Genomic DNA, 105,571 nt, shown 5'->3' with positions numbered 1-105,571 from the left:
TTTCACGCCAGACTTCCCAAGGGCGCCGGCCCAGGTCCCGGGGCGGCTGGGTACAATGGCTTTTTGTTTTGCTTTTGAGTTCCACTAGTTTCAAGGGTTGCTAGTTAACCCCATCACGGGACACACTCAAAGGATAGGCTTTTTACCATTCTGGACCAAAGCAAGAGCGCGTATAAAGTTTTTCGGTGACGTTTTTTTCTTGGCGCATTTATAAGCGACCCGGGGCCGGATTCCAGGAGTCCGCCCCACTCCTGTGTTCCTGCAGGAGCTTCTGACTCAACCACACAGGCGTTAACTTTAGTCGGCTTCACGCGCAGTTGTAGTTTCCGAGTCTGCGTCGCAGCTGCGGGCTCCGGGGCTGCCCGCCCGAGGGGCTCCCGGGCCTCCCTGAAGCAGCTGCTCGGACTCCACGAGAGGGTAACTGGGTATAAAGAGCGAGGGCTCAAAGTCAGATAGGAGACGGCCTTGAAACTAGATGACGCCACTAAGCACAGTCCCGCCGTCACTTGTACTGCGGTGGGGAATGGTGAAAGAAGGAATCGCCCTTATTTTAGTTCCGATAGAGACAGCACCACTTTGAATGTCACTTGTAGGGGAAAAAGAGACCTCCCTTGGAGGCCATTTTTTCCTCAGTGGAAGGTAGGCTTTGCTCAGTTTTAGAAAAGACCCCTATTTCACCACCAGGACTGCTGCTTTGCAGAGAACACTTGGGTTTGTGCTGTTTTCCAGCCCCCCTACACCGGTGGGCCTTTGAGAACGCATTCCTGAGGAAGGCGCCCGCCCACGTGGGTCCCAGAGCAGGCCACGCGCATGGGAGCTGGCTATCATTCCCTGGTTCCAGCGAGGTCTAGGGCCGCGTAGCGTTTCCAGAAGACATTTTGTTTTTATTCCACCTCTGAAATGAGAACTGCAGGCTTTCTCTTCTACTTAAGAGTTTCACGTCATTTTGCCATAAGAATGCATCTGGTCTGAATTTCAGGGTGAGCATGGGCAGCACAGGCCCAAATCAGAAAACATTCAGGTACCCAGGCGGGCCGCCTGTTGCCCATAGAAGGACTGTTCACACAGCTATTCAAGGCAGCGGCAGCATTCCTGGGCCCAGGAGCAGGGCCAATAGCTTCCTTGCACAGGCTTTGTGACAAGAAAGGCTGAGTAGCCAGGAAGTGGAATGTTTGTAGGGAAAAGAACTCTCGTCCCCTGGGTCAGCTTACCCATCTTGCGTAAGTCCAATGATTAAATCAATAATGTTTCCATAGTTGAGGATTGAGTACGGTTTTTCTGTATTCCCAATAACAGGGATTATTTTTAAACATCATATTTCAGTCTTACTATGTAGCCTTGAAGAATAATGATGTATTTATTGAAATGGAAAGATGTTTGAGCTATAAAGTGAAAAATCAGATTACTCATTGTATGACCCAAATTGATTTATATGTATTCATATGCCTAAAAAAATTTATTAACATTTTCGGCCAGGCACCGTGGCTCACGCCTGTAATCCCAGCACTTTGGGAGGCCGAGGTGGGTGGATCACCTGAGGTAGCGAGTTCGAGACCAGCCTGGCCAATAAATATGGCGAAACCCTGTCTCTACTAAAAATAAAACAAATTAGCTGGGTGCTGTGGCGCACGCCTGTAATCCCAGCTACGCGGAGGCTGAGGCTGGGGCAAGATTTCTTGAGGCCAGGAGTTTGAGACCAGCCTGGGCAACATAGTGGGACCCAATATTTTGAGTCTCAACAAAAAGTTTTCAAATTGGCCAGGCGTGGTGGCATGCACCTTTAGTCTCAGCTACTTGGGAGGCTGAAGTGGGAAGATCACATAAGCCCAGATGACAGTGAGCTGTCATTGTTCCACTGCTCCCACTCTGCCTGCCCCACCCCTGAAAAAAAGAAAGAGCTAAATAGCATGCCTGGGTTAGTAGGTTATTCAAAATTCCTAACACAGCTGATAGGTCTAAATCGGTTCCTTTCTTTTCTCACCACATTCCTTTGTTGACTTATCTATATATATACATGGTTTCACATGCCTGGTAGGCCCTGGTTATCAATGAAATACTTCTTTTCTCAAGATATGAATTCTTAATTTTATTTTGAACTTAAATTAACATTAACAGATAATGTACGTGTAGTACAGAAAGAGAATGCAGGCAAGCAAAAACAAAATGAACATAACCACCTAGATGACATGTTTTTTGTTTGTTTTTTGAGACGGAGTCTCACTCTGTAGTGCACTGGCATGATCTGAGCTCACTGCAACCTCTGCCTCCAGGTTCAAACACTTCAAGCTTGAACCCGGGAGGAGGAGGTTGCAATGAGCTGAGATCGCGCCACTGCACTCCAGCCTGGGCGACAGAGTGAGACTCCATCTCAAAAAAAAAAAAAAAATTAAAATTACAAAAATGGCCATTGCCTAAGTAATTTAAGATAATGTGATTTACCTGAACATTCTGAGGCTAAAAATTAAAAAGTGATTTAATGTGTGATGTGATTTAACAAATAGTTATTATTTTAAAAAACAACTTAATTTTGGTATTTAAATTCTAATTTAAGGCAGACAGAGCAAGAGGTGACTAAAATTACATTACCTTTTTTTTCTTGAGACAGAGTCTCGCTGTGTCACCCAGGCTGGAGTGCAGTGGCATGATCTCGGCTCACGGCAACCTCCGCCTCCCAGGTTAAAGCAATTCTCCTGCCTCAGCCTTCCTGAGTGGCTGGGATTACAGGCATGCACCACCACTCTCGGCTAATTTTGTATTTTTAGTAAAGATGGGGTTTCTCCATGTTGGTCAGGCTGGTCTCAAACTCCTGACCTCAGATGATCCACCCGCCTCGGCCTCCCAAAGTGCTGGGATTACAGGCATGAGCCACCTGGTCTGGCCATGTTACCTTTTTTTTTTTGAGACAGGATCTCCCTCTGTTGCCCAGGCTGGAGTGCAGTGGCACAATCTCAGTTAACTGCAACCTCTGCCTCCCAGGCTCAGGTGATCCTCCTACCTCAGCCTCCCCAGGAGCTGGGACTACAGGCGTGAGCCAACACGTTTGGTTAATTTTTTAAATTTTTTGTAGAGATGGGGTTTCGTTGTGTTACCCAGGTTGGTCTTAAACTCCTGGACTCAAGCAATCCTCAAGTCTTGGTGCTGAGCCAAAGTGCTGAGATTACAGGCATCAGCCACCACGCCAGACCCTAAGGTCATTTTAAAAGTGGCTGTTTACAGCCTGGCCAACGTGGTGAAACTCCATCTCTACTAAAAATACAAAAATTAGCCAAGCGCGGTGGTGCACATCTATAATCCCAGCTACTCCAGAGGCTGAGGCAGGAGAATCGCTTTAACCCAGGAGGCGTAGGTCACAATGAGCCGAGATCATGGGACTCAAGCATGGAGGACAGAGCAAGACTCCGTCTCAAAAAAAAAAAAAAAAAAAAAAAAAAAAGAGCAGCTGTTATTCTTTTTTTTTCTTTAAGAATATTTAGGAACACACTCCTTAGCCTTTATTACGTCCACAGCTATTGTGCCTTTTCTTGTATCATATCATACACCCTGATTTTTTCAGATTCCAGGTTTTCTAAGGTATGGTGTATAATGCACTTACCATATATAACTCCTTTTTTTTTTTTTCTTTTGAGACGAAGTCTCCCTGTGTCGCCTAGGTTGGAGTGCAGTGGCACAACCTCAGCTCACTGCAACCTCCGCCTCCTGAGTTCTAGTGATTCTCCTGCCTCAGCCTCTCGAGTAGCTAGGATTACAGGCACGCACCACAACACCTGGCTAATTTTTCTATTTTTTGTAGAGATGGCATTTCACCATGTTGGCCAGGCTGGTCTTGAACTCCTGACCTCAGGTGATCTGCCTACCTCAGCCTCCGCTGGGATTACAGGCATGAGCCATTGTGCCCAATCTAAACATTTTTTCTTTAAGGAATGTTGCGCTATTCTCTATTTATTAAATGCATTTACATATGTAAATGAGATAGGGTAAGTAAAAACATTTAAAGTGTTTGACATATAGTATTAGTTATTATCTTTTTTTTTTGAAACAGAGTCTTGCTCTATTCCCCAGGCTGGAGTGCAGTAGCATTATCTCGGCTCACTGCAACCTCCACCTCCCGTGTTCAAGCCATTCTCCTGCCTCAGGAGAGTAGGTGGGATTACAGGCACCTGTCACCATGCCTGGGTAATTTTTGTATTTTTTTTTTAGAGATGTGGTTTTGCCATGTTGGCCAGGCTAGTCTCCAACTCCTGACCTCAAATGATCCATCTCCCTTGGCCTCCCAGTGTTCTGTGATTACAGGCGTGAGCCACAGCACCCCAGCCTTTAGCTATTAACTTTCTTTTTTCTTTTTTGGAGACAGAGTCTTGCTCTGTTGCCCAGGCTGGAGTGCAGTGGCACGATCTCGGCTCACCACAACCTCTGCCTCCCAGGTTCAAGCGATTCTTCTACCTCAGCCTCCCAAGTAGCTGGGACTACAGGTGTGCGCCACCATGCCCAGCTAATTTTTATATTTAGTAGAGATGATGTTTCACTGTGTTGGCAAGGCTGGTCTCTAACTCCTGACCTCGTGATCCACCTGCCTTGACCTCCCAAAGTGCTGGGGTGTAAGCCACCATGTCCAGCTTAGCTATTACCTTTGTATTCTACCAGTATGAACTCAAGAAACTCATTTGATTCTTCTATCTGTAGGTCAGATTCACTGTGTGAAACAGTGACAATATATGGTCTATAAATTATTAATGATTTCAAATGATTCACACACATATTCATACAGTTTTCAAGTTACTAAAAGCTGAAAAGAAGATTTTGTGGAATTTTCACTTTTTTCCCATCTCCTGGAAACGGAAGTGAGCAAGGCAGAAAAAACAGAGGGTAAAAAGAATTCCTAAGAATATACTGGGCTGGGCGTGGTGGCTCATGCCCATAATCCCAGCACTCCGGGAGGCTGAGGTGGGGAGATCGTTTGAGACCAGGAGTTCAAGATCAGCCTGGGCCATGTGGCAAAATCCCTTCTCTACAAAAAATACAAAAATAACCAGCACTTTGGGAGGCCGAGGAGGGCAGATCACGAGGTCTGGAGATCAAGACCATCCTGGCTAACGCAGTGAAACCCCGTCTTTCTAAAAAAATAAAAAATTAGCCGGGCGTGGTGGCGGGCGCCTGTGGTCCCAGCTAGTCGGGAGGCTGAGGCAGGAGAATGGCGTGAACCCAGAAGGCGGAGCTTGCAGTGAGCCGAGATTGCGCCACTGCACTCCAGCCTGGGCGACACAGCAAGACTCCGCCTCAAAAAAACAAAAAACAAAAACAAAAAACAAAAATAAGCTGGATGTGCTGGTGCATGCCTGTAGTCCCAGCTACTAGGAAGGCTGAGGCAGGGGGATCACCTGAGCCCAGGAGGCCTAGGGTGCAGTGACTATAGTGAGCCGTGTTTGAACCACTGCACTCCGGGCTAAAAAAAAACAAAAAACAAAAAAAACAAACAAAAAAAACAAAGGCTGGGCGCAGTGGCTCAGGCCTGTAATCCCAGCACTTTGGGAGGCCGAGGCAGTCAGATCACCTGAGGTCAGGAGTTTGAGACTAGCCTGGCCAACATGGTGAAACTCTGTCTCTACTAAAAATACAAAAAATTAGGCTGGGTGCCGTGGCTCACACCTGTAATCCCAGCACTTTGGGAGGCCAAAATGGGCAGATCACAAGGTCAGAAGATGGAGACCATCCTGGCCAACATGGTGAAACCCTGTCTCTACTAAAATACAAAAAATTAGTTGGGCGTGGTGGCGTGCGCCTCTAGTCCCAGCTACTCGGGAGGCTGAGGCAGCGGAATTGATTGAACGGGGGAGGCAGAGGTTGCAGTGAGCTGAGATCACCCTACTGCACTCCAGCCTGGCGACAGAGCAAGACTCCGTCTCAAAAAAAAAAAAAAAATTAAAAATAAATAAATCAATAAATAATAAATAAATAAATAAAAATTTACCAGGCGCGGTGGCACGCGCCTGTAATCCCAGCTACTTGGGAGGCTGAGGCAGGAGAATCTCTAGAACCTGGGAAGCAGAGGTTTCAGTGAGCCCAGATTGCGCCACTGCACTCAAGCCTGGGTGACAGAGCAAGACTCCGTCTCAGAAAAACAAAAACAAAAACTATTAAGCTGAACAAAAAGCTGAAACATTTGAAAAGCAAACCTTTGGTTATGCTCACACCTGCACTAAAGCACAGAGCTAAAATGGGAGACAGAAAGCTTTCTTGTATGTTCCCTCAAGTGGATGCAGTGTAGCTGCTGAGATTTAGGAAGGTGAAGCTATATTTGGTAACTCAATTAAAATAACCACATTCTCAAGTTACTTACTGGGAAACCATGGTATTCTTAGTATTTTTAACTTGTTGCAACCTGTGCTAACGTTGGCTTTTTTCCTCCTCTCCTAAGTAACTATAATCATCTGAGAATTAGTATTCAGCAGTTGGTATAATTAGTTTGTTTTTTGTTTTTAGCAGAAAACAAAGAATCATAGACTCCAAGGATCTGGCTACTGTGGTGAATGTTCTTGAACTAATCAAGGAATTTCAGATTTGCCCCCTGCAGCCCAGGAGTAGTAAAATACACCTATGAAAAAAACGAGAGATACTGAACAAACCTAATCCTGTCACAGAAAATCAACTGTTTTTTTTTGAGACAGAGTCTGACTCTGTCGCCAGGCTGGAGTGCAGTGGCATGATCTCCGCTCACTGCAACCTCTGCCTTCCGGGTTCACACCATTCTCCTGCCTCAGCCTCCGGAGTAGCTGGGACTACAGATGCGTGCCACCACACCCAGATAATTTTTGTATTTTTAGTACAGACAGGGTTTCAACATGTTGGACAGGATGGTCTTGATCTCTTAACCTCGTGATTTGCCCGCCTCAGCCTCCCAAAGTGCTGGGATTACAGGTGTGAGAAAATCAACTTTATTACTCCACAGCTACATATTATGAGATTGTTTGGGTCAACTACAAGTGGTATAGTCCTTTTTCTGAATTTAGGGAAAGGATGGTAAACATTAATGTCTAAATTTCCTCCAAAGGGCTGTATTTCTAAGGGAAATAGAAGGAAAGACAAAAGAGGTCCTTTTTCTTGAAGTTTTCTCTTTCACTGGAGTAGCAGGAAGGTACAGGTCATATCTATGTACTAAAAATTACTGTTTACTAAAAACATATTCAATAAATATCTGGGTGCGGTGGCTTATGCCTGTAAACCCAGCACTTTGGGAGGCTGAGACAGGCAGATCACACGAGGCCAAGAGTTCAAGACCAGCCTGGCCAACATGGTGAAACCCCGTCTCTACTAAAAATACAAAAAATTAGCCGGGTGTTGTGGCGCATGCCTGTAATCCCAGCTACTCAGGAGGCTGAGGCAGGAGAATCGCTTGAACCCGGGAGATGGAGGTTGTGGTGAACCGGGATCACACCACTGCACTCCAGCAGGGGCAACGAGTGAAACTGTCTCAAAAAAGAAAAAAAAGAAAGAATAAACTCTCAAATTGGAAATGAAGGACCTACTCAGAATAATGGACTTGTTGACAAAACTGAGCTTAGAATTCACAGGCCTATATTGGACTACTTGGTTACATCAAGGAAGGAAAATCCCAAACATGGATTGAGTCAGGGGACAGATTTTCAGACTCAAGTGATAACTTTTGCTCAGAATGGGTATTCACTCCAGGCAGGCAAGATAGCTCAGGACTGTAAACTCTACAATTTGGGAGGCCTAGGCGGGAGGATCCCTTGAGCCCAGGAGTTCCAGAACAGCCTTGGCAACATAGGGAGACCCTGTCTTAAAAAAAAAATTAGGTCTGGCATGGTGGCTCACGCCTGTTAATCCCAGCACTTTGCGGGAGGCTGAGGCGGGTGGCCATTCTTTCTTTTTTTGAGATGGAGTTTCGCTCTTGTTGCCCAGGCTGGAGTGCAATGGCGTGATCTCGGCTCACTGCAACCTCCACCTCCCTGACCCATGTCGGTCAGGCTGGTCTCGAACTCCCGACCTCAGGTGATCTGCCTGCCTCGGCCTCCCAAAGTGCTAGGATTACAGGTGTGAGCCACCGTGCCTGGCCCGATAATTTCTTAATATGTGTGTGTGTGGGGAAGGATTTAATGTTTATTATGTGAAACATTTACCACAGGGGATAATAATGAGGTGTAAAAAAAAAAAATTCCCTCTTCTTTCACTTGGGTTTCACCTCTAATAATTATTCTTGGCCAGGCGCGGTGGCTCACGCCTGTAATCCCTGCACTTTGGGAGGCCTAGGTGTGCGGATCACGAGGTCAAGAGCTCAAGACCATCTGGCCAACATGGTGAAACCCTGTCTCTACTAAAAATACAAAAACTAGCTGGGCGTGGTGGTGGGCGCTGGTAGTCCAGGCTACTCGGGAGGCTGAGGCAGGAGAATCGCTTGAACCCGGGAGGTGGAGGTTGCAGTGAGCTGAGACCGCGCCACTGTACTCCAGCCTGGCGACAGAGGGAGATTCCGTCTCCAAGAAAAAAGAATTATTCTTTTTGGTATTTACATTTTTAAACTACCAACGGGATCAACACCTTAGCAGTGTTTCTTATTCTGGCAAAACGAGTTGCTCCTTGTGAATATGACCTTGGGCAATACAGGCTAACCTCGGGGCATCTGCTTTGGTCACAGTAACCAGGTAACATTCCAAATCTGGCTAAATCATCTGTGCAATTGTATAAGAAGTTGTTAATCAAGTCTCGATGGGCCAAGTCCAATGTCTCTGTTTTAATCAGTAATTTTATGTTTTATCTTGTAAAGTACCTCAATTTATCACCTTTGGGAAGCCCTCCAATGGGCTACAATATTGCAGAAATAATAAAACAACAACAACAGTAAGCTACCATTTATTTAGCCAGGCACTACGCTAAAATTTAACAGCTTAGGAAACTGAGGCTCAGAGAAGTATCTTTTTTTTTTTTGAGACAGAGTCTCGCTCTGTCGCCCAGGCTGGAGTGCAGTGGCACGATCTCGGCTCACTGCAAGCTCCGCCTCCCGGGTTCAAGCAATTCTCCCGCCTCAGCCTCCCGAGTAGCTGGGATTACAGGCGCCCGCCACCACGCCCATCTAATTTTTGTATTTTTAGTAAAGACGGAGTTTCACCATGTTGGTCAGGCTGGTCTCGAACTCCTGACCTCGTGATCCACCCGCCTCGGCCTCCCAAAGTGCTGGGAATACAGGCGTGAGCCACCGCGCCCGGCCGCTCAGATAAGTATTTCTAAGATTAACACCATCTCCTAACTATTAAATATCTTCATCAGAATGATCATAACCCTTGAAATAGCAACAGCCAGCTTGATGGAGCATTCGGCGCCTGTCAAATATCTTACTAGTATCTCCAAGAGTTCGTTTTCTAATTTGAATTTTAAATTTTGTGTCACTCCCCTTTAACTTCTTCGAAGCTACCAAACAGTTTACTGAATCATCTGCGTTTTGTACTTACCTTTTTCCCCCAATTTCGAATGGTTATTAAAAATGTTCCCGTCAGACCGCCTTTTGGTCACCGCATAGGGGCAGTCCCCACCGTGTCCGGCCAGCCTTCCACACGTACAGCTGTCGGATACTCTGCGGTCCAGCGTTTACACACTGCCCATCCCAGTTAAACACCACTAAACAAGTACCAGTCGATGCCAGCACCAAACACCGCGTCTCCGCCTCGCCCTGCGGGCCGGAGGATATTCAGGAGAGTGGGAAACGGCCGGTCCCAAGGTTAAGCTTAGGCGGCAACAGAAAGCAAACTGAACGCACACCTCTTTAGAACACTGACAACGCTGGCCCGGTGTTTTTAATGCACGAACCCGGCCACCTCGAGTGAATCCCGCAGATGCCTAGAGAAGAGCCCGGTCCAGTCCCGGCCCCGCGGGCCCGGAGCAGGGAGCCGCACGAAGCCCGCAGCCGCGAAAACAACTTCGCTGAGCCCGGCCTGGAGCGGGGGCCCGGGCGGCGACTCCGCCCTCAGCGGGGAGCGGGGAGCGATGCCCGGGGCGGCCGCGACGTCAGCGTCCCCGCCCCTGCCGCCCCTACTCCCGGCCAGGCCTCGGGGACCCCCGCCCCACAAAGGGGCGCGAACCCCAAGCAGGAGACGAGGAAGGGTAGGTGCCAGCCGCCGCCGCCCTTCGCAACCCGGGCCGTCAGCCCCGCCCCCACCGCCGCAGCGACTCCCGCCCCCGCGCCCGCCGAGACCGAGGCGCTACCGCTCACACTGCCCCTCCCCCCGCGGCCGAGCCGGCGCGGGCCCCCGCACCTCCCCCGCTCGCGCGGCCTCGAGTCCAGAAGACCCGCCTCCACACACCGGGCCGCCGCCGCGGAGCCTCATGGGGGTTGGAGTCCCCAAGGTTTCCTTTGTGAGCAGTATTGGCGGGGCCTTGGACTACCACTCCCACAAGGCACCGCGCCCGCCCCCCGCGCCACGCCCCCTCGCCGCTGGCTTCCAGTCGCCACCCAGACTACATTTCCCGACAGGCCTCACGGCTCTCCCGCCCTCCCTCCCGAGACACGAGCCGAACTGGGCGTCAGGTCGGGGAGCCGGTCGGGTTCCCGCTCACCGCCGCCGCCGCCGCCCCCTGCAGCCACTCTCCCGCCTCTACCGCCGCGGGAGCTGCATCGTCCACTCCGCTCGGCGGTGGAACCGCCAGTTCGGAGTCACAGAGCTTGAGAAGCGACGCGCTGAGCCCCCCATCACCTCCAGCCCGGGCGACCCCTCCCGGGTCCGCCCTCGCCCTGCGCAGCCGCCCGAGCCCCCAGCCCCGGGCGGCCCCGCTCCAGCATCCCAGCCCCTGCACTCTCGCAGCCGCCGCCGCCCCCCGCCCGGAACATGGACTCTGACTCTTGCGCCGCCGCCTTCCACCCGGAGGTGAGTGAAGCTGTGCGTTCGAATCGCCCCCGACCACCCCCTCCGCGATCCTGCCCTCCTCAGGCAGCCGGACCCCCGGTCGCCCGGAGCGCCGCCCTCCCCTTCCCCCGCTTTCCCCTCGTCGGCCCCCCCGGGAGCCCAACCCCCGCCCCCTGCTCGGGCCCGCGCTCGGTCCTCTCCGCCGGGCCTCGCCTCCGCGTCCCCTCCGCGGACCTCCGCGTCCTCCCCGCGCCCTTTCCCCAGGGCCGTTGCGCCTATTTCTCTCCCCCGGGCCGCCCCTCTCCGGCCTCGCGTCGCCCTGGGACCTGTCGGCGCCCCCAGCCCCTCCCCGCCGGCCTGCTTACTCTTTCCCCGCCCCCGGGGACGCGGTCCGAGCCGCCGCCCGCCCCTGGCTCCGGTTGCACTCGAGGAGTTTTAGGCACCCCTCGGACCGGGGTCGGCTCCCGAGGCCCCCGGCTGCTCCCCCGATCCCCCGGGCCCGGTGGCCCGCGCCCCGCCCCCTGACTCCGCGCGGGGCCCAGTCGGCCCCCGCCCCCTACGGCTCTCGGGGGCCGCGTCCTCCGGGGGCCCCACCCGCTCTGGGGACCCGAGTCCTGCCCCCACCCACCGCCCCCCGGCGCGCTGGCCTCTCTGTTCGGGCCCCCGCCCCCCGCCCGCGGGCTTTGCTGGCTCCGCCCCGGCTCACTCCCCCTCCTTCCGGGGATCGGCCCTCGGGGCTCCCGGCCTCCCCCCCGCGCGGTCCCCTCCCCCCAGCCGAGGCTCGTTGGGGTCGGGGGTGCGGGTCCGGCGACCGCGGGCGGGTGGGGGAGGGGAGGCGGCGCCGGAGCCCGCCGGTCTCGCTGCCGCCCCCGGGGGTTCGCAGGGCCTCCCCAGGCCTGGGACCCCGGAATCCTGCCTGGCGCACCCCCCTCACACATACCCGCGGGATGGGCCCCGCACCTTCCGGGGCCGAGTGTCGCGGGGGGCGGCTGCCGCGGGAGGGCGGGTGGGGGCCGCTCCGCCATCTGCTTTCCGAGGAGGCGGCCGGGGGGGCGGGCGGCGTGGGCCGTGTGGGGGCGGCGTGGAGCCCCCCCAGTCCCCGCGCCGGTGCCTCCCGCGCGCCCCCGGCCCGAGGCCGTCGCCGCCCTCCACTTGGCATTCGGGTTTTTGACCCACTTCTGCTGGTTCCCCGCCGAAAGAAAAGTTCTTCGCGGGAGTTGGAGGCCCGGGTGGCGGCCCGCGGTTCCCGTGGCTGGGCAGGCTCGCCAGTGCGGGGAGCGCGGTCAACGCGGGCCTTCGCCTCCGCTCCGTGGGCGGCCCTGGGGACCAAGGGGGTGGGAGAGGAGGAGGTTTGCTTGAACCAGGTTGAGAAAATAATTTTCTGAGGGGACTGACTTTCTCGAAAGAAAACCCGCGGGCCGCACGCCTGCTCCTCGCGGCGGGAGGGGCGGCCCGAGACCCCTGCCCCCCATTTTCCCACCGGCTTTCCCCCAGCAGAGTGGCGGCCGGGTAACAGCACCTCGGGAAGGATGGGGGTGGGTCGGACAAGGCACTGAAAGGAACCTCAGGGAACGTGCCGGGCGAATAAACAGCAATACGGCACACTTGTTTTGCTTAGGAGCAAATAAGAGCTCCATCTCTCCGTGCTTCTCTCTCAGGAGAAAATATCTTTTTGTGATGGGTGTTTCTAGATTGAATGGGGCTGGGACCTGCGAGCAAAAACCTCCACTATTCCGTTTAAATGTAAGACTAAGCTTCGCAGTAAGGTTGTTGGTTTATTGTGAGTTGAGATAGTTGGGTGCCTGGCATCCCGACTGGCTGGGAGAGTGGAGGGGACCCTCTGAGCACGAGAGAGGTGTCCTCAGGTGGCGCTGGCTTGGCAGGGTCAGCCAGGAGTGAGCTCCAGGGTCCAGGTCTCCGAGAGCTCTGGAGAATGAGTGGTTGATTTTTTTTTTTTTTTTTTGAGATGGAATCTTGCTCTGTCTACCGGGCTGGAGTGCAGTGGCGCGATCTTGGCTCACTGCAGCCTCCGCCTCCGGGTTCACGCGATTCTCCTGCCTCAGCCTCCTGAGTAGTTGGGACTACAGGTGCACGCCACCACGCCTGGCTAATTTTTGTATTTTTAGTAGAGACGGGGTTTCACCATGTTGGTCAGGCTGGTCTCGAACTCCTGACCTCGTGATCCGCCCGCCTCGGCCTCCCAAAGTGCTGGGATTACAGACGAGAGCCACCACGCCCGGCGAGTGGTTGATTTTTGAAATCACTTAACATACATCAGTTACAGCTGCTGCTGCAGCAGTTCATACTCAGAATGGAAGATCTGTAGCAAAAAAGTAGTTATTAGAGCTTCGCCTGATAGGCCTGTGGAAACTAATAGATAAAGTCAGAAAATGCCACATGAGCACTAAGAAATAGACTTTTGTAGAAGTTTTTATCTCCCAGCTGATTTCCCAGCATTCTTGGCATAAAGTCTTAATACTCCTCTTTCTGCTTTCTGAAAATGGTGTTATTTCTTGACCTGAACTTACTGTATCTTGTTTGTGGACTGTGTAAATGTAACGGTATTTTTTGAGTGGTTGACTACAAAAGTTCCAGCTTACTTCCTTTTGTTTCTGTGATTCCGCCCAGAAGCCTCTCCTTCAAACACATTCCCTTTTCTCTCCCCTTAATAGGAATACTCCCCCAGTTGCAAGAGGCGCAGGACCGTGGAAGACTTCAACAAATTCTGCACCTTTGTCTTGGCCTATGCTGGCTACATCCCTTATCCGAAGGAGGTAATCTTCTGAGTTTCTGAGACCTTTCTTGATGAGTAGTCAAACCCAGTGCCTCCACCGCAAGTCTGTGGGCTTCTGACTGGTCAGAGGGTCAGTAGGTTTGGAAGGGGCTGCTTGTGGTGACCCCAGTCACTAGTCTGGCAGAAATCTGTTTCTTGAGAGTTTGAATTAGCTGGGGAAATGGTTCTAAAACTCTGGTAAAAACTCTGGTAGAAAATGCAGGCTTGTCTAGAAAATGATTTAGTAAACTTTCTTTTTTTTTGGAATGGAAACTTGCTCTGTCGCCCAGGCTGGAGTGCAGTGTCCTAAAACTCCACCCCCGGGTTCAAGGGATTCTCCTGCCTCAACCTCCTCAGTAGCTGGGATGACAGGCGTGCGCCACCACGCCCAGCTAATTCTTTTTTGTATTTTTGGTAGAGACAGGGTTTCACCTTGTTGGCCAGACTGGTCTCGAACTCCTGACCTCAGGTGATTCACCTGCCTCGGCCTCCCAGAGTGCTGGGATTACAGGCGTGAGCTACCGCCCAGCCGGTTTAGTAAACTTTCAGTTTATTTACAAATAAAATATGTGATATTTGCTTGCTCTTTTTGTTTGTTTGTTTGTTTGAAATGGAGTCTGGCTCTGTCGCCCAGGCTGGAGTGCCGTGGTGCAGTTGTGGCTCACTGCAACCTCTGCCTCCTGGGTTCAAGCGATTCTCCTGTCTCAGCCTCATGAGTAGCTGGGAGCGCCACCACACCCAGCTAGTTTTTTGTATTTTTACTAGAGACGGGGTTTCACTGTGTTGTCGAGGCTGGTCTCAAACTCCTGACCTCATGATCCACCCGCCTCGGCCTCCCAAAAGTGCTGGGATTACAAGCGTTGAGCCACTGCACCTGGCTGTCTGCTTGCTTTTAATAAGGGTCTGTAGTTATTGACTGTTGACCATGGCTGGACACTATTCTTGGCCTATGTAATGCTATGAGGTAGGTGCTATTTTTTATCTCCAGTTTATAAGCTGAGGAAACTAAGGCATAGAGAGGGAAAACTTTGTCTTAGGTCACCCACTAATTAGTGGTGGAGCTTGGGGTTCAACCAGACGGCTGGACTCAGTGCACACGCTGCCTCTGTCTCAGCTCCCTGGCTGCCCGAAATGCGTATGATTGTCTTCAGGGACTCATGGCTACAACTTGATGTAGATGAAGGAGGTTTTGTTTTTCACTTGCTGAGAAAAGGGCAGGACTGGAGGAGAGCGGCTGTGGTGCTCAGACTTCAGGCCTCTTTCATATTCGATTAAGCTCAAAATTGAACAATCCAGCTTTTTTTTTTTTGCGACAGGTCTTGCTCTGTTGCCCAGGCTGGAGTGCAGTGGCACAGTCTTGGCTCACTGCAGCCTTTTTCTCCTGTGCTGAAGTGATCCTCCCACCTCAGCCTTCCAAGTAGCTGGGACTACAGGCCCACCACCACACCCACCTAATTTTTGTATTTTTAGTAGATACAAGGTTTCGCCATGTTGCCCAGGTTGGTGTCAAACTCCTGGCCTCAAGTGACCTACCTGCCTTGGCTTCCCAAAGTGCTAGGATTACAGGCGTGAGCCACTGCGTTTGGCCGTAATTTTATTTTTTGTAGAGACAAGGTCTCACTGTGTTGCCGAGGCTGGTCTCGAGGTAGTGATCCTCCTGCCTTGGTCTCCCAGAGTGCTGGGTTTACAGGCACGAGCCACTGTGCCCAGCTGCATTCAGTATATTTCTAGCAGGCAAACTGCCAGCATTGGTTTATTTCCATCTGCTACATAGGTGGCTAATGCCTGCTTTCTTTTCTTTCTTTTTTTCTTTTTTTGAGACAGAGTCTTGCTCTGTGGCTCAGGCTGGAGTGTGGTGGTGCGATCTCAGCTCACTGCAACTTCTGCCTCCTGGGTTCAAGCAATTCTCCCTGCTTCAACCTCCCAAGTAGCTGGGATTACAGGCGTCAGCCATCATGCCCAGCTAATTTTTTTGTATTTTTGGTAGAGGGGGGGTTTTACCATGTTGGCCAGGCTGGTGTCGAACTCCTGACCTCAGGTGATCCACCCGCCTCAGCCTCCCAAAGTGCTGGGATTACAGGTGTGAGCCACCGCACCCAGCCTAATGCCTGTTTTCTAACAAGACAAGGAGAACGTTGCCACTGTTTGCAAATGATATGCTTGTGATCTGAAGGAACCATAGAGTTTACTTCACTGCTTTGGGGCAGTAATTACCTACTTGGATTCTGCAATATTTTGGAATGTCTAGTTTTTTAAGAGTGTCAGGAAATTCTCAAAACTAATTTAAATTCACTTAAAACAATATATCTCTTGGGAGGGCAAATGGAAGGAGAGGTTTTACAATCAGGGAACGATGAGCAGATAGGAGTGGGTGTCCACAGCACTCCTTACACAGACACCTGTTGCACACTGATGAATTTTCTGTCTCTAAGATGGGGCTGAGGGTTCAGCAGGGAGTTTCTCTCCTCGTGGCATCACATTAAACTCATGGCACTGATGGCACTGGGTTTTTGTTTTTTTTTTTGACACAGAATCTCCCTCCCGTTACCAAGGCTGGAGTGCAGTGACTCACTGCAACATTTGCCTCCCAGGTTCAAGCGATTGTCCTGCCTCAGCCTCCCAAGTAGCTGGGACTACAGGCGCCACCACCACGCCCAGCTAATTTTTGTATTTTTAGTAGAGATGGGGTTTCACCATGTTGGCCAGGTTGGTCTTGAACTCCTGGTCTCAGGTGATCCGTCTGCCTCGGCCTCCCAGAGTGCTGGGATTACAGGCGTGAGCCACCACGCCCAGCCAGAACTCATGTTACTGTTGCTTCAAGTGTGATGCTGATGGGCAGAGAAGCTCAAAGTTGTGCAGATGTCTCTGGAGGTCTGACATGGCTGGGTGGCTGGGGATGCTCTGCTCTGGGCTGGATCTTGTCACCAGTAACTGGAATCTGCCACCTTTATCTTTTTAGGAACTCCCTTTAAGGAGCAGCCCCAGCCCTGCTAACAGCACTGCTGGTACCATTGACAGCGACGGCTGGGACGCGGGTTTCTCAGACATCGCGTCCTCAGTGCCCTTGCCAGTCTCTGACCGCTGCTTTAGCCACCTGCAGCCCACTCTATTGCAGCGAGCCAAGCCCAGTAACTTCCTGCTGGACAGAAAGAAAACGGACAAGCTGAAGAAGAAGAAGAAGAGGAAGCGCAGGGACAGTGATGCGCCTGGGAAGGAGGGGTACAGGGGGGGCTTGCTGAAGCTGGAAGCCGCTGACCCCTACGTGGAGACCCCCACGAGTCCCACCTTGCAGGATATCCCCCAGGCTCCCAGCGACCCCTGCTTGGGCTGGGACTCCGATACTCCCTCAAGTGGATCTTGTGCCACTGTGTCACCTGATCAGGTCAAAGAAATAAAAACTGAAGGCAAACGGACTATCGTCCGGCAGGGAAAGCAGGTGGTGTTCCGAGACGAGGACAGCACTGGCAATGATGAGGACATCATGGTGGACTCAGGTGAGTGGTCCCTGAAGGATGATGACCCTTGTTGGCTTGTGGTTAGAAGAGAGGTTATTTTATTAAGTGGTCATCTCTCTGGGGCAGAGGGTCTGGTTCCTTCCGTAGAGTGTGACAGTCCCACTGTCCAAGGAGGAGAAAAGCTGCAGGAATGTGGATATCGAGATGTTTAGGAAGGGGTTGATTGCCACTAGAGACAGCTGAGATTCTAAGACCTTAGAACATATAAAGGGTATAGTTCTAAGTAAGCATCCAGGTAAGCATCCAGGCTGGGCACGGTGGCTCCACCAGTAATCCCAGCACTTTGGGAGGCCAAGGCGGGTGGATTGCTTGAGCTCAGGAGTTGGAGACCAGCCTGGGCAGCATGGCAAAGCCCTGTCACTGCAAAAATACAAAAAAAGGCTGGGCGCAGTGGCTCATGCCTGTAATCCCAGCACTTTGGGAGGCAGAGGCAGGCAGATCACGAGGTCAGGAGTTCGAGACCAGCCTGACTAACATGGTGAAACCCCGACTCTACTAAAGATACAAAAAAAAAAAAAAAAGAAAAAATTAGCTGGGCATGGTGGTGCGCGCCTGCAATTCCAGCTACTCAGGAGGCTGAGGTAGGAGAATTACTTAAACCCAGGAGGTGGAGGTTGCAGTGAGCCAAGATCGTGCCATTGCACTCCAGCCTGGGCGACAGCAAAACTCCGTCTCAAGAAAAAAAAAAAAAACAATAGTCGAGTGTGGTGGTGTGTGCCTGTAGTCCCAGCTATTTGGGAGGCTGAGGTGGGAGGATGGCTTGACTGCAGGAGTTTGAGGCTGCAATGAGGTATGATTGCACCACTGCACTCCAGCCAGGGTGACAGAATGAGACCCTGTCTTAGGAAAAAAAAAAAAAAAAAAAGTAAGCATCTCCTGGGTAATACCTGGTTCCCACACATTTTGGAGCCCCTCGTGCCTTTTCAGAGAGAAGTGTCAGCTTCGAGTGGCAGTTGGAAGTGTTCTCGTCAGTAGAGTTAATGGGTTTCATGGAAGCCCAGCTGATGGCGAGGAATGATGGGAATTTCTCTTCCCTCCTTGAGAGTATCTTTCCTTCCAGATGACGATTCCTGGGACCTCGTGACCTGCTTCTGCATGAAGCCATTTGCCGGCCGCCCCATGATCGAGTGTAATGAGTGCCACACCTGGATTCACCTGTCCTGTGCGAAAATCCGGAAATCCAATGTTCCAGAAGTGTTTGTCTGCCAAAAGTGCCGGGACTCCAAGTTTGACATCCGCCGTTCCAACCGCTCGCGGACGGGCTCCCGGAAGCTGTTCCTGGACTGACTGCTGGCTGGCGAGGAGGCTGCGAGCGTGGAATCGGAAGCGACCGTGGGCTTTTTTGCCCTTCTCTTAGTTGAGCACAGAACCCTCAGCTCTGGTGCGGGCAGATCCCTGCCATTTAGGTGCCTAAGCAAAAGGACAGGCTGTCCAAGGTAGAAACTGTACATAGCCGGTGACCGAATGCGACCTTTGCCAGCCAGAGCTGCTGCCAGAGCTGCGTTCCCTGCAGTGGAGGTGGACTGGACACCCACGTGCAGCGGGTTTGGCTCATTTGAAAATGAGGGTCCATGGTAGCTGTGCGTTTTGCTATCATTGCTAAGAGATTCCCGCTGATTGGGCTCAGTGCCAGCTGTTATTCTGCTTCCACTGTGTTGGGGAGAGGTGTTCGGTTTCCCCAGCCTGTTAATGAACAGCCATACGTGTAAGCTTTTTCTTGAGTGTTAAGTCTTTTACCAAAAGTGTCTGTACAGCAGCCGTCCAAGTTGCCCCTACTTAGTGGCTTGCCCTCTGCCTGCCTCAGCTGCTGCCTGACTGGCTGGGGGAGGCACTGGCGGGAGGCCTCGGGCTCCCCTGGAAGGGCGCTGGGCTGGCGGGTCAGCTGGTGGTTCTTAGGTTTCCTTCTGTTTGTTAAAAGGGACAATGTGGCCACTTCTCTGTGGAAAGGGAGTTGGTTGGGGGGTTGAGGTGGCCCGTGTTCATAACTCAGTTTCCTGTTTTGCACGATGTAAAAACCCTGTCTTTTTGCACGATACAGCCAAAGGTATTGGCTGATTTCTTGCTGAGCGCCCTCTTAGTTGGTGTGTGAGGTCTTGGTGGGCCCAGGCCAGCTGTTTGCGAGTGTGGGAACTCATAGGTTCTGTCCTTGTCTCTTCCTTTCACCTCATTCTGGTAGCAGCATAAAGGTTAGGCAATCACTGGGACCCGCATGGTGTTCCTCCAAAGAATAGGGTAAAGGAGAGCTGGGAGGGAGCCCTCTCCGTTGGGTGACTCTTGTGTGCCCTTTAGACAGGCTGGCCTGCCGGTTCCACAGGGCACAGTTAGGACTTGAGTCTTTCTTTTTCTGTTTTGAGTTGGTGAGTGAGTGATAGGGTAACATGGGCCTTCAGGATGACCCCATGGAACTGTGCTGAGTTCCTTAAATCTCAACTGGGATCCTGGACCTGGGAGGCCCCTGTGAGGGCCAGCTCTAGAAAAACCTGGGAGTTGATGCTGGAGGCTGTGGAACAACTCTGCTCGAGGGCAGGGTGCCCCGGAACACTGGTAGTTCTGGGGCTGGGAGGGAGAGGGGCTCCGGCTTTCTCTGAAATGAACACTGCTCTTCAGCAGTTCAAGTACTTGTTCTCAAAACATTTTCTAATTGATTGGTAGGTTTTCATAAGCATTGTTTCTTTAAGGCATGGAAAGGGAAGAATGCTCAAGCAAGTCATGTTTGTTTTCAGCGGGATGGGCCCGCGTTCTCCCTGCTGGGGGCTTCCCCTTCATGTGGCACCTTTGTGCCAGGCCACCAGGCAGACTCTTCCCACCTTCTCCCACTGAAGCACCAAGGGGCTTGAACCGTAATTTGGCTAATCAGAGGCATTTTTTTTGTCCTAGTATCTTTCACACTTGTCCAACCGTCTTATTTTTTAAAAGTTCTGTTGCTTGTATTAACACGAAACTAGAGAGAAATAGTTTCTGAAGCCAGTTTATTGTGAAGATCCCCAAGGGGGAGGTTCGGTAGAGAAAAATAGTAAGCTGGTTTAGAAACTCACAAGGGCAAACAGCCAGGACGCATTGGAGAGGAATTTGCCAAAGATCTACCCTGAGATAACGCCTGTCCAGTGTCTTCACCACATGAATAACCAGCGCTCCAAAGTGTTTTTCTGCTTTGAAAAAAAAATTTCCACAAGCTTTTAAAGGTGCATTTAAGAATCCATGTGACTTTAGAATGGAACTGCCGGCCCTGGCAACTGTCACGTGTGCTAGAAGGTTCGATGCCTCTGGAATGCATGTGATACTCATCTCCATTTTGTTTCCTTGATTGCATTTTTGTTCTTTTAGCAGATCTGTCCCTGTGGGTGGTGTCTAAGAAGTCGGACACCTTGGTTTTTGTGTTAGATTGAGCTGGGCAGCTGCAATCAGCTTCTTTATATGCAAATTAGGCACGACCCATCTGGGGTTCCTGGTTGGTGGCTAATGAAGTGAGGGGAGGGAGGGATGTCACCCCAAAAGTAGGCCCTCCCATCGGCTTTGGCCAGGCCAGACACTTCACATCGTTTACATGGTTCTGTGTAATTTTAAAGTTTATGTGTATAAAGCGAAGCTGTTTCTGTGAAACTGTATATTTTGTAAATAAATATATTGCTACTTTGAGGTTCATGATTCAAGGTTCAGGCGATTGCGTTCTGTGCTGAAGGACAATTGTGTTTCTTTTCTCCTTGCTACCTCCCCAAAGCATGATTACATCAAGTCTCTGGGAAGGCAGCGTCTCAGTGTGCACTTAGCAGGATGGAAAATGCCCACGGTGTTAAGGTACCTTGCTGGTGAATTCCTCAGAAACAAACCACAGGACGAGTAGATGTGAATGGTTTTTGCAGTTTCTTCATCAGATTGAGGATTAGCTCAAGCCCCAGTGAGTGGTTAGCCTACTTTTGATTTTTTTTTTTTTTTTTTGAGACTTGAGTTTTGTTCTTGTCACCTAGGCTGTGAAGTGCAGTGATGAGATTTTGGCTCATTGTAACTTCCACCTCCCGGGTTCAAGCGATTCTCCTGCTTCAGCCTTGTGAGTAGCTGGAATTACAGGTGCTCGCCACCATGCCCGGCTAATTTTTGTATTTTTAGTAGAGATGGGGTTTCACCATGTCGGTCAGGCTGGCCTTGAACTCGTGATCTCAGGTGATCCGCCTGCCTCGGCCTCCCAAAGTGCTGGGATTACAGGCGTGAGCCACTGCGCCTGGCCGATTTTTTTTCTTCTTCTTCTTACAAGATGACGCCTTCCCTATAGGCTGCTTTGAGAAAGCTGCAGCCTCCTCGGAGTTTCTGCAAGGCCTGAACTGGAATCTCCCTCCCCTTCAGTTGCCCTTTTTGCCTCTTCACGTTTGGGGGTTCCCTGTGACCAAACTTAAGGGCAGTGAGCTGTCTGGCCTCTGAACTGACACCACCAGTGGCCAACTAGTACCACCTCCAGTGACGTCAGAGGAGTCCAGACCTATTCACAATTCAAAGCCCTAAAAACACTGAGGGGTTGGCCGTTGGTTTCCAGTTGTCCAAGCCTGTGAGTGGCTATGCGTCCTGGTTGGGTGCTCAAAGCAAGGAGGTGAAAGGCGACCAGCATTGGCGAATGGGGTAAGACTTGCACAGGCCCAAGGCTAGGAGTTGGGGTTTCGGGCCTGAATTGGGGCCCGGAGCACCCCTTGACGTGGCGCCCCGGGTCCCGTCCGACCCTGGGGAGACGCGGGTGGCTGGAATGGCAGGATGAGCGCGCCCTGGAGGCGAGCCAGGCCCGTCACCACCTCTCGGCGTCCCCGCCCCTCCCCGCAGGTCCCTCCCCTCTCCGCAGGCCCCGCCGCCGCCATCTTTGTTGGGGGCAGCCGGGCCTGGCTCGCAATGCCGAAGTCGTGCGCGGCCCGGCAGTGCTGCAACCGCTACAGCAGCCGCAGGAAGCAGCTCACCTTCCACCGGTAAGAGGCGGGGACCCGGGGGCGCGGGAGGCCCAGACCCGGGGCCCGCGGACCGACTCCGAGGCCTTGGCGCGCCGGGCGGGAGCGCCCGGGAGGCCCGAAGGCGTGCGGCCTCTGGGTCCGGGGACAGGCCGAGGTCCTGGGCCCAGAGGGGCTGGCGCCGCCGCGCCCGCCGCGGGGATGCGGGGAGTGGCGGACGGAGGGGCAGCGGCGCACCTGGCGGGGCCGGGGCCGGGACGTGCAGGGAGCGGAGCAGGTGTTTGCTGAACAGACTAGCGGGCCGCGGCCGGGGTTTGCTGTGTCCCTGGTCCCTGCAGCCCCCGCCGCGCGCGGTCCTGAAGGGAGCCCGGCACCTGGGCGGTGCAGTGGAGGAGTGGAACCCCCAGGGGCGTCCTGGCAGTGGGAAGGGACTTTGCAGGGTCGCGGGAGGATGCTGGAGACTTTGGAGTCTGCTCCTGCACTCGCCCGTCCCGGCCCGGCCCGGCCCAGGAGCAATCGTCCTTAGTCAAAGTTGCGCTTTCTCCAAGGTCCAGTCACGGCACCATTTCTCTACCCACTTTTGGGCACATTCCGAAGGGCGGCTTGTACTCATCGTTCCCATTCCCTCTGCTCCCATTGTTCTGTTTTGTGATAAATGCTTTGCTTGAAGTATACGTAATGTACATGCAGAAAAATGCACGAATCATAAGTATACAGCCCAGCGAGTTTTCCCCAAGTGAACGTCACTGAACTGAAACGTTACCAGCTGGGCGCGGTGGCTCAAGCCTGTCATCCCAGCACTTTGGGAGGCCGAGGCGGGAGGATCGCTTGAGCCTGGGAGTTCGAGACCTGCCTGGGCAACAGAAGGAGACCCTACCTCTACAAATAATTTTAAAAAATCAGCCAGGCAAGGTGGTGTGCCCCTGTAGTCCCAGCTGCTCGGGAGACTGAAGTAGGAGGATCGCTTGAACCCAGGTTCGAGGTTGCAGTGAGCTATAATCTTGCCACTGCACTCCAGCCTGGGTGACAGAGCGATACCTCATCTCAAAATAAGAAATAAAACATCACTACCCTCGAGAAGAACCCCTACCTGGACCCCCTCCCAGGCCCTCCTCCTCTCTCCTGCCCAAAGGGAACCCTATCCTGCCCGCTATCAGAGTGGATTGCAGTTCATTCGCTTTCGTTGCCACATAATATTCCATTGAATGCAAGTGCCAGAATTTACTGATTTGTTCTACAATTGAAGGGCATTTGGGTGGCCCCATTTTTTGGATGACAAATACATGGTTCTGGAGGCTGGGCGTGGTGGCTCACGCCTGTAATCCCAGCACTTTGGGAGGCCGAGCTGGGTGGATCACCTGAGGTCGGGAGTTGGAGACCAGCCTGACCAACATGGTGAAACCCCGTCTCTACTACAAATACAAAAATTACCCGGGCGTGGTAGCGCGCACCTGAAATCCCAGCTACTCAGGAGGCTAAGGCAGGAGAATCACTTGACCCTGGGAGGCAGAGCTTGCAGTGAACCGAGATCGCACCACTACACTCCATCTTGGGTAACAGAGCGAGACTCCGTCTCAAAAAACAATACAAAACAAACATTGTTTTGGCCAGTTTTGGTGGGACTTGTGTTGCGGTGCATCTATCTGTTTTGCCTCCGTCAGGTATGTACTTGGGGATGGAGTTGCCGCGCCTTCTCTCTTGAAGTCGTTTCCTCCCCTCCCACGAGAGCTCTGTCACATCACTAGTGAGCCTTGTGTTGCTGATCGATTGCATAGCATTTCACACAACTGACCCCTGAGCCTGGGTCACTTTTCCCGCATGGCGTCTGGTACACTTCTTGGCCACAGGTATCTCTTCTCAGTCTCCTTTGCTGGATCCTCCTTATTTCCAGTACTAAGTGTTGGAGCCCTGGGGTGTGGGCCATGGCCCAGGGGTGGCTTCTAGCCACACTTGCTCCCCAGGGGCCTATCTCACCCAGGCTTATCAGTTCCGCAGGGTTGGCCTCCACACTGACATCTCCAGATGGGTGTGGCCGCCTGTCACCCCAGCACATGGAGAGCCTAAAAAGCACCTCAAATTTAACTCCTGACATAAAAAACAAACTTCTTATTTTGGAGACAGACTCTCACTCTGTTGCCCAGGTGGAGTGCAGTGGCGCAGTCTCGGCTCACTGCAGCCTCCGCCTCCCTGGTTCAGGTGATTCTTGTGCCTCAGCCTCCCAAGTAGCTGGGATCACAGGAGTGCACCACCACGCTGGGCTAATTTTTGCATCTTTAGTAGAGATGGGGTTTCACCATGTTGGCCAGGCTGGTCTTGAACTCCTGAGTTGAGGCAGTCTGCCTGCCTTGGCCTGCCAAAGTGCTGGGATTACAGGCGTGAGCCACCATGCTCAGCTGCTACAAAACAAACTTCTGATCCCCTTAACCTGCCGTCCTGTAACTTAATTTTATCTCCAACATGAAACTCCTTCCTTCTCAATTTTACCATCTACAGGCAAACCTTACTGCATGGCTTTCAAAATACATCCAAATCTGCCCTCTCATTACCACTTCCTGCCAACGCCTGGTCCCACAGCAGCCAGGGTGGACCCAGGTTCCATCTCACCTCTGTCTAGAGCCTCCAGGGACTCCCCAACTGCTCAGGGCCCTGCGTCATGCAGTCCCCACTCCCTCTCGCTGTCTCAGCTGGACCTGCGTGAGTGGCCGTTCCTGCTGTCCCTTCTGAAGCCTGTGTCGCTTGTGCTGCCACTTCCTGCAGTCTGTGCTCAAACATCACCCCTTCAGCTGCCTCTCCTCACCACCCCAGGGCTTCCCTCTGTCTGTTCTCTGGAGCAGCTGTCATCCCCAGAAGACACCGTCCACATCTGTGTGGCTCATCGCTGTGCCCCCCGCTCCAGAATATCAGCTCTTGGGGGCCAGGACTGTCTCATTAACCCCCATCCCTAGCACGAAGAACAGGGCCCGGCTCCTGGTAGGCTCCTGGCGAATGTAGCATCGGAAACAGCTCACTTGGGCTCTCTGGCCATTCTCGTGGTCTCGGGTTTCCTATTAAGAGTGCTTTAACAGCTGTGACAGAAGCTTCCAGAAATTAGATGTGATTTAACAAACCGAGAGGACTGAATGTCCACAGCTGTCCAGGGAAGTACTCTGTAGTGATGTGAAAATTCCGAATGACTCTGAGGCGCTGGGTCCAGCCTTGCTGGGCCTCACACCCCCTGCCTCTGCCCTTAGGTTTCCGTTCAGCCGCCCGGAGCTGCTGAAGGCATGGGTGCTGAACATCGGCCGGGGCAACTTCAAGCCCAAGCAGCACACGGTCATCTGCTCCGAGCACTTCCGGCCAGAGTGCTTCAGCGCCTTTGGAAACCGCAAGAACCTAAAGCACAATGCCGTGCCCACGGTGTTCGCCTTTCAGGACCCCACACAGGTAGGAGGGCACCGCACCTTCCGTCTGGTCACATCCAGCCTGCATTGTTTACCAGCAGCTGGGGGCAGTGGGGGTGGCGGCATGTGTGGGAAAAGCCAAGGCCAAGAACTCCAGTGACAACAGCACTGTCACACCTCTGGGGTCCACAGCACTGTGGCCCTGCTGGCCATGACCTCGGCTTTAAGAGAAGTCATAAATTAAAGGCACTTTAAAAATGAATTATTCTGTGGCTGGGTGTGGTGGCTCACGTCTGTAATCCCAGCACTTTGGGAGGCAGAGGTGGGTGGATCACCTGAGGTCAGGAATTCGATACCAGCCCAGCCAACATGTTGAAACCCCATTTCTACTAAAAATACAAAAATTAGCTGGGTGTGTTGGCGGGCGTCTGTAATCCCGGCTACTTGGGAGGCTGAAGCAGGAGAATCGCTTGAACCGGGAGGCAGAGGTTGCAGTGAGCCAAGCTTGCCTTGGTGGAGGTGGGATGTGTGGGCCTGGCTCAGGAGAGGGCTCACAAAGAGTTGGATGCTGAAGCCTTGAGATCGCATGATAGGCCACAGGGGCACCCACGTGGAGTGGGTAGGCAGGGCAGTGGCGGGACAAGCCACAGGCCAGCAGCTCCCTGCATTGGTGGATTTATGGGGAGAGGAAAGGGATCCGTGAGTGGAGAGTGGAGCCGATGGGAAGAACAAGGCGGCCACGTAGCAAACACGCCCAGAGCGGCCGCCTGGGAGCCCCTGCCCCATCTGTCTTCCCCAGCACCCTTCCCAGATAGCCTCATGCAGTCTGCCTCAACCTCTTCAGGTTGGCAGTCCCTTCCTTCAGGAAGCCCTTCTGGACCCTCAAACCCCCGCTTGCCTCCCGACCCCTTCCTGCCCCTCAGTCTTCCTGGCCCCTGTGGCCCCTGCTGTCCTTCCTGTTTCCCTCATTGGTTTTGTCTTCTCCCCTGGAACAGAATCTCCATGAGGGCAGGGGCTGCCTTCCCTGCTTCAGGCCCCACACCCAGGACGCTGCCTGGCACAGCCCAGGTGCGTGGGGTATGTGTCCATAGATGAGCACTTTAATCACCTTCACGTATTTGTGATAACGTTTGTCCTGGAAAGATGACACTTGAGCCACTGGGAGTGGGGACGTTTGTCACTGTAGCCCTCAGTGCTTCCAGTGCCAGGTTGGTGGGGAGAAGCTGGGTACGGCCTCTGCCAGCTCTGCTTTGTGGGCCCCACCCCAGTGTGGCCCAGGGGCTGCAGGTTCTGCGTCAGTGGCACCTCGAGTGGTGAGCTGGGCTTCTGCTGCTTGCTGGCGGTCATGGGGCCAGGGGCCAGGCCCTGGGGTGACACATAGGAAGTAGATGGGTCCCTAGCTCTACAGGGACCTATTCAGGGCACTCTGACCGTGATTTGAGGACATCTTTGGAGAAAGAGAAGCGCACCAAGCGGGCAGTGTGAGTTGGGTTGAGCTTCAGGTCAGTTTCATTTAGCAGCTGTTCGTTGACTGGGGCACGCAGTGGGCCGAGCAGCGGGGACAAGCATGATGCCTGAGGCCTGCCCCGAGCTCTGAGGGTTCTTGGGGTCTGCATCCACTCTGTGTGTGTCTCTTGCAGCAGGTGAGGGAGAACACAGACCCTGCCAGTGAGAGAGGAAATGCCAGCTCTTCTCAGAAAGAAAAGGTGAGTGCACCGGGCCAGGTACTTGAACGTTTAAATTATGCTGTGGGTTGAGACAGGGAGGCGGGATTTTCCCAGCAAGGCCGGCCCGCAGGGCTGTCGCCTTTCCTCATATGCCCAAGCCTCTCAGCTTCCTTCTTTTCAATATCAAAGAATCTCAGTTGCTAGTAGGGATGGTGCCTGATTCCCTTTTTCTTTTCTTTTCTTTTTTTTTTTTTGAGACTGAGTCTCGCTCTGTCACCCAGTCTGGAGTGCAGTGGCGTGATCTCGGCGCACTGCAACCTCTTCCTTCCAGGTTGAAGTGATTCTCTTGCCTCAGCCTCCCGAGTAGCTGGGATTACAGATGCCCGCTACCACGCCCGGCTAATTTTTGTATTTTTAAATAGAGACGGGGTTTTACCACATTGGCCAGGCTGGTCTCGAACTCCTGACCTCAGGTGATCCACCCACCTCTGCCTCACAAAGTGCTGGGATTATAGGTGTGAGCCACCGCACCTGGCCCCCCACTTTTTTTTTTTTGTAGAGTTAGTATCTTGCTATTTTACTCAGGCTGGTCTCAAACTACCGGGCTCAAGCCATCCTCCCACCTCAGCCTCCCAAAGTGCTGGGAGTATAGATGTGAGTCACTGCACCCAACCTTTTTCTTTGTTTTTGAGACAGGGTCTCACTCTGTTGCTCAGGCTCTGTACAGTGGTGCAGTCATGGCTCGCAGCAGCCTCAACCTCCCAGGATCAAGCCATCCTCCCACCTGAGCCTCCCAAGTGGCTGGGACCACAAGCATGTGCTACCATGCCCAGCTAATTAAAAATTTTTTTTTTTTTTGAGAGATGGGGGTCTTGCTGTCTTGCCCAGTCTGGTCTCAAACTCTTGGATTCAAGGGATTCTCCTGCCTTGGCCCCACAAAGTGCTGGAATTATAGGCGGGAGCCACCGCACCTGGCAGTGCCTGATTTCTTAAAGTTCAGTTCCAGGGCCGGGCGAGGTGGCTCACGCTTATAATCCCAGCAGTTTGGGAGGCTGAGGTGGGTGGATGTCTTGAGGCTAGGAGTTTGAGACCAGCCTGGCCAACATGGTAAAAACCCCATCTCTACTAAAAATAAAAAAATTAGCCGGGCTGGGCGCAGTGGCTCGCGTCTGTATTCCCAGCACTTTGGGAGGCTGAGGCAGGCGGATCACCTGAGGTTAGGAGTTCGAAACCAGCCTGGCCAACATGGTGAAACTCCATCTCTACTAAAAATACAAAAATTAGGCTGGGCCTGGTGGCTCACACCTGTAATCCTAGCACTTTGGCAGGCTGCGGCAGGTGGATTGCCTGAGGTCAGGAGTTCGAGACCAGCCTGGCGAAACCCCGTCTCTACTAAAAATACAAAAATTTAGCTGGGCATGGTGTTGGGTGCCTATAATCCCAGCTACTCTGGAGGAGAATCACTTGAACCCAGGGGGCGGAGGTTGCAGTGAGCTGAGATCACACCACTTCACTCCAGCCTGGGTGAAAGAGTGAAACTCCATCTCAAGAAAAAAAAAAAAAAATTAGCCAGGTGTAGTGGCATGTGCCTGTAGTCCCAGCTACTCAGGAGGCTGAGGCAGAATTGGTTGAACCCGGGAGGCAGAGGTTGCAGTGAGCCGAGATCATGCCACTGCACTCCAGCCTGGGTGACAGAGTTAGATTCCGTCTCAAAAAAAAAAAAAAAAAAAAAAAAAAAATTAAGCCGGGCGTGGTGGCACATGCTTGTAATTCTAGCTACTCAGGAGGCTGAGGCATGAGAATCACCTGAACCCTGGGGGTGGAGGTTGCAGTGAGCCGAGATTGCACCACTGCACTCCAGCCTAAGTGACAGAGCGAGACTGTCTCAAAAAAAAAAAAAAAAAAAGTTCAGTTCCAGGGTGTGTGCTAGGGAGAAGCTGGCTGTGGAGGGGCACAGACCCTGGAGCTGGTCCCTGGCTGTTGCCACTCCCCTAGAGGGACAAGTAGCAGCTGCAGGAGGGCCCTGCATGTGCAGGGCTGTAGTGCCTGACTTCACCCTGCCGTTCCCAGGTCCTCCCTGAGGCGGGGGCTGGAGAGGACAGTCCTGGGAGAAACATGGACACTGCACTTGAAGAGCTTCAGTTGCCCCCAAATGCCGAAGGCCACGTAAAACAGGTAAGACTGAGTGCAAAGGTGGTCTGTGGTTGGACACAAGATGACTTGCTCCAAACAAAATGGAAACCAGTGAGCACCCACCATGAGACCTGTGTGGCCGAGGCAGGGTGTGCAGCCTGGGTTTCAGAGCTCCCCAGTCAAATTCTCCACCATGGTGTGGGCACATCTGGATTTTGGGGGAGCAGCCAGGAGTGTCCAGCTGCCCTGGGGTTGTGCTGTGTGCGTGTCTGGTGGCCTGCTCACCATGGCCCGCCTTCCTGCTGGTGATGCAGCTCTCGGCTCTCACTCCCGTCCTCAGGTCTCGCCACGGAGGCCGCAAGCAACAGAGGCTGTTGGCCGGCCGACTGGCCCTGCGGGCCTGAGAAGGCCCCCCAACAAGCAGCCATCTGATCACAGCTATGCCCTTTTGGACTTAGATTCCCTGAAGAAAAAACTCTTCCTCACTCTGAAGGAAAATGAAAAGCTCCGGAAGCGCTTGCAGGCCCAGAGGCTGGTGATGCGAAGGATGTCCAGCCGCCTCCGTGCTTGCAAAGGGCACCAGGGACTGCAGGCCAGACTTGGGCCAGAGCAGCAGAGCTGAGCCCCACAGGCTCCGGACGCAGAGGTGGCAGTGGCACCAGGGCCGGCAGAGCTTTGGAGCTCTGGCTGTGGACATTTTTGTCTGCTGTGGACACTGAGAAAGTTGGCCATGAGGCCTGCTTGGCCGGGGATCGAGACAGTAGCCAAGCTCCCCGGCGAGAGCCCCGATGCCGTCTGGGGGACGTTTAGAGGTGTGGCACTAGGAGTGCACATCTGTGAGCATGACAAGCTTATCCTCCCATGGTAACAGAAGTCCAGGCTGAGGCTGATTCTGGACGCTGTCCTTTCAGCACACGCAGAGTAAAGATCGCTGGAAGCCCCAGTGTGGGAGATGCTCCTCAGGGAGGAAGCCATGTGAGGGGGCCGACTCTGTGGCGGGTGAGTGGTCCCCTCCTCCATCAGCCTGGACAGCCGCTCGGGGTTCTAAGGAGTGACTCCTGTCCCGGCCTGGTGTGAGTGGGCAGTGTAATAAAGTGTCTTTCTATACGGTGTCACTCCCATCATCATTTTCTCTAGTGCCGTGATTCCTTCTGCTAAGAAGACTGACTTCCGTGGCCGGGCGCAGTGGCTCATGCCTGTAATCCCAGCACTTTGAGAGGCCGAGGTGGGGAGATCACTTGAGGTCAGGAGTTCAAGACCAGCCTGGCCAACATGGTGAAATCCCATGTCTACTAAAAAAGACACAAATTAGCCAGGCGTGGTGGCACACACCTGTAGTCCCAGCTACTTGGGAGGCTGAGACAGGAGGATCAGCTGAACCCGGGAGGCGGAGGTTGCAGTGAGCCAAGATCGCACCACTGCCCTCTAGTATTGTCACTTGGTGACAGAGCGAGACTCAGTCTGAAAAAAAAAAACTGACTTCCTATTTTGTCTAATTTATAGCTTTAGTGAATTAAAGAAAAGTACTAGCCTGATTTCCTAACTTGGGGTCTATTTATTTCTCAGGTAATGTTTAATGTAGAAAATGGAACCCCAGCTTCACGTGAAGCCTTGTGGTTGAGTGAGGAGTGAAGGATGGGGAGGAGGCCTCTGGGGAAGGGGTTCCTTCCCTCCTGAAGATGAACACACAATACACCAAAGAGCACCAGCCTCTGCTTTCAGGAAAGGTTTATTGTGGTGAGTGCCTTCTGTACAGTCGACTGCAAATGAAACGCAGAGGATGGGTGCCCAGAAGCACCTGCGGCAGAGGCGCACGGGAAGCCCGGGGCCCAGGCTCATGCAATACGACGCTCACCGCGGCTCGGGCCGTGGGGCCGTCAGAGAAACCTTTTTAGAAAATGGAGATGAATGTTACAGAATTGGACAACCTGAACTGCTTTTCAAAACCAGAGGAAGGAGGTTCTTAGCCGTTACTCAGATACCAGTGCTGGGGAGGGAGGCCTGACTTCAGCAACAGCTGTGGGTGGGCTGGAGGCCGGCGCAGCTTGGGGCCCCCGGCGCCAGCTGTCTCAGCCACCGCCTGTGCGGTGCTTGCTCCGAGGGGTCAGCAAGAGCAACTGATGGCTGCCACTTCCAGGCCCCGTGAGACAGGCCTCACGTAACTTTACTGCAGCCGAGGTCCAGGCCGTGGAGGGGGTCCTAGCTCCGCTGCATTCTGCATCCCAAGTGGGCACGTGGAGGAAGGGTCTGAAGGAGGGCTCCGGAGCACAGGCCCTGGTGTTCCTGTGAGGACGCTGGACCTGCAGGAGCGGGGAGCTGCAGTGCCACCTGCTGGGCACCACAGGCCAGGCCTGGGGTCCACGCCTCTGGGTTGGGTGTGTCTGATGTCTTGCCAAGCGCCTGGTCCTGTCCTCTTGAGCTGCCCTTGCCCAGCACTGCACTCTGGAGGTGGGTGGTGCAGGCGGTGGAGGGACACAGGCCAGCTCAAGCCCGCTGGTGGCAGGGCGTTTTCCCACAGGGATACGGGAAGCCACCTGTGTCAGGGCTAGGCCCTGGCATCGGGAGTTACACTACCCTGTCCCAAGCCGAGGGGGCTGGTGGAATGATTTGAGCAGCTCTGGGAGTGGGGAAAAAAGACTAATTTCCAAACCCGTTTGTTCTCAGATAAAAAGCAGTTTTATAAACCCGCAATCTGCTCCAAATTCAAGCAGTAATATTTCAGCAGGAGGAGGTGGTCATGGGAAGCCAGCGCAGCAGAGGCTCCCCGACCGGGAGGCCTGCCTGCTTTTCATGTTGTTTGTTTCCCATGTTCAGCGTGGACCGCAGAAGTGGCTCGCGCTCCTGTGGTGAGGGCAGGGTGCTCCACAGACACCTCCAGACCCAGCCAAGAACTACAGGGCGGCGGGCTGCGGTCAGCACGCGTGCTCAGGGGACCCAGCAGAGTCAGGGCCAGAGCCCTTCCCTCCAGGAACTGGTCCTTGGGAAAACAGCCATGGGCCAGGCTGCAGTCTGGTTCCCCGTGGGGCTGCCTCAGTCCTACCCCCAGCACCCTCAAAAGCTGGGGTGTCTGCATGTCCCTTCACATAATTGATAATGGTACCACCTTCTATAATAATAATATAAAATAAAAACATCTGATGTCTGGGTTTTTTCCATTTCCAAATTTGTAGACTCCCAGGAAAAGATTTTTTGCGGCCTTTTAAAAATCTGGTTCTTGGCAGTTTATCCATCTGTATCGATCCTGTGGGCTGTAAAGGAAAAAACAGACACAGGTGATCAGAAGGTGGCCGTTCCCATGCACCTTTCTACTGATGGGGCTCAGCAGTCACCCGAACCAGCAGCTGGCTGGGCCCAGGCGAGGCAGAGCACCCGCTGCTGAAAATCAACTGCTGCTGGAACGTAGAGGTCTGCTTTCATCCCCCGCCACTCAAGCCACAGTTTCCAACGCGCTCACTCTAATTCTACGTGTGAGAGGGCCCCAGCCCCCTTTTTAGGGCACAAATCATGGGCTCTGAGTGAATCATGGGTCAAGGGCTAGTTGGCGTCTCTGCTCCCAGGTGGGCAGCTGAGGAAGGTGGCTGGCAGCCCACACACTGAGCAGCCGCTTCGAGGTCCCCGCCCCCGTTAGCTGGTGACTGCGAAGGGACGGCTACTCACACTGCTTTGGTATCCGGAGGGCCTCACTGTCCAGCACCATCACCTGATGCAGGACGCCCCGGAACTGATAGAGCACTTTCAGGTTCTTCTCTTCCCCCACACATGGGTCATAAAAGCCAGGCAGCCCAGCCTGTAACAAACAAATTACTACTCTCAATACTCCAGACGGTCTAAGACCAGCACTCCTCCTTACTACCACCGGAGGGGCGGTGTGCACAGGCTGTGACATTCCCTGGGGAGACGCAAACTTTGGGGCTTGAAGAAAAAGAAACAAGAATTTGAAAAAGTTGCCAAGACTCGCTTCTTAATAAAGGCCCTATCCTCACACTAAGACAGGGCCACTAGATGACTTCTAGGGTGCCAGGAGCTCTCTGGCCTGAGCTAACCTGCATTTTCATCCTTCTGGATGGTCCATGCCCCAGGCCCCAGAGGCAAGACTCACACATGTTACAAGTGACCTCATGCTCTTTCTGGAATGAGGCAAAAATAAACAGAATCAAATGCCATGAAGGCAGGCGTGTGTCCTGTTTGCTGGTGTGACTGGCACACACCAGGGGCTCAGTAAATCCTTACTGAGTGGTGAAAGAAATGACTGAATGAAGAGAATAGCTCCAACGTGGGTACTACTCAGGAGCTGGGCAGCATCCCATGCAGTAGATGCTGATGACGGCAAAGATCCCACTTTAAGGGGCCAGGTTGTCCTTGTCAGACTGAACCTATTCTTCAAACCACTGTTTGTTTTTTTTTGAGACAGGTTCTTGCTCTGTCACCCAGGCTGGAATGCAGTGGCACAATCACAGCTCACTGTAGCCTCAACCTCCTGGGCTCAACCAATCCTTCCGCTTCAGCCTCCCGAACAGCTGGGACAACAGGCGTGTGTCACCATGCCCAGCTGATTTTTTCTCTTTTTTGTAGAGATAGGGTTTTGCCATGTTGCCTAGGCTGATCTTGAACTCCTGGGCTCAAGCAATCTGCCCACCTTGGCCTTCCAAAGTGCTAGGATTATAGGCCTGAGTCACCACGCCCAGCCTGTTCAAATCTGTGAGCACATGGCATGTGGTGGCTGGTGCTGCTGTACCTTGGAGGCCTCCGTGAGGATGAGCTTCGAGTCCTTCACCAGGCACTGCAGGGGCACAGTCACGTCAATCACCTTCACCTTCTCGCTCTTCCTGCTCTTGTCATTGACAAACTTCCCGTACCAGGCATTGACGATGATGAGGCCTAAGGACAGACTCCGAGTAGAGGAAGGCCTCCTCCAGGCACCTCCTTGTGCGGCTTAGAGACCCCCAGCGCCCACCCTGGACCAAGAGAGGACACATGTTCTCACCCATTCTGGACTCTTCTGCCTCAATTATCCTTCGGACAGATTCCTGCATCAGCCGGACCTGCCAGAGAACAAGGATGACACAGTCAGGGCCCCGCCAGGCCTGTTCCACCTCTGGTCAGAGGGCCACAGGCAGGCAGTCTTGTCCACGGCAACATACTTGCTCAGGGCCTGGAAAGGAAGGGAGTGGGTGCCCTGACAGCTCTGCTACCCGAGTGGCTCACTCTGAAACTCCTAGACCTAGGGCAGGCAGCTCTGGGTCAGAAGGTGAGAAGCACCTGAAACGGCATGACCCTCCCGTGGCCACCGGTGGGAGCTCCCTTTCTAGGGATCATTAATGCGTGGGTGGGATTTGTTGACCCAATAAAAAAACACTGAATGCGTTGTCAGCTTTAAAAATAAAGAGATTTCACAGGAGAAGCTGGAATCCCAGCTCCTCTTGAGAAAGGACCTGTGTTCTCCTGTGGCGCCATTCTGCTGGGCATAGCTGTGCCGCCCCCTCAGACAGGCATGTGCTCGCCAGGCCACGCACACGGCCCATGGCCACCTGGCAGTATGCTTGCCACTTACCCAGGAAGCCTGCTCCCTCCTGCTCAGTAAAAGGCAGAACACTCAGAAGGAAGAAAAAGAGGCCAATACTCACCACTTTAAAAAAGCCCTTGTTATGCCTTTGGAGGGTAATTATCTTCAGGGCAGGGACTGCAGAGCCCAGTGTCGCATCCCACAATAAAGACTAAATGGAGGGCCAAGTTGTTGGAGAAGAGAAGTCTGACATCTAAGGCCCTGAGACCAACATGTGGGGTGTGGAGTGTGTCCCCTACAGCCCTCGCTTGGGAACGGCGGGGCAGCACTCACAGCGGACTCCGCCTCTTGCTTCTTCTGCAGCACATCGGTGGCGGCGCTTTCCCTCTGCTTCTCCAATTCCCTTACGCGAGAGGAACACAAGCCCCACGTTAGCGCGGCGCTGCCCAGCTTCCAGCCAACACAGCCCCTCCTGTGCTGGACCCGAGCCCAGCAAACAGTCTGTGATCTTACTGGAGTTCAGTTGTAGAACTTTAAAAAATATTCCCACGACAGTCTCAGGCAAGTCTGTTAGTCACAGGCTGGCAGCTTTCATTTTACCCTTAGATGGCTCTGCCCCACCTCCTCACCAAGCTGACGGGACACCGACTGTCAGTCTCTTTGGAAAGAAGACCTCACCACATGAGAATTTCAGGAGATCCCACCAACCTTGTGGGATTATTGTTTTTTTAATTTTAATTTTAAGATAGAGATGGGGGTTTCACTATATTGCCCAGGCTAGTCTCGAACTCCTGGGTTCAAGTGATTCTACTGTCTTGGCCTCCCGAAGTGCTAGGATTACAGGCGTGAGTTGTTAAATAACACTTTTGGTAGGAACAACTAATACCACTTTAGACACACAGATCCGCTTTCCTGTAACAAAGTATGGGCCTTGGGGTCAGCATATGCCTGTCCTCCCTTCTGAGAGAAGGCTGGGCCAGCACATGTCTTGTTCTAAGCCTCAAGCCTCCTAGGGAATTAGGATTCTGAATCCAAAGGCCAGACGGGCCCAGAAGAAGAGATTCATTCCTTTATCTGAGATTCTCTAAGTACAATGCTTTACTAAATGAGATATTATAAAGTAACAAATCTATACCAGCTCTCAGCTTTCTGTAGAGATGCTTGCACTAATAATTTAGGTTTCATGGCATGCCCCAATGGATTATCCAAGAAACTGCAAAAACATTGTGTTTCTATGGCTTTCAAGACTCTAGTTAACGCAGGCCCCTCACATACGGATCCAGAACGCATTCCTCTTAAACTCAGCGCCGGGAAAGGAGAAAGGAAAACTTCTTCTTTCTTGAGGCCATGGTTTAGAGGATCAACACATTTTTTTTTTTTTTTTTTTGAGACCGAGTCTTGCTCTGTCACCCAGGCTGGAGTGCAATGGTGCAATCTCGGCTCACTGCAACATCCACCTCCTAGGTTCAAGCAATTCTCCTGTCTCAGCCTCCCAGGTAGCTGGGATTACAGGCACGTGCCGCCACACCCGGCTAATTTTTCTATTTTTTTAGTAGAGACAGGGTTTCACCATGTTGGCCAGACTGGTCCTGAATGCCTCACCTCGGGTAATCCACCTGCCTCAGCCTTCCAAAGTGCCGGGAATACAGGCGTGAGCCACCATGCCCAGCCGAGGCCCAACACTTCTATAAACTCCAGTCCTTTCTGAGAGTAAGATTTACAAACGAAGAGATAACAGCAGTCCAACTACTGACAATGATGAGAAATACTTAACATTTACCAGTCGTGACCCAGACATCAGCCTAAGTGCTTTAGATGCATTAATTAATTCAGGTTTCCTCATCACCCGACGCAGGAGGCTCTGTTATCCTCTCCATTTTAAGGGTGAGGAAACTGAGGCACAGGGCTGGCTAGTGACATGCCCATGACGTGTCAACTCACTTCTCTTTCTGAGCCCTGAGGTATGGTTTGATGATCAGACGGTGCATGGCAAAGTAGACCACTAGAGGCCCCACGGTGGCATAGAACACGGCGCTGGGTAGAAGCTGGTCCGTCAAGTGAATAGGGAAGAAGTATGTCTGACTGGCCCTGTTGAGCCTGGGGAAAAATACAAAAAAAAAAAAAAAAAAAAAAAAAAAGCCAAGATGAATCAGTTTTTCCAGGGAAGGGCAATGGGGTGTCAGGCACAGGAATAGAACTTGTGCTGCGTGCAGCTGCGAGTTAAAGGAGCCTGTAGTCTGCCCCTTTCACAGTCCACCACCTTCTGCTGGCCTCCCATTCCAAAGTCTGGCTGATGGATCTGACACTGTGACAGAAGAAAGATCCCAGTGTCTGCTGACCTCAAGCCAAAGCAACAAGAGGAACACTTCACAGGGTCAACGTCCCCTACAGGTGCATTCAGTCATAGGCTGGAGAGGACAGGAATGGGCTCCTCCAGATGTCACTGGAGAGTCACATCTCAGTCCTTAACTGAGGTTTCCAAAGAAGTTGGTGAAGACTTCAAAAGTTAGTCAGTTAAGGAGGTTCTGCTTCCAGTGGTGGCTGAGTAGCTCCTATTGGACCAATGTGTAAACTCTGGACCACATATAAAAAATTTGGCCAGGCGTGGTGGCTCACGCCTGTAATCCCAGTACTTTGGGAGGCTGAGATGGGCGAATCACCTGAGGTCAGGAATTTGAGACCAGCCTGGCCAACATGGTGAAACTTCATCTCTACCAAAAATACAAAAATTAGCCAGGCGTGGTGGTACCTGTCTGTAGTCCCAGCTACTCGGGAGGCTGAGTGAGGCAGGAGAACGCTTCAACCCAGGAGGCAGATTGTACCACAGCACTCCAGCCTGGTCAACAAGAGGAAAAGGACTGAGGATGCATGGACAGAATCTCAGAAACCCATGGAAGAGTGTTAAGTTTAATATATTGGTAATTAGAGCCCCAGTGAGGAAAAGGAAATTTACAGATGCAAGAAGTTTAGGAAACCCCAAGCATGATAAATACAACAACAGCCTTATCTATGTACATCACAAACTGCTGAAAAGCCAGAAAAAGAAAACATGTTGAGTAGCCACTGACAATACCCGACCATACTCTTCCAGAATAAAAGCTCTTCCAGAATAAAAGCAATTCCAGAATTGATAAAGAACACTCAAAACTTGGCCAGGCTCAGTGGCTCACGCCTGTAATCCTAGCATTTTGGGAGGCTGAGGCAGGCAGATCGCTTGAGGTCAGGAGTTTGAGACCAGCCTGGCCAACATGGTGAAACCCTGTCTCTACTTAAAATACAAAAATTAGCTGGGTGTGGTGGTGGGTGCCTGTAATCCCAGCTACTCAGGAGACTGAGGCAGGAGAATTGCTTGAACCTGGGAGGTGGAGGTTGCAGTGAGCCAAATGCACTCCAGCCTGGGGAACAAGAGCGAAACTCCGTCTCCAAAGAAAAAATATACACACACACACACACACACACACACACACACACACAGAGACAGGTTAAATGTGAATGGGCAAAAAAAATAAATAGTAAGCATAAGAAGGCTAAAAAAGCTATATAGTAACAGATAAGGTAGACTTCAAGACAAAAAAAATTTTTTTTTTTTGAAGTGACAGGGTCTCACTCTGTCATCTAGGCTGAGGGGCACAATCACAGCTCACTACCACCTTGAGCTCCTGGGCTCAAGTGATCTTCCTGTCTTGGCCTCCCAAAGTGTGTGCGCCACTGTACTGAGCCTTCAAATATTATCTGAGGAGAGATGGCTGACGCCACCTCTAATCTAGGTAAGTGATTTGGCTTTGTTTCCAAAACTGAGCTGTGATCCACTTTGATTCACTCACTGAGTTCCTCTCAAGTACTACGATGGGTTTTAGGTTCTAGAAGTGCAGGTGAGAATAAAATGGACCAAGTCCAAGAGCTTATGTCTGATGAGGAGTGGAGGAGATGGCCCTTCAGATGGAGACTGGTTCGCTGGAGACTGAACATGGTAAACATGGTGGGGGAGATCACCTGGGGCAAGGGGAAGGGCTACTATGTTATACAAGGTGAATTAGGGGACATTTGAGCAGAGAGCAGATACTTACAGGGAGTGAAGGAAATGGCCACGTATTTATCTGCAGACTGAGAAATAGCAAAGGCCACCTCATAAGCAGGAGGGGGCCTGGTGTGTGCCAGGAATAGCTCCAGGGGGTCAGGATGGCTGGGGTTGGGGTAGAGAGGAGTACTACATCACGGAGGGCGTTGTAGGCTCCAAAGTCTCTGAAGGGCTTTGGCCTCCGACTGGAATTGAGGGAACCTCTGAGGTTTTAGGCAGAAGACAGACGTGAACTGCCTTCAATTTTAAAAAGGACTCTCCTATGGAAAGCAGACACACAAGGAGGGAGACAGGTTCAGTGGGGAGGGTGCTGTGTAACTAAGACAAAGATGCTGGCCGCAGTGAGGTTGAGAAATGGCGAGATTGGGGATACAATTTTGGAGTACATGTTCAGGAGATGATTTTGAGATATGTATGATTTGGAGTGTGGGAGAGAGTGAGATCGAGGCTGACTCCAAGGTTTTTGGACAGAGCAAGTAGAAGGCCAGAGCTCTCATTTACTGAGATAGGAAAGGAGGCTGGGCGCTGTGGCTCACACCTGTAATCCTAACACTTTAGGAGGCCAAAGCGGGAGAACTACTTGAAGCCAGGAGTTCAAAACCAACCTGGGCAACCAAGTGAGACCCTGTCTCTATAAAAATAAAATAAAAAAAGAGAGAGAGATGGGAAAGACTTCGGGCAGAGCAGGTTCTGAAGGTTCTTCGTTTCTGGGGGCACAGGGAGGGATCGAGTTCTGTTTGGATACGTGACATCTGAGATGCTGTTGGGTATCCAAGTAGAGATTAGGAAGAGAAAGCTGGACAGATACATGAGTTGGAGATTGAGGGGGTGGTCCAAGCTGGCGCTTGCAACGTGAGTCCTCAGGGCATGAGAGCCACGAGGCTGGACATGACTGCTTGGGAGTGAGTCTGGAGAGAGAAGGGCTGTGCCCTGCAGTGGTGCCTCCATTTAGGGGTTTGGGAGACAGCAGCCATCTGGTACGGAAAGCCAGAGCAGGGCGTGGTATTCTGGAAACTCAGGGCAGAGAGGCTGTAAGGGCAGGAGGGAACGGCCACCGCGACAGCAGGTGCAGAGACCAAATGAGATGAAGAAGAATCACCCTCTGATCTGCCACAGGAGGGAGGGTGCCCCACTGATGAGGTGAGAAAGGCTAATTCTGGAGAGGGCTGGTTTTTCTGCAGAGGCCTGACTGGAGCACGTTTAGAAAGAAAGAAGACGGATGCAAGCGAAAACAGACAACTTTTTTTTTTTTTTTTTTGAGTGGAGTCTCGCTCTGATGCCCAGGCTGGAGTGCAGTGGCGCCATCTCGGCTCACTGCAAGCTCTGCCTCCCGGGTTCACACCATTCTCCTGCCTCAGCCTCCCGAGTAGCAGAGACTACAGGCACCCGCCACCACGCCCGGTTAATTTTTTGAATTTTTAGTAGAGACGGGGTTTCACCGTGTTAGCCAGGATGGTCTCAATCGCCTGACCTCGTGATCTGCCCGCCTTGGCCTCCCAAAGTGCTGGGATTACAGGTGTGAGCCACAGTGCCCGGCCAAAAACAGACAACTCTTTTGAGGAACTAAGGAGAGGACAGTGACTAGACTCAGGTGGAGCAAGGGTGTGTGTGCCAATGGAAACCCCTGGTGAGAGGGATGAACCGATATGGCAGCTGCTACTGGAGATGCTGTGCCCGGGGGATAGCTGCTAGGATGCATCCTGTGACATCAGGAGAGGCTGCTGGAGCTCAGACGTACACCTCACTCACTCGGTGTTGGAACTATGCACTGCTTGATATCTGCTTACTCAGCAAAGACACAAGCAACTGTATTTTTTTTTTGAGACGGAGTCTCACTCTGTCACCCAGGCTGGAGTGCAATGGAGCGATCCTGGCTCACTGCAAGCTCCGCCTCCTGGGTTCAAGCGATTCTCCTGCCTCAGCCTCCCACGTACCTGGGACTACAGGCACCTGCCACCACCCCTGGCTAATTTTTTGTATTTTTAGTAGAGACGGGGTTTCACCATGTTAGCCAGGATGGTCTCGATCTCCTGACCTCGTGATCCACGGCACCCGGCTGAATTTTTTTTTTTAATATTTTTTGAGACGGAGTCTCACTGTCCCCCAGGCTGGAGTGCAGTGGCACGATCTCGATCTCAGCGCACTGCAACCTCCGCCTTCGGGTTCAAGCAATTCTCCTGCCTCAGCCTCCCAAATAGCTGGGATTATAGGCGCGTGCCACCACGTCTGGCTAATTTTTGTATTTTCAGTAGAGATGGGGTTTCGCCACGTTGGCCAGGCTGGTCTCAAACTCCTGACCTCAGGCAATCCGGCCGCCTTGGCCTCCTAAAGTGCTGGGATTACAGGCATAAGCCACTGCACCTAGCCAAGCAACTGTGTCTTTAAGAGCAAAATTACAATGCAAAGGCTATTTCGGCCTTAACTTGGGTAAAGCCTGGTTGAGTAAAGGTGACAGGCATTCCTTGACCAGAAAGGCCTAAGTTCAACTTACTTGACTTTGAGAGAAACGCCCTGTGGAACTCCAATGCTGACAGCTGCACCCAAAACGCTGTGCCTGGAGATCTTCCTCTCAGCTCCGTACTCCACCACCGTCCCAAAGAAGCCTGCTCTGCAGGGAGAGAACGCGGTCTGTGCCTGTGCCCCTCATTCATCACTTCAGGGGCAGCTGTCATTTGAGAAGAGGCCAGGTACCTTCCCTTCCCTCCCTCCAGCCTCCTCGACCCCCAGGGAGCAGATTCATGACAGAAGAAAGTCGGGACACCCATGGTCTAGTTCTTCCACAACACTCTCTAAGCTCCTCAAGGGCTGGGACTGTAGTGTTAAATCCCCCACAGCCTCAAAATAGGAAGCTCTCCAAAAATGTCACACACACGTAGATATTCACATGAGCAAGGTATCTTACACCAACTGGTTCCACTGTGAAGACCCACATGCAGTACCAGTGTGCTTCCATTTTAGCCAGGCCAGGACTTACTTGAGGGATCCTTTCACACGAGTCTGATCGTCATCTTGGAATTTGTGCTGATAGCTGATCAGTGCAAAGGAGTGAGGGATTCCCAGCTGGGGAGACAGAGGGTGCAAGGATGCGTGGCTAGGGCGTGTGACTCCGTGGGGAGATGGGTATCTGCCCTCCCACTAGCTCTGGGCATCTACTGCACACAGGCCTTTAAGGCAGGGGTCACTGTCTGGCAGCTGCAGTGAGTGCACCATGATTTATTAGCAGCCAGTAGTTAAAAACTGGGAGACTTCACTGAAAACCCAGTTTTCTAGCTTCTCACAAGAAATAAAAAACTCTGGTGACACTGAGCCTATGCTCCTAGGTGGCAGCGGCTGGTGAGAGCCAAGGAGCAGTGGCCCGTGTGGGGCTTCTCATGTACCAGCCCTGGTGTGGCCACAGGGGCGTCCGAGGGCATGATTCTGCTATGGGGTTTCATCTGCCCGCCCCCGATTCCGTGGGTGGCTCCCACCAGACATTAAGATGTTGTTCTGCTTTAAGATGATCCAACAAAGCTGCCCCAGGCACCTGAAGGCAACTGCATTTCATACTCGAAGGTTCCACCAGGTCACTCGAGTGTGAGCACCGAGAGCCTGTCCCTCAGGGCCCTGCATGGGCTTAGACTTAGTGGTGATCAGGACGCAGGATTTAAGGGGAGCACTGAGTGCTTGGGAGGAGGGGTCCTCCCAGAGCTCTGTCTGCAGGAGATGATGGCTGCTCGGCTCACCTGCAGGGCCACAGTGAAGTGGCTGGTTTTAGTGTCTCGGACGATGCTAGTGTTCATGGCTGACTGGATACCCCATCGCCACTGCAGGTAGCCCACGGTGTTCTTGTCTAGGTTCCGAGCTAGGACAGTGGTCAGGCCAGGTCGGATTCCACGGGATGAAAACTGCAGAGCACAGTTTGTTGTCACAAAGCTGGAGAGACACAGAGACAGAATAGGTCCTGGATGGCACCTGCTCTCAGGTGTTCTGTTACTTCCTCTCTGCCTGGCTAAGACCTCACTTACTGTCACATCTATGCATCCCTGGGCCAGCTCCCAGTAAAAAAAAAAAAGCAGGAGGTCAGGCCTCTATCCACACAGAGGGGGAGGGTCCTAGCCAGAATCTTCCTAGTAACCTCCCGACTCCCCTCAGCCGCCCTAACTTTAGCTACAACCAAATAGGCACCTGACTGTCTGCATTCCTAAGCCAGCAGATGCAACCCCACTCAAGTTAGAATGGATGGGGGCCGAGGAGTGCAAGTCAGAATCACCTACAGAGGGTCTCATATTAAGCAGTCCAAGACAGTGGTGCTCAAACTACTGCACGCTGGAATCACCCGGCTCATCCACAAATCACGGCTGGTGGCTTCTCCGCCGGCATGCTGATTCCTTCAGTGCGGGCTTGGAGTGCTAAGTGTCCCAATGATTCCAATGTGCAGTAGAGTTTGAGAATCACTTACCTAGAGGACACCCCAGACCTATGAACCAGAATTTCTGGGTGGAGGCATCAGTATATTTTTGGAGCTGCTGTGTGATTTCTAATGTACTAGTGACCACAGCTGGGTACTAGTGACAGAAACTAAAGGCAAAGCGAGCACAGGAAACCGGTTCCCGAAAAGAGCCTCTGCAGTTTCTTTCCAAGGGAGTCCAGCCCCATCTTCTGGTTGAAAAGAGGTATTTCATTTTACTAACAGAAATTCACACTTCATTCAAGGTGCTGAAGGGTAAACTAACAGCTGGTTTCTTTAATAAAGAGCTCCACATCAATTGCCTAAGTTTCTTTCTCTCCTTTCTAAGCTCTGGAGGTGATGTTTATGCCATTAAAAAAACAGTAGGCAGGCTCATTGGCTCACACCTGTAACCCCAGCACTTTGGGAGGCTGAGGAGGCAAATTGCTTCACCCCAGGAGTTCAAGGACAGCCTGGGCAACATGACAAAACCCCCATCTCTACAAAAAAGACACAAAATTAGCCAGGTGTAGTGGCACGCCCTGTAGTCTCAGTGACTCTGGAGGCTGAGGAGGAAGGAGCACTTGAGCCTGGACAGGTCGTTTTTTTTTTTTTTTTTTTTTTTTGACGGAGTTTCGCTCGTCCAGGCTGGAGTGCAGTGGCGTGATCTTCTCAGCTCACTGCAACCTCCGCCTCCTGGATTCAAGTGATTCTCCTGCCTCAGCTTCCTGAGTAGCTGGGACAACAGGCACCCACCACCATGTCCGGTTAATATTTTGTATTTTTAGTAGAGATGGGGTTTCACCATGTTGGCCAGACTGGTCTCGAATTCCTGCCCCCAGGTGATCCACCCGCCTCAGCCTCCCAAAGTGCTGGGATTACAGGTGTGAGCCACTGTGCCCAGCCAACAGGTTGATATTTTTGATTTAAGATGGCTTATTCGGCCGTAACTCCATCGTAAATCAAGGAACATCTGCAACTTGATCCATGGATTAGAGGACCCTGGTTAGCAGACATCCATAACTAACCTGGCCACTATATATTAAGAAACTGGGCTAGTAGGCCGGGCTCGGTGGCTCACGCCTGTAATCCCTGCACTTTGGGAAGCCGAGGTGGGTGGATCACAAGGTCAAGTGATGGAGACCATCCTGGCCAACATGGTGAAACCCCGTCTCTACTAAAAATACAAAAATTAGCTAGGCGTGGTGGCGCGTGCCTGTAGTTCCAGTTACTTGGGAGGCTGAGGCAGAAGAACAGCTTGAACCTGGGAGGTGGAGGTTGCAGTGAGCCAAGACTGCGCCACTGCACTCCAGCCTGGTGACAGAGCAAGACTCCGTCTCAAAAACAAAACAAAACAAACAAACAAAAAGAAGCTGGCATCCTTGGTCACACATCACCCCCTTGTTTATAACTCAGTCGTCCTTCCGTTTAAATCTGCTCAAGTCTAACAAGCTCTGAGTAGTAGAACTAAATTCAATTTCCAAACCTGTAAATGCTGATGATCAGTCCACCCCAAACTCTTGGTGACCACTCAATGAATAGACACTGAGGCTCAACCAGAACAAAACGGCCAAAAGATTTTCCTTAATGAAGTGTCTCCCAAGCTTGTGTGACCTTAAGAATCACCTGGGGCGCTTGAAACACCTAGATTCCCAGTCCCCTCCCTCATAAGACCCAAAGCAGCTTTTTTTCTTTTTTTCGAGACAGAGTCTCGGCTCTGTCACCCAGGCTGGAGTGCAGTGGCACGATCTTGGCTCACTGCAACCTCTGCCTCCCGGGTTCAAGCAGCTCTCCTGCCTCAGCCTCCCAAGTAGCTGGAATTACAGGTGCCCACCACCACGCCTGGCTAATTTTTGTATTTTTAGTAGAGACAGGGTTTCACCATGTTGGCCAGGCTTGTCTTGAACTCCTGACCTCAGGCAACCCGCCTGCCTTGGCCTCCCAAAGTGTTGGGATTACAGGCACGAGCCACCGCACCTGACCAGCATTTCTTTTATCCTTTTTTTTTTTGAGAGAGGGTCTTGCTCTGTCACCCAGGCTGAAGTGCAGTGGTGTCATCATGGCTCACTGTAGCCTCGACCTCCTGGCCTCAAGCGATCCTCCCACCTCAGCATCCCAAGTAGCTGGGACTACAGGTGTGTGTTACCACACCTGGTTAATTTTTATATTTTTTGTAGAGTCAAGATTTCGCCATGTTGCCTAGGCTGGTCTCAAACTCCTGAGCTCAAGTGATCGTCCCACCTGGCCTCCTAAAGTGCTGGGATTACCACACCCTGCCCCCGAGGCAGCTTTAACCAGCATCTGGGGTGACCAATCTAAGTAGACAGGGTCAGGACAACACTGATGTGTATACAGATGCTGTTTCCCTGCTGTTCTCTTCTAAGTATGAATCCCGGTCCCCTTCTCAGACCCAGTAGGTGAATCCAATTACGCAGAGCAGGGGACTGTGGAGCTGTGTTGTGAGCAGCACCCAGGTGATGCCCCATGGCAGCATGTCCCGCATTCCTTCCATCTTTTAAAATAATTTTTTTTCGGTGGCAGTCTTGCTCTGTCGCCTAGGCTGGGGTACAGTGGTGCAATCTCAGCTCATTGCAGCCTCAACCTCCTGGGTTCAAGCAATCCTTCCACCTTGGCCTCCCAAAGCCCTGGGATTGCAGGTGTGAGTCACATTGGCTCCTTTTCCTCTTTGTGTGTCTGGAAGCACTGCTTGTTTTTTGTTTTTTTTTTTTTTGAGACAGAGTCGCCCAGGCTGGAGTGCAGTGGCGCGATCTCGGCTCACTGCAAGCTCCGCCTCCTGGGTTCACGCCATTCTCCTGCCTCAGCCTCTCGAGTAGCTGGGACTACAGGCGCCCGCCACTGCTCCCAGCTAATTCTTTGCATTTTTAGTAGAGACAGAGTTTCACCGTGTTAGCCAGGATGGTCTCGATCTCCTGATCTCGTGATCCACCCGCCTCGGCCTCCCAAAGTGCTGGGATTACAGGCATGAGCCACCGTGCTCAGCCAGGAAGCACTGCTTTGGTGCCTAAGCGGCCTCTGCCTGCCCCACAGGCCACATCCTCCTGTTTCGCAGGCTCTCTCCCAACTTCTCCTGCTCTCCCTACAACAGGCTGACCTGCAAGCGTGCCTGTGTTCTCTGCCGCATGCCCCACAGACAAACGACCAGACTAGTGGGCAGGGATTAGGTCAACCCCTGCAGAGCCTGGCAGGCACACAGATACATGTCTCATTGGAAGTGTAATAACTTTCTTTTTTTTTTTTTTTGAGACAGTCTTGCTCTGCTGCTTAGGCTGGAGTACAGTGGTATGATCTTGGATCATTGCAACCTCCGCCTCCTGGGTTCAAGAGATCCTCCCACCTCAGCCTCCCAAGTAGCTGGGACTACAGGCAAGCGCCACCATGCCTGGTTAATTTTTATATTTTTAGTAGATGGGGTTTCGCCATGTTGGCCAGGCTGGTCTCGAACTCCTGTACATGTTTGTACATGTTTATACAGCCTACAATACATGTTTGATAAGAAAGTTATTCATGCCACTGTGCCTGGGCACAGTGGCTCACACCTGTAATGCCAGCACTTTGGGAGGCCAAGGTGGGAGGATCACCTGAGGTCAGGAGTTAAGAGACCAGCCTGGCCAACAAGGAGAAACCCCAACTCTACAAAAATTAGTCAGGCATGGTGGTGCACACCTGTAGTCCCAGCTACTCAGGAGGGTCACCTGAGCCTGGGAGGTTGAGGGTGCAGTGAGCCAAGATTGCATCACTATTCTCCAGCCGGGGTGACAAAGTGAGACCTGTCTCAAAACAAAAAACAAAACAAAAAACATGTACTCCAGGCTTGCTGAAGTGGCTCATGCTTCTAATCTCAGTGCTTTGGGAGGCCAAGGTGGGAGGACTGCTGGAATCCAGGAGCTTGAGACCAGCCTAGGCAACATAGAGATAACTTATCCCTAAAAAAAACTAAACAATGAGCCAGGCATGTTGGCATATGCCTGTAGTCCTAGTTTTTCGGGAGGTTGAGGGAGGAGGACTGCTTGACTCCAGGAGTTCAAGGCTGCTGTGAACTATGATCGGACTATTGCACTCTAGCCTAGGCAACAGAACAAAACCTCGTCTCTAACAAAAATAAAGTAAAATAAAATAGGCCAGGCGTGGTGGCTCACGCCTGTAATCTCAGCACTTTGGGAGGCCGAGGCAGGTGGATCACCTGAGGTCAGGAGTTCGAGACCAACCTGACCAACATGGTGAAACCCCATCTCTATTAAAAATACAAAAGTAGCTGGGTGTGGTGGCACACGCCTGTAGTCCCAGCTACTCGGATGGTTGAGACAGGAGAATAGCTTGAACCCAGGAGGCAGAGGCTGCAGTGAGCCGAGATCACACCACCGCACTCCAGGCTGGGCAAGACAGAGCAAGACCCTGTCTCAAAAATAAATAAATAAAATAAACTCCGTGTGCTCCATTCTAGGACTCCTTCAGCTATATCTTCCTTTGGAAGAAAGGTATTATTTACCCTCCACCAATTCTTTTATCTGAGCTCACACAGACATCACTGCACCCACCATATAGGAAATGAAGACACTGCTGTTGTTCTAGAAGGGACAGGGATATACAGTTCTAGGAGTGTGACATGGCAGCAGCAGAGACGACAGGAAGCAGAGGCTGGCTGGGGACTACATCTCTGGCATATGTCAATCAACCCGATGATGAGGCAGTCTGTCATTCTCTGGGACAATGGAACGATCCATAAGTCTGTAAGTGTTTCGGTCCACTGACCAACTCTCCCTGAAGGCACTCTTTCTCCGTGGCCTCGTGGCATAGGTAAGGGAGGTGCGAGACCTGGATGGTGCAGCCTGGCCAGGGCTGGGACAAGGGTCCGGCCCCCGCAATCCCGCCTCTTCCCACCTGCACACTGCCTGGGCTTCACGCCAGTGCTATACCTGCCCTTGATGTACGCAGTGACCTTGTAGGACAGACAAGATAGTGCCAACCACTGTGATAAAAAGAACACACAGTTCTAGTCTCCTAAGCCAACAAAGACCACCAAAGAGGAGCTGCTATCTCTCATATTTACCATCTTGGTGTGAGATTACGGAACAGCTTGAGACCGAACAAAGGCCCCTGTAGGTCTCCGGCTCCAAATTCCAACTGTTTGAAAAGGAAAAAGAGAAGGCATTAATGGTGTTTTATCTCATAGCAGCAACCCAGGCTCAGGTATGTACCTCTGGGTATAATTCCTAAATTCAATTCACTGGTCTTGCCAGGGCTCTAAAAGAAGGGGGTGGAAGATTGTTAATGTCTCATCTTAACCTTTGCCAAATGGAGCTGTCTGCTGCCACAGATCCAAAGGAGACCCAGGCTTCAAAGGCACATGTTTCACTGGTGTCCCTCCAAAGAAAAAACTGCTCACCTCTGTTCCTTGCCTCCCAGGCTGAGGTCAGGAGACCAGCTGGCTCCCCCTACCCCTCCTGGCGCAGCCCCCCGCCACCTGCAGAGCACCGACTGCGGTCCAGTGTGCCCCCCACCCCCGCATGCACTGCCGACTCCTTTTCATTTTCATCCTGCGCCAAATGTCTTCCAGGTCACTGGGGTGGTCCTCAGGGGCCTGATGTTAAAGCCCAGCAGCGGTTCCACACTCGCACAGCCTTGGAAGTCACAGCTGAGCCTGGCTGCCGTGTTTACTAGTCTGGGTGACTTTCAAGCAACTCTTCAATGTTAATTTGATGCAGCTCAATTTGCTCGGCAGAACTGGCTGTTAAACGGCCACCAATCAGTGAACCATCACGCCGAAGAGAGCACCTGCCTTCTGAATTGTGCAGGAAAAAGAGCCCACAGGCTTTTTGCTCAAAGGGAACAAACACACGGAGTTTCAGAGGCTGGATTTCTAGAAGTTGGCATCTCATAGGAAACCTTGTTTTTCTATGCTAATTTTAAACTGTGAGGAAGACTGACAGGACTTCTCAGATATGAGACCTATTTATTTATTTATTTTTGAGACGGAATTTTGCTCTTGTCCCCCAGACTGGAGTGCAACGGCGCGATCTTGACTCACTGCAACCTCTGCCTCCTGGGTTCATGTGATTCTCGTGATTCTCCTGCCTCAGCCTCCCAAGTAGCTGGGATTACAGGCAGGTGCCACCATGCCCAGCTAAGTTTTGTATTTTTAGTAGAGACGGGGTTTCACCATGTTGCCAGGCTTATGAGACCTGTTTTTCTTTTAGGACCAGTCAACTTATGGAAGCTTGACACTTGGTACCGTTCTTACACAACAATGGGGCCCCCAGGGTGAGCCTGAGGGTGAGCTTTGAGAGTGTAAATGTTCAGAAATAAGGCTTTGCACGGACAACACAACTCAGCCAATAGACATTCTTACCTCTCCCCATCCCTTTGCCGAAGTTACTCGTCTGAGCGCAAAGTTAATGGAACCTCCTCCATTTCCATTCTGGGTTGAGAGGCTTCCAGAGAGGATGGCTGTGTCTGTCGCTGTCAAGGGTGCCTAAAAATGGTATTTGCTGGTAATGAATGAATCAAAACAACAGGAAGTGCCAATGGCAGCAGCCTAAAGAACGCACTGTGAGCCCAAGGCCAAAGGTGCAGACGATTCCTCTGTTCAGAAGCACACATGGATGCAGAACTGCCGCAACAGCTTCACTTTTCTTCCGCTTTGTTATTTGGTCTGCATGTGACCATGAGGGTAATATGCTTTGCAAAAGCTTTAATGGGCACATTTCACAACACCAGGGGAAACATGGGGCTGCATGTCCCAATGGTATCAGATAGCACAGTGACTTCACTGTGTGCCTTCCCTCTGTGGTTTGCCATCAGGGTTCCGGGGGGACTGAAGACCTTCCCATGGCTGTATTCTGTATCAACTGACTCAGGGAGCTCCAAGAGGGGGCAAATTTCCCCAAGTTAGGACTCCACGTTGTTGGCTGATGCAATGGAGAATAAATTAATGAGCTGAGGAGACAAAGACCTACTATAAACGCTCAGGAGAATGACCTGACCTCACCACATCCAAATAGTGGGCAGAATGGTGACATTTTCGCGTGCCCAGGGCTCAGGATGAGAGCTGCTATAGCCTTGCGGCGCCTAGCAGAATTTGCCTTAAAACTAAAACCGGTTGTTAGAATGATCCATGGAGGTCTGCTTTCTCTCCCAGAACCCCATGACCTTGGGCCTCTACTTCTCCCAGACCATTAACACCCTCTGCTGGAAAGGCCCAAGACCTTGGGAGCCAAGTGCCCCAGCCCACACTCCTGCTGGCTCACATGCCAGCACAGCGGTAACACACGGCTGGGACTGAAGCGCTTTCTTTTTTAAGTGGCTAATTGCATCCTTTCATAAATAAAGATGAGAAAAACCCTGGGCAGACTCTCATTCCAGCTGCTTGGTGTGCTGTGCCTCATTAACTTGAGCCTTTGCTGTACTCGGAGAGGTGGTTGTATGCTTTACCTCAATGGACTGGGATATGTGCATTTTATTAATTTCAATCTGCGGAAAGCTACTGCCGGACACATCTTCATACTCCTCATCATAGCGATCAAAAAGGTCAGTGGCATCTACTCCAACGCTGATCGTTCCCTGGGGCAGAAAAACAAGCCGTCAGCAGAACGGGTGGTATTTGTGGAATGAAAGACAATGCTACACTTCAACAGCCAGCTCGCTTTAATTGAACAAGTCATTTGACTTCAGGGTTCACTGGTTTTAGGTAGGACACTCCACCAGGAAGCCCACAAAGCATGAATGTCACAGTCCGAACCAAACTGCAGAGCACCACAGACGTCCAGAGCTAGAAAACATCATTTGACCAGGAGAGCCGGTCCGCATGTCTGCAGAGCAATGACACGCTAAAGACAAAAGTGTTAGTCAAAGGAGTAAGAGCTACACAGTTTGATTTTCAGAGACCAAACAGGACCCAAGAATGCACAAAACAACCTAGAAATGAGCTACATGGATTAAACATTTTTTGGTAAACAATCTTATACCACAAAACTACCCTAAAACTCTTTAAATAAAAATACCTTCAAAGATAAAGCAGCACAAATTATGAACAAATGGGAGACTTTAAAATTAATCCACCTTCTCAAATTAACGAGAATGAAGTTTGAGAAACAGAACACTGTATTTGCTCAAGGAATTCTAAGCTAAAATTTTGCTGATAAAAATGCTTGTTACTCAGAAAATCAATGTTTATTATTCTTTGATAGTCACAACTTTAAAAACGGACATATATCTTAATCCAGTATATAAAACCATGGCCACACACATTTTTTTAACTAAACTTTTTGCAGCCCATTGAAACAATGTTTTTTTGCTAGCTTTTTTTTTTTTTTTGAGATGGAGTCTCGCTCTGTCACCAGGCAACATGAGCAATTAGTCCAGTGCAGTGCAGTGGCACGATCTCGGCTCACTGCAACCTCCGCCTCCTGGGTTCAAGCGATTCTCCTGCCTTAGTCTCCCGAGTAGCTGGGACTACAGGCGCATGCCACCATGCCCAGTTAATTTTTGTATTTTTAGTAGAGACAGGGTTTCACCATGTTGACCAGGATGGTCTCGATCTCTTGACCTCATGATCCACTCGCCTCGGCCTCCCAAAGTGCTGAGATTACAGGTGTGAGCCACCGTGCCCAGCTGGTGCTAGCTTTCTATCAGATGCTTCAATCTGAAAATGCATTAACCCTAATAATTACTTGATTTCTGTTGAGGGTGAAACACCTGACATTATAAATGCTACTATAAACTCAATTAAAAAGTTCCACATTAAAGGTAAACGTGTTTGTTTTTGCGGTGATATTCAAATACCAACTTGGAGGCAGTATAGTGTTATGGTAAAAAATTTTCTTATTAAATCAAGAAACCCATGGACTAGAAACATCCTTAGAATTAGTTGTAGTGATACACATAATGTATAATTGTGTCAAAACAAGCTGTGGTATTCTACCCATGGAAAATGAAGTTGTAGTTGCCAAAATTTACAAATTTTTTATATTCACAGAGTAACAGCATGAACACATCTCTGTCATGATGATGATTCTGAATAATCAACAAAACTGCATGGCAGTAAATGAACAATTTGTGGCCAGGTGTGGTGGCTAATACCTGTAATCCCAACACTTTGGGAGGCTGAGGGAGTGGGATCACCTGAGGTCAGGAGTTCGAGACCAGCCTGGCCAACATGGTGAAACCCTGTTGCTACTAAAAATACAAAAATTAGCCAGGTACACATCCCAGCTACTCTAGAGGCTGAGGCAGGAGAACTGCTTGAACCTGAAAGGTGGAGGTTGCAGTGAGCCAAGATTGCGCCACTGCACTCCAGCATGGGTGACAGAGCAAGACTCTGTCTCAAAAACAAGAAGAGGCCGGGTGCGGTGGCTCATGCCTGTAATCCCAGCACTTTGGGAGGCCGAGGCAGGCGGCTCACGAAGTCAGGAGTTCGACCAACATGACCAACATGGTGAAACCCCAACTCTACTAAAAATACAAAAATTAGCCGGGCGTGGTGGTGCGCACCTATAATCCCAGCTCCTCAGGAGGCTGAGGCAGGAGAATTGCTTCAACTTGTGAGGCAGAGGTTGCAGTGAGCCAAGATTGTGCCACTGCACTCCAGCCTGGGCAACAGAACAAGACTCCGTCTAAAAAAAAAAAAAAAAAAAAAAAATTACAATCACTGAAAATAAAGCTTATAATGAAAAATAATCTGAAGCTGATCTTTTTAGGGGGAAAAAAACCATACAAAATAAATAAGAGTTTATGAGATATAATTTTGAAATTCCATAACGGCATTTTGGAGTATCTTTATTTTGTGTAGGAATCTTGGTGGAGCTGTCATGTTTAATTGGGTAAATTTATATTCTGTTCAAGAATGAAATGGAATTGAAAAGGTCTACAGTTTTATAGCATCTAAATTTGATAAAACATTCAAAAGATCATAAATAAAGATGATTTAGAAAAATGTGTCAAAGAAAACTGTTGTGAATAAAGTTAAAAAGACAATACCTGTCAAAATACTTGGGCCAAGATATTTTTATGTTCTAATATGAAGAAATTTAAAATTGAAAGAATATTTTCTAAATTAAAAATATGATATACAGAGATGAATCAATTAAATGTGTCAAAAATTTCAGCTGAGTGCTGTGGCTCACTCTTGCAATCCCAGTACTTTGGGAGGCTGAGGTGGAGGGATTGCTTGAGCCCAGGAGTTCGACACCAGCCTAGGCAACATGTTGAGACTCTGTCTCCACAAAAAAACTAAAACCAAAAAAAAAAAAAAAAAAAAAGTTTAGCTGGGAGTGGTGGTATCCGCCTGTGGTCCCAGTCACCTAGGAGACTGGGAGGATTCCACTGGGAGGTGGGAGGATTCCTTGAGCCCGGGAGGCCAAGGCTGCAGTGAGCTGTGACTGTATCACTGCACTCTAGCCTGGGTGATAGTATGAGACCCTATCTCAAAGTAAAATATAACTTGCTAAATATAAATGCAACTTTCATAAAGATGGTAGCAATGTTATAAAAGAAAAAGACACAGGAAATACACTCTTCAAAAAATAGTGTGACACACTGTGGAAGTCAGATCAAAGGCCTCCTAAGGAACCATGCCTGCGGGTACTCACGCCCTTGTACAGAGCCCCTCTCCTTGATCCTGAACCTCTCAGGTTCACAAAAGCAACTCTCAGACTTGCTTTTGTCCAACAGAATGCGTGGATGTGATGGTGCTGACTTCAAGACCAGCTCACGAGAAGCCTTGCAGCTTGGCCCAGGTCTCTAAAATGCACTATCTGGGGGACACTAGCTAATACATATTAAGTCCAACTACCCAGAGACTGCTGTTGGCAAGGAAGCCTGAGCTGGCCTGGGGAGAGGTTGCCTAGATAGACAGCGATGCCAGCCACCTGCGCTGAGGTGCGTGAGACATGAATGCAGAAGCCACTGCTGACATGCAGACCAGCCAGCCTTCAGAGGATGAGACCCAGCTGCCATCTGACTGCAACCCCTGTGAGCACCATCCCATCACAGTCAAGTCCCAGCCAATCCACAGAACTGTGAGACAGTATGGAATTATTGTTGGAAGCCACCAAGTTTGGAAATGGTTATACAGCAGCACATAATCAGAACACTGATACTGGAGATAGACAGGGTTGGTGAACAGACTAAAGTCTGTAGATACATGCCCCAAATAATGATTCCTACTCTTTTTGAGACGGAGTCTTGCTCTGTCGCCTGGGCTGGAGTGCAGTGGCACGATCTCGGCTCACTGCAAGCTCTGCCTCCTGGGTTCACACCATTCTCCTGCCTCAGCCTCCCGAGTAGCTGGGACTACAGGCGCCCGCCACCACGCCCGGCTAATTTTTTTGTATTTTTAGTAGAGACGGGGTTTCACCATGTTAGTCAGGATGGTCTCGATCTCCTGACCTCGTGATCTGCCCGCCTTGGCCTCCCAAAGTGCTGGGATTACCGGCGTGAGCCCCCGTGCCCAGCCAGACTCTGGGATTTAAAGATAACCAAGTGAAAATAGGTTTATCAGCGAACTTATGTTTCAAATCCTGTGTTGTCATTTCAGCAATGATCACAGAATCTTCACCAGGACTAGGTTCCATCTCAAGAAACCACCATTTCTGTGCATCGATACTCCTCATCTGCTCCAGCTTGATCGTGAGATTGCAGCAATGGAGTGACACCTTCAGACGGGATCTGGGGACTGAGGGCTCCGGGATGCCACTGAGATCAGAATGAGTGACACAATACCTGAAGCGTCTAATGAAACTGGGAGGAACATTTCGGCTCTGACAAGAGAGTCTGGAGATGACTTTGTGATAGATTTATAGAAAACTAATCAAAGGAAACGAATGAGACAATTACTAATAACACAGAGGAAAAAGTGTTAAGAAAGGCTAGGTAATCCTGGTATATGATCTGGGTCAACTGAGTAATTATATGGTCACCGCAATGTATATAGTGAATATTAATGTAATCCAATTATAATTACACTGGGTAGACTGAAAACTGAAGAAACTGAGAGAACCATGTAAACATGTCAGAAGAAACAGCTCCAAGAGCTGGGAGTGGCTGCCTCAAGGGAACAGGAGTCAGGAGTAGAAAGGGGGGAGCGGCAGGGCTTTTCTTTATAAGTCTAGTAAATACCTGACTTTTGAACCTTGTACACATATTACTCTGACAAAAAAAATTGAAAAAAAAATCCCCATTTCTTAAGGACTTCCAAACAAAAAGCTATCTAAAAACTTACTTTATAGAGAAATTCTTTATAGGCCTGTTTTTAAATTAGTAGAGTTCTTGTGTCCGTAAACCTCAGCTGCTTCTCCCTTGGGAGGATCCAGCATAACCATATGACATCAATACTCACAGGCCAACTGCTGCCCCCCTGGCCAGCAGATGTCATCAATGGCCCCTGCAATTCCTGATCCAAGTTAATCCAGCCCAGATAGGAGCAATGCCTGCCGGCCCTGGGTCTAGTCCTGCACTGGCTCTGCAAATAGTCTGTAAGACTGAGTTTTTATTTAAATCACATACGCATCCCACCCACTGCTACCTGTTGGAAGACAGAGGTCCTCATCACATTGTGTTCATGACTAGACAGTGGATCAAAGCAGTTTCCATGAGTCCCCAGCAGCCCAACTTGCTCAGTGTTCCTTATATTAACCCCAGATCATCTCCCAGTAACACTGACTTGTTGCTATTGGTTCTTGTCTCTTGAACCATCACACATTAAGCCTGGTCCCTATTTCACATTGGGGAAATGGAATGTCTTCAACTCCTACTAATGTCTTCCCTCATCGTTCCAGACACACTGGCCTCTTTGCTGTTCTTGAACATACCAGATTCACCTCTCCATTTTGGCCTCTGCGTTGGCTCTGCCCTCTATCTGCAACATTCTTCACCAGATGGCCACGTGGCTAACTTTGTCATCTGCTTCCCATCCTTCCTCCAGTGGCACCTTTTCAGTGAAGCCTGACTACTCTAATTAAAACTGCAGGCTGGGCATGGTGGCTCACACCTGTAATCACAGCGCTCTGGGAGGCCGCGGCGGGTGGATCACCTGAGGTCAGGAGTTTGAGACCAGCCTGGCCAATATAGTAAAACCTCGTCTCTACTAAAAACACAAAAACATGAGCCGGGCATGGTGGCATGCACCTGTAGTCCCAGCTACTAGGGGCTGAGGCAGGAGAATTGCTTGAATCCAGGAGGTGGAGGTTACATTGAGCCAGGACAGTGCCACTGCACTCCAGCCAGGGCAACAAGAGTGAAACTCTGTCTCAAAAACAATACCAAGGCCGGGCACGGTGGCTCACGCCTGTAATCCCAGCACTTTGGGAGGCCGAGGTGGGCAGATCACGAGGTCAGGAGATCGAAACCATCCTGGCTAACAAGGTGAAACCCCGCCTCTACTAAAAATACAAAAATTAGCTGGGCGTGGTGGCAGGCGCCTGGAGTTCCAGCTACTCGGGAGGCTGAGGCAGGAGAATGGCATGAACCCGGGAGGTGGAGCTTGCAGTGAGCCGAGATTGCGCCACTGCACTCCAGCCTGGGCAACAGAGCAAGACTCCGTCTCAAAAACAAAAACAAAAAACCAAAATCAAAACAAAAAAACTGCAGCCTTCCCCACTTCCTTCGCTTTATGTACCCCCCACATCATTTCTCTCTCCAATATATAATTTTTTTTTTTTTTGAGACAGAATCTCACTCTGTTGCCCAGGCTGGAGTGCAGTGGCGAGATCTCAGCTCACTGCAACCTTTGCCTCCCAGGTTCAAGTGATTCTCCCGCCTTAGCCTCCCAAATAGCTGTGACTACAGGAGCACGTCACCAAGCCCGGCTAATTTTTGTATTTTTAGTAGAGATGCGGTTTTGCCATGTTGGCCAGGCTGGTCTTGAACTCCTGACCTAGATGATCTGCCTGCCTCGGCCTGCCCAAGTGCTGGGATTACAGGCATGAGCCACCACGCCCAGTCTTAATATATAATTTATATATTGCATTTACTGCAGCTTCTCTGTCCCTCAACTAGATCATTAAGCTTCATGGCAGGATTAGGTTGTCTGTTTTATTCTCTGCAGAATGTTCACATTCCTAAAGTGTCTGGCACATTACAGGCACCCAAATTAAATTACTTTGCGAATAAATCAACCATTTTTACCCACCTCCAACCCACAAAATTGCTAATATTAAACCAAGTCAACGAAAGATGACCATTTTCCCTGGTTCCCCCCTTTCGTAGCTAGCACATTTCTCCCTGTTAAATGTTATTTTGCAGTTTAATCCCTTTATTCTTGTTCACTGGGCTCTTTCAGAACCTTCTGCCTTGGGTCAACTGTGAATGTGATAAACACGTCTTCACTGACATCACTCAGAAATTCTGAGCGTGAGTTAGAGCCTTTCTCCCACAATGAGAAACTTCTTACCAGGTAGGAAATGATGTATTTGTACTCGTTGAGTAGAATCAGTTGTTTATTCAGCCAGGAATGTACCATTCTAAATTCTTTATTTTTTGGTTTCAAATCTTCTTAAAAACATGTAAAACATTTAACTGACAAATAGAGACTGCACACGTGCCAGGTGTACAGGTGCTGATTTGATACACGCAGACACTGTGTAGTGATGGTCACAATCACGTTAACACATTCACCGCCACCCAGGTGGAATGATTTTCATGTTTATATTTATCTGGCCATGAGGGTAACATAAGAAATTTCTGTCAACTGCAATCTCAAAAGGAACTCTTTACTAACTGAAAATTCCACCAAAAGAGGTGATACGAGGCAATGTGAAATTCACCTGTTTTATAACTGGTGAACCCAGCATGGCACTCATGACGCTTCCCACAGAATCACTTTATCTCAAATGGAAGTCAGAGCCTGTCCTCCCCATATAAACAGTAGTCTTAAATTCTGAAACCTTGTTTGTGAGTGATTATGCTGACATGAGGGGGTGAAACAGCCCTCCGACGGATACTCATTTCAAGACAAACAGCTGTTTTACCTTTGAATCCCTCTGTGCCTTCTATCCTGATTGCCAAGACCACTCTTCTTCTCCAGGGTTTCAGTTTCATTATCACAGCGCTTTCCCAGACCTGATTAACCAGGCTTTGGTCCCTCTTCTCCTTACAAGACAACTTCTCACGTTCTCCAATTGCAACAGCAGCCCATTTCTGCAGACGGTAAATTGCCCCTTCCTGCCACTACGCACAACAAACATACGGCTTAAACAACCCTTCTTCTGCCCCATCATCCTCTCAGCCAAGTCCAGGCAGTTTCATGACATCAGAATCACTTCTGCAGAACAGACTGAAGTCATAACCACGGGCGACTTTGCTGGCTACGGTTATTACCCAGGGCAACCCCAACATCCTTTAAAAATAATCAAGTGATGCACGCTTACATCTTTATGGAAACATTTTGGCATTTAAAAATATTTTTATGGTTATATGCCTTCCTTGATATGTTATTCAGATGGGGTCTCTCTCTGTCACCCAGGCTGGAGTACATCTTGGAGGCTGGAGCCAGGCTGGCACGATCCTGGCTTACTGCAACCTCCACCTCCAGGGCTCAAGCATTCCTCCTGCCTCAGCCTCCCGAGTACCTGGGACTACAGGAGCACGCCACCATGCCCAGTTAATTGTTTTTTGTTTTTTTTTTTTTAGAGATAGGATTTCACCATGTTGCCCAGGCTCTTGATACATTATTTTTATTTATTTATTTAGAAACGGAGTCTTGAGCTTGTCGCTCAGGCTGGAGTGCAGTGGCGCCATCTTGGCTCACTGCAACCCCCGCCTCCCAGGTTCAAGTGATTCTCCTGCTTCAGCCTCCCAAGCAGCTTGGATTACAGGCGCCTGCCACCACGCCCGGCTAATTTTTGTATTTTTAGTAGAGACAGGGTTTCACCGTGTTAGCCAGGATGGTCTCGATCTCCTGACCTTGTAATCCACCTGCCTCGGCCTCCCAAAGTGCTGGGATTACAAGCGTGAGCCACCGCGCCCGGCCTCAAGGGCCATTTACAAATCCCAACTCACAGGTCCCACCATTCCTGACCAAGCCAAGAATTTCCTCCTCAGTGTTGAATGAAACACCACCACCACATTTAGTTCTGAACGTCATTTTGGTACCAGTACCACTTTGCATTTATATAGCAAGATTATCTTTCCCTAATAAATTAACATCTATTTCATGTGTTTTCAATCTTTTCACAACTTGGCACAGTAGTCAGGACAGACGTCCTCATTTTACAGAAGAGAAAAGGGAGCACTGTCAAACGGCTCACTCTGTGTCCTGCCTCCTGCTGGCAGCTGTACCTTCTAACCTGGGCTTTTCCTCACTAGGCCTTTTTGCTTGGTAGATACATCAATCTACTGGAAATCCCTACCTAATCTGCTCTTATTGATGAAAACACAGAGAAATATGCACCCGCGTTTCAGGCGGCAATATCACGCACGGGATACAGCCTGCAAAGCCCTCTGAGCTGAGGTCCTCTGTGGAGGGTCCAGCTGACAGGTTGACCTCTAATTCATCAAAAGTGTCCTTCTGTTTTTGTTTAAGACAGGACCCTGCTCTGTTGCCCAGCTGGAGCGCAGTGGTGCAATCACGGCTCACTGCAACCTTGAACTCCTGGGCTCGGGCAATCCTTCTTCGTCTGCCTCCCAAGTAGCCTGGACTACAGGTATGTGCCACTGTGCTCAGCTAATTTGTAAATATTTTGTAGAGATGGGGGTCTTGTTATGTTGCACAGGCTGGTCTCAAACTCCGAACTCAAGCAATCCTCCTGCCTTGGCCTCCCAAAGTGCTGGGATTACAGGCATGCACCACCACGCCCACCCTCCATGGTCTCCTTAAAGCGGAGATCACCCCTTTCTTCTCAGGACAAGGATGTTTGCTCATCTTGAAAGGCAAAAAAACCCCTCAGAAATGGAATGAAAGATATACCTCAAATCCTCTCCTTAAAATGCTGGACAGCCAACATCTGGTTATCACTCAATATTTCTGATTAGAAAATGTTTTATGTATTTGGAAGCAGTTTTATGGAAGTAGCAAAGTATAGGACATTTTAAAAATCACTTGCATGCCTGTGTGAGATGGTCACAGCTGTGCTCCCTCATTCCACAGAAACATGGCTTGCAGACACATTTGCATAGAGGCCCAATAAGCAACTGCCACACACCCCCAGATGGCTGATTTGATCATGGGACATGGATGCAGGATGATAGTGAGGTTCTCTTTCCCTTTCACTGCTCCTAACACAACAAACCTCCAGCCAGAACATCAAAAACACCAAAGGAACAGCCTGCTCCTGCCAGGCACCCCCACCTCCCCCATCCCACCTCCATCTGCCAATACCGACCTTCCAAGCCAGACCTCCCTCCAGGCACCTGGCTGGGAGATCCAAGCAGGAACCATGAGCACAGCTCAGGGCACCTCGGAGATTTTCAACTCTCCCAATTATCCTAAACTCCCCGGCTCGGTTCACCCAGAGTTTTGATTCTCTACCTCCATCTGACCCAAAGGTAACCCTGCACTTCTGTTGAGGGGGAGAGTAAGTAGATGGGAGCAGAGGTGTTACCATTTTCAAATATACACTTTTTTCCCAAGAGAATTAAATCATTTATTGATTACACATGATAATGAGTGATACACAAGCTTCATTCCCATCCATAATTTTATCTGGTCAGATATAGTTTGAAATGTGGGATTCAAAGAGACGGACATGTTCTGGATATATGGTCCTTTCAATGCTGTATGGGTCTTAAAAAAACTGCTTTCCGGAATGTATTTCATCAGAGGTTTATCTTACTATGCATCCCAGTTTAAGCCAGCATTTGTTTTTTTTCTTTCTTTTCTTTTCTTTTTTTTTTTTTTTTTGAGACAGAGTCTCACTCTGTTGTCCAGGCTGGAATGCAGTGGCATGATCTTGGCTCACCACAACCTCCGCCTCCCTGGTTCAAGCTATTCTCCTGTCTCAGCCTCCCAAGTAGCTGAAATTACTCGGGAGGCTGGTGGCCATGCACCACCATGCCTGGCTAATTTTTTTGTATTTTTAGTAGAGATGGGGTTCGAGACCCAGGCTGGTCTTGAACTCCTGACCTCAGGTGATCTGCCCGCCTCTGCCTCCCAAAGTGCTGGGATTATAGGAGTGAGCCACCGCACCCGGCCTATTCTATTCCTTTACAAGGTTTAAAGAAAATAATAATGCTTCTTATAACTTTGTATGGCTTCTGCTCTCCTTCCAACAATGTTGATGATTTGACACAGATCATGGGAGAAGAGGCTGATGGAAGACCGGGGAGCTCCCAGCTCCTTATCATGACAAATACAGGCTCTCTGCCAGGCCATCCTGGCCACAGTGATAGGGTCTGGCCACTGAGCCCTCTTTTTAAACACAGCTGAACAGTACACCGGGCCATGTTTCATTAGCCGTTCAGTACAACTGGAATCTCAAAGTGACCAAGCTATCCTACTTGCCACAGAGCTGGGGCACACGTGCAAAACAACCTCCCCAGCAAACTGAAAGGAAAAAGAGAGCATACTTAGCATTGAAAAGTAACTCTGACTCAGTAGTTAAAGGACTTAAACTCCATCGGTGATCTGGGATACCGATGCTGCTCAAACAACCCAGTGACCGGTTGTCACGGCACCAATGCCCTGGGGTGATGTGAGCAGGGACTTCTGCTCAAGGCCATGAGGACATGCCCTGAGCCCTCTGCATTATTTGGCTCTCCGTATCCTAACGGGTAAGCAAGGACTTCTGCTGCCTCAATGCTTAGGTGGTTAGGTGGCTGTCCTCTGCCCTGCCTCTGTCCTTTGATTTCCAGTGTCAAGGACTTGGCAGCACAGTTGGAGGAAACAGCCTTCAATAACTAGCCTGTATATCTGCTTGGCAAAACTCCCAGACTTCTGGAAAAAACAGGCGACTGGTTTTGTCTTCCCTCCACACGGTACAAAACCTTCATCTCCTGGAGATGAGCAGCAGTGTGGCTGATGGCTACCAGGGAGGTGTCTTCCAGAAAGATACAACTTTGACATAATATAAGCTAAATTTTGTCCCACCAGCTTGTATGTTTTTACTTTAACAATCCACCAGCACCTCATTATTTCACACCTGGCTTCTAGTTATGAGGCCTTTTCATGAAGTGTCCTCATGAAACGTGGCCCCTGGCTTACCTTGGGATTGGTTCGCTGCTGCAACCTCCTCTCTTCTCTCTCTCTCTGCAGCCGCTCAAACTCCTCTCGAATTTCAGCAGGGGTTCTCCTCCTTTCCACAACCTATGCACAGAATCAAGATGGGAAGACAGTTGAGGACCCAGGAGGTAAGGGAAACGTACACAAAGAGCTGCAGTCATTGATTTTGGTGTGTGCATGCTGCCTGGGGTCTGGCCACAGCCTTTCCTCAGGAAGGACCCCAAACCATGAGTTCCACCATCCGATGGCTCAGGCCTGGGTGAGGGAGAGCTCACTGCCCTCCTGGCCCTTCCCAAGGTTGAAATGAGTTTTCACTCAGCTCTCCAGAGTGACTTAAACATTCTTTATTTTAGCAACTTATCTCTGAGGCTGCAGAAATCTTACAAGGAAAATGTCACCTTATGAATTTCTTTTTTTTTTGAGACGGAGCCTCGCTCTGTCGCCCAAGCTGAAGTGCAGTGCATTATCTCAGCTCACTGCAAGCTCCGCCTCCCGGGTTAACACCATTCTCCTGCCTCAGCCTCCTGTGTAGCTGGGACTACAGGCGCCCACCACCACCCCTGGCTAATTTTTTTTTGTATTTTTAGTAGAGACGGGGTTTCACCATGTTACCCAGGATGGTCTCAATCTCCTGACCTCGTGATCCACCCACCTCGGCCTCCGGAAGTGCTGGGATTACAGGCTTGAGCCACTGCGCTGGCCTACCTTAAATTTCATAGCGTAAATTTCCTAATGAATCTCAGATAACAAATGTTAAATATCAAGACGAAGGCAAGCTGGCTCTCCCTAGTGGTGAGACAATCGCTAGAGACTCCTTTTGAGCTTCTTGGACCAAGGATCTCGAGCTGTCAGGTCTAGGTGTTTTTATTCTGTTGTTGTAGAAACGGGGTCTTGCTATATTGCCCAGGTTGGCCTCAAACTCTTGGCCTCAAAGGATCCTCCCACATCAGCCTCCCAAAGTGCTGGGATTGCAGGCACGAGCCACCACGTCTGGTGGGTCTGAGTGTTTTCAGAATCATGGGACTCTTCTTCTTATAACAGTATATGAACCTTAGAATGTGGGCTGTCAGTTATAGGCTGGCGTAACAATACTCAGGTACCACACAGCAGACCTCATTAAACTCAGGGACGCAGAGTAATGTCGAATCTGAGAAAATAAGGTATTCCGGCCTGGCACGGTGGCTCACGACTGTAATCCCAGCACTTTGGGAGGCAGAGGTGAGGGGGTCACCTCAGGTCAGGAGTTCAAGACCAACCTGGCCAATATGGCGAAACGCCATCTCTACTAAAAATACAAAAATTAGTCAGATGTGGTGGCAGGTGCCTGTAATCCCAGCTACTTGGGAGGCTGAGGCAGGAAAATTGCTTGAACCCAGGAGGTGAAGGTTGCAGTGAGCTGAGATCATGCCACTGCACTCCAACCTGGGTAACAGAGCAAGACTCTCTCTTAAAAAAAAAAAGAAAAAGAAAAAAGAAAATAAGGTATTCGAGGCCTGGTGCAGTGGCCTACACCTGTAATCCCAGCACTTTGGGAGGCCGAGGCGGGTGGATCACCCGAGGTCAGGAGTTTGAGATCAGCCTGGCCAACATGGTGAAACCCTGTCTCTACTAAAAATACAAAACATTAGCTGGGCGTGGTGGCGGGTGCCTGTAATCCCAGCTACTTGGGAGGTTGAGGCAGCAGAATCACTTGAACTCGGCAGGCGGAGTTTGCAGTGAGCCAAGATCACACCATTGCACTTCAGCCTGGGCAACATGAGCAAGAAACTCCGTCTTAAAAAAGAAAAGAAAAGAAAAGAAAAGAAAAGAGGCCGGGCGCGGTGGCTCACGCCTGTAATCCCAGCACTTTGGGAGGCCGAGGTGGGCGGATCACGAGGTCAGGAGATCGAGACCACGGTGAAACCCCATCTCTACTAAAAATACAAAAAATTAGCCGGGCGCGGTGGCGGGCGCCTGTAGTCCCAGCTACTCGGGAGGCTGAGGCAGGAGAATGGCGTGAACCCGGGAGGCGGAGCTTGCAGTGAGCCGAGATTGCACCACTGCACTCCAGCCTGGGCGACAGAGCGAGACTCCGTCTCAAAAAAAAAAAAAAAAAAAAAAAGAAAAGAAAAGAAAAGAAAAGAAGGCATTCCAATTCCAGTTCAGCCCTTCTTAGCTCATCATGAAAGGAAGACTGTCTAGTTGACATTTCAAAGAAGTGGAAAGGCCACCGTGAAAGAGGCAACCGCACTGCACGATTTCTAAGGGTCCTGTTTATGGTGTGAAATTGTGTGCACCGGTGAGAAACACACAGTGTGGGAACAGGACAGAAACAGTGGCTACTCTTTTTCTATCACGACCAAAGTTATCAGATGGATGGGGGAGGGGGCAGGGGTATAAGAAAGCAGGTTCTGCCCATCCATGGGAGAAACACAGGGGAGTCTTGAGTTGCTGCTCACAGACTATCTAAAAAGGTGTGATGTGAGAAAAAGTTTCCTTGGAAATTTCACGTTTCAAAAAATAATTTTTTTTTTTTTTTTTGAGATGGAGTCTTGCCCTGTCGCCCAGGCTGGAGTGCGGTGGTGCGATCTCAGCTCACTGCAAGCTCCGCCTCCCTGGTTCACACCATTCTCCTGCTTCAGCCTCCCAAGTAGCTGGGACAACAGGCGTGCGCCACCACGCCTGGTTAATTTTTTTTTTGTATTTTTTAGTAGAGATGGGGTTTCACCGTGTTAGCCAGGATGGTCTTGATCTCCTGACCTCGTGATCCGCCCGCCCAAATTATTTTTTAAAATACAAGCTTATAGCAAAAAATCAATAGAACGGAAGGATAGGAAATAAAAAGTATGCGATTCCCCTTACCCATATTCCCTCTTCTCATGGGCTCACACTCGTCTCACAGGCTCACACTCAATTTTTTTATATCTCTTCCTAAAAATTCTCTATGCATGCTTATGTACCTACATATGTGTGCATATGCACGTGCACACACACATACACACATTCAATATAAATAAGATATTACAGGCTTTGTGCAACTTGATTTTATTTTTCAACAAATAAAAAAAAATACAAAAACGCATCCAAAAAATCCTAGGAACTTGTCCACTACTTTAAACATTAAAAATAGTGAAAACATTTTCTTCTCTAATAACCCAATATAAATCAATAATTACTAAAAAGGGGGAAGTGGTTCTTTTTAAGGAAGCTTTAAAATAAAAAGATTGTTAAAATCATCCAAGAACAAACTAAAGGTCCTAAGTGGCATGACAGTGATTGCTCTGTGACCTCGCAAGGGCATTCTGGGTTCTGTTTCGTGAACAAAACGTGTTCCCGCTGCCCAGGCTTAAAATCATCGAGGGTGCGTCACCTATCTACAGCACTCTCACTTGCCAATACCACCCGTCCTGACATAGACAAAAGCAAGGTACAATTTTTCAAAGTTTCCATTATCTTCTCAATCTCATGTCAGCCCCTCCCTGCATCGAAAGAAAATAAACATGAAAGAGCTTCAGGGAAATGTAGGTAATCAACTATTCCATTAAGTTTGAAGATCCAGAAAATATGCTTTAAAATACTTTAAAAATTATTCATGACTTTACGGCCCAATTCAGTGGACCTGACTGTGGAGCCACAGTTTCTCTGGACTCAGTGGATGGTGACCATCCCAAGGACAAGGAGGTCTAAGTGTGAGGCTGTCTGAATGCAGACAGTTCCTCTACATAGCCCAGAGGACGCAGGATGTTCCAATCTGGATAAAGAGATTTGATTTGATTTGATTTGATTTATTTATTTATTTGAGACAGAGTCTTGCTCAATTTATTTATTTATTTATTTATTTGAGACAGAGTCTCGCTCTGTTGCCCAGGCTGGAGTGCAGTGGTGCGATCTTGGCTCACTGCAAGCTCCGCCTCCCGGGTTCACACCATTCTCCTGCCTTAGCCTCCTGAGTAGCTGGGACTACACGCATCCGACACCACGCCCAGCTAATTTTTTTTTAATAGAGACGGGGTTTCACCGTATTAGCCAGGATGGTCTTGATCTCCTGACCTCATGATCCGCCTGCCTTGGCCTCCCAAAGTGCTGGAATTACAGGCGTGAGCCACTGCGCCTGGCCATTTTTTTTTTTTGAGCTGGAGTCTCGCTCTGTCATCCAGGCTGGAGTGCAATGGCGCAATCTCAGCTCACTGCAAGCTCCGCCTCCTGGGTTCATGCCATTCTTCTGCCTCAGTCTCCCGAGTAGCTGGGACTACAGGCATCCGCCACCACGCCCGGCTAATTTTTTTGTATTTTTAGTACAGACTGGGTTTCACAGTATTAGCCAGGATGGTCTTGTTCTCCTGACCTCGTGATCTGCCTGTCTTGGCCTCCCAAAGTGGCGTGAGCCACTGCGCCCAGCGATATTTTATTTTATTTTAATATTTTATTTTTTTGAGACAGAGTCTTGCTTTGTCACCCAGACTGGAGTGCAGCGATGCGATCTCAGCTCACTGCAACTTCCGCTTCCAGGGTTCAAGCAATTCTCCTGCCTCAGCCTCCCGAGTAGCTGGGACTACAGGCACGTGCCACCATACCCAGCCAGTTTTTTTATCTTTAGTAGAGATGACATTTCACCATGTTGGCCAGGCTGGTCTTGAACTCCTGACCTCAAGTGATCCACCTGCCTTGACTTCCCAAAGTGCTGGGATTACAGGTGTGAGCCACCGCACCCGGCCTGGATAGAAATTTTATAATTGAGTGTTCTATTCAACAGGATATTAGTTTTAAAAAATGCAGATTTTAATGAAAGTTTGATTTGCCATAACTTTAATCAGTGACATAAGCAGGCCCATGAATATGCCCATAAACTACTATTTTTTTCAGAAACAGGTTTGCAAGCTGCTGAGAATTAAAATCCTGGACTCAAACCCTGTAGGAGAAAAAAGAAAACAAAGCCTGGAAAGTGTGAGGCTTCACAAAGGCTGCAGCAGGAAAAGATTCATTTTCAGGAATTTTAGCTGTTTCATCTTTGAAGACTGAACTAACAGCTGAAAATTACTTTCTCTCTGTTACATTCTGTGATGAATTACGAAGGCAAATAATCCAAAGGTGGCAGATCATTCCATTTTTAGTCATATTTTACACAAATTTTGCAAATAGTTGGTACATAATCAGAGCTAACAGCAAAGCCAAAATGGCCAGCCTTTCTGGAGCAGTGAAGACACTTAGCAGGGCAGGGCACTTCATTCTCAGCTCCCACAGGCCTCTGCCAGCCTTGATTATTTATATCTTCCTTTAAACAGAATACATGATGCCAGAGAGGGGAACAGGACTAAGCCAGCTGTGAGCCGCTCTTCTCCTTATCAGCAACCCTTACAGACAGAGGCATCTGGGAACACAGCATCCAAAGCTGCATGACAGTTGATAAATACCAGACATTTTCAATGTTTCTCATGGACAGAGTGTATCACATGCAGCTCATGAATCCATACAACTGCTGTTCACTGGAGCATTCACCAACTAGGTCTATCCCTATGCTAACCAGAAAACTGACTGAGCGGCCAGGTACAGGGGCTCACCTGAGGTCAGGTGTTTGAGAACAGCCTGGCCAACATGGCAAAACCCTGTCTCTACTAAAAATAGAAAATTTTGCTGGGCGTGGTGGCGGGCGCCTATAATCCCAGCTACTGGGGAGGATGAGGCAGGAGAATTGCTTGAACCTAGGAGGCAGAGGTTGCCGTGAACGGAGATCGTGCCACTTCACTCCAGCCTGGGTGAAAGAGCAAAACTCCATCTCAAAAAAAAAAAAAAGGAAAAGAAAACCGACTCAGCCCAGGAGTTCCAGACCAACCCGGGCAACATAGTGAGACCCCATCTCTACAACAAAAAAATAACCACCAAGAAGACTGACTTTATTGATGAAAGGAATGAGGAGATATCCAAAAGCTAGGTGGCATAACGGAAGGAGGACAGACAGGACCTCAAACCTCCTGGGAGACCTCAGGCAAGTCACCTTTCTAAGCTTCAGTTTCCCTGCTATAAAATGAGGAGGGTTAAGCGACATCATTTGAAAAGTGTCATCTGGTTCTAGCTAGTAAACTTTTTATTCTGGGATAATTTTAGAAAATGATTTGGAAATGCTACAACAACAGTACAGAAATTTCTAGTATAGCCTGCACCCAGGTTCCCCCAATGTTAGCACCTTTTATAACCATGGAAGAGCTCTCAAATCTCAGAAACCAACATTAATACATTTCTACTAATTAAACCTAGGGTTCAGATTTCACTAGATTTTCTACGAACATCCTTTTTCTGTTCCAGGATCCAATCCAAGATTCCATGTTGCATTTAGACACGAGGTGTCCTTAGTCTTCTCCGCTCTGTGACAGTTCTAAACCTTTGCTAGTTTTTCATGATCTTGACCATATTACTGCTTTTAATACAGGCTGACTTTCTCATATACTATAAAACCGATGTCAGAGACAGGGAAAAGTAAAATATAAATAATGTAACGGACTGCAGACAAAAACCAAACTGCAGATGATCTGGGCCAAAGGATGCAACTCTGGGTGTAATCTAACATCTGAAAGTGACATCTGCAGGAGATGAGTTACGTGGTTTCCATGGCAGTTGCCAGCCATTACCAGAATCAACCCTGTCAAAGTATTCACAGTTCAAGGTTAGATTTTTGCCATTCTGAAAAAATGACCAATTTCATTTTCAATGTGGATATCTGCACAAACATCACTAACCAACCTCAAGAAGTAAACAGTATGGCTGGTTTTATAAGTTGGGAATGGTTACATCTCATTCCTTGGGAATCCTCCCAAAGAATAACAGTCTCTAGAAGCCTTAAAAAAAAGTGGGGGGCTGGGCACGGTGGCTCACATTTGTAATCCCAGCACTTTGCAAGGCCAAGGCAGGAGGATCATCTGAGGTCAGGAGTTCGAGACCAGCTTGGCCAACATGGTGAAACTCTGTCTCTATCAAAAATACAAAAATTAGCCAGGCATAGTGGTGCGCACCTGTAATTCCAGCTACTCGGGAGGCTGAGGCAGGAGAATCACTTGAACCCCGGAAGCAGAGGTTGCAGTGAGCCAAGATCACGCCACTACACTCAGCCTGGGCAACAGAGCAAGACTCCGTCTCAAAAAATAAAAATAAAAAAATTAGCGGGGCGTGGTGATGCATGCCTGTAGTCTCAGCTACTTGGGAGGCTGAGGTGGGAGGATGGCCTGAGCTGGGAGATCGAGACTGCAGTAAGCCACGATCGCGCCACTACACTCTAGCCTGGGTGACAAAGTGAGACTCTGTCTCAAAAAAAAAAAAAAAGACTGAAAATTTACGTAATGACTGACAACTGGGCCAGTATTTTGTACATTCTAAAGAAGCTCCAGTGGGTTGGGGAGTGATTTCTAGTTGGTGGAGTACTTTGAGATCTTTGGATTAAAGGCGTCTCAGACACTCAGGATACCAACAGTCAATGCCCTTCACCCTTCACTGACTACCCATATGGTAGCCTAATAAATATGTGGTAAATGGATACCCTTCAGCAACTGAAGAGTTTAACAGTCTAAAAATACCAGCAACAGCATGAAGGGAATACAGCTTCCTCCCTGGAGTGAAAGCTATTATTGCAGTGAGAGAATCCTCATATGGAACAATCCATCCAGCTGTAGGAATTCCTTGAAGGAATGTTGATGCCAGCTTCATAGAATGTGCTTGAGTTCAATGAGACTTTCTGTGTATTATGAATAATGGGCTCAATTTTCCTATTGGATGCTAAGCACTAATACATCTCCGAGTAAATATCTGGGGAGGTATCTTCATTTAGTTTTCTTTGAAAGCATTTTTATCTTGGAGCAAAAGCTTAGTATCCACATGAAAAAAAAAAAAAAGCCAATTCTGATCTATGAGAACCTGACTTCCTTAGTTTACTAAAAAAATACGAAAATAATGTTTAACCACTTGCCACCCACGACTGTGCACATATTTTTATTTTCATTTATTTATTTCATTTTTTATTTTTTGAGACACAGTCTCACTGTCACTCAGGCTGGAGTGCAGTGGTGTGATCATGGCTCACTGAAACCTTGACCTCCTTAGGCTCAAGCGATCCTCCCACCTCAGCCTCCCAAGAAGTAGGATTACAGGCACTCGCCACCATGCCTGGTTAATTTTTTCATTTTTTATCACTTGTAGAGATGCGATCTCACTGTGTTGCTCCAGCTGGTCTTGAACTCCTGAGCTCAAGTGATCCTCCTGTGTCAGCCTTTGAAAGTGCTGGAATTACAGGTGTGAGCCACTGCACCCAGCCCTACATATTTGTATAACCACCATTTTGTGTGTGGATTTGCTTTGTTTCTAATGGGAAGATAATCTGGTTTGATGAGAGGAAGCCACACAATATTTTACCAGCAGACCCCAGTGCTCCACTGATTGGGATGATGCTGCTGGGGACTAAAAACCTAGTCTTTGAAGAGGGAATACGTAATGGAGTCCTACAGCTTTTCAGTGACTCCAATTGCTGACTTGAAAAATTGTAGCCAACCCACATCTTAAAAAAACAAAGAAGCTTTAAGGAGTGTATAAAGAGTGAGGAGGAAATTGAATAAATACAACAGAATTCTACTTTCCTTTTTGGATGAGAAAATGCTAAGTTATTTGGCTTAATACCTAGCTGCAATGAACCAATGTGACAGGAAGCACTGATATTCCCATCAAGCCAGAGGCCAAATACCAACTGCCCACTGGAGCCAGGAGGACATGCAGATGAGAAGAGCCAGACATAACGCAAGGGGGAGTGGTGGGGACTGGGACAAATTGGACAGCCCATCCCCATCTGAAGGGCAAGGGCTCCTCAGATCCACTGTTACCAGATCTTCAGATGTTTCAAGAAAAGACAGAAGACTGAATTATCATGCAGAACCTCCCAGGATTGAAATGTTAGCAACTAGAATTCACTGTGTGAGGCAATCAAAAAATGGCAACAGGCTGGGCGCGGTGGCTCACATCTGTCATCCCAGCACTTTGGGAGGCTGAGGTGGGAGGGTAGCTTCAGGCTAGGAGTTTGAGACCAGCCTGGGCAACACAGAAAGACCTCATCTCTACAAAAAATTTAAAAATTAGCTAGGCATGGTGGTGTGTGCCTGTAGTTGCAGCTACTTGGGAGGCTGAGGTGGGAGACTCACTTGAGCCTGGGAGGTCGAGGGTGCAGTGAGCCGTGATGGCACCAACACACTGCAGCCTGGGTGACAGAGCACGTGCGCACTCTCTCTCACAAACACACACACACACACCAAAAAAGGCTATTAGTGGAATATGGCCCATGAGCCACCAATATGAAGCAGTAGTGGAAAGGCAGGAAAGGAAATAGGATCCTCTGTTGCTTTTCTTCCACTCCTCATCTGAAGGCCTTTACAAGGCTTTGATGCCAGAACTGGAAGAGACAGGCACGCATGCTTGAGACTAAACATTGAATGAACTTTGGCCAGGTGTGGTGGCTCATGCCTGTAATCCCAGCACTTTGGGAGGCTGAGGTGGGCAGATCATCTGAGGTCAGGAGTTCGAGACCAGCCTGACCAACATGGAGAAACCCTGTCTCTACTACAAATACAAAATTAGCTGGGTGTGGTGGCGCATGCCTTGTAATCCCAGCTACTCAGGAAGGCTGAGGCAGGAGAATCACTTGTTGCGGTGAGCCAAGATTGCGCCACTGCACTCCAGCCTGGGCAACGAGAGCAAAACTCGGTCTCAAAAAAAAAAAAAAAATTGAAGGAACTTCAAGGGTAACCTTACATGATGGTGAAAATATAACTCAATGAAGGTCAATTCAATGTTATTAAACAGACTAGCAAAATTTATTGGGCATCAGAACCAAGTTTCTTTCTTTTTTTGTGAGACAGGGTCTTGCTCTGTTGCCCATGTTAGAGTGTAGTGGCGTGATCATAGCTCACTGCAGCCTCAACCTCCTGTGCTCAAGTGATTCTCCCATCTCAGCCTCCTGAATAGCTGGGAATACAGGTGTGCGCCACCAAGCCCGCCTAATTTTTTAAAAAATGTTTTGTAGAGACAGGGTCTTGCTATGTTTCTCAGGCTGGTCTTGAACTCCTGGCCTCATGTGATCCTCCCAGCCTGGCTCCCCAGAGTGTTAGGATTACAGGTGTGAGCCACTTTGCCTGTGTCAGAACAAAGTTTCTTTAATGATACCTATATATCCCTGTAGCAACTTAAGGGTTTCACAATTAATCTTCATATTCATTTTTCAGATAGTAACATGGAAGCACTAGTAGCCCAATGACTTGCCCAAGACTCTACTGCTAGTCAGTGGCAGTGTGAAAGCAAACAAATTGTCTGGATTTTAGTGACTGCTCTCCCACAGCATGGCTGCCCAGGGCGACACATTTGCTATATATTTTGTTTCACTCATCACATTTGACAAAGCTTGAATATTATAATACATGAGAATTGAAAGGGTCATTACAGGCAATGCAACCCCAGCAACTCTGCTTCCATTTTGCTCACGTGCATAACATACTCCCATCTGAAATATTTCCTCACAGCAATTATTCAGAACTGAGGTGGAGAGAGAGGCACAGAACTGTGGAGGGTGGAAGGGAGTGTATATGGAGACAGAACTGCACCCTTGAAGAAATCGTCTCCCATCAACCCCCTGCTCCGCTTGCTCCCGCCCCACACTTGGGTTAAAAATTACTGGTCCGGTCCATCCCTCTTCCGTTTTACTTGACAGGTTAGGGAACGAAGGACAAGTCAGATGAGTGGCTGGCCCAAGTTCAGAGTTACAAAGTGGCAAAGCCAAGTCCAGAACTCAACCTCTAAAACAAAAATACAGGGCAAGGAAGGGGGCTCTAATGGTTTCAAATATTCCCAAAGACATTATTACAGATTGCAGGGTTTTGGGGAGATGTTCTGTAACTGTTTAATGACTTTTCTGGAACACCAGACGCACAGTTTCTCTTACCTCCCATCCTTCCATTTCCAGTCCTCTCTTCCCATATATATCATAGATGGCCCTGGTTTGGGGGTCACTAAGCACTGCAAATTAAAAATTAAACATGTTTATAAAATATAAAATTTACCTTCAGTCCTTCCTGAGAATACTGACATCATTAGGTAAGCCCATCTCCTGTTCTCCCTGTCTGATCACAATCTTCCTAGAGACCCCTTTCATTTTCTATACATCTTTCCTCCCAACTGCTTTTTCGATTTAACCTAGGATTTGTTTATTGACTTATTGACAGACAGGGTCCTTCTCTGTTGTCCTGGCTGGAGTGCAATGGTAAGATCATAGCTCACTGCAGCCTTGAATTCCTGGGCTTAACTAATCCTCCTGCTCTAGCTTCCCAAGCAGCTGGGATTACAGGTGTGTGCCACCATGCCCAGCTAATTTATTTTTTGTAGAGATGGGGTCTCACTATGTTGCCTAGGCTGATCTCGAATTCCTGGCCTCAAATGATTCTCTTGCCTTGGCCTTGGAAAGTGTTGGGATTACAGGTGTGAGCCACTGCACCCAGCTAATGTAGGATATGTTTAAAGGCGGCTACAAATGAGAAAAGTCAGATTTTCCAGTGTCCAAGTTACTCTTGATTAGAAGGTACAGCTACAAGGTGTACAAGGTGCACCATGCAGGAAGCGGCACTGGCTCCTGCATTGGGAAAGGACATGAACGTTGTTTTTAAAATAATTTGGTAAATTTCTGCCACGGTGTATAAAAGTACACTGACTTGAAAGAGTGGGTTCCAGTTTCTAAAGAAGCTTGCTATAATAGTAGAAACAGGCTCAGATACTAGAAAAAGCTGATTTGTTATTTACTCTATAGAGTTCTGTTAACTCCAAAGACAGGCTACATTTCTTTTGTGCACTTCTCCTCTCTATTTGTAAATAATTTTAAAAGACAAAAACACCTCTTACCATGTTGTTGGCCACATCACCCAAAATACATCAGAAAAGGATTTCTCAGCTAACGGTGAGGGCTGTTCAAACGATATCCCAACTGAACGATATCCCAACTGAACGATATCCCAACTGAACTCAAATGTCAGCAAGGCCAGTGGTCGTTCTCTTCCCCCTCTGCTTCACCAATTTCTGCCAAGACCTTTGGGTCTCTTCTCCCCTGACAGTTCCCATGTATTTGTAGGCCTAATTTAAAAACCACATAAATGATCCTATGCATAATCAAATCTAACGGGAAAGGAAGAAATGCTGGCCCCTGGAAAACACAGGAGCCAAACTTGTGTTCCTCTCCAGCATTTAATAAGGAATTATTCATTCACTATTTTACCTGAGTCTCCCTTTAGGCTAAACATGAGGCCAGGTCTGCTGTTGTGGCACTTTCACTAGCACTGGTAGGGTTTTTCTTTAACTCTTCCCCAGATCTCCAACACAATACAAGCAAAGTATGTGGCTAATTTAGACAACAGTAAAATTAATGCACCCATTTAGATAACAGAATACAATACAAAGAACAGGCTACTCTTCACAACTGCCATGCAAATGATCTGAATACAGTTAAATCTGGTAATGACACTACACCGACTGTACACATTTATCACACACTGCAGCCTGATTTTCACTGGCCATTAAAATCTAACTTTTTGGTAAAACTATAAAGTGAAAAACACTACAAGCTATTATGTATACAGTGAGATGACTTTATGATTTTATAAAGAAACACATTATCTAATTTATGCTCCTTAGACCAAATCACCAGATGGTTCTGGAACAAATAACTTATTGTAGTTGATGTATATAACAGTGATTTAACATTTTTTTAAATTTAAATTTTAAAAATGGTGGTAAAATATACATATAATATTTACCATTTTAACCATTTTAAAGTATACAATTCAATAGCATTAAGTACATTTACAATGTTGTGTAACCATCATCACTCTCTATTTCCAGAACTTTTTGCCATCCCAAACAGAAGCTCTGTATCTGGTAGTGACTTTAATATTTTATAAGCAAATATATCACAGAATGTTCTTTCTGACATACAGAAGACATAAGTATAAAAATGTGAATCACTTGGTTCTATTTCCTATAAGCCTTCTTAACATCATTTTCTTTCTTTTATTAGAACCGATAACTGCTTCAGAACCAATAAAATCACTTTTGGATGAAAAAATGTCCTTGTATCTTCTAACAAAAAAGAGAAGAAAGAAACCTTCCCTGTAACGATCAGCCTTTTACCTATAAGAGTTCCCTTTAGAAGAAAACTGGTAAACGATTTAAAACTTGAGTATTCCCTTGCAATTGAGACTCTGTCTATTACTTCGCCTGGTCTCTCATTTTCTACTTACTGGACACGTATTGATTTCCAAAGCAAAATACTACTCTTTCAAAGGACCCTGTCAGTGAAAAGTACTAAACTAACCACCTGTTTTATATACCTCTAAGGACTCTCTTTTTCTATCCTCTACAAATCACACCTCCTAAAAATCGAATATCTGTTACCAGGATGTTTCTACAAAGCCCAGCCCTCCACTGACCTTCATAAGCCTGGTGAACAAGGTTAAACAGTCGTTCCGCCTGTGACTTGAGCTCTGGGTCTCTGTGCTTGTCTGGATGGTAGAGCATACAGAGCCTCCGGTAGGCAGCTTTCAGCTCTTCAGAAGAGGCCTAAAGAAAGAAAAATTCAATTAGAGAACAATCAATGCTACTTAAACATTATCATTATCAGAATCAGCCTTGAAATGGGAACCCATCAGCCACGTCCAAATGTGTTTGCTTTCGACATACAGGATGTAATGAAGTTCGGTTTATCACCTCAACAAGGCTTCTTTTTGTCAGTTAATAAAGTGATCAATTACATACATCAATAGGGACTGGGTTTTGCTGGGAAGTGCTGCTATCCAATGAATGAACGTTTGGGTCTCTGGAATGGCTCAGCGTGCTCTGAGCTGAAACAAAAATGTCACAGAGATGTGCTAACTCTTTAACTTATTTGAAGTAAATCATGCCAAGGCACTCTAAACAGAACAGGTTCAGGCAAAGAAAAGCTATATACCATTAGACAGAAATGACATCAATTTAATGACATAACGAACATGAATCCTTGAAATTCAAAGACAAACTTGTAAGGCCCACGTGCACTCGAATGCAACCTCTAATTCCAGAAGGCAGCACATTCAGTGGCAGAAATGCTTCCCTAACCTGTAGTAACCAACCCTCCCCAAAACCCCCAGACCCCCTAAAAACCAAAAGGCATCAACTCTCCAATTCTCCTATGCAGGACATCTGAAGGTGTGGCACAAGGCAGACGGGCTCTGGTGTGCTTTAACCACAGTGGGGGGCGGGTGCCAACGAGGCAAACCCACATTCACTGTGGCCTGCCTCACAGCCACCAAGAGGGTCTCTAGACAGGGCCCCTCAGAGGCCTTGGGACACTGAGCGGGCTATGTGGCTGGCCCCGCAGGTCTGCTTTTGGGAAGTGTTATGTTTGATTCTAGAGGCTATTTTGGCCTATCAGGGGTGGTACTGGATGGGCAGCAGTTCTACCCTTTGGTATATCAGTTAAAGAACATTTGATTTGAGGACGTATCCCCACCATTTTGACAACTGAAGCACATTTCTGGGTCACTGACATGCTAGAGGGGCCAGGAGGGGATGTGAGGATTGACAGTCCTCTAGGATGAGGGCCTGGAACACAGATCCTCAAAGAAAGAGGTCACAGAGACATAAGTTAGTCCTGGGACCATAATTACAAAAAAAAAAAAAAAAAAAAGATGACTGTATTCTCTGTTACTTCCACAATATTTCAGTATCTTTCAGTCCCAGGACTAATGAGCTTCTTCACCAGCAAAAAAAATACAATTTTACTGTACTTTAGTAATAATTTTTGGCCCAGAATCTAAATATTTTCTACAGGATTAAGTTATTCAGATGCTAGAAAGCCAGGGTATTTGTGCGAGTTTACCAGGGGTTCTGAACAAGGAATTCTGAAGGACTCCAAGAGGAAGACAATAAATGTGACTGGAAAGACGTGCAGAGGACATTGGCCCATCGGTCCCACATGCCTGAGGGGGCAGCGGTGCTGGGGCCCGGGTTCTGCTCCCTCAAGCCCATCTCCTCAGCCCTAGACCAGGCTCAGGCCAGCTTCATCTGAGGAGTAGGTGATGGCGTGGGTGACCTCCAGGAGCCTTCTGGCTCTAACTTTACTGGATTCTGCTATCCAGAAAAGAAACAAAGCTGGACGCAGTGGTTGACACGTGTAGACCTAGCACTTTGGGAGGCAGAGGTGGGCAGATTGCTTGAGCCCACAGGTTCAAGACTAGACTGGGTAACATGGCGAAACCCCATATCTACCAAAAATACAAAAATTACCTGGGCGTGGAGGCGCTTGCCTGTGGTCCTACCTGGAAGGCTGAGGTGGGAGGATCACCTGAGACTGGGGAGGCTGAGGTTGCAGTGAGCTATGATTGCACCACTGCACTCCAGCCTGGGTGACAGAGGGGGAAAAAAAACTAGCTAGACCCAAGCCATTCAGCTTGCCCTTTAAAGCAGGCCACAGAGAGCTTCCCGCTGGTTTGGAGAAAGGCAACTCTGCTGCATGCCATTTTAAAGTGGGAGCTCCTTGAAGGTTCCATAACTACTCTGTCAGAATAGGGTCAAGGATCTTGCTGAACGAGCAGCTCCTGGCCTCTAAGAATTGGTGAGACCCCACTCCGCGGCAAATCTCTTTCTCCCATCTTCCCTTTGGTGCAGACTTCGGGGACGGCACTGCCAAACAGGCGCTGGCTGCCTGTCTTCCAGCCATGCCCATGTGGTTTGCTCTGGGGCAACACAGCCTTCCATTCTGCTAGTTGAAAATGCAGGTGTGGCAGTCAAACAGCCCATGTTTGGATGCAGGATCTGTCACTTCCAAGCTTTGTGACCATGGCAAGTGAGATTTCTGGCATTTAGTCTTCTCCTCCATAAAAGGGGATGACAACTCTTGCAAGGACAGTGTGAGAATGAAACCAGACAGTGACTATGAAGTGCTTCACACAGTGCCCAACACACAGCAAAAACTTAGGAATTATAGCTCCTTTAAGCCCCTTTCTGTTTCATCACCTGCAAACTGTGGACAATAGTGCTTCTTTCTGAGTCTTTGTGAGGCGTAATTGAGATAATACAAGCATGAGTGCTTAACAATGTCCAGCTCATACTAGGACCATAACCACTTTTGTTATTACCATCATCACAATTCAGTTGTGGTATCTTTTTGGCAACAGGAGTACTGAAACTGGAACAATTCAGAGGGCACCGCCCTGGTGCATGGATAACGGAAACATTCATTCATGAAGCAGTCCTGCTTGTGAAAATACATTGTGCTGTATACTCAGATGACGACCACTTTTCTGCATGTATATTCTATTTCTATAAAAATACAAGGTTCTCTAGAAGAGGTGGGCCTCCATATTTCCATCTCTGCATTTTCTCCTTTTTCTTCTTCTTGCTGTAGTGTTTTGTTTTCCTCCCAACTTTAAATGCATTTCTTGCTACACTTATCAATATACCACCTATACCAAACCCTGGTGTTTCAAACATAAATCATGGGAAAATAATCTTTTCCAGGTAGGTTTACTTATGTGATGATGTAAAAGGGACTTATTTTTTTTTCCCACACGGCCATTACAAATCATTTTCTTTCTTTTTCTTTTTTTAAGATGGAGTTTCACTCTGCCACCCAGGCTGGAGTGCAGTGCTGTGATCTCGGCTCACTGCAGCGTCTGCCTCCTGGGTTCAAGTAATTGTCCTGCCTCAGCCTCCCAAGTAGCTGGGACTACAGGCGCACGCCACCATGCCCAGCTAATTGTTTGTATTTTTAATAGAGATGGGATTTCATCATGTTGGCCAGGCTGGTCTTGAACTCCTGACCTCAGGTGATCCGCCCACCTCGGCCTCCCAAAGTGCTGGGATTACAGGCGTGAGCCACTGCACCCAGTCACAAATCATTTTCTTTCTGCAAATTTTAATTGTCCTTTTTTGTGTCTCATAAAGTTACAAGTACTGGATTAGACAGATTGACTGACTCTCAGTTAGACTGCTATTTCCTGGTTATTAAAATTAAACTAGATGACAAGAGAGTAGAATATCTACTCTGCAAGACATTCTTTAATCTTATTAATAAATGGCTTAATATGCTATTGATTAAGTAATGTAAATAAGATGTTTCATTTTTAATAAATATCACATTCAATAAAAGGTTAGATTGGTCCTTTCATTATAACTGAATAGCTAAGGTCACTGGTTCGATATTTCATAAATGAGAACCTCTCACTCTTACAGAAATACTGTTATTTCAAAAAGCAATGAGATTATCATTAAGAATGATACCTAAAGGTACATTCTTATCCTAAAATTCTGTTAATAAAAATTAAGAAATGTATCATACTTTAAGTCTATAATCTTTCATCATCTCAATCACCTGGTTATATTTTCTGGATACACTATATATTAGGCCCCAAATTAAGTCTCAATAGACTTTAAAGACTGACATCATACAAAATATCTTCTCCTACCACAAGAGGATGAAGTCAGAAATCAATAACAGGGCTGGGTGCAACGGCTCACACCAGTACAGTAATCCCAGCACTTTGGTATCCCAAGGTGGGAGGACTGCTTGAGGCCAGGAGTTCAAGACCAGCTTGAGCAACACAGCGAGATCCTGACTCTACAAAAAAATTTAAAAAAATTAGCCAGGTGTACTTCCAGCGCCTCAGGAGGCTAAGGCAAAATAAGCTAAAACATGTCTGGATAATATGTCTGTACCACGATTGCATTTGGTTAGGATAGGCTAGATCAGTGGTTCTCAAAGTGTGGTCTGGGGCATCCCAGGAATCTCTGAGACCCCTTCAGGGATCCATTAGAAAAAAGTCAAAACTATTTTTCTAATAACACAAAGCTGTTATTTGCCTTTTCCACTCTCATCCTTTCTTCAGTGTACAGTGGAATCTCGAGGTTACAGGATGTGATGATCTTGGGAACAAAAGAGGCAATCCTTCAAGATGGATCCTGACATACCTAAATTTAAAATAGTCAGGTGGCCTTTTGCTGACTAGAGGTCGCACAGAGTTTTCCAAAATCCACATCTTTTTATCTTTGGAGCTCACCCACCTCAATCAATCCGAGCTCCTCTGTCCCAGCCAATCAGGACTCACCTGTATCAACCAATCAGAACTAAGCAAGTTTCTATCCTTCATTTACACAAATGGACCTGACTGGGAACCCAGGCAGGAACTTTGGCTATAAAACCTGAGTTTTCCTTTTGTTCTCTAGAATCCACCTTTGTTTTATACTGGAGGCTGGGTTTCCCCGGTTTGCAAAGTATTCACTGGAGTAAAATCTCTTTTTTCCAAATTATCTTTCAGAGAACTTTTAGTTACAATATCATTGTTCTGATGTTTAATGGAATGTGTGTACATGTCTTATGTTTTCTAGAAATTTCTAAGGTTGGTATAAATACAAGAGTTTAAATAAATACAAGAGTTTTGAGATTAACTCAATTAGCTCTCAGTTCCTTGACTGTGCTATCATTGGTTATATCTGCGGTGACGTCTGTGTATCTATAACCTCATTATTGTCCAATACAGTCATTTTAAATCCTTAAACGTTTTCCTTGTGCTTCTACTGAAATACATTTGTATTTGTGTCTTGTTTTACAACAATATTTTAGCAATTACTCAGTTTTAATTTCTGACTAAATATCGATAGCTATAATTCACATAAACAAAAGCTCTTTGGGATCCTCAATAACTTAATAACTTAAGAATGTAAAGGATAACATTAAGAATGTAAAGGAATAACTTAAGAATAACTTAAGAATGTAATAACTTAAGAATGTAAAGGAATCCTAACACCAAATAACTTAAGAATGTAAGGAATAACTTAAGAATGTAAAGGAATCCTAACACCAAATAACTTAAGAATGTAAGGAATAATTTAAGAATGTAAAGGAATCCTAACACCAAAAAGTTTGATAACTGCTGGGCTAGACGATACTGCAGTAACAAACAATCCAAAAATTTCAATGGCTTATTTCTCTCTCACTTTACATGTCCATCTGAGGCCAGCTAGTACAGTTTGGCAATGTCTTCAGGTCCCAGGATGACAGAGCAGTCATCCTGTGCCAATCACCAAGGCAGAGGGGACAGCAGGCTCCCTGGCTCACACTGGCATTTCAATGCTTGGACCTAGAAGTGACACACCTCACTTTCACTGACATCACCGGCTAGAACTAGTCCCAAGGTCTCACTTGACCACAAGGACACTAGCAAGTGCAGTCCTACCATGTGCTGGGCAAGCAAAGAACCAACCACATTGGGTGAACGGTACTTATACCTACCATGATGATGATCCTTAATTTGATACTTTGAAGACTGAATAGAGCATGCAAATAACAACTTAATAATACCTCATATTTATATTCACTTTGGGAATACTAAAGCCACCAGGTTTTTTGTTGCTTTAGCCTGTATTTTCAAACTCGAACTTCCAGGCGATGTATCTGTATTACTAAATTTCACCAATGAAGGCTCCACAAACTATATTCTACTGGATTTTGGGAAGTTTGCCTGATTACCACAATTGAAGATTCATTACTGTCCATATGTTCCCCAATAATCTGATGGAAAGAAACTGCATCAGCTCATAAAAACCTGCAGTGTTTATTATGATAGTTGGTGCTTACACACTTTAAAAGAAAAAGCAGATTTCAGAGCTAATTAACACCAAGACAGCATGGGTGCTTTGTACTGAGTAAGAGCTGTTCTACGGAGAGAAAGGGTGTCACATATTATTTGGTGTCATTTAGTAGATACTGATTATACTAAGAGACCAAGCCACTTACTTATCAGGCATTAAAAAGCAACTACTTAACCGGACTGGGTAAAAAAAAAAAATTCCCTATTTCATTTTGTAAAGGTTCCAACTATACAGCCTGAGGCTTTACACAATACAGTCCCTCTTTTTTTTTTTTTTTTTTTTTTGGAGACAGAGTCTTGCTCTGTCGCCCAGGCTGGAGTGCAGTGGCATGATCTCGGCTCACTGCAAGCTCCGCCTCCCGGGTTCATGCCATTCTCCTGCCTCAGCCTCTTGAGTAGTTGGGACTACAGGTGCCTGCCACCATGCCCGGCTAATTTTTTGTATTTGTTAGTAGAGACGGGGTTTCACCGTGTTAGCCAGGATGGTCTCAATCTCCTGACCTCGTGATCCACCCACCTCGGCCTCCCAAAGTGCTAGGATTACACGCGTGAGCCACCATGCCCAGCCACAGTTCCTCTTATTCCCAGCTCCGCAATATCCTGATGGCATTTTTCCTGCTCAACCCCCCCCTTTCTCTCATTTTCATTCACATGTAGAATATCTTTGGGAAGTCTGGAAATATGGGATTCATCGTCAAACAGAAATAAACCCCTATGATGTATTTGGAATCATACTACAACATCAAGCACTGTGTAGACTGGAGTAACTCATTCTGTCTGACTGATCTCCACAGGAACAATGCAAGTAGAACAGGATTTAACTTGAGACTAACCTGTATCTACGGTACAAATGCAGCTCCATTTAATTGACAAAAACAAAACAAAACAAAAAAACAACCAAATACCATACAAAAAAATATATCTGATCCATCTGAAACTTACTTTCTTTTACAAATGTCATTAGTGGTGCTAGTGCAAAAGATGATAAAGTAACCTTTTCCCACCACAATAAGAAACATAAGAGGAAGATAATCAATATCTGCCAGATGAAAAGGACAAGCCCAGGGAAAGGGAAAAGCCGTTGTTTCCTCTTCTGGCATGCTATTCAGTCCTGGACTGAGTCTCCATAGGCCCTGACTCACTCTGGAGCCTGAGCATAAAGGCATATGCTTGAATTTGCTCTCTTCCTCTTGTACCTGACTTAGATTTACCAAATTAACAACAAATAAATTCCTTCCAATAATAAGTTCCTCTAGAATTTGATTGCTAAAATTGCAATGTATTCCTCAAGAATACCAGTAGACAAGGTGAGTATGTCGTTAGCAAATACTTACCCCTTCAATCAGTAAGTTTACTGAATGTCAACCGGCTTTAGAAACCACTAGGGGCACAAAAGAAATATAATACGGTCCGTAGCTCAAAGAAATTACACACAGATCCCTATCTATTTCCTATTCCCCACCCCCCAAAAAAACTCCATGCAAACATTGATTTAACTGAACAATATAAAACAGGAATGCTAACATTAATGAGGCAGAAAGAAGTTCACAGAAGTCAGAATGCAAAGAAAACTTCATGGAGGTGGTGAGACCCCAGTGAGAACACAAAGGTGGACTCTGATTTGCTTTGGGTATCCAAGATGGGCTGCAGCATTTCAGGGGAAAATAATAACAGGCCGGTGTTGGGGACAGAAACACAGAACACTGACCAAACCAGCAGGCGTAAAGGGGCATAAGAAGGCAGGAAGTAGGTAAGAAACTAATTTGGACACCCATCTGTCTGCTCAATATATTCAGCAAACATTTGTTAAGTACCATTATGTGCCTGGCACTGTGCAGGGGATATAATGGTGACTCAGACAGCCACGGCCCCTGACCACATGGTGCTTCCTCTGCGGTGGAAGAGGGCAGAACATCACCACAAAGTAGCCAGAAAATACACAAAACATCTAATTTATACAGGGCTTTAAAAATGGAGCCAAGGAGTTTGACCCTGACCCAAGAAATAAGAGGAAGTCCTACAAGGTTTCTGGGTAGAGAAATAATGTCACCAGTATTATTTGTTAAGATTAATTTGGTACAGCTTGACTGAAACAGACAACAAAGAAACAAAAAACAGAACCAGAGAGAGCTAAAGGAAACAGCAGCAGAAATTCAAGGCTGAGGTTGTGCGGCCAGCAGCCTGGAAGCTGAAACAGAAATGAAGGATCAGAGTCTGCTGAAGTCCTAGAGGATTCACGGATCTACGGGACAGTTACTGAATGTGAAATGGAAAAGAATCAACGAGCATTCCAGGGTTTTGGCTCGAATATGGGTTAGGGAGAAATTGGGAGGTAGTCAGGCTTGGGGCAGAGGTGAATTTGAACACCTAGGTGGCGTGATGTCCAGAAGGCAGATAGAGATGCAGGGTTGAAGCAAGAGACTTAAAAAGGGGGCTCACGCCTGTAATCCCAGCACTTTGGGATGCTGAGGCGAGCAGATCACCTGAGGTTGGGAGTTCCAGACCAGCTTGACCAACATGGAGAAACCCCGTCTCTGGTAAAGATACAAAAAAACAGCCAGGCATGGTGGCGCATGCTACTCAGGAGGCTGAGGCAGGAGAATTGCTTGAACCCAGGAGGCGGAGGTTGTGGTGAGCTGAGATTGCACCATTGCACTCCAGCCTGGGCAACAAGAGCGAAACTCCGTCAAAAAAAAAAAAAAAAAAAATCCAAGGAGGTGAGGACTGAACTGGAGAAAGGGCTATGTAAGGAGGACAGGGAATGTGCAACTGGCAAAGTGAAAAGGAAGGACCGAGACGCATCACAGAGCTTTAAAGGCTTGTCAATGGTGTCACAAATGCATTTACACAGATTTACAGCTAACAAAATAATTCCACTATTTCCTCACTTAATACTTTTAATATTCAAAACGCCTTGAGGTTGGTATCAGACTCCCATTTTACAGATAAAAATCCCGAGGATCGGAAAGATCAAGTGACTTATTGAAGATGGAGGAGGAGTTTATTTGGTTATGGACCCCTAACCCGAAAGATTGTTAGAAACTAATAATGTGTAGCCTAACTCAAACCAAACTTAGTTCATGAAAGTGAAAGGCAACATAGAAGGAAGAGGCGTTTACAATATATATATATACCAGATCAACGATTCATCCAAATTATATAAGTAACCAATAAGAGCCTTCCTTATTAATGGCTATGCTCATGACACTAATAGAAATACACGGCACTCATTTGACAGTCGCATACCCACTGCTACGTCAAGCATTTCCATGCACTCCCACTTCATTCCCACAAAAGCTCTACGACAGTAAAACTGTCTGGATTTTCTGGATGAACGGGCTCAGACAGGTTAGGTAATTTGCCCCCCACAAAACCTGCTAGAAACTCAAACTCGGATCTGACTCCTGCGGCTGTGCTCTCTATCTTCACAATGACCCCTTTTGAAGCTCCACCACTGTCCCAGGACATTCAAATCATCACCAATGAATGCTCCTTGATGCTTAAACACGCAAGGGGTGGGCTAGGTGATTTCAGTTGTCCTTCACTTAAAACCCCTGAATTGCCTGGGCGTGGTGGCTCACGCCTGTAATCCCAGCACTTTGGGAGGCTGAGGTGGGCGGATCACGAGGTCAGGAGATCGAGACCATCCTGGCTAACACAGTGAAACACCATCTCTACCAAAAATACAAAAAATTAGCTGGACGTGATGGCGGGCGCCTGTAGTCCCAGCTACTCGGGAGGCTGAGGCAGGAGAATGGTGCAAACAAACAAAAACCCTGAATTCTATCACATCTTTGTTGAGGACAGAGGTCAGGCTGACCTACACTGATTTTGGAAGTTTGGCTCCTACAGCCATTTTAGGTTTCACTTTGGAAAGAGCTTAGCAGAGAAATAATCAAATCACAAATGAGTCAGAAAAGCTGAACAAAGAAACAGATAAAACAATTCTAAAAAGTTTCTACAAATAGGAATAATTTTTGAAACTTAAGTGAGTTCTACTTAACACAGAGTTAAGGAAAAAACTTACAAAACTCACAAAACACAATACCTCCAAGATGGCAATATAAATTTGAAAAAAAGATTACACAATTAGTAACAACAGAATCCCAAATACTGAAAAAAAAAAAAAAAAAAAAAAAGGCAGGAAGCACATCACCTGTAAGGTTTACGGGGCAGAGGAGGAATCAGGTCTTGCAGCACACATCTCGGCTACAATCACAGAATTCAAGAACAAATGGGCCCAAGGAGCAAAAATCCCGACTCCCAATCAGAAGTCATTGCAAGGGCTCAGGAAATCTTCCGCTACCATTGTACAACTTGGTTTTCATTACTCTTCCTGGTCATGTTCATATATTTATTTGTTGCCCTTGAGACTAATAGAAAATCAAAAGGCCCCAGTCTCTAGAAACAAGCTCCAGAGTTGCACCAAAATTGATGGCTCAGATCCTATCTTCACAGTAAGAAATAGGCTTATTTATCCCTAAAAGCCTGACCTTATACCTTCTGTCATTCGTGTTCATCTGTTATACCCTGCCTACTCATGCAGACTTCTTGTGGTTGATCTCTATTGGCTTGGCATTTTACTGCTGAAGAATTTTCTGGCTCCTGTCAACTAGGGAGGGTAGGCTGCACACTCAAAACATGCAGAAGTGGTTCCAACAGTCCATGAGCCAAACAGGAATCCAGCTGTCAGATTTTCATCTCGAAGGAGGTTCCACTCCAAGCTGCAAGCTCCTTCCAGGGACTGTGATCTGTACCAGGCATATGCTGTAACAGTGGTAATAATGCAGCAATGTTCTCAATTGTCTTCTTTTTAAGAAATGTGTGTCTCCTTTAAAAAATATATGCTATTTTATTTTTTCATCTGTTGTCTTACATCCTTTCTTAAACAAAGGTGTAAATAAGTAAAATTAAAATGAAAGGTTAATAAAAAGCAGACACTAAAATTCTACAGCCAAGCAAATCATGTTGCTCTCATGTCCCCTATTTTCCATTGTTTTATTACTAAATTCAAAGCAAATACAAAAGTTTTGCATTGAATTCTCTTTAAGAAAGAAAATAAAAGAGGTGTTTTGGTAGATAATGCAAAATTAGAGCATTAACATTTCAAGAAGCAATTGTTTGAAATGCCCAAAGCAGAAAATAACTGGCTTATAGATCATTAAAGAAACACATTGTGAAATGTAACCTCCCGTTTGCCAATCACATTATGAGATGACACTGGAAGTGGTGGGGCATCCTCAACAGCCCCCTCCCTGCACACAGGCAGTTTCTCTAAACTCCACTTCCCGGGCACCCTCTTGAGCCCATCCCCACCCCCAGCTCTGCCTCCTCTCTGCTTGGCTCACAACTATCCTATCTTTACCCCAAACACCCAAAAAAGGTTATCCTTGAGCCTGCACCCTACTCCCATACTTAGCCCCAACTTCCAGGAAAGCTCCCTATCCCCATGTCAACTTTCCAGGAAGCACAAGTTCAGAGAGATCACTGTCTTTTAAAAAGAACAAGCTCAGTGTTTCGAACAGAAAGTAAAAAATGCTTCAGGAATTTTTTTTTTTTTTTTTTTTTTTTGAGATGGAGTTTTGCTCTTGTTGCCCAAGATGGAGTGCAATGGCATGATCTTGGCTCACTGCAGCCTCTGCCTCCCGGGTTCAAGTGAATCTCCTGCCTCAGCCTCCCATGTAGCTGAGATTACAGGCATTTGCCACCACGCCTGGCTAATTTTTGTATTTTTAGTAGAGATGGGGTTTCTCCATGTTGGTCAGGCTGGTCTCAAACTCCTGACCTCAGGTGATCTGCCCGCCTCAGCCTCCCAAAGTGCTGGGATTACAGGCATGAGCCACTGCGCCCAGCCTCTTTTTTTTTTTTTTTTTCTTTGACAGAGTCTTGCTCTGTTGCCCAGGCTGGAGTACAGTGGCACAATCTCGGCTCACTGCAACCTCCGCCTCCTGGGTTTGAGCAATTCTCCTGTCTCAGCCTCCCAAGTAGCTGGGATTACAGGCGAGCATCACCACACCCGGCTAATTTTTTTTTTTCGTATTTTTAGTACAGACAGGGTTTCGCCATGTTAATAAGGCTGGTCTCAAACTCCTGACCTCAGGTGATCTGCCCGCCTCCGCCTCCCAAAGTGTTGGGACTATAAGGCGTGAGCCATCACACCCAACTTCAGGAATTTCATAAACTAATGCTTAGCATACATTCTAGCACTATGATTTTTAGTAATATTACAAGTGGATAGCAAAGTTCATCCTTAGCCAGGATGAAGCATACCAAGCATGTCCTTCACATTTTAAAATTTATTTATGTACACGTCTTTCACATTTTTAAATTTATTTATTATTATATTATCGTTTAGACGGATTCTTGCTCTGTCGCTCAGGCTGGAGTGCAGTGGTGGTGCGATCTTGCTTCACTGCAAACTCCATCTCCTGGATTCAACCAATTCTCTTGCCTCAGCCTCCCGAGTAGCTGGGATTACAGGCGCCCACCACCACACCCGGCTAGTTTTTGTATTTTTAGTAGAGACAGGGTTTCACCATGTTGGCCAGGCTGATCTCGAACTCCTGACCTAGTGATTCGCCCGCCTTGGCCTCCCAAAGTGCTGGGATTACAGGCATGAGCCACCATGCCCAGCCTTTTATTTATTATTATTATTTTTATAGGAGTCTCACTTTTTATAGACAAAGTCTCGCTCTGCTGCCCAGCCTAGAGTGTGGTGGTGTGACTGTAGCTCACTGCAGCCCCAAACTTCTAGGTTCAAGCAATCCTCCTGTAACCAAGTACCCCCATTTTTTTTTTTTTTTTTTGGAGACAGAGTCTCACTCTGTTGCCCAGGCTGGAGCACAGTGGTGCGATCTCTGCTCACGGCAACCTCCACCTCCCAGCAGAGATTCTCCTGCTTCAGCCTTATGAGTAGCTGGGATTACAGGCGCCTGCCATCAAGTCTGGCTAAGTTTTGTATTTTTAGTAGAGATGGGGTTTCACCATGCTGGCCAGGTGGGTCTTGAACTCCTGACCTCAAGTGATCCGCTGGCCTCGGCCTCCCAAAGTGCTGGGATTCACAGGCATGAGCTACCATGCCCGGCCCCATTTTTCTAAGAGATAGTTTAATTACTTTCTCCTCTCCCCCTTTCCCCGGTACCCTGCTTCCTACTTAGCCCTTTAGAAATGCAAATATAACCTTTCCCCTCCCCCTCACCAGACATCTTCTATGGGGCAAGTTCAGCTAACTATGTGCTCCAAGACGGATCTCTTGACAGTGGATTTGCAGACCAAATCATGTCCCCATGGCCACTTTTACTTCTTTCTGCCCAGGAAGGTGCCAACTCAATTGCCAGTTCGATAAAGTACCCAGATAGCAGGGGGACCCCTGCCCTTGCTCATTTCCTCCTATACCTTATAAAAGTACCTGCTTTCTGCTCTAAAAGTGAAGCGGTACAGCAGGACATCGTGCCCCTTCCCCAAGCTGACTTCAGAGTAAATTCACTGGCTCTGTATGCGCCTCACTCTTGTTAACTGGACTCTGCATGCGGTAAACAACTGACCTGCTTTTCGGTTGCACCTCCACCTTAAGCTGGACTACAGGTTACAGCTCATGCCACCATGCCCGGCTAATTAAAAAAAAATTTTTTTGGCTGGGCGCGGTGGCTCACACCTATAATCCCAGCACTTTGGGAGGCTGAGGCGGGCGGATCACAAGGTCAGGAGATCGAGACCATCCTGGCTAACACGGTGAAACCCCGTCTCTACTCAAAATACAAAAAAAAAAAAAAAAAAAAAATTATCCAGGCATGGTGGTGGGTGCCTGTAGCCCCAGCTACTCAGGAGGCTGAGGCAGGAGAATGGCGTGAACCCGGGAGGCGGAGCTTGCAATAAGCCGAGATCGCACCATGCACTCCAGCCTGGGCAACAAAGAGAGACTCCGAATCAAAAAAAAAAAAAAAAAATCAGCTGGGCGTAGTGGCAGGTGCCTCTAGTCCCGGCTACTCGGGAGGCTGAGCCAGGAGAATGGCGTGAACCCAGATGGCAGAGCTTGCAATGAGCCGAGATTGCGCCACTGCGCTCCAGCCTGGGTGACAGAGTGAGACTCTCTCAAAAAAAAAAAAAAAAAAAAAAATTTAATTAAAGATGGAGTCTTGCTACGTTATGCCACCCAGGCTGGTCTCAAACTCCTGGCCTTAAGCTATCCTCCTGCCTTAGCCTCCTAAGGTGCTGGAATTACAGGTGTGAGCCACCCCCCAATCCTTATGTCTTTTTTTAAAATAAGCAAAACTTCAAACTTATCAAAATCCAAGAAATAACAATATATATTAACTAAATACCTACTTATGACAGGCAATTTATATACATTCTCAGCACCTACCAACGCACATACCACACAGGTCATCCTGGCCTACAGTAAGTGCTTAAGCCATTATTACCTGTTACCTACATTCTAACATTAAAGAAACTGATGGCCAGGTGCAGTGGCTCATGCCTGTAATCCCAGCACTTTGGGAGGCCGAGGCGGATGGATTACGACGTCAGGAGTTTGAGACCAGTCTGGCCAACATAGTGAAACCCTATCTCTACTAAAAAAAAAAAAAAAAAAAAAAAAAAAAATTAGCCAGGTGTACTGGTGTGTGCCTGTAATCCCAGTTACTTGGGAGGCTGAGGCAGGAGAACTGCGTGAACCTAGGAGGTGGAGGTTGCAGTGAGCTGAGATTGCGCCATTGCACTCCAGCCAGGGTGACAGTGTGAGACTCCATCTCAAAAAAAAAAAAAAAAAAAGAAATTGAGAAACAGAAAGGTTAAATTACTAGCCTTGAAGCATAGAACTTCCAGAAGAGTAAAATGGGATTTGAATACTGGACTCCAGCTGCAAAGCCCTACATGGTGGCCTCCCTCTATCCCATTGTTAACTAAGAAGTACTGGTGCCTCCATTCTGCAGGTAAGTAGAGGCTGAGGTTAAATGACTCGTTGAAGGTCACACAAGAGGCAGGCAGCATGGGCTGAAATTCTTGCTTCTCAGCCTCTTGGCTTACAGAACACCCTATGGAATGCAGACATCTGGATAAGTTGTTTTTGGACAACCGAGGCTTAATTCTATGTGCCTGAGGCACACATTTAACTGGAGTCATTATAAATATCAAACTTTAACATAATGTAGTAGATGGAAAATGAAGGAACTGACCTTTTCAGAGCCATCTTTATTTCTTTTATTAAGACAAAATTAACTGCCCATCATGAGGTTTGATAAGAAAGCAATGAATGTGTAAACACACACCGCCTCACTGCTTTAGGTATTTGAGTGGCTCAAATTGGCACAGTTGAGCCTTTTTACATGTCAATTTCTGCAGATGGCTGAGTCAGTGGTCCTGATTGGAGGGTTTGCTGCCTCCTTCTTTGTGGGTGACTTTGACCCGAGGACAATCTTGAGAGTGACAAGGGGACCTTCCTCTACTCTTCTAGCCCTTTCTTTCAATCTGCAGTTCAAACTTAACTGGTGGGCCTCATTCTGTGGCTGTAACCTGCAGCTAAGGAAACCCCAACAACACAGAATTGTGAAAATAATGATCTACCCTGTACCAGAGAAGGAATGAAAATGCAGGGACTTGGGGTAAACTTTTTACTGGTAGGTGATACTTTTGTACTTCTAGTTTCATGGCTGTTCTGGAAGGATGAAGATCTCAGAACACTGACCTCCATATATGGACTGCAAGAAAAAAACTTTATTTATTAACAACTTCATTTTTTACTTAACTGTGTTTTTCCAAAAGTGTTTAAAACTTGAAAAGGAGGATGGCTCCTTAAGGTTAAAACAATTGGAACCAGAGATCTTCAAACAGGTTACAAACACTGCAAAAATGAAATTCTTTCAAAGACATTGATAAAGTTAGAACTGTAGCCATTTGTCTTGGGAATAAATTAGGTTTGAAATGTGTCAATTAAAGTTCCTAATTAACGGATCAGGTAAATTTAACTCTGATTTATAGTTAAGGAATCCTTTCTCCAAATAAATTTTGGAAAATCATCCTGGAAATCTTAGAGGAGTGAGATTTTAGGCACCAGATGATGCATCTAACACTAAACCAGAAAACCAGTCTGGCTTTGGTGTGCCCAGTGAACGATAAATTACTCCCTCCTCTCAGTGTGAGGCAGGCATGACAGATGATGGCCCTGCTCTGTAAACAGGAAATCTAGAAGGAGAATCATTAAAGATCATGGGTCTTGTCACAGGAGAATGGGGGGTCCTGTCCAGCTGCCTGCTTCACTCTCTCCAACAGCGGCAACAACGGGGTCTCCAACCTTTTAGCACCAGGAACTGGTTTCATGGAAGATAATTTTTCTGCAGACTAGTGGGAGTGGAATGAAACTGTCCCACCTGGGATCACCAGGCATTAGTCAAATTCTCATAAAGAGCACCTAACCTAGATCCCTTGCATGTGCAGTTCCCAATAGGGTTCATGTTCCTATGAGAACCTAATGCCACCACCAATTTGACAGGCAGAGCTCAGGGGGTAATGCTTGCTTGACCGACGCTAACCGCTTGCTTGCCCGCCACTCACCTCCTGCTGTGCGGCCCAATTCCTAACAAGCCACAGACCAGTACTGGTCCATGGCCAGGGGGTTGAGGACCCCTGCTCTAGAATACAAATTTAAGGGGATATTTTAAAGTTTAAATCCTGGAGAGGGAGATTCTTCAGCTGATTGTTGACATTTCTATATTAATCCAATTATATACCTCTATTATGCTTATAATTTTTTTTTTTGAGACGGAGTCTCGCTCTGTCACCCAGGCTGGAGTGCAGTGGCGCAATCTCGGCTCACTGCAAGCTCCGCCTCCTGGGTTCACACCATTCTCCTGCCTCAGCCTCCCGAGTAGCTGGGACTACAGGCGCCCGCCACCACGCCCGGCTAATTTTTTGTATTTTTAGTACAGACGGGGTTTCACCGGGTTAGCCAGGATGGTCTCCATCTCCTGACCTCGTGATCCGCCCGTCTCGGCCTCCCAAAGTGCTAGGATTACAGGCGTGAGCCACGCACCCAGCCTATGCTTATAATTTTAAAGCAGGATTCCCTGGTTTTGTCTAGAATTGTTTCCATTTGAGATTTGTAAAGAAAAGTCTCTGAACTCTACTGAACATTGAGAGTTTTGAGGACACTCTTTTGAAGGTACTTTGAAGTATAAGTGGGAAGAGGGCCTTGCCTCTCACAGCTATACTTAAATGGCAACTACTCTAGAACTGACAGCAAACACACAAACAGGTATTAAGATATTCTTCCAACCACACATTAAGATTTAAGATTACTCTGACTTTTTTCCAACTAAATCACGTTATTTCAACTTCACGTTTGATTTCACACAAAAAATTCCAGTAAATATCAAGTTCAGACATCACCTTCAGAGCTTCTAATGGAATCCCGGGATGGAAAACCAGCACACCACACCTGAGTATGACATTTAACACCGAGTTTGCTGACGAAGACAACAGAAAGTGACTTCTGCAAGGGGGCATGTTTCATATGGATTTAACCTATAGCCATATAGCCATAAATATGGAAAGTGCCTTCACTCATTGGGAGAAGTAAAAAAAAAAAAAATTTTACGAAATATTTTTTGGCTGGGTGCCGTGGCTCATGCCTGTAATCCCAGCACTTTGGGAGGCTGAGATGGGCGGACTGCTTGAGCTCAGGAGTTTGAGACCAGCCTGGGCAACACAGTGAGAACCTGTCTCTACAAAAACTACAAAAATCAGCCGGCTGTGGTGGTGTGTGCCTGTAATACCAGCTACTCTGGTGGCTGAGGTGGGAGGATCACCTGAGCCGGGGAAGGTCGAGGCTGCTATGAGCCACGACTGCGCCACTGCACTCCAGCCTGGGTGAAGTTTAATTATATATATAAATATATATATCTATGTTTTTATATATACTTCATCCTTAAGTCTAATAACAGCAACAGGCCTGGCCAGGCATGGTGGTTCATGCCTGTAATCCTGGCACTTTGGGAGGCAGAGGTGGGAGGATCGCTTGAGCTCAGGAGACCAACCTGGGCAACACAGAGAGACCCTGTCTCTACAAAAGATACAAAAATTAGCTGGGTATGGTGGCATGTGCCTGTGGTCCTAGCTACTAGCGAGTCTGAGGTGGGAGCACCTGAGCCCGGGGAAGTCAAGGTTGCAGTGCACCATGATCCACCTCTGCACTTCAGCCTGGGCAACAGAGCAAGACCCTGTCTCTAAACAAACAAACAAAATTTCTTTGGCTCCCATCCGTAAGTCCAAAAACAATGACAGGCTCTACAGTTTCAGCAGTTTGAAGGTATACCTTTGACAACATGTTCGCCTAGGACTCTGGCTAAAAGTATTATTCTAGACCTGCTTGATCATCTGCAGCAGCTGCCTACGGTTCAGTATGCCTGATAAATGGCTGTTCGATTACTGACAACCCAGACTAAGCACGAATGATTTCAGAAAGGCTGGCTTCATTTATTGCTTGACTTCTAAAAACTGGAAAGAAAGTATAACTAGCCAGACATCTTCATTTAAAGGGAAAGAGACTGAAGGCTAAATAGGTGATTAGCCGATTAAAACCTAGATGATGGGTTGATGGGTGCAGCAAACCACCATGGCACATGTTTACCTAGGTAACAAACCTGCACGTTCTGCACATGTATCCCGGAACTTAAAGTATAATTTTAAAAAAAAAGGAAAAAAAGGAGTGATTAGCCCAAAGTGTTGATTAATGAGAACAAGAACCCCCAGGTGCCCTATGGCAGCCTAACAAAATCTGCAATTCCCAAAGATATTTCACTGGACATTCTCATAGTACAGTGGCCCATACATTCGAGGGATTCTTTCATGAGGTGCTCAGTATCAAGCCTCTGAGCCCAAGCTAAGCCATCATATCCCCTATGACCTGCACATATACATCCAGATGGCCTGAAGCAACTGAAGATCCACAAAAGAAGTGAAAATAGCCAGGTCCTGCCTTAACTGAGATATTCCACCATGGTGATTTGCTCCTGCCCCACCCTAACTGGTCAATTGGCCTTATGACAATACACGCTCCCCGCCCTTGTGATAATGTACTTTGTGATATTCCGCCCTTAAGAAGGTACTTTGTAATATTCTCCCCACTCTTGAGAATGTACTTTGTAAGATCCACTCCCTGCCCACAAAAAATTGCTCCTAACTCCACCGCCTATCCCAAACCTATAAGAACTAATGATAATCCCACCACCCTTTGCTGACTCTCTTTTCGGACTCAGCCCATATGCACCCAGGTGATTAAAAAGGTTTATTGCTCACACAAAGCCTGTTTGGTGGTCTCTTCACACGGATGCGCGTGACACTCAAGGATACAGTACCAGAACTAGCAGCTTTGTAGTCCAAGGATTGGTAAGGTAAGGTGACAGACTAGCATGGAGCTCACAAGCTGGGCTCCAGAGTCAGACTGCCTGGGTTGAGTTCAGGCTCTTGCACTTTCTAGTAGTGTGACTTTAGACACACTACTTAATCTCTCTATGCCTTGGTTTCCTCAAGTGTAAATCAAGGGCTATCATAATACTTACCTTAAGAGCTATCCTCAGAATTAAATGAGATAACAGTACAAAGTTCATTCAGCATAGTGGTCCCACACAAGATAAGTTCGTATTATTAACACCACATAGACTAATATTTACTGACAACACACACTGAACCCGCTTTGGTTAGCATAGCCAAACTTGGCTAGCTTTCATTACCACTGGAAAACCTGAGAGATGGAATTAGGAATTCTCTGGCAGGGCTAAAAAGTCTGGACCCATCGGCTTAAAGAAACTGATCCACCTCATGACCTGACCCTGGAAGCCTTCTCGCCCTTCACACCTATCTCAACTCCAGACTAGTCATGAACAAAGGAGTGTAGTGGGGCCCTACTACTGCCAGACTATGTGAGACTCTCTCATGTTATCTTTTATTCGTTGAGGAGACAGGGTACAAGTGCTTGGTGTGAATGATGAAGCTGTTGTTAGGGCACCACTTTTCTGGCCTAGGGCTTCTTCCTAATCTGCAGCCTCCGAGCCGAGGGTCTGTGTCCCGGAGGCTCTGCCTGCAATTTCTGGACAGCGGGTCCAGGGGAATGAAAGAGGGCACGAGACGCGTGCCTCTGAGGATGGACCCACTTCAGAGGCAGAGCGTCCCCACGAAAGACTCGGGGACCGGAAAAAGCCCTAAGGACGTTCCCTAGTGGCCTTGACCTTGGTGGGTGAGACTCAGTTCGCCATCCTGCTGGCGACAGGCGATGACACAGCCCCTGAGCCAGGACGAGTACGTGGGCTGAGCGCGAGACGGGGTCTCGGAGGACTGCGAACCCCACTACGGTGGCCTCCTCGGGGCCCCCGTTTCCTCTTGTGCGTGCGGGGGCCTCTGGCCCTGCCCGGACACAGTGCACGCGGCGCACTGGCCTCCAGGAGCTGGGGCGGAGGCCGGCCCCGGCACCCCCGGCGGGAGGGTCTGGGCAGTGGGGACGGCTCCATCGGGCGGCTGGCGTGCACGTCGCCGGGGTCACGCGGCCTCCCCGCCGGACCCGAGCCTCCCGTGGAGGGGGTGGGGCGGCCACCGCCAGCCCGGCCCTCCCGAACCACCGGGCTCGGCCTCAGCCCCCAGAGCGTCCAGCCGCTGGTCTCACCTCCCTGCGCACGTTCAGCAACGAGTAATAGTCTTCATTGTCCAGCTCCTCCTCGCTCAAGGCCGTCGCCATCTTCGCAACCTTTCACCCCGCCAAACCGGCAAGGCCGTGCTCAAGAGGGGCCAGTGATCCGCGTCAGGGACAGCGCGGGCCAGCCCGGCTGCGCCACAGCGGCCCCTGGCGGCCCGGAGCCGTCCGCGCCCGGCAGGAGTGCGCCTGCGCTTTGCGCCTCCGCGCGGCCTAGGGCGGGACGCGGCGCCTAGGCAGCCCTGGCGGGGTGACCACGCGGGTCTCTCTTCCTGCTCCCAATGGACGCGTGGCACGCGGCGTGGCTGCGTCCTCGGGGGCCTGAGATCCAGCCAGGACTCCCTAGGGCTTTTCCTGTACTAGAAAGGGAAACTTTGCTTTTTTTTTTTTTTTTTTTTGAGACGGAGTCATACTCTGTCGCCCAGCCTGGTGTGCAGTGGCTCAATCCCGGCTCACTGAAACCTCCACCTCCCGGGTTCAAGCGATTCTCCTGCCTCAGCCTCCCGAGTAGCTGGGACTCCAGGCGCGCGCCACCACGCCCGGTTAATTTTTTGGTATTTTTGGTAGAGACAGGGTTTCACCATGTTGGCCAGGCTGGTCTGAGGCTCCTGAACTCAGGAGATCCTTGGCCTCCCAAAGTGCTGGGATTACAGGCATGAGCCACCGCGTCCTGCCTAGAAAGGGAAACTTTGAAGTCACCTCCAGGAGATTGTCATCCTCTGGGAGACAAACCCCTGTGATACCACCTGTTACCCCACTGGCCCCAAACTGCTGGAAGAAGGGCGAGGTGCCCCCAGTGCAGGGTGCATCCGGATCCCAGATATCCCCCAAATGAGATTTGTTCCTACCTCCATTGTCTTTTCTCTTGGCCACCCAGAAGCCTTCCTGCCCAGAACAGGCCTCCTCATTTTAGTTATTTGTTATTGCTCTAATTTAGGAGCACCTGGCCATCTTTTCTGCTGCTTAAATGACAAAGCAATAACTATTTGGTTCCTGATATAATTGTCTCTGGCAGGCATGTGTACCTGCAGTCCCTACCCCAGAGCCATTCTCCTGTAAATTTCTCCCTTATAATTTATCGGTGGAGTCTAATTGATTTCAACCTGGTGCCTGCTGTTTGGTGCATTATTAAAGATGTCTTGGTTACAATAATCTAAATAATTTAAAGGTCTTCGAAATGATGCCATTGTCAAGGGAAGGTGGACAGCAGCCCACCCTTGCCACCTGTTTGGTTCCCGCTGACCTGCGCAAGTCTCAGAAACCTTTGTTGTTCCTTTACTAACCACCAGTCCATAGCCATCCCCGTTGCCCTTCATAAGCAGGTCTCCTGGGAAGCCCCGAACACCTGTCTGTGGATTTGAGAGGCTGATTTCTTTCTCTTTCTAATTTTTGGCCAGATGTGCACCATCTGGGCCTGCGTCTCATCCCTTCCAAGTTGCCCAGCCCTCTTAGGATCTTTTGGCATGAGACACTTCGGTGTGCTGAGACAGATTGTTCGGGTGGGTTGAGTCAGCCTGAAACAAACTGTCAGCCCAGGTTGTAAATTAAGGGCTATTTCTTTAGTTGTGTGAAGCTTCTCCACAACAGCTTCCATGGTCCATCAGCTCTTCCAGCAATGTTATGGGCTTTGCCTTTTTCTCCTTTGCAGAGAAAAGAGCTGTGTTTAGGGCCAAACTGCATGCTGACATTTGACAGTCTTCAAGAATTTCTTTCTTTTTTTTTTTCTTGTTTGAGACAGAGTCTCACTCGGTCGCCCAGGCTAGAGTGCAGTGCCACGATCTTGGCTCACTGCAACCTCCGCCTCCCAGGTTCAAGCGATTCTCCTGCCTCAGCCTCCCAAGCAGCTGGGACTACAGGCGTGCGCCATCACACCCAGCTAATTTTTGTATTTTTAGTAGAGACGGGGTTTCACCATATTGGCCAGGCTGGTCTCGAACTCCTGACCTCGTGATCCACCTGCCTCGGCCTCCCAAAGTGCTGGGATTACAGGCGTGAGCCACGGCACCCGGCCAAGAATTTCATACAGAGAGACTGGGGGTAAAAACGACAATGTGGAGACATTCCTTTTTCCCTTAGGTTTTTTTTTCTTTTTTCTTTTTTTTTTTTTTTTTTGAGATGGAGTCTCACTCTGTCGCCCAGGCTGGAGTGCAGTGGCACGATCTCGGCTCACTGCAAGCTCCGCCTCCCGGGTTCATGCCATTCTCCTGCCTCAGCCTACCGAGTAGCTGGGACTACAGGTGCCCGCCACCACGCCCGGCTAATTTTTTTTTTTGTATTTTTAGTAGAGATGGGGTTTCACCATGTTAGCCAGGATGGTCTTGATCTCCTGATCTAGTAATCCACCCGCCTCGGCCTCCCAAAGTGCTGGGATTACAGGCGTGAGCCACCGCGCCCAGCCTCCTTAGGTTTGTAGACATTAATTGGGCCATAATGCTTACTTGGGTAGAGAAGTTCTTTGCCATCCCTCCTCTGCTTTGGAAAACACAGCCTCTAGGAATTATATAAATGGAACATAACATATGTTTCACTACGCCCAGGTCTGTGTTTCTATGATTGAGAATGACCTGGTTTTTATCACCACTCAAACAAGATAAATAGTGACTCAGGAATGCTCTGTGGCTGTCCTCTCTTGGGCCCACGAGATTTTGTGTTATGGTTACTTGGAAAGTGGTGGTGATAAATAGAAAGCTAACTTAGATGCTCCAAAGGCTTGAGGAATGTATCTATTTCTGAGGCTGGCTCTCTCGTTTCTCTCCTCCAAAACCCTAATCTTCAACGGGCAAAATAATGGAAACCAAAGGCAGTACAAATTTATAAGTTAAAAACGTACATCCAACAAACTACTCACGCCGAGCAACTGACAAAACCCAGCCGCTTTAACTCATGCCTTGCACTTTGTTTTCTTTTTCTTTTCTCTTTCTTTTTTTTTTTTTTTTTGATATGGGGTCTCACTCTGTCACCCAGGCTGCAGTACAGTGGTGCAATCATGGCTCGCTGCAGCCTCCACCTCTTCAAGCTTAGGTAATTCTCCCACCTCAGCCTCCAGAGTAGCTAGGACTATAGGTGCCCGCCACCATACCTGGTTAAGCTTTGTATTTTTTGTAGAGACAGGGTCTTGCTACGTTGCCGGGCTGGTCTGGAACTCCCGTCTCAAGTGATCTGCCCGCCTCAGCCTCTCAAAGTGCTGAGATGACAGGTGTGAGCCACCATGCCTGGCCTTTTGGTTTCTTTTTGTTGGGTGAAACCACAAAACAGTCTGTAACATAGCTGTAAAGCAAAACTTAATAGGTGATATTTAAATATAAACCGATGTAATATATTTATGTAACTATACATACATGGGCATATGTATTTTATATTTACGCAAATATTATATGAGATATACGCATTTATGCAACTGCTAACAAATTCTCTCGTCTTTATTTTATTTATTCTTTTGAGACAGAGTCTCACTCTGTTGCCCAGGCTGGAGTGCAGTGACATGGTCTCGGCTCACCGCAACCTCCACCTCCTGGGTTCAAGTGATTCTTATACCTCAGCCTCCCGAGTAGATGGGATTACAGGCATGTGCCACCATGCCCAGCTAATTTTTGTATTTTTAGTAAAGACAGGGTTTTGCCATGTTGGACAGGCTGGTCTTGAACTCCTGACCTCAAGTGATCTGATCACCTTGGCCACCCAAAGTGCTGGGATTACAGGTGTGAGCCACTGCACCCAGCCAATTTTTTTTTTTTTTTTAAGGTGGAGTCTCACTCTGTCTCTCAGGCTGGAGTGCAGTGGCACAGGCTTGGCTCACTGCAACCTCGGCTTCCTGGGTTCAAGCGATTCTCCTGCCTCTACCTCCCATGTAGTTGGGATTACAGGTGCCTGCCACCATGCCCAGCTAATTTTTGTGTTTTTAGTAGAGATGGGGGTTTCGCCATGTTAGCCAGGCTGGTCTCAAACCCCTGACCTCAGGTGATCCGCCTGCCTCGGCCTCCCAAAGTTTTGGGATTACAGGCTTGAGCTACCATACCCGGCCCCATCTTTAAATAGTAAACATAAGAATATTTACCTCCACCATGATTCATATACAGAATGACCCCAAAACACTTTGGCTTCCAGCACAGCTACTCTGTGTAGCCACTCAGGAAGGTTTCTCTGTTAATGGCTCAGTCCAGTGCTGGGACCCTCCCTCTAGCACTGGATGTAGGTTGCCAGATGAAATACACTATGCTCAGTTACATTTGCATTTTAGATGAACAATGAAGAATTTTTTAGTATAAGTATACCAAGGACTGGGTGCAGTGGCTCATGCCTGTAATCACATCACTTTGGGAGGCCAAGGTGGTCAGATCTCCTGAGCCCAGGAGTTCAAGACAAGCCTGGGCAACATGGTGAAACCCCCAACTCTACACAAAATGCAAAAATTAGCCAGGCATGGTGGCACATGCTTTTGGTCCCAGCCACTTGGGAGGCTGAGATGGGAGGATCACCAGAGCCCAGGGAGGTTGAGGCTGCAGTGAGCTGTGATAATGCCACTGCACTCCAGCCAGGGTGACAGATTGAGACCCTGTCTCAAAAAAAAAAAACAAAAAAAAACCATATATATATATACACACACAAACGTTGTATGGGGATGTATACATATACTAAATAACTACTTTTCTGGGAATCCTGGTTTATTATTTTATTTTATTTTATTTTTTTGAGATGGAGTCTTGCTCTGTTGCCCTGTCTGGAGTGCAGCGGCATGATCTTGGCTCACTGCAACCTCCGCCTCCTAGGTTTAAGCAATTCTGGTGATCAGCCCACCTTGGCCTCCCAAAGTGCTGGGATTACAGGCGTGAGCCACCGTACTGGCCAGAATCCTGTATTTTGATTTGTAACCCCAGCTGGAGGCCTTGCAGCCCTTCCCCTTTTTCCTGAGTAACGCTCCTGAGAGCAGAGGTGGGCAGCCTGCCCCACCCCTTCTACAGCCAGGCTGAATCCACACCCTCTCTATAATTCAGGAGGAAAAATTACCTATAACCTTTTTATTAGTCCTTTGTCACTGAGTCCAGACTGGGATTTACTGCATGCTTGCCATTCATAGCCTGCCCTTCCTCTCCCTCATGAGCTCTGACAACCCTGTTAAAGGAGATAGGGAAAAAAGATCCTTTGCTTAAGGAAAGAAGTGGAACTTTGCCAGCATTCAATAATTAAATTTTCTTGATGTTATCTTCTTTCTGAGTATTCACTGACTAGTCTTTAGCCAAGATGATCATTGCAGAAGGGTCAGGATACCCCGGGGGAAGAGCCACACCTGCCTCTTTGGAGATAGCCGCCCAGAGAGGCTGAGAATCTAACGCCACTCAGCATTTTACCTGCAATGTCATTCTTCTGTTGTGCCTGTGGGACTGGTTTTTACTGCTTGAGACTTTAGGTCCTTAGTCTCTATGTATTGATCTATCAAAATCCGTCAGATCTCTTAGGGGTACCCCATTCCAGTTGCTTTCTTGGCCGTTTCAGTGATACAGTCCTTTGTCCTTTGGCTCTGCCCAAAATTTGTGTTGTCTCTGTTGTCAACCTTTCTATTCCCTCCCAAGCTGTCAAGAGTAGGTGGAGAAAGTCTTGGAAAATACAGAGGTCGTGCTATCTAACTTCAACTGTACTGCAGTGTTACCTGGCAATCTTTTCATTTTCATCTCATATTAATACCCTATACATTCCCCCCACCCTAGTGTCTATTCCTCTTATCCTTAAGTCTGAAGACAGAGTCCTGAAATGGGCACTAGAGTCTCAGCAATTCACAGGAGAGAAATGGGTGCTGTGCTAGTGAAAGTAACACTCAAGGCCGGGCGCCACATGAACACTCAGTGTGGCATGGGGCAGGTGCAGACAAGAAACAAATTAGTGAATACACAAGATAATTTGAGATGATCAGTGCTGTAAGTAAAATACAACATAGTGATGTAACGGTGGAACATCTCCGGCGCAGGAAAGGTACTCTACATTGGTTGGTCTGGGAAGATCTATCCCAGGAGGTGATTTTGAACTGAATGATGGGAAGGACCCAGCTTTGCAAGACCAGGGGGAAGAATCTTCCAGGGCAAAGCCTTTGAGGCAGGAACAAGTTTGGTGTGCAGGACCAGGGAGACAGCAGGCGAGCGCAGAGCTGACGAAGGTGGGAGAGTGATAGGAAAGGAGGTTAGAGAAGCCACACCAGGGCGGTATCACCAGGGGCCTTAAACATGGTGCTCAGCAATTGAAATTTCATTCTGGCCACAATGGGAAACCACTGAAGGATTCTAAGCAGGGAAATGACATGGTCTGATTTTTGTCCTACCTGAATGATCTCTCCAGGGAGATTGGATTCAAAGGAGCAAGAATGGAAGCATCCCCTCACCCCTACCCCATCAGAGGCTATTGCAGTGTTCCAAGGAAGAGATGACGGTGGCCTTGGACTTAGACTCAGTCAGGAGCAATGGGAACAGTCACACATGGACCACACATTGGATTGGAGGCAACAGGAATTACTGATTGATTGGGCTTGGGGAATAAAGAAAAGAGAAGAATTGGTGGTTACTTCTATATTTTGGCTTGAGTTACTAGGTAGTAAGGCTGTTTGTGGAGCTGAGGAAGACTGGGGAAGAGGCAGGCTGGGGAGGGGAGTGACCAAGGGTCCTATTTTGGAGAAGTAGAGTTTGGTCTTTGTTGGACTTCTAAGTGGAAGCATCTACTGCTTCTCCTTCCTTTACCACTCACTCTTGGTGTTTTTTTTTTTTTTTTTTTTTTTTTTTTTGAGACAGAGTCTTGCTCTGTCGCCCAGGCTGGAGTGCAGTGGTGCAATCTCGGCTCACTGTAACCTCCGACTCCTGGGTTCAAGCGATTCTCCTGCCTCAGCCTCCCACCATAACTAGATAATTTTTGTATTTTTAGTAGAGATGGGGTTTTACCATGTTGGCCAGGCTATTCTCGAACTCCTGACCTCAGGTGATCCCCCCACCTCAGCTTCCCAAAGTGCTGGGATTACAGATGTGAGCCACCATGCCTGGCCACCACTCATTCTTGAATTCTTTGCTCATCCCATCATTTCATGAATATCACCTTCTCAAAGTTTCCTATGACTTCTTGAACCCAGTGGCCTTGTTTTCTTGCCATCTGCCTGGATTAGGCATTATTTAACAATATCACCTGACTTCTCTTCATTGTAACCTCTCTGTCCTTGGATGGTGAGCTTTCTCTCTCTCTCTCTCTTTTTTTTTTTTAAGGAGATGGGGTCTCATTCTGTCACCCGGGCTGGAGTGCAGTGGCGTCATAATAACTCACTGTAGCCTTAAACTTCTGGGTTGACGTGATCTTCCCGCCTCAGCCTCTCCAGTTGCTGGAATTACAAACATAAACCACCATGCCTGGCCTCTCTTAACTTTAATATTTCTCCAGATATGCTCCCCTTTCTTCTTCCTCCTGCCTGGGATTTAGGACCCTTGTTGATCTCAGTTCACATATTTTCAGCCTTATACCCTCCGGCTTTCCTTTATAGATCTTTGGTTCTAGTCAGAAAAATATATCGCTTATTCTCTGAACACTCCTTGAACGTCTTAGTTCTTCATTCTTTGCTGCGTCTCTGAGCTTCCATGTGGAGGTCATTGATCTTCAGCCCAAAAACATCCTATGGAATTTCTTTGAGTTGGGGGGGCATGCTCTTGGAGAACTCTCTCAGCTTTCGCTAATCTGAAAATGTCTTTTTCTTATTTTCATTAATAAAGGATACTTTCTCTGGGTAGAAAATTTGTTTTAGCAGTTATTTTGTCTTCCAGAACTTTGGTGATATCATTTCTCTTCCTTTAGGTTCTGTTAGAGCTATTGGAAAGGGATTCTTTCTTCTCATTTTGGGACTCCAAAAAAACATGGTAGACCTTTCGAGCATGTCATATCTGCTTTTTATTATCTCTTCTGTATCTTGCTTCTTTTTATTTCTATGGCTTCTTTGTGGATAGTTACCTCTGACCAATCTTCCACTTCACCAATTCGCTTGTTTTCCTAATTTTTTTTTTTTTTTTTTTTTTTTTTTTACTGCTTTATTGGTATAAAACGTGTCAACCGCCGGGTGCAGTGGCTCACGCCTGTAATCCCAGCATTTTGGGGGGCCGAGGCAGGTGGATCACTTGAGGTCAGGAGTTTGAGACCAGCCTGGCCAACATGGCAAAACCCCGTCTCTACTAAAAATACAAAAATCAGCTGGGCATGGTGGGGGGTGTTTGTAATCCCAGCTACTCAGGAGGCTGAGGGATGAGAATCACTTGAACCCAGGAGGCGGAGGTTGCAGTGAGCTGACATCATGCCACCGCACTCTAGCTTTGGTGATGGAGCGAGACTCTGTCTCAAAAAAAGAAAAAGAAAAACAAAAGTGTCAACCTAAAAAACAAAGAGAGAGAAGTTCTCCGAAAGAAAAAGGTATTGTTTGGGAATAGAGCATTGCAATGGAAATATGCATGCCATGGTAAACTATGTGCATATTCAGACAGGAAGACACATTGTTTACAGGAAAAAATAAGGAAGAGATGGGGTGCAGTGGCTCACGCCTGTAATCCCAGCACTTTGGGAGGCCGAGGTGGGCGGATCTCCTGAGGTCAAGAGTTTGAGACCAGCCTAGCTAACATGGTGAAACCTTGTCTCTACTGAAAATTTAAAAAAAATTAGCTGGGTGTGGTGGTGTGCACCTGTAGTCCCAGCTACTTGGGGAGGCTGACGCAGGAGAATCACTTGAACCCAGGAGGTGGAGTTTGCAGTGAGCCAAGATCGTGCCACTGCACTGCAGCCTGGTGACAGAGGGAGACTCCATCTCAAAAAA

General features: G+C 48.4%; 3 protein-coding genes across 11 annotated transcripts; 2 read left to right on the top strand and 1 right to left on the bottom strand.

Annotated features, from left to right (window-relative positions):
• Positions 1-10,289: 10,289 nt before the first annotated feature.
• PHF13 (PHD finger protein 13) lies at positions 10,290-20,774 on the top strand. 2 transcript variants are annotated; one of them, XM_031014797.3, is made up of 4 exons: positions 10,290-10,871; positions 13,523-13,624; positions 16,583-17,117; positions 18,199-20,774. In XM_031014797.3, exons 1-4 carry the CDS (start codon positions 10,833-10,835, stop codon positions 18,423-18,425), a joined length of 903 nt encoding a protein of 300 aa, XP_030870657.1. In that variant the 5' UTR covers positions 10,290-10,832; the 3' UTR covers positions 18,426-20,774. The 2 variants fall into 2 exon arrangements, with proteins under 2 accessions (XP_030870657.1, XP_055239393.1); XM_055383418.2 differs by lacking the exon at positions 10,290-10,871 and adding an exon at positions 11,994-12,593.
• A 44-nt stretch (positions 20,775-20,818) lies between these two features.
• Positions 20,819-32,382, top strand: THAP3 (THAP domain containing 3). Of its 7 annotated transcripts, none has more exons than XM_004024569.5 (6): positions 20,819-21,746; positions 21,942-22,081; positions 25,291-25,483; positions 27,081-27,146; positions 29,178-29,282; positions 29,581-32,382. In XM_004024569.5, exons 2-6 carry the CDS (start codon positions 22,008-22,010, stop codon positions 29,860-29,862), a joined length of 720 nt encoding a protein of 239 aa, XP_004024618.2. In that variant the 5' UTR covers positions 20,819-21,746; positions 21,942-22,007; the 3' UTR covers positions 29,863-32,382. The 7 variants fall into 7 exon arrangements, with proteins under 7 accessions (XP_004024618.2, XP_018866063.2, XP_055239429.1 ...); XM_019010518.4 differs by having other exon boundaries at positions 21,645-21,746; positions 27,084-27,146; positions 29,581-30,355; XM_055383454.2 differs by lacking the exon at positions 20,819-21,746 and having other exon boundaries at positions 21,916-22,081; positions 27,084-27,146; positions 30,807-32,382.
• On the bottom strand, positions 30,954-96,956 carry DNAJC11 (DnaJ heat shock protein family (Hsp40) member C11). 2 transcript variants are annotated; one of them, XM_019010513.4, is made up of 16 exons: positions 96,730-96,956; positions 75,885-76,014; positions 73,355-73,428; positions 62,398-62,499; positions 50,697-50,825; positions 49,615-49,737; positions 48,316-48,389; positions 42,544-42,733; positions 41,796-41,881; positions 41,313-41,429; positions 36,685-36,840; positions 35,077-35,146; positions 34,225-34,282; positions 33,976-34,118; positions 32,898-33,027; positions 30,954-32,488 (listed from the first exon to the last, which is right to left on the bottom strand). In XM_019010513.4, the coding sequence occupies exons 1-16, from the start codon at positions 96,799-96,801 to the stop codon at positions 32,463-32,465; spliced, it is 1,680 nt and encodes a 559-aa protein (XP_018866058.1). In that variant the 5' UTR covers positions 96,802-96,956; the 3' UTR covers positions 30,954-32,462. The 2 variants fall into 2 exon arrangements, with proteins under 2 accessions (XP_018866058.1, XP_055239388.1); XM_055383413.2 differs by lacking the exons at positions 73,355-73,428; positions 96,730-96,956 and having other exon boundaries at positions 75,885-76,002.
• Positions 96,957-105,571: the final 8,615 nt, after the last annotated feature.

The sequence above is a fragment of the Gorilla gorilla genome, chromosome 1 (genome assembly GCF_029281585.2).
Source record: "Gorilla gorilla gorilla isolate KB3781 chromosome 1, NHGRI_mGorGor1-v2.1_pri, whole genome shotgun sequence".
In the NCBI taxonomy this organism is placed as follows: domain Eukaryota; kingdom Metazoa; phylum Chordata; class Mammalia; order Primates; family Hominidae; genus Gorilla; species Gorilla gorilla.
The sequence above is the reverse complement of the archived record's forward strand: the minus strand, read 5'-3'. Positions and strand labels throughout refer to the sequence as shown.

Bases quoted from the DNA above. Each gene is read 5' to 3' on its own strand.
- THAP3 (XM_004024569.5), top strand. From the start codon at position 22,008: ATGCCGAAGTCGTGCGCGGCCCGGCAGTGCTGCAACCGCTACAGCAGC. The intron at 22,082-25,290 runs GTAAGAGGCGGG...CTCTGCCCTTAG, and splicing joins AAGCAGCTCACCTTCCACCG to GTTTCCGTTCAGCCGCCCGG. The intron at 29,283-29,580 runs GTAAGACTGAGT...TCCCGTCCTCAG, and splicing joins CCGAAGGCCACGTAAAACAG to GTCTCGCCACGGAGGCCGCA.
- PHF13 (XM_055383418.2), top strand. From the start codon at position 12,528: ATGGGTGTTTCTAGATTGAATGGGGCTGGGACCTGCGAGCAAAAACCT. The intron at 13,625-16,582 runs GTAATCTTCTGA...TTATCTTTTTAG, and splicing joins ACATCCCTTATCCGAAGGAG to GAACTCCCTTTAAGGAGCAG. The intron at 17,118-18,198 runs GTGAGTGGTCCC...CTTTCCTTCCAG, and splicing joins GGACATCATGGTGGACTCAG to ATGACGATTCCTGGGACCTC.
- DNAJC11 (XM_019010513.4), bottom strand. From the start codon at position 96,801: ATGGCGACGGCCTTGAGCGAGGAGGAGCTGGACAATGAAGACTATTAC. The intron at 34,283-35,076 runs GTGAGTGCTGCC...GTTCTCTGGCAG, and splicing joins AGCAAGAGGCGGAGTCCGCT to GTCCGGCTGATGCAGGAATC. The intron at 32,489-32,897 runs GTGAGTAGCCGT...TTTCCTTTACAG, and splicing joins CCTCCGGATACCAAAGCAGT to CCCACAGGATCGATACAGAT.